Source organism: Momordica charantia, assembly GCF_013281855.1.
Source record: "Momordica charantia cultivar OHB3-1 chromosome 5 unlocalized genomic scaffold, Mcharantia_2.0 BLBB01000005.1, whole genome shotgun sequence".
Taxonomy (NCBI): Eukaryota; Viridiplantae; Streptophyta; class Magnoliopsida; order Cucurbitales; family Cucurbitaceae; genus Momordica; species Momordica charantia.
The window spans coordinates 4221504-4352799 of record NW_028275163.1 but is presented as its reverse complement, the minus strand read 5'-3'; the positions used below and the strand labels follow the sequence as shown (position 1 = coordinate 4352799).

Here is a 131296-nt window from a genome sequence, read left to right as displayed (position 1 = left end):
CATTGCATTAAGTCATAAATCATACCCTTTTCTGGTATATATGTGAGTTCTCGTAACTCAACTAATCTCACGGGACATCTAACAATCCTACTACATTTAGTTACCTAAACTCCGAACCTTTTACTTTTTTTGTAATGCCCTAGGCCACGACATTCTCTTGCAACCTGGTTGTACCATTTACTTAACTTAAGTTGCTTGAAAGAGTGAAAACTATCCCACAAACCAACACGAGTGGCAGCATGTTTTATCTTCACTTACATACTTCTTAGAAAAATCCTCTAGGAGGCCACCCAACCTAAGATTCATCAGAGCCAAGCATGCTTAACTTTGGAGTTTTTATGACCAAAAAAGAACATGCCCCTTGTTATTATAGGTAGTTATTATCAATTTTTTTAAGTCTTTCTTAATCATGCTATCATGATCTTAGGATCCCTCTTATTCGAATGTGATATGGCTCATCATGTATCTTCCTCCTTACTTTAAAAGCTAGCCACAAGCAATTAGATTCATGCCAGCATCTAGGCGTGCAAATCTAACATAAATAACAATTTCAGAATACTAGTAGAACTTATAAACATGTTTTTAAGTGCTGTTATCATATCAGAATACACATAGCCAATTTTTTTATTTATTAGTATCATGGCGATTATGCCAAAGCAATTCTACAATACATGAACAAAAGATACCGATTTTAGCACCACCTCTGACTGAAATGCTGCCTGAAGACTTCACTGCGAAGCATTGGCAGGAACAAACTTGACTGAAATGCTGTTGACACAATGCCGTTCATCTGTAGGCGTCCCGAATCCCTCGCCTTTAAAAACATGCCCCAAATGGCCACCGCATGCAGCACATGTTATCTCAGTTCTCCTTCCATCAGGGTCAGGCTGAAAATATTTTTACATGTTATCAGTCTGTTGTTTTCAATCCATCTAATTGCAATATACAACAAGAATGAAAACTAGCCTATGCACTTCAAACAAAAAGGCAGTGATTGTTAAGGATCCCACATCGAAAAGATCAAGAGACTGAAAACTACTCCTCCCATAGTTTTGAAATAGAATCCTATGAATATTGAAAGTGATAAAAGTAAATCGCTTGAAAGTGATAAAGTAACTCACAAAGCGATTGATTGCTCCAGGAAAACCTTCAAAGAAAGCAGGCCAACCACAACCCGAGTTGAATTTGGTGCTTGACTTGTAGAGTGGGGTTCCACAGCCAACACAATTGTAAATTCCATCTTCGGAAAACTTGTCGTATTTCCCGGTTCCACGAGGCCTGCATATTGTCCACTTCTAGCTATGGTGATTGGTAACTAAAAAGATCACATGAAATTCAAACGAATCGACTACAAGTGCACAACACAACTAATAAGCTATGCACGAGCAAGCTTGAAAACTATATTATACAGTGCACGATAGCCAGTTGAGCTTCGTATCTTGACGAACAAGGCTCGAGCCATACAACCAAAGATACCTCATATTGGAAATAATTGATACATCATGCAAGACCTTGAGTTCAATCGTAACTTTTTGGTTTAAAAACTATTTTGGTCTCTGTACTTTTGATTTATGTTCATTTTTCGTTCTTGTATTTTCAAAACGTTCATTTTGATCATTCTACTTTTAATTTTTGTTCATTTTAGTCCCTGTACTTTTGAAATATCTGGCCATTTTGGTCTCTATACTCTTAAAAAGTGACTTTTCATTTTTATCTCATTTCTTTCGATCATAATTTTATCATATTACTTCACTAACTAAATTTCTTGAACATTTTGGGTTAGGGTCCTTAGTAAAAACAAAATAACATTGTGAGACTTCACATCCGCAAACTTCCAGCTCAAACGAGCAAGACCTTAAAAGGGGTCTCGGAGATTGGATACAGATCTTGGATACATGAAAAAATAGTGCTATTTTGGAATTTAATGACAGAAGTTGTCGTCATTCAATGTAGCTAAGTTCAACTATGGATGCCAAAACTAAGAATATATAGCAATATGAAAACAGACACAAACTTCCAGTAAAAAAAAAAAAGGAAGAAAAGAAAAAGACAGCAGTCGACAAAATCTATACTCAGCAGTTGACACACAAAATCACACATGAAGCCTGTTTGGAACAAATCCCAAAAGCCAACAGCCATTGAAACCAAAAGCTCAAAGAACAGTAAGCAAAATGATTCAATTAATTTGAGAGCATATCAATTCCGAAATTCTACACGTTACTCGAATCAGTATAAACGAAATTGATCAGTGAAACAAACAAACTAAACGGGAAGGATGGTCAGAAATCAGAATTACTCGGTTCCTTTCTGGCGAAGAATGCGAAACTGTTCCGGAGAAAGAATGGCTCGCCACTCTTCCTCTGATTTCTGAACCGAATTTGGTGCTGATGGGGCAGCCATGGCGACAGTTCGCGAGAATTGCAGCCGTCGAGCGGGTTCCTTCGTCGTCTTCCTCGATTGATGAACGATTTTACAACGAGCCAACGAAGAGAGAAACGAAACGGAACAATCTTTAGGCAGAAACTTTCCCGATAAAGTTTTCGGGGGAATGCACTTGGACGGAACCTGGGGAAAGGTTGGGAACAGAGGCAAGGCAAATTGTCGAACTTGAAAAAACTCGGATTTTTCAAAAATACTTTGCTCGTAAAATGTTGGTTAAATTAAATATATATTTGTCAAAAGCAGAGTAATCGACGTATATCTCAAAGGTGAGTTCAAATCTCGTCCTACGTATTATACTCCATATAAAATTAAATATATATTACGTATATCTCAAATGTGAGTTCAAATCCCATCCTACGTATTATATTCCATATAAAATTATATATATTTTTAATTTACAATATTTACCACGTTATTTATAAAATTATCAGGTCAACTATGCTACGTTAGTTTTCTGTTAATCATGAAATGGATTCATATACTACTTAGAAGAGTTTTTCAAACTTTAATGATTAAAATGTCACTTTTATAATTTTAATAAATTTATTCATTTAAATATGTTTTATCATTGATTTTTTTATTTGACCAGATTTAAAAAGTTTCAGTATAATCTTTAACATTTTAACATCTTTTAATAGTATATTGTCATTATTAAATATTAAATTTGACTAATGATAATCTAAATTGACGTCCATTTAATTGAAAAATATTATCAATATATTAAATACAAAAACGTGAATTGGTTTTTTTTAATTCATAAGATATTATAAAAATTCCTTCCTAAAGCAATGTTTATATATATATAAAAAATTATCCTTCTAATAGTTTGTAAATTCACTAAATAATATATCTTATAAGTTTATCATATGTCAACTTTAACATTTATCGGTGAGAAATTAAATTAGAAAATATAAAAAGAAAAAAAGTACATAAGTGACTTTAATTTTAAAATTTGTAAACAATATATACTAAATTGAAACAACACTCAACTATAATACATAGCGTGCATTCTTTTTATCTATTGGATTTTGTTGGCTAAAGGTACCGACTGCTATTTAATATTATATATATATATAAAATTTTTATTTTCTCAATTTTGGTTTGTACTATTTTTAAAATTCTCAATAAAATCCTAAAATAAACAAATTAAATGGTCAACGTGGATGTGTTATTAAATTATTATTTTTTAATACAGCAAACTAATTACATTTTTTTAGTATAACATGTTGAGAGGAGATTCAAATTCACATATGTCAATTATTGTTGAACTCTGCTTACTTTGGCTAATTAACATATATCTAAAATAAAGAGGACGTGAGTTGGATTATTCGTTTTACATACTGTACTTTAAACAAAATTGAGTATTAACTTTTAAGTTTTCAAAATGGGAAAAAAAAAAGAGGTTTTCCTTTGTAATTGGAAAATTATCCGACATGAAACCATGGCTGCCGAGGGAAAAATTTTCTCAATCTACACTATAAATTCCGACGAACTCGTGAGCGCGAACCAGCTGAAGCTTTTGTGCTGATCTGCGAAATAAAAATCGTCACTGATATTGGACTGATGCACTAGAAGTTCAGAAGAAGGAGGAGGAGAAGAAGAAGAAGAAGAAGAATGTCGTACCAGGGGTTTGGCAAGGCTTCAGGACCCAGTGCACCGCCGAAATTGCAACATTCATTTGGAAGTTCAGCGCGTCCTGTTTCAGTTTCTCCTTCTCCGTCGACTTTCCCTGCATTTTCCGATGCTTCTCCTCCACGGGCTCCCAGGTTCTATATTGTCTTCTGTTATTGCCAGTCTCCTTTCATTTATGTGCGGATTGAACGAATGGACTGGAAAAACCTATTACAGTCGTGAGTCATTATCAATTGTATGGAATAGGAGGGTCTTTCAGATTCTACGTATATTGGGTGTTATTCGCTTTTGCCTTTACCAATGCTCGGGTCTGACGATGAAGAAATTTTGGATTATTGTTCCTCCTTCGTCTTAGCTGGCCTGGCCTATTACTTGAATACCCAGGTCTAAAAAGTGAATTCACTTTGTGATACATGATCAAGCATTGCTACAACACTAAATTTTTATTCAAAATTTACGGTTCTTACTTGCAAGAATGCAACACTGAGACCGTAAGATTTAATATTTTCTGGGAAATACTTGCTGTGAGGTGTACTGTGGTTTACTTTTTAGTGCTGAGCTGCTTTGCTTCCAACACCATTTTGCTGTTTTGTTGAGTGAAGATTTTTGGCTTTGCTTCTAATGTGCGCCCCCCATCTCTGTAGAGTTCAGTCACATCCTATGGCTTTTCAAACCACTGGCGCTGCTCCAAGTCTTCATCACCAATATGATAGGTAACGATGACTATGAATCTATAGCTTTTCTCATGTTGTCCTGCACATGTTATCGTTCAAAGTCGTATTTTGCTGAAGGAGTTTCAAATGTCATGGGTTTTTGACGGATTGGAAAAAAGTACGATTTACAATAATGGTTTTATGGGCAAAAGTTTAAAGGGAAGACGAGTTCTATGGACAATTGAAATTAGGGCTTGAAGGAAATCATCTCATCTTCAACAAAAAAGATTGAGATAGGGACCAAGTTTTTGAGTTGGCCAAATTTCATTGTTTTTATGGACCTATATGTCTAATCATTTTTTTTAAATAAATTTATTTTCATCTGTTATAAATCTTAATGGTGGTATTCTTATAGAGAAAAAATACGAAGCGCTTCTTTTATAATTTGGGTTGTAATTTTGACCTTTTAAACTATGCATAGGAAAATTCTCACCTAATCAATAAAAATTGTTTCCATTTTTTTTAAAAAGGTCCTTCCTTTATGGTAGGAAGTAGAAATATCCTTGCTAGTGGACTTAGAGAATCCAGATGATAAAAATTTATTTCGCACGTGCAAATATATACATATCCACCAATTTTACTCAGTCCAGTGTAATCTTGTAGGCATAGGCAAAGGTAATTGCATCTTTAGTCATAAATACCGTTTAAAGTTGAGCTCAAAGCCTACACAAAATATTATTTATGGAGGTCTTTTTTGGAAGACTTGACTGTTTTTATTTCGTCCTGCTCGTTCCTTTTAAAGAAATGGTGGATAATGGACGTGCTTTTGATTATTAGAGGACCTCGGGCTACAGTTAGAATGGGGTCTCCAAGCCTGGCTTTTGAAAGCACCAGATCAGCTGCAACTGAAAGTTATTCCTATCCATCAGTGGGCTCTAGAGGGTAAGGAACCACATTGATGTTAAGTGAACTGGTCTCATCTTCCTTCATTTATACATATGTGTATTGAACTCTAAAGTTATTTGATGGCATGATGACAACAAATAGATGTCCTTCGAAGTCAGCAGATGAACATTATCATCTTGAATACTGATATGGTAGTTAGTTGTTATATACGCTTTTCCTAAGCTAAGTTGTAGCCTTGTTAGTTAGTTGCTAAGTTACTTTACAGTAACTCGTTCTTACCGTGTATCAGTTAGTAAGTCAGCCTCTATAAATAGGGCTGATCTCTTTAGTAAAGCTATTATCCAGTTTTCTTCAAGAATTCCTTGTGCAAGACTGCATCAAATACCATAGACAAGAGGCAAAAGGTTAATAAGCATCTGGTTTGAGAAATTATCTTGAGTTTCTACTTATTCTCCCAATCAACTTATTTGTTTATTTTCAAATGAATCTGGGTCGAGGAGTGCAAAAAGTGATGACAACGAAGTTACTCTCCACATAGTATTTTGTGCCACTGCCACCTTACTTCTCTATTAATTCACAATTCCATTATCAAAGAATACTTATGCTAATTTTTCTTTTGCCTTTTGAAGATATGTATAAGGTGGTACTCTTTGAAACTTGTTTCCATATGATGTCCCAGGCATGTCTTTCTATGGTTGTGTTATCAACTGTATTTGATGGTGGATCAGGATAGGCCAACTTAATAATATCATTTTCATTATAATCAAAGGCACCCATGCAAGAAGAAGCAGATAGGAGTTTTTTTCTCCAATGACCATCCCATGGCCAATATATAAGGCAACTAGGAGCTTTTGACCTACCAACCCAAGCATTCAATCCAACTGGGGTCACTCTTAGATCCGTCACAGGTCTAAAGTTTGTGATTCAAATGTTGTACCTAATCTAATGCATAACCCTGCTCTATTGTTGCTTTCAAAATTCTCTGTCATACGGTGTACTTCAGGGTGGAAGTAGTAGAACAATCAAAGATGAGGTTGTTAAAGGGGGGTGGGGGAGATAATGGAGATATTTTAAAGGTTGTCATCATGTATTTTAAAGGTCGTCATGATGGCCACCTACCTTAGTAATTAGTAATTCCTGTGTTTCTTGATACTAAATGTTGTAGGGTCAGGCGGTTGCCTCGTGAGATTAGTTGAGGTATTGTCTTCTGTAGGAGCTTCCAAAGATTGCAAGAGGTATTCTCTTCTGTAGGAGCTTCGAAAGGGCCAAACAAATAAGAAAGATGGAAGGTTTTTTTTTTTTTTGCCTCCCTCTTCCCATGACAATGGAAAATGATGTGATATATTATGCAGCAATAATCAATCTACTTTAGAAATAGTATGCTTGCATTTCCAAAAAAAAAAAATAGAAAATTTCATTGCACATTTGTAATGGTTTATCCTTTTTCATATATTACAATACAAAGACTTTGGCTGATACAACATTGCATCAAGCCCATGGAATGACATTGCAAAATAGCTCCTTTTCAAGTTTTTTAAATTTAAAGTGGAGAACGTATTAAGGCTAAGGGTTTGCTTTTGGTAAGACGCTTGATATAGTTCTCCTTGCTCAAATTTTTTCCGACGTTTTCTGTCTTTCTTCAAAGAAAGGGTCCTCTATTGGTGATTGCTGGAACAAAACTGATTGAGTTGGGATTTGGGTATTAGGAGTCCCGTTTTGTGATGGAATTGGCAGATGGGTAACCCTCACAGAAAGAATTGATACAGTAAGGTCGGGTGCTAGCCAAGATTAAGGTTTTGTGGTCACTTGACACTTTTGGAGTCTACTACGTTTGCCTTTCTTTTGGATTGGAGTCCTTTTCTGTAAGGGGTTCTACTCTTTCAGGGCTGTTTTTTTGGATGTCCTTTTGTTGGCTTTTTGAAGCTCTTGTATCTTTTTCATTTTTCTCAATGAAAGTTTTGTTTCTCATACAAAAAAAAAACTTTTGCCTTTCTTAAGCTTACTGACTTACTGAGGCTATTTTTGAAGTTGAAGATCCCTCTTGTGAACAAAGTATGGAAGTTTAATGCCCATTATGTATTCTTTCATTTTTATCTCAATGAAAGCTTGTGGTACTCTTAAAAAAAAGTATGGAAGTTTAATGTCCCTACGAAGGTTAATATATTCCACATATAGGAATCTTAACATGCAGGAGAGGCTCCAAAGGTCATAGCTAGTATGTATGGTCCTCACCTTTTTGAGTGGACCTCAATTGTGGGGGGGGGGGGGGGGTGGTTAAAGGCACGAAAACATCCTTGGGGTGTTTGTTTCGTTTCTAACTTCGTTAAATGCTCTGTTAGGGATAGCTTAAACACTTATTTTTGGAAATATTGGTGGCTGGGTGATAGTCCCCTCAGTATTTTGTTCCCTAGATTATACCACCTTTCCCATTTGAGATTATGCCCCGTGGGGTCAGTCATCTCGTACTTGGACAATTATTATTCGTTTAGTTTCAATTTTCATTGCCTCTTTTGGATAGGGAGGCTTGGATGTGTTTCTGCTCCTTTTCTCTTAGGAGATGTCGATTTTCGCTCAAGTATTAGAGATATTCATTTTGGTCTCCAAATCCCTCTAAAGGGTTTTGTCGTTGTTCTTTCGTTCTCTTTGCAACCACCATACAACTAGAGACCTTTTATTCTTCTCGTTGTGGAAGGTAAAAGTTTCCAAGAAGGTTAAATCTTTTGCATGACAGGTCTTACATGGGAGAGTCAACATTATGGATTGTATTCAAAGACACTCTCCCTTCTTTGTTGGGGCTATAGTAGTGCATTCTTTGTAGGGATACACGAGAATTTGGGTCATATCTTTTGAAAATGCGAACTTGCTCTCTCAATCTGGAACTCCTTCTTGGAGACGTGTGGTGTATGCATGGCTCGAAACAACAATTTTCGTCATATGATGGGGAAGTTTTATTCCACCAGCCCTTTCAGGAAAAGGGGCATATTCTCTGCCATGCTACTTTTTGGCTAAAGTGGAATGAGAGAATTTTCAGAGAATTAGAGAGGCCATGGGTAGAGGTGTGGGCTTTTGCCAAATTAATGTTTCTCTTTGGACATTTGTTTTTAAGGATTTTATAATTATCCTCTTGGTATTATTCTTTTGATTTGGAGCTATTTTTTTATCTTGTTGAGTCTTTAGTGGTTGCTTTGGCTGCCTTTTTTTGGGACGTGGTTTTTGTAAGCCCCTTTTGTATTTTTTCATTTTCCTCAATGAGAGCATGGTTTCAATAGAAAAAAAAGGTAAATCCTTGGATTGTCTCTTCCTTTGGTGTTATTTTGTTTTGAGGGGTGATCCTTCATCTTGAATTCGCTTGGTATCTTTTTATGTTTACTTGCATGCGTTGGTGACTGGATTTTTGAAACCATCATGGGTTGGTGGATTAAAGGAAAAGATGGAGTTTTATGAAATTGCATTGTCCAGAGCTCTTCTTGGGTTTCGTTGGAAAGAGAGAAATAAAAAGACTTACTAATGAAGGAAATCTTTTGGATCCATTTTGTTCGTGCTTTGCTTTGGTTTATTTGGATGGAGAGGACTTGTAAGATCTTTCAAGACAAAGAATAATCTGGCCACCAGATTTTTAGTCTATAATTTCCATGGTTGTATTTTGGTGTAAATGTTCTCTTATTTTTCATCACTATAGTTTTGCTTCTTTGTTATCCAATTGGAAAGCTTTTTAGTAACTCCTATGGATTGGTTGCTCCATTTTTGTAATCTTAATTTCATTGCATTAATGAAATAGTTTCTTCTAAAGAAAGAGAAATCAAAAGGCTTTTGAAGATAATAAGTCATCCTTTAGATTCCTTTCGGTGCACAATTGACTTCATACTAGTGGAGCTAGGAGCTTCAATCACAAAATTCTTTTGTAATAGGTCTTTTCATGATCAATCTTGATTGGAATACTCTCTTTTATATATAAAACAATACATGTAAGACTCAGGCCATGTCTGTTTGATAAATTATTATCACATCACATCACATCATCTTATTAATGTTTCTCCAGGCCTATTTTGTTTCCTACAAGGTCAGTTGAAGAGCAACATTCTTCCTTCAAAGCTGTTGATGCCCAAAGTCATCCAAGTCGTGGAATTACATCTGTTGCCTCACCCCAAACGTCAGATCATGCTGTAGGTGAGGTTGCCCACCTCCTTACAAAAAGAAGCAGGTCACCTACTTACATGCCTGGAGATGAAAAATTATCAAAAATTGCCGGTCACCCTGTCATTAGAAGGTATTTGTGAAATTGGCTTTCATTTTCACTATTCCACAACATGAATCTTTATGACTGAAGTAACTTTGGTTTGTACTTCACTTGAACTTCTTGATTGATGTTATGGTTCAATCTTACATCTCGGTTTAGAAAAGCCTATACCTTTCTGGAATATTTTATTTTTTAATTCCTTGAATATTCAATGGTTTTCAAATTTCTTAACAATCTAATTTTATTGATATTTTGATCTTACCCTTGGGATCCATGGCTAAGCTACTAGTACTTGTTTTTCCTTTTGTGATCATGAGCCATCTGGTTGTGCTTGTTAGTAAATTTGGTTTGCCTATGCGCTTTGCTAAATATGACTATACTCAGGATTTTTTAACCTATTGTAAATATTAGAAGTAAATTCTTCAATTAACTGCTACCTTTTCTCTGCTATATTCATTCATGTAGAATTTGGAAATATCATGTCAAATATCGTTAAAATCCTCTAATCTAACGTCATTTCAGACTGCCACTGGTCAAACTAAGACCATTCCAGTGCTTTGGTCAGTTACTGTATTGCATTTATTTCACTCATTGCTGGATGAATGCATTTGCATAACTTTTGTGGCTTTAATTGTGCAAAATAACACATTTAACACATAGGAAGCTGCAATGTTCCAGGATAAATCAATAGTTGGAGACCTTTTTTTTCTTTTTCCAAAAGGCAAGTTATCCTCGTCACGTACTTGTTATTACTTTTTCAATGTGGAATTACCTAGAAGATAATCATTTGTTAAAAATTCTATATAAAATCTTTTATTTCAAGGCAAGCTAGATGTTTTTATACGTTGCATGGGCAATCAAGTGTTCCATGAAGATGCTTCATTGGAATATTAGGGGACATGGGGCTAGAAAAGAAGAGAAGGTCGATGAAAGATATTATTTTGAGCATTGATCATGACTTTGTCTAGGAATATAAATTTCAAGAAGCAGATAGGAAAGTTGTCAAATCTACTTGGAGCTCTTGAAATGTTGGTTGGTCTTTTACTCCTTCTATTGGCTCAATAGAGAAGGGATTATTGCCTTGTGGAATGTTCTCTCTTTCACCATTTTAGAAGTTGTGTGTGGGGCCTTCTCTCTGTCATTGGAAGTTAAATTGGAGGATTCTTCTGTTTGCTGGATGTAGCTAGTCTCTGGCCCAACTTCTTACCATGAAAGGAACTTCAAGTTGATATTTATGATATATATTTTTTTGGCTGTATGATGGCTTTTGGTGCTTAACAGATGATTTCAACACTCTAGGTGGGTTACTAAAAGTAAAAATGAGGTCTTTCAACCAACTCAACCAGGGTCTCTCTTTAAATAAGATAGCTCTTTCAAATGGTTTTTCAAAGATCTTCCTTAGAGCAACCTGGAAAAGTATCTGAAGGAGGAATAACCATTTGGAATGATGACAAAATCAAAGAGGAAACAGCGAATGAGCCAATCTGAAGGAAAACTTTGTAAAACTAACTTATCTTCTTCTCCTTTTGTATAATTATTAGCTGAACAATCTCCCGACCAACTTTTCATGGTTTCTAAGGAGTACATATTGGTTGGTCAATGTTTGTTGCCAAAACTAGCACCAAAGACTAGAACATTCGATTTTGGCCGGTCCAAAATTGATTATTTTGAAGGTTTGTATCGACCAACTGATTTCCAATTTGGTTGGTCGGTTTAAGCCAAAGTCAAGACTAAGAGTGAGTGAGGTTGGGGAAAAGGTTGATGGATATCAGTGGGAGACATGGAGGGTAGGACATGTCAATTGCTGCATGGTTGCAAGGGAGAATGATTCTTGATGGAGAATTGAGAGGGAGACAAAGATGAGGGGAGGTGTGTGAGAGATAAATATTGAGATGGAATTGAGTGAAAGAGAGGAGGGGAGACAAAGCTGGAAGAAAGAAGAAAAAAAGAGAGAAGGAGCATGGATTGTGGTAGAAAAAAGAGGGAGGGTGTGTGCTTCTTGTGAATGGTGAGAGAGGAGTGTGGCGTGATTCATGTCGATGGTGGGAGAGAGGTAATGTGATTACTGATTAGTGTTGAATCATGAGATGGCGAGAGAAGAGATTTTTTTCCCTTTCTTTCTTTCTCACTCTTCCTTTTCCAATATAATGGGTTGGGAGGACACATTCTGAGATAAGAAGCTCTTCAGAAGGGTTTGTGTTAAGGATCCCACATTGATAAAAGAAGGGACTTTACATAGTTTATAATAGACATGAGCTACTCCTCTCATTGCCAATTGGTTTTGAGATAGAACCTCATGAATATTAATATGGTATCAGAGCCTAAAACGCTGAAACGAACAACCGGTCCAAAAATGGGATCCGACCAAGATCAATGAGCCAAAAGAGCCATGATCTTGAGGGGGCATGTTAAGGATCCCACATTGATAAAAGAAGGGACCTTACATAGGTTTATAATAGACACGAGCTACTCCTCTCAATGCCAATTGATTTTGAGATGGAACCTCATGAATATTAATAGTTTGGACTACTCAAAGTCCCAAAGAAGATTAATTTTTTCTCCTGGAATATGCTATTGGGGTGTTTCAATATAACTCATATGATCTAAAGAAGACATCCTCCAAGGAATGGTTGTTTTTGCACCTGTAGGTTTAATAATCAATGTAGCTTGCTGCTTTCTACAAAAAGCTCTTGTGGCTCTTGAGCAACTTCTTCTCAGCCATCTTGTTTAGCGGAAAGGAAGAAGTGCCACGAGAGAGTGCTATCAAAGAAATTGCTCAAAAGGTTTGGATGAAAGAAATTTATGAATCTTTTTTAAGGAAGCTTCCAGGGGAAGTCTGGACATTATACAATGGTTCGTGTGCAGGTTCTTTTCATCATATTTGTTGTAATTAGAATTCTCTTTTGATTAAAACCAACTAGAGGAACTTATTTTTGTGATTTTTTTGGCACGTCATAAGCATATTGGAACTTAGATAATTGTAATCATAGACATTGAAGTGACTCCGAAGCCACACTTCAAGTTTAATTTGTGAAGCCTCTATTCCTTGTATGATTTGGCCTTGTGATTTAAGGATTCAATGCAAGATGATGATAGGTCAGTCGTGACTGATGCTGCTGTAGAGTATTCTTGCAACTAGTATAATTGATTATCCAACAAGGAAAATTTCCGTAAATAAAATCATCATAAATATATAATAATGACAAAATTACAACCTCGCTATCCATTATTTGAGTTTCAATGCAATAATCATCCAAATTTGAACCATTCATTTTTTTTTATCAAAACTAATGGCAGGAACCTCGTTGTAACCCCTCGTCTCTCTTGGTTGATTCCTTATTACCTTTGTAATTTTGGTTCCCTTCAATGAAGTTATGTTTCCTGTCAAAAGAAAAAAGGATGAAATAAGCATTGACTTGTGGTTGGAATTGCATTTTATCATAGAATTATTTATATTTTGCTTCAGGCCTTAAACCACCCCTCCTTCCCTGCGGAAAGAAGTTTATATAAGGACTATTGCCTTCCTCTAGTTGAGCTATTTTTTGTTGGCAGGCCTGCTTCATCTTCCCATACATTTGACAATCAGCCAAAGATGCGAGGGATTCATGTGAACTCACATTCCTACCAAGACCAATACCCTTCTAAACGATCTTATGATCAGGATACAAATATTCTAACTGGATTTGGTAATGTTCAAGCACCAAAAGGAAACAGGTCACCAGAGCAACCATCTGCTAGTGATCTTCGGTATGCACAGAGTAATTTGCAAAGGTATGTTTGTGTACTGTGAGAACATTACAGATTTTAAGGGGTTGTTTGCGAACTGTTTTCACAATAGTTTTCTGTTTTTTTAGAAAAAATTTATGTAGAAACACGTATGGATAATTGTTTTTTAAAAGCTGGTTTCTTTTAGTGACCTATTTTTCACCATAAATGAAGTTGCTATTTCTTTTTAAGATCACAGATATGTGAATAGTGATTTCAATTTATGCCTCAACAATAAATTTTACAAGTGATTCGATCACAATTTTAGAAACGTAAAACTATATTCTGAACAGTTTTCGTAACTGCCTTTTAAATTTTGATCACTCCTCCCTGCATACTCCAATAATTGGAGCAGGTAAGCAGGAATCTAGATTTTCCATCTCAAGCCCAGGTAATTTGCAAATGAAACTGCCGACTGGTTTGTTTGATATTTGCTTGGTCTTGTAATTACTAATCCTTTCCCCAATGGGGGAGTATCATTCTTTTATCCAACTTTTCATTATGTTAATGAAAATATCTTTATTCACAAAGAACTACTAAACCTTTTTTATTGTAATATTTCAGTATTTAATTAATCATAAACTCTTAGAAATGGAAACTATCTAGCATTTAAGATGCGTAGACTACAATTAAATCATCAGTTTGATGATTTTTATCATGTATATGCAAACATCTATTGGCTTACCTAATAACTTAGTTAAATTACAAAATAAAAAATAACTACAGGAATTAACAAAATGCAATATGCAGACTTTCAACGATAAAACCCTCCCTTTTAATATTTTTTTGGATAGAGTTATGGTTCTAGCCTTGGGTTGGTGTAAATGTTTTTATTCTCCCTTTAACAACTACTCTCTTAACGAACTTATTACAAGTTGGAGAGCTTTCTTGTAATTGCCCTTGTGGTCTTTTGTATATTTCATTCCATCAATGAAATATTTGTTTCATATCAAAAAAAAAAATACAATAAGCTCTCAAATTAAGCATATTTGGTAATGATGCATTTAATGTTTTAAGGCGAATGGAAAAAAAGGAAAAGAAAGAAATGCTCATGAAGTTGTGGGTTCCATAAAGATACATATGATATGTCGTTCCTTGCCAGGTCTTCTATCTCTCCTCCTCGGTCGTTTTCTAGATTAAATGCTCATGAAGTTGGGGGTTCCATGAAGAATGTTTATTCTGAATCTGAAGCAACTAAGCCCAACAGCGTCCTAGTTCCCAAAAGAACAAGGTCGCCACCTTTGCCATCATCAGATCTAGTCTTTGGTGGAAATTCTCATTCTACTTGTGATGATGCTGAACGGTAAATTTTAACTTTCTCCCAGTATTTGATTACTTGCATTATCCACTTTCAGTTCATTTCGTAATACTGTTAGAAATTTTCATTTGTCAGAGAAAGGCTAGCTAAGGCAAAGAGACTTGTTCGGTTTAAGGATGAATTAGTCGAAGCTGCACGTAGCAATTTGGGTAGTATGGATGAAAGGGATAATGGAAATAAAAACGAGCACTCGATGGCAGATCCGAACAAATACTTGTCAAATCAGTCTCTGAAGTTATCGGGGAATGTGGCTGATGGGAACATGCCTGATTATGAAGCCTTAGAATCATCAAGCATAATAGTTGGGCTATGCCCAGATATGTGTCCAGGTATTTTACTTAATATGATGATGTGAGAATGCTTTTAAACTTGAATTGAATATATTTCCTTGGAACTTTGTCTTTCTTCATGCAATATTCGGAACGCAAGACACACTCAGTAAAAGGCATGCTTGCATGAAGCTGTGAGGCAGATAAAAAGTATCATAGTGAAGTAAGGTGCATAGTGTAACAGAAAAGGTATAGTTGTATATTGTAAAAATAAGAAATAATACATTATAGCATGAAATGAAATATATAATTAAGCACAATTAAGTTTGTATTTGATGAATTTCCGTTGGTGCCCACTATAACATAACCTTTCTTCACTATGGCACAAAGCCAAAAGGCATTAAAAAGATGCTCACAAGGCAGCATGATGGTGCTTGCCATATACAGTGTTAGGCTTAGGCACGCCTAGTGCCCCTGCCTTGTCTGTTGCTGTTGGAGATCACTGGGGATCGTCTTGAAAACACTCGTTAAATGTGGCATCACTTCACTTTGTAAATTGAAATTATAATATTGTTGCAATCTTCTCATGAAGAATAAACCATTACGTAATAATCTTTTTCACGATGTGGGATGTGGGGAAGTTCAAGAATAGATGTTCTTTTTGTGATGTGAAAGGAGGTGCCGATGTGGGTCTAGGATTGATCTGTTAAGCATTTTAGAATCTTAAAGAAGTACCTTTATATTTGCATATTGAGAAAAGCACTTTCTCATAGAGTCTAAGATTTAATGCTATCATTACTTTTCTCATCATCATTCTGAAAATAGGGCACCATTTTACTTCCTGTTATAGAGTCAGAGAGGGCAGAACGAGAAAGGAAAGGGGATCTTGACCATTATGAGCGGTTGGATGGGGATAGAAATCATTCTAGCAAATTGCTTGCAGTTAAAAAGGTAGTTTTCTCAGTTCTCTTTACAATTAACATATTTGACAACAGCTGCATGGGAAGTTAAGTTTGATTTGTAAAGATGATGACAAAATTCCTTAATTATTTTACAGTACAACAGGACAGCTGAGCGGGAAGCTAATCTCATAAGGCCTATGCCAATTCTGCGGAAAACAATTGATTATCTGCTCAATTTGTTAAGTCAACCTTATGATGAAAAGTTTTTAGGCACATATAACTTCTTATGGGATAGGATGCGGGCGATTCGCATGGACTTGAGAATGCAACATCTTTTTAATGAAGATGCCATTACCATGCTGGAACAAATGGTATGTTCTCAATGTAGTGTGCTCTTTGTTTTCTCTATCTCACAACAGCCATGCTAAATTAAAAAAAAATTATTAATTTTTTGTTTCGACAAAACAGACATTATTAATTGATTTGAAGAAAAATAGTATGCAAAATCTATAGCGTCCCACTAGGGGTTTACAAAAAAGCACCCCATTTGGAATAAATTACAAAGAGAATGTAATTAAACAGCTTGGAAATGATCACCCAGAGGAGGAACAATGGATTTTTTCCAAGTTACCTTACAAGTGTCTTCCTATTCATTTTTCTTTTCACTGAAAAACTAGAATCTCATTTTTGACCGAATAGTTGGATAAGATATAATTTTGACCGAATAGTTTAAAGTATCATTTTACCCGCATTCTTCTATAAGGTGTTTGCCTTGCCCTTAGACCTGTTCCCCTCTGACAGATGAATCATATTGTTGTTGGCGTTGTATCTATAGTAAATAATGAGAGCCATGAGTTTCGACTATAAGAGAACTGAAATAATCATGAACCTGGCTATCTTCTGAATTCCTGCGCAGACAACAATAATTAGGTTGGAGAGGTAAATTTAGGCATATCTTGAACAATTTCTCTGCCATATTGACCTGCTCACAGAAGACCGACCAGGAAAAGAACTTCCTTTTCTTAGGCCCTTTATCTTTCTGTATTGCTTTAGATTGTCAAATTCACTTCTGATTGACCAAGGATTTTACAGAAAGTAATTTGGATGCCTCTGCTAGCCAATTCTTGTTTTAAAATATTCTTTCCTATATAGGCGAACTCCATTTAGCAAGTCCAAGAGCAGCCGGAGCTCAAAGAAGCCTACATTGTGTGAATCCTACATTATTAAGGTTGCGTACATTAGTAATGGATGATCTTCTTATAACTCCATTTTTGGGCTCTATGGATTTCATTCCCTTTTTTGTAATATTTCATACATCAATGAAATGTGATCCTTTATGAGTTTTGCTCTTTCCCACGTCTCATCCACTGTCGACCTTTTCAACTTTTGCTTCTGCATAAATGATAAGGAGTCTTTTTGAAACCATGTTCTGTTTCCCAAGCCCACTTTAACTAAGCAAAACTTGCAAAATTTGGTCTCGGTTAAGAGATGTTTCACCAGGGGCATCCATAGCTTTCGTTCTTCCTTCAGTAAACCCTCCCATCTTTCTTCCGTGGATACTTATTACAATTTGATTCCATAGTTAGTTGGATACATGAGGAAATGTTCATGACAATTAGCATTTAGCACTAAGTTTCTTTACCTACAATAGCCAAATCCGATTCTCCGTTTCCAATGGTAAGGAAACAGCACCTCAGGAGATTAGGTGACTTAGCTTACCTCCATTTCTTCCAGCGAACTCCCCTCTCTTTCTTCCAGCAAAAATTGCCTCTCAAACAAATCTAACCAGTCTTTGACTTGAGCGAATCTTTTGATTAATAATGTCAAGAATATAATATTTATAGTTTTATTTGTGTATTTCTATGTTAATTATAATTTAAATCAGCGTAGTTTGCATATTATATTTGTAACGTCTCGAAAGGGTGTTTCAATGCTTACCATAAGTTTGATTTTGTTAATATGTTAACGTAACGAAGTTATGACGTTCTCTCTCTCTTCTTTTTCCAGTAATTATGTAAGATGATGACAACCTTTTGCCAATTCAATGACATGATGCTATTTTACATTTTTCAGAAATTTTTTTAAAAATTGTTTTCAAGTAGTTTTCAAGCTCTCTCTCTCTCTCTATATATATTGGGTGTGGTCTGATATTGATTCGCCTCACCAGATTGTAATCGCAGACTCTCCTAGTCATTGGATGATATAAAAAATTTGAACTATGGATCAAGTAGGATACAACCGACTCCCATAGCCAAATGGACAGAAATCTATCTTAGAACATTTAAGGCTTATTGTTAATGATATTCATACTCTGGACTATCTGGTTATTCTTATGACTAAAAGTTTTGCTAATTTGCATGATCTCAGATTCGTCTTCACATAATCGCGATGCATGAATTATGTGAATTCTCTAAAGGAGAAGGCTTTGCCGAGGGATTTGATGCGCACCTTAATATTGAACAAATGAACAAAACGTCAGTGGAATTGTTTCAAATGTATGATGATCACAGAAAGAGAGGCATAATTGTGCCCTCTGAAAAGGAATTTCGAGGTTATTATGCACTTCTCAAGCTGGACAAACATCCTGGATATAAAGTAAGTCACATGGTTGGAAAGGAAAATTCTACCATATAGATTTTGTTATGTTGCGGGGTGTGGAAATAAGCCAAAATAAGCCAATTCTCGCCAGGTTGAACCTGCAGAGCTCTCACTTGATCTTGCAAAGATGACTCCCGAGATGCGACAAACTCCAGAAGTCAAATTTGCCCGTGATGTAGCTAGGTGGTCTGTTTCCTGTAAAATTTATTCTCCTGTTGTGCCATTATAGTCAATCTAATACCTTAATTGATTTTTTCTCCAGAGCTTGTAGGACGAGTAATTTCATTGCCTTCTTTCGTCTTGTGAGGAAAGCAAGTTATTTACAAGCATGCTTAATGCATGCTCACTTTGCGAAGGTATATAATTCTTCCTGCACTACACTTTTTGAGAAATGCTGAAAATATGTTCCGGGATCTTTGGTCCAAATTATGCACAAACAATGCATTTGAATGTTTTTGTAATTTTAAAAATATGCCTGCAGAGTGGATGGCATTAACATTATTTGATTTTTTTTCATCCTACATTTTTTTAAAAAAATATAAGATATGAATGAAGTGCCAGTCTTTGTAGGATTTTCAAGAGTTTCACGGCGCCTATCGGTGGCTGCCATCGTTCACCCAGGCGATTGCTCTGATACCAACTTGATGCACACGTGCACAATAGTTTTTTGAAGAGTAACAATCTGCCTTTCATTACTAAAAGAGAGCCTATTTATAGATGCACACGTGCACAATAGTTTTTTGAAGAGTAACAATCTGCCTTTCATTACTAAAAGAGAGCCTATTTATAGATGCACACGTGCACAATAGTTTTTTGAAGAGTAACAATCTGCCTTTCATTACTAAAAAGAGAGCCTATTTATAGATGCACACGTGCACAATAGTTTTTTGAAGAGTAACAATCTGCCTTTCATTACTAAAAGAGAGCCTATTTATAGAGGCTTCGAGCTTTAAGAATGCAAGATAAAATCCAAGTTACTGTGCAGTAACTACTAAACTTAAGCAAACTGAAGATATAATTAACTAATCCTTTAAAGGAATAACATACAACTCAGCTGACTACATCACTCCTCCATACAGGGGCCTAGCTGGGGAAAAACCTACAAGAAATAATTGGGGTCCCGAAGAAGTAGCCTATTAGAAACCAAGATGGGATATTAATTTCTATGCAGTCTTTCAATGACAACCGTACTTGTGCGTTGTGGCTCTTGTTTCTAACTAGATCCAAAAAATGAGAGAAAGTTGGACCTAACTTGAATTGGCACAATATAAGCTACTTCGAGTTTAATTTTAGAGTTGATATAGATGTAATTGTGGAAAAAGACTCTTGATTTGTGAACCCAGTATCATTTAGTAATCTATGTTGCTTCTTTTGTTCATTCATATCTTTTTGTGCTCTGTGAAGTTTCTACTCGGGGAAGAGCATTGTTGACCTTTGGAGTTTCTCAACACATTTTATCTGAGAGTTTTTATGTTTGAATACCGTTGCAGTTGGAGTAGTTCTGCATGTTCTCTGTGTGAAAGTAATTTCAATTTTTTTGGTTCATTGGATCCATTTAAATCAGACAATTTTAGTGTTATGGCGCTTGTGACAGTTTCTATTCCATTTTGACATTATGGTTTCCAATACTAGACTGTTTTGCTCAATTCCGGAAGAAAGTTTTTACTTCACATATTTTTATCTTTCTTTTCACAGTGGAATTATTGCCCTTCCATTCTGTACATCAATTTTTATAAGTGAAGTTCTCTTTCTTATGAAAAAAATTCTAGAGGTCATTGCACGAGTTCTTGCAGTTTTGACAAAGCAGAACTCTTCGTATACTTTTCACACTAAGGCTCTTTTTCTTATTAATAATACAAAACTAAACAGAACTTGCTCTTGTTGTCTGCTATTAACATGTTGATCTTTATTATCAGTTGCGAACACAGGCTCTTGCATCACTGCACTCTGGTCTTCAGAATAACCAAGGACTACCAATTGCCCATGTCTGTAAGTGGATTGGGATGGAGGTACTATTTCTTCCGCTTAATGTAGTCAGGGTTGTATCCTTTTGGCAGGAATGAGAGGGGTTTCATGTTTCTGATCATATTTTGAATTTGTTAAATAATTGATATCAGGAAGAAGATATTGAAGGCCTTTTAGAGTATCACGGTTTTCTGATCAAGGTATTTGAAGAGCCTTATATGGTTCGTGAAGGTCCATTTCTTAATAGCGACAAGGACTTTGCTACCAAGTGCTCAAAACTCGTTCATATGAAGAGGTCAAGAATGATAGTAAATGATGTCTCGCCTTGCAGTCAAAATGAAAACTTGATCACTGGTGCAACCAAAGAAATTCCGTTGCCAAGGATTAGAAAGGAATCACAGACCTTTTCTTTTGAAAAGATTAGTTCTCCCCGTACTGTATCAGCTAAAAAGGAAAGTTCCATACGTGTAACAAATGAAGAAATGACTGAATTTGATGATCAGCCAACTCCAGTAGATCACAAGCAAGTGCAACCAATGATTGAAACACCGAAAGTCAGCCAATTGCATGAATATAACCATGAGGTGGATGGTGCTCTCGTACAACAATCTGGTCTTAGATCATGTGAACCTTTGAAGACTGAAATTAAATTTGTAGGCAATCAAAACTATGATGGTCTTTTCACGACCTCTTCAATGAAAAACATTTCTACTGGGATAGGAGTGTCTTTGCCACTTGTAACTGAAGCATCACTTCAGAATATATCAGTTTGTGGTTATAATGATAGTGCTATGGAAAGAGTTGAACCCCAGATCTTAGTCAATAATGTGATGGAAGATAAAGAAACTTTGTATGCTTCTGTGGAAAATAAACAAGATATTGTTATGGAAAGTTGTCAGGATGAAGAAATTGCAAATGCAAGGCTGAAGTTGATCTTAAGGTCACAAACACATATTGCTGGCTTTGTTGTGTTTGAAAGCTATTTTTCTTCTGTATGCAACTCACTGTTTGGGTTGCAAATTTCAGGTTATGGAGGCGTCGAGCTCTGAAGAAAAAACAATTACGTGAACAAAGGGTATTAGCCGCTAAAGCGGCATTTAGCACATTGTCCGTGGGACCACCGGTCCAATTGAATAACCATGTAAGGTTCACTAGTATGTGAAATCATTATTATGCCTTCGTTTTTACTTCACAATCCATTATTGCCTCGTATCACTTGTGTTTCCAAGGGTGTGCATGGTTCGACTTGATTTGGTTTTTGCCAATATTGGAAATCAAACCAAGCCACTTGGTTTGCAACAAAGTTAAAATGAGAAAAGCTATTTTTTCCTCAAAATGGGTTCAACTTGACCCATCTCCGTTTGGCTCAAGCTGATTTGGTTTTGGTTTGAACCAGTTTTGGCCCAATATTTTTGGCTATTTTAAGTTCAATGTTGATATGAGAATCTTAAGTAAATAGGTAATCAGAGTGAAATAGGTTAATGGGTATAGAGGGTTTGAAAGTACAATGATCAAAATAGACGTTTCCATAGTACATTGATTAAAATCGACAAAAATTAGAAGTATAGTGATCAAAATAGACCAGGGTTGAAAGTACACGGACCAAAGAGTTTGGCTCGATTCTGGTTGGTTTACCAGTTTCCTTAATTTTTAGAACGCTCCTAACTATTTCATTTATACAGCTCTTTTAGAGGAAAAATAAAGAAATCGAACTCTTAGTCTTCATTTATTTTCAAAATTAGATGTCGAACTCTTGAATCCCCGTGTAAGAAAAGTCACGAACTTGACTTGGTTATGGTTTACTTTTATTGAATATAGTAACTAATATGTCGTCAAAAGGAAACTCTTGTTAGTGATGATTACATTTTTGAAGACATTGTTTTTTTCTTTTTTGTGCAGAAAATTAGAAGTATTGGTGTGTTTGACATCGATCATACCTTGAGGGAAAGATGGAAGAAGCAGGAATTGTCATGGTCCATAGTTAATGTTTCAGATGTAGTAGCTAGCACTATGAGCAGAAGGAATGTGGATGTGAAATGTATTTGTTGGAAACTTGTTATCTGCTCTCAGATGGACAATGTTGGTGATCTGGATCAGATGGGCCAAGATTCTCGTTTTGCAGCAGGTTATTGGTTGCTTTCTAAGCTCATGCCTTCTAAAGCTGATGATCTAGTCTTATCATCTTCTTTTCTTTCCATTTGGAGGAGTTGGATTTCTTCCGAAATTGGTGCGAATCTAAGTTGTTTCTTGTCCATAGTTAAGGATACAGAATTTGATAATCTTACAGAGACCGTGCACGGGGCAAGTGCAATCTTATTTGTTGCAACAGAAAGCATCCCCTGGGAGCTTCAAAGAGTCCAACTCCACAAGCTGCTGATGTCAATACCTTCTGGTTCCTGCTTGCCCCTTCTGATTTTAAGTGATTCACATGATGAGGTTTCTGCCTCTTCCATGCTGGTGAATAAATTGGGCTTATATGATATTGATAAATCAAGGATACATAGTTTTCAGGTCGTTTCACTCTTAGAGAACCCCCATTTGAGGCATTTGGGGTTTTTCAGTGATGAGAAACTCAAGGAAGGACTAAAGTGGCTAGCAAATGAATCACCACCACAACCTGTCCTTCACCGCGTCAAAGTGCTCAACCTGATTATTACCCATTTGAATTCTTCTATAGAGATGCTTGATTCAATGAAAGAAAATGACGTTTCTCCGAACCAGTGTATCTCAGCATTTAATCTTGCCTTGGATCAGTCGCTTACAGATGTTACTGCTGCTGCCAAGGAAAATCCTTCAAACTGGCCTTGTCCGGAGATTGCTTTGTTGGAGTCTACTGACGAGCACACAATAACGACTCATGCTTTGCCTCCTGTAGGATGGAGCTCAGTCGAAAATGTCGAACCGCTTAGGCAGGCTTTGATGGACCTGAAGCTTCCATCTTTTCCTGATATGTCATGGTTGAGCAAAGGCTCAAATATGGTAAACGAGATACCTAACCATAGAGATTACCTAGAAAGTTGCTTGATTAGTTATCTGAATCAAACTAGTGAGATAATGGGACAACAGCTTGCAATGGAAGAGGCTCATATCATGCTCCAAAAAAGTGCTAAACTTGAGCTCCAGAAGTTCAAATACTTTATCGTTCCAGATTGGGTGACTATTTTTAGACGGATTTTCAATTGGAGGTTGAGGTACTTAGCTGGCAGGTCCTCTTATGTTCATATTGTGGATTGTTACCACAGTGTCTCTCCAACGAGTGGTGTGAAGCTTGAACGTAGGGAACCGCCATCTTATCGTCCAGACCAGCCACTTTTAGATGAACTAATTGAAGCAGCTTGCAGCTCCCTCTCAATTGACCAAAGGACACAACTGCCGGATGCTCATCAGCCTCTTGCTGCCATGACGTCAAATAGTAGGCCTCCTGAGGTTGCTGCTGTAGCAATCGATTTTTCAGACAATGATCGCGATAGCACACGAGAGATTGGCTTTGTTAGTTCTGAGTGTGTACCTAATTTGGGTCAGAGACTAAGCTGTACAGGTAAAGAACTAGTCGCTAGCAGCACCGTATATTCAGAAGCGGTAAGACTGAACGAGTTGTTGGATCGGTGTAATGAACTACAGGATGCCATAGAAAAAAAGTTGTCCATTTATTTCTAACCCTTCTGTTTGTTTTGTTACTGTAAATTTCTACCAACGGTATGATGATGATGAGGTAAAATTTTGTGAGGGAATATTCAGTTATATTACTCCAGGTGAAGCACATTGCCTTCAAATTTTTAACTTTTCACTTTTTCTCAACCCTATTGATAGATCAATATATACTTGAGATTTAGTATCAATGATATCAACAGAAATTTCTCTACATGAGGTTCTTATAGGTAGAAATTCAAGAGGCCATTCGTACCATATAGATGGGTTTTTTCCCCTCGAAATATTTCTTTTTCAGCAGTGTTAAAGCAGAGATTTTACTGGGAAAATTTCAAAACATTGTAAAGGAGGTTTAAAACTATTAAATTACAAATTTTGTCCCTTGAACATTGTGACAAAATTGAAGCACTCCCAACAAAAAATTTCTCTACTTTCCCTAGAAAAGGTCAATTCTACTAGTAGCAATTGAGCAGTTTTGTTCCTGGGCAAGTAATAAAGCTAATGGGTTCGAAATTGACATTGAGGGTGAATCAAATTTTCCATAATTTTCAAAAGTTTACAAAAATATTAAAAATATCAACTGAATACTACTGATCTTCTAGCTTATTTAAAACTAGTAAAATGTTTATTGGTTAATTTAATATTCGTTATTAATTTATTTTTAAAAAATATCCATCGATAGACATTTTCACAAAATTGAAATCTCAATATATCCATAAAATTGAAATCTCGATATGTCCATAAAATTGAGATTTCGAGATCTCCATAAATCCTGGAGCATTTGTGTTGAAGGGCGAAGACATGTAGGGCACCCCAACTTCATATGTCAAAATCATTTGACAAAACAAGACCCAACCCTCAAAGACAAGAGTGTAATGGTCCCATGAAAGTTGGCTGTCTTAGGCTGGACATCTAAAACAACATCCTACCAGATCTAGACACTATTTTTGCAACAGATAAGAATGGATGTGCTTCTGCAATTATAACAAAAGTAAACAGTGCTTTTTTAACCCATTAAAAGCACTTTTAGAAAAGTTACTCTTGTTCTCCATATAACTAATCACTTTCATGTCTGATTCGACGCTCTTAAAAGAGTGCTTTTCGATCAAGAATTTCACCTAAAAGAATTACTTAAAACCAGACAAGTGCTAAGACATCCTCCTAAACTTACAACAAATCACCAACCAGACATTCATAGCAACACATTTTCACGTACAACTGTAAAATTATGTTATTATCAGAATGCAGTCAAGAATCTCTGTACAATATCCAATTGCAACTAAATTCAAGAGAAGGACACTTCACAAACCCAAGAGAGATTAAGAGTGAGTGTACATGAAGGAAGCTAACAAATCACCACCACCATGTCCGTTTCCTTCTCTCCGAATTCCGTTCGATGGAAAACGTCTTAGATTTCTCGTACTGCCTTCTGCAAGTACCCGCCTTTTCCGAGTATGCGATAATCTTATTTCAGTTGTCTTCTTTTGTAGTTTTGTTAGAATTAGCTTGGAGCAACTCTACAGATAGAGGGAGAGCATTATATTCTTCCTTGGACTTACAATACTCTTCTTGTGGTTAGAAGGATTGTTATTAGCAACACCGACAGTAAGAGAGCTTCTTAACCTGTGAAACGAGCGATTTCTTCGGTAGGGAGAGGAAGGGCACCCCCCATTAGCCCACTTCCTGTTACCAGACACAATGATATGATATGAAGTTTCCAAGAAATACACTAAAAGAATTCTAAAAGACAACTGCAGGAAACAATGACAGGATGTTAAGCCAAACAACATGACAAGAAGGTATGGAAATGGTTTGAAAAGCTTCTGTACCAAGTTGGTAGAGATGACAGATTTATCAATAATGCAATAGTAAATAATGTGGCAAGGAAGAGACTAAAACAAACACCCACCACTTCCAACGGTCGGTGCCGTGCGGGAGATGGAACGACAATCGCTGTACTCCTGTTCATCAAACCCACATGCTGAGAGATCTGTAGATCTGAGAAATCACTTCTGATGGAGCGAAAGACCTCCGAACTTCCAGTGAACGCGGAGATCTCAGAAGTTTCCCGCTCTGAACTCGTGTGCCTTATGCAGACCCCATTCAGCCCAGCGGTAACAACAGCACCTGACTACAGCAATTACAATAAAGTTTAAACCAATTGACTTGAAAGGATAAGAATATTTCACACAGCTAATCTTAGATCTCATAAGAACCAAAGAAGAGGGAAATGATTGTTGGTTCTACATGGAGGAGTGTCATAACCCATAACCAACATTCAGTGTTTCGAAACGATCAGTCATCACACAACTCACCAACATAATTTCAAGAAAATTATGGCTCTCACCAAGAATCATGGTATTATACTAGATCATCTAATCACACATGATAATCAGTTAACATAACCCCCTCCCTAAAACAGAGGCTGACAGATTAATAGAGAACAAGGGCGATAAGATGTAAGTACGAATCTCAAATTAGCGCTTGGATATGGATGGATTTACATACATTAGAGAGGCCTTTAATGTGCACTATGATGATTGTTATATCATCTGTCCGGTTTTCGTGCTCCAACCATAGCTTGTACGATTCTCCAGCAATAGCAGCGCATGCATCCCGTGGATCACTATACCTTGCAGCCTAAACGAACACTTCGTTAAGAAAGAATAGGAAAGGAACTAATGTGAAATCAGAAAGTTCATAATATAACGAGGGAAGTTACAGCTAAGAAGAAATGATCTTTGAGAAGTAGAACGTGCATAAACTATTATTTTCACAACTAAAAATGTGAATTGAGAACTTTAAGTCCGAAAGAGCTATAAATATGGCATTGAATACAAGTGCGGTGATCGAAGTTCTAAATGTATTGAGCAGAACGACTAGGAGCCATTTTCATTACCCTTCTGTCACAGAAGATATTCAGAGAGAAAACAGGAGATAGAAAATAGATCATTGGTTATTAAAGATTTCTGTGAAATTAACCAAACATTGAAAACTAAGTCCATTCTAGAGTTAAGTTAGGTGCTGTACCATATCAACAACAGCTTGACTTGTAAGGAACTCGAAAACTCCGTCACTTGCAACGACAAAGAACAGATGGTTTGGAGTCAGCTGAACCGTTGAAACTTCAGGGACAGCAATGACACCAATCTTCTCGGCTGTATGGTCTCCAACACTCCTAGTAAATGCAGTACCAGGATACAAGTTATTAGGAACCCACAACCGAGGGGGATCGCTACCCTCGCTCTCCTCATCGCCCCATATCTGAATATCTGGATCCTTAAGCCCTTCAATTTGATCAATAGTCAACACCCTAGCCCCAGCAAGCTTTACTCTCTCGCACTCATCCTTCCTAAATGGTGTTTGATCACGAGATAGATCCTCGGCAACAATTCGATTCCCATCTTTAACGGCAATGACTGCCCTTGAATCACCCACATTCGCAACGTAAAGGGTATTCCCAACAACAAGCACAGTAATAGCTGTTGTGCCACTCATGGAATCATCAATCTCACTATTATGCAAATCATCATTCGTGGTTAAAAATGCTGAATTATAAGCTTTTACAGGATCTTCCAACAATGTTGGATCATTACATAGTATTTCCACCACCCTACTCTTAACAAAATTCGAACACTGTGATCCGAATTGACCGTGTCCGTCGAAAACACCGAAGAAATGGATGTTTGGATTACCTCGGATCTGTGTACTGACACAGAGGCTGTCTTGGTTTTCTTTATCAGGGGAATCAGGATAGTAGCCACGCTGGGTGAGGAGCGAGTACTCCATATGGTAGTTGTGAGAAGGCACATGAACAAACTCCAATGACCTTCCCGTTAGTATATGTTTTCCATGTAAACTGCACGGCGGGCTGTCGTAGAATTCCGCCATGTCGCCGGCTGAAGACGGCGGGTAGCCACTGGAAGTGCAACACTTGCCAAGAACGCAACCCATACTCTAAAAAACAGACCAATCGAAAAGGAAAACTGAAAAAGAAAAAACACTGAAAATGCAGAATGCCGATGGGAGAATCGCAAATCAGAGGACCCAGAAGCTTAAATATACAGACATCTCGGCCAAAATCGCGAAGTGGGTCCTAGACACCTGATTTTGCGGGACTTCAAATTGCAATGTCCTAGCAAACCCATGACAGAGACCCAAATTCAGCCAAGAAACAAGTCTCTTACAAGACAAATTCCATCTCAATGTTGCCACAGGCGCGATCAAGAAGCAACCCCTCAAACGAAAAGCGATTTTCAGAGAAACCCACCTAAAATCTCGAAGGGGGAAACAAGAAACAGGGAAGAAACTAAAGGAATCGAGAAACACAAGAAAATCGCAATGGGGGGTTCTTCACCACAGAACAGAACAACACAGTAAATGGGTCATCTCAAATTCGCAAAAGAAGATTTGCGAACGTGGGAAAACAAGAAAACAGAGACCAGAGGACGATGAGGAAATCGAAGAGAGGGAAAACCGAAACCCTAAGAAATAAAGAGGGAAACAAGGGAGCTGTGGGGGGTTTTAATGGGAACAAAAATGCGTTTCCTTCGCAGAGAGAAGAGAGGAGAGAGTCATTGAAGATTCTGTGTGTGCATGGAAGGGTTTTGGTTTTGGAAGGGAAAAACAAGCCCATTTTCCAAGAAAACACACCCCATCCCCCACAGTGCGTCCACAGAGAAGCGTCAGAAAAAAAATTTCCCAAAAAAAAAAAAAAGTATTCAAATTTCTAAAGAAGGGACAAATCATATATTGTCAAAGATCTCATCTCACGAGAAGAGGGGCTGATGCAGATTTCTTCACTGTCACAGGGGGTACAGAGGCCATATAAAAATTGAAACTTTTTTTTTCCTTCTTTTCTTCTTATTTTGTTGTTTTTTCTCGACCGTTTTTCTAGTTGGAAAGTTTGCCTGTGATGCAGAAATTAGACAGACCACTGAGACCTTGCCACTTGACATAACTTTCTTATTTTTTTCCAAGAGAGGGGAAGGGGGAGGAAAAGTTGGTGACTTTTTGGAAGAAAAAGAAAGAAAAGGAAAATTAAATACACAAAAAAAAAATCCTCCATTTTTTAATATGAAAATTTCCCCTTAGACTTCTATTTTATATTAAAAATGATATGCTAGAAAATGAGTGTCATTGGTCAGGTTACTTATTTGTTAGTTTTTCTTTTGAGAAATACTTTTTTGTAATTTTTGAAAGGTGAATTGTGAGTAATAAAAGGACCTTCAATTTTTGTTGTTGAGGTTAATTTTGTAGCCTGGGTGGGTAACATTTTATTTTATAAGACAATTATATTAAGATTATTTATTAGACGTTAATTTGAGCATAGCTCGCAAATTAAGACATCTATGTTTGACTATAAGATTGTGAGTTTGAATTCTCCTACTAAAAAAAAGAGAAAAGAATTTAACATAAAACACTGTTGAGTAGGAAAAACAATACCAGAGCTTTTATAAACACTTTGTGTTTTCGATAGAATATAAGTAATCTCAAATTTCATTTGCAAAAACAAACCTAAACAACTATCTCAAACTTAACCAACAATATTGTGAATAGAAAAAGATGATTACTTCATAAGCAAAATCACTCTCCAAATTACACAAAACGTCAATTAGAAGTTAAAAAGTGGCCACTTTGCAACTTCAAAACATATAACGACAAAAATGATAACATATACAAAACTTTCAACAAATTCTTAAGAATCCCACGTATATTATTATGATATTTTCCAAATTATTCTAACATTCATAACCCTAAATTTGAGAAGAGTAAAGGCAAGAAGATTGCTAGGACTTGTGGATGTTTTGATGGGGAAATTGAGTGTTGGCAAGGTAGTCAAAGTAATCAAGCATTGAATATTCCTCTATTGCCTTCCAAACACTTCATTTCCTTTCCTTTTCCCTTCATTTTCCATCTATTTCATGTTTTATTTTGTGGTTCTAAATTTTTATGTCAAACAATCAAAACCAATATTAATTTCATACAAATTTTGGTCACAAATATAGTTCCTTTGAAATTTAATTTTCCTTACCTTTTAAGGTTTCAAACAAAAGTATAATTCAATAGATAAGACGTTCATTACTATCTCAAATGTCAATGACTTAATTTACTACCCTCCAATTTTTATAAAGTAGAATACACAGCAAAAATATTATAAAACTAAATTGTTTTTTTTATTTTATTTCTAGTAGTCTAGAATGCTAGAATGAGAATGTTACATACTTTAGAAAAAGTATGGATTCTATGCTTTTAGATAGCGTTTGATTTTTTTTCCTATTAATATTTTAACTAAATGTGCTCATTCATCTAAAACTAATTCAATCATTTTTAAATATTTCGATATACATTGCAATATCTAGTCGAATAATGCAAACGACTTTACCTGGATTTTTTAACCAGTTAAAAGCACTTTTAACCCAATAAAAAAAAAGGAAAAAAACTATTCCCTACACTTTATTTTCTTTTTTAGGTTAATTTATTTTATTTTTTTCTTCCTTTTTTTTTGTGGCTTTGATAACATTAAGCAAGTTGTACATGTTTTGGAAGCTTCTCATTGTCTCATTGGTATAAGAGAGAGATATGAAAAAGGAGTAAGATTGAGTGACACATTTCAATGAGATAGGGGGACCAAAAGTGTACCACACACATGTCCAAAATGACTCACCAAGATTCTCTTCTATTTTTTTTCCTAAAATTTTTTTTTTGGTTCAAAATCTTGACTCTGTGTCGCTTAAGCAATGAGGATTCGAACTCTCCTGACATCGTAGTTTGTAGCCACGTGTTCAATCTTCTAAATTTCAGCTGGTTAAAACACATATTGGTATTTTTTAAAAATACTTGACCTTATTTACTTTTTAAATCTTTTTTAATTAACCGATTAATCATTCTAGTGCACATACTTTATTTATTTTTAATTTTTTTTTCGAGATTCATTATTAAAAAAAGTTTGAGCATGTTTGAGAATCTATCATTTATATTATTAATAGTTTAAATTAAAGTTAGAACAATCATTACACAAGTATATAGTATAATCCTCCAAGTAAATGAGAAAGAGACCTATATCAATTAAATTTATGAAGTTAGGCTCTAGCTTATTTTATTTTACTAATTTGACTTTATAATTAAAAAAATTAAAAAATGAATTGATATTTATTTAATCCAAGCAAGTACAGAAAATAAATGAATGAGAAGGGACTAAAATTTTAGAAAATAATTGTAATCATTGAATAAATACAGAAAGGGACAAAATATGTAGCCAAAGTTTTATCCAATTATATTAACATAGGTTGAAATATATATTTTCGATTAAAGAATTATGAGTTCTGACTCTTTCTAGTTCCACAAAGGAAAAAGAATAAAAATAATAAATAAATTATTTTTGCAATGGAACTTATTATCATCTATATAATATAATGAGATGCGACACAATTATATTCATGTGACGTAAATATTCACATGACATTTCTATGTTTTTGCTATTTAAATTACTGAAGAAAATAAATCAATTTCTGAAAATTTTACTTTCTTTTTTACTTTCTGAATTGTCGTAATCAATGAGATGCTGGTGAATATTGATTTTGTTTTGATGCCTGACAATTGGAAGGAAATTTTTGTCATCTTAAATTTATAGAGATGGTGGTAGTTGTGAAAATAAGATATAATATTTAATTTTAATTAAGTTAAAATATTATTTTAATATCCATGGTTTCAATTTTTGTTATTTTAATCTTTAATATTCTTAAATATTCCTGATGGTCCACTTTCAAAATGTTGAATTTTATTTTCAAAATATTTATTTTAGTCTCTATATTTTTAAAAATAATCATTTTGATCTCTTAATTTTATTTAATCTATTTTTTCTATCACGATTTCAATACAAAACCAAAATATTTTCAAACATTTGTTTATATTGATAATTTTTCGTTTTTTAAGTACAAAACATATGAGATAGGAGACTGAACCTCCAACCTCGAAACAATGAAACGACCCTATTGAATAATTTTTTGAATTGATTAAGCAATCATGGAGTTGGAGTTCAATATTAATTGTGGCTATAGCATATATGTTACTTTCACTTTCTTCTTTTTTGTTGTCTTCTTTTATTTATTTATCAATTTTACTTTTCCCTTTCTTTACTCCAAAGAAGGTACTTTTTCGCACGGGTGTTTGAACAACAATGTCACGTTATAAAATATATATATATATATATGTTGTGGGTAAATCTACATTGGACCATGTCGAAAAAACCAATGAATTTTGGAAGCCCATGTGTCGGGCCCAATAGAATCCTTTGTGTAACATTTATTAGCTTAGTTGAGAACCCTTTGTGTCTGTACAAATTTCTGTCATGTCATATAGGTCTGAGTCGAACTTCCAATTACTTCGATTTGAATTATCCAAAGTTTGGGGAGCTCTGACAGGGGACTTGAGTCTCAGCGGTCCCGCAGTCGAAACACTAAAGTATTCGAGATATGAATGGGGCCTTGAAGAATAGTCCTGGTCTCGACTCCCCCTGGCAAAGTACTTCCAATCTAGTAGGTTAGCTGCCTGCAACTAGTATAAGTGGATATGATGTTAGCTCTATCGAAGCCACTATGGTACAACCGGGATTTGGGAAGATACGACATCACATCAAGTGCTCTCTTGCTATAAATGAGGAAGGAGAACTCCCCAGGAGGTAAGTTACTTTCAGACATTCAACACTCATTTTACTCTCTTATTTAGATATCGGAGAATGTTAGAGTGATATTGAATTTGGTTGCTCGCAGGTATCTCGTAAGGTGGGAGCATCCTAGATCTCAACGGTGGGAGCATAGTAGATCTCGCCACCTCAGCTTGATAAGATCTCAACATCAACCAATAATAATAATAATAATCATAATAATAATAATAATAATAAATATATATATAGAGAGAGAGAGAGGGAACTTACTGCTTCCGAGGATCACGACCACATGAATGAATTCATGCAGATGCAGATCTGAATGCTTCTTTGATGGGCCGTACTTGGCTTGGTATGGGCTGGGCCCGCTTTGGATGGGCCGGGTTAAATTGACGTGGGCTTATGGCCCAACCACAATTCATTTGAATTTTGAGACATAAATGTAAGGCGTACAATATTATTCATAAGAAAAAGAAAACTTTGGTTGACTTGACTTTGTCCGTTTTAATCAGTTTGGTTGATTTATTTCAAGTGGTCAATTGTTAGGTCTATGAAAATATCAATTTCTTGAGCTGATTTCCAATTTTCTTTAAAAAAATCAAGTGAAATCGCTAACATCTTAGAAAATGATCCCTTTTGATTTATTAGTGTTTCCTCCTTTTACACAAAAGGATTGAACCTCAGCTTCTTCTCATGTTTTTGGTTGTTGGAGATAAATTTTCATTGGAAAGATACTTTATAGGTCGGAAGGCTCTAAGTCATCGTAATGATCCAGTTAGAAGACCAAATCCATGATGATAGACTAAATTGCTCGAAACTCCACAAAAGTCAAGTCAAGGATAATTTCATTGGTCATCTAAAACTTCTTAAAGGCTGAGCCGATCAATAAAGATCTCAATAGCTCATCATCGTCAAAGATGAGTCGACCAATTAATATCTCAACGGCTCATCCTAGTAAGGGCTACTGCAAGATTATTACATTGTATACCAACAACCATTATTTCTCCAATAAGACATCGTGATTTGTGGAACTATCGTAACCGTTCCTAAACCACTGTTGGAAGCTCAAACTCTATAATAGAGAGTTCTGCCACATTTTTTAGGTATGTGAAACTATGTTCAAATCGAATATTGATCGAACCAAGCCTAAATTGAGTGTCAGAGCTACTTACTTTCTCTATGTAAATTTCTTCGACCTCATTTGAATCTGAGTTTACCACAATTGGTATAATTCTCGATTAAATAGTGGTAAAAGTAAAATCAACATTAGTTCTCCCTTCCTTCGACTTATAAATAGCTAAAAATAGTTATCTTTTATTTAAAAAATTTTATGTTTATTTTTATTTGATTACTCTCTCAATTGTAAAATTTTGTGTAATGAATTTTTTTTTAAAACAAGGAGAAAAAAAAAAAAAAAACATAAGCCTGGGGAATCTTCAAACCCTAGGCCCAGACTTTGGCAGGTGCACAATTTTATTAGCTTCCCTATTAATCAAGCGTAGAGAGACCAACGATTTTATTTAGGTTCAAATTTCTTCAGCAATCATGAACATTTTTTAGTTCTTAAACTTGACATAGAAATCATTTTAGTTATTATCATTCATTTAAAAAACGTTCATCAATTTCGAAATTAGACTAGCAACGTCAAAGATCCCTTAAAAGTTATTTTTGGTATATATGAATTGACTCTAATTATAAATTTATTTAAGAAAAATTACAGATGACCCCTCCAAAGATAATTAGGCATATTTTATGAAAACCTTACGAAGAATACAAGAATTATTAACTTCTATTTGTTAACTACTTAAAATATATATATATAAAGTTATGAGTTCGTACTTCAAAAATTTATAATTTTTTATTTTCAAAAAATGAACTTATTAAGCAAAAAACCAACGGGATTTTAAATGAAACAAAATAACTAAACCTAATAGAAAGTATTATTATATTGAAATGGAAATATCTTTAAATGTAATTCTTTTGGTCTGCAATCTAAAATAAGGTGATAAATAGTAATAGACAAAGAGGCCAGAGGGAGGAAAAAAAGACTAAAAATAACATTACAAAAAAAAAATGAGGAAGAAATTTCACGTAAGCTAAATATGGGGACCTCCTCTCTCTCCCGTACACCTGCAAAATTTTAGGCGTCATCCAGCCGTCCATTGTGATCACGATCATGCATATCAGATCCCACTGGGCCCACTCTCCTACTTTTTGGTACTACCACGTCATCACATTTTCCACGTAAGTCAAACTCAGATGTTCGTTCAACACATCATCTTCCACGTCTGCCTGATTCCTATAATTTAGTTCCGAATTCCTATTTCCGGCGAGCCGTGAACGTCTGGTACACTATACTTCCAGCGGCCGGAAACTCGTCCACGGCGCAACTCCGGCATTTCATCCCAAGCGCCTCGAGCGCGCCGGCGACGCGCGTCCAGACGTCGTGGCCGGCGCCGGTGGTCGCCACTGACATCGCCGCCGGCCGAAAAATCTGCACCACCTTCTTCAACTTCCGTGCCAGATCATCCGGGTCATCATAAACCGACCCGACACACTCAAAGCTTGTGTAACTAAACCCATCCTCCGGCGTCACATGAATCGTCGAATACCGGTCGCCGTCGATCCCATTCATCGAGTACCCACAAGGAAAAAACGCAAATTCACAAATCAAACCACTCGGATTAATATTCCCAATTCCGGTCACATGGGTCATCTCCTTCCCAACTGAATTCCCGGTCTTCCCGTCGCCGGGCCTAAAGAAGAATTTCCGGGCGAGAATCCGGTCGAGCTCGGTCATACAGATTTCAACGGTGAAGAGAAATTCGGAGTTGGGGAGGAGAAATTGGGGGTCGGCGGCGGCGGAGAACACGTGCCAAGAATGGGAGGGGAGATGTGAGGGCATGACGGCGGCTTTCCGGTACCAGAGATTTTGGGGGAGGGATTGTTCTAAGAATAGGAGTTCTTCTTTGAAACTGGAGTGGGGAAATGGCTGGGATTTGGGGAAAATAAAATTTCCTCTGCTGTAACGGCAGGAACAGAGGGAGAGGCCGAGATTGCGGGCGTGGTGGAGGAAGGGGAAGATTGAATTCAGGAGCTGAGTGGTTCCACAAGTTTTGATGATGATTTTTGTTGGGTAGATGAAGAGGCTCGATTCGGACAAAACGTAGGCGTCGAAGAAGTGGTTGCCAACGGAGGCGACGATGGAGCAGCCGACGGAGCGGAGGATTTGTTCGAGGGAATCGGAGTCCATTTGCCGGAGACCCATGTGGATGATCGGGTCCTCACCGGAGAAATGAAGCTCTAGGCGCTTTTCAAAGCCTTCAAACCCAGAAACCGCCATTGAAGCAGAAGAAGAAGAAAATGGAAAACAGAGGAAAAGAGTTTGAAGAATGAATTGCAGTACTAAAAGTACAGGATTGGATGGGATTTATAAGGGAATGGGAAAGGGTAGAGAAGGAGAAGCATGCTAGTGAGGCAACAAAGAGTCATGATTGAAATCATAATGATGGAGTGAAGAAATTTCTGCTTTTGAAATGTTTCAAAACAGAGCATCTCTGTTCTATCTGTCTCTAATTTGAAAATTTGCCATCTGGGTGGTGGATTAGTCATATTGATTAGAGCTTGAACAAGACATAGAATGAAAATTACTTGGGTTTTTTGGGGTTCACTTGTAATGGATTAATGATGCAGATTGAGACAAGATGATGAGAAATTGCTTGGAATCGGCCAACAAGGGAACTGGGATTTCGAATGCAGTTCCAGACAACTTCCGAGGCTTGGGACATAACAATCATAGGCTACAAAACTAGACGCTCTCAGTTTATCGTACAAGTTAGCAATTATTAAGATTAATGAATCCGTTGTGGGATTAAGGTGGGGATTATGTGTGAAGTGCCAAAAACAGAGCAACATCAGAGACATGTTTGTGGTTGTGTGTTAAAAGTTGGATTAGAGGAATGAATGATGATGGGTTTGGGGTGTTTTGTTGTTAATGAAGAGAAGTGACAGAAGATTAAGGGGAATGATGATGATGGAGAGACAGAGAATGCAGAAATGGGTGATGAAGAGAGAGAGAGATAAAATGATGAAAGTTAAAGAGTTTGGAAGGGAAAAATAATGGAGTTTTGAAGGGGGCAATGATGCAGTGTATGAGGAATGAGGAATGTGTGTATGGGTGTGTGGGTGGCACTGGCAGCACTACATTATAACCACCCTCCCATTCCCGACCACGCTTTCTTTGAACGTACTATGATTTTGTCATTATAAATAGTCTTTTAACGTTGATGGACTCTATACCATTCTTAAGACGATGCTGATGTAGTAAGTAGGAGATGGAAAGAGTATCCATATTCCTTGTATCATAAATTTTCTCGCATTTACTCAACATGAATTTTCCTCCAACAGCACTCAAAAGAGAGTTGTCTTCCTCTTGCATGGATTGTCAAGGAGTGTGATGCTTCGTTGTTGTTTTTAGAAGGACGAAACACTCAATCTTTTTATTTCTCGTTTTATCTTTGATTTCTTCCATTATCACTTTGGATATCATTCTCATTGATAATATTCTCCTAAATCAGATTCCAAAAACGACTTTAAAATCGATATTTGCTCAAATTGGTCTAATTCTTGCTTTAATTGCCAAATACATTATGTATGTCATTCAAAGCCATAACTTCTACGAGTTCCACCATAACCTTTTGAGTTTTTTTTTTTTTTCAATCTATTTCCTCCTTCAGATTGATCTAATATCTAGTTGAGTTATATATTTTTCATTTTGTGTGATTATATTAGCAGTTCTTCATCCCACAATAAAGAACACGATAGGACATTAGGATCCTTCACAGACCTAATCATTTGCATAATAGGATTAGTATTGTGAAGGATGAGGAGATGTATTCGATGGATCACTTCCCTCTCAACCTTAGAGTTTAATTTGATCATCATAGTCAAATATAAGATGTGTTTAACTATCATAGGTGGCTCATTTATCCAAAAGAACTAAGGTAAATGGCTACCTAATTCCTAAATATTTCTAGACACCAAAAATTACAGTGTTAGATAATTGTCTCGGGAGATTAGAAGAAAAAAATCTATAACATGTTTACCCATCTTAAACCATAAGTTTTTTTTAGAAGTTACATAAACCTATGCTTTTGAAATTCATACCTATTTTAGAAGTTTTTAAGTGAAGATATATATATTTTTTTCTTTTTAAAAGTCAACCACTTTCTTAGACAATAAATTAGGATAATCTCATGATCCGAAACGCCTTTAGAGAGAGACCCTCACACACTAAGCATTATAAAAAGGACACTTTCTCTCTCATCATCCAGCGCCACCGCTGTGCCCTCCGACAGCCACCGTTGACGGCCCCACTCGCCGGCGGAATTGTGTTCTTGAATTAGCAGTACGGCGTCGTTCGGTGTTCCGACATGTCGACCCCACGTAGGCGACACTTGAATTTGTGGGCAAAACTGTTCTTGAGCCGCCACACATGGCTTGCACGCGGGCCGTTTCTTACGTGTAATCTAATGATTTTTTTTTATCGAATTCCTTTTTCAATTTTTAGTTGTGCTTATCATAATAGATTTTTTTTTCCCTTTGTATTTATTATTTTGGTTATGTTTGGAATGTATTTATTAGAAATCTTGTATAATTCAACAGATTTGTGTTCTAGGTCTCATACATCGAATATAGAAATTGATGGTTTAAGATTTTTTTCAAATCCAAAAAGGTGATTTGGTTGACTTTGTTTCTTAAAGTAAAATCAACCTTAAAACTTATATTAAATAAAATTTTTAATTTATCTTTTAAATTTTCGGAAAGAATTTACAAAATTAGAATGTAAGCTTATAGTTCTTTCTTTCTTTGAGAAACAATACTGAATATATTTAATATAATTAATTTTTGTTTCTGAAGAAAAAATTAGTTGTCATATTTATAAATTTGTCACATAAAAATAATTTACAAATATGACAAGTTTTTTTCCCGTACAGTGTACTCTTTTTTCATCCTCAACAAAGCATATTTTCAATATACTATTAATGTGATAAATTATATCAAATAATACACTAACCAAGAGTATATTATAAATGTACCATTTTTATAGTGTTGATGCACCTCGCTATTGTAGGATTTTCTTTTTAATAATGATTTATTACAAATTTATTCAAAATATATATCAATCCCAGACTATTTTATCACAATTTTTGAGTTTCATAGCACCTTGTTGGCACATGTGTGTGTGTTTTTTTTTAAATTCTGGCATGTTGTCTCTTCAAGAGACGACATATGCTAAAATTGTATTAATTTATAACTCTGATATATTGGTGGTATGTCTGCTTTATAATAATCATTATACCATAATGATAGATTAATATAGTTTTGCATATGTCGTCTCTTGAAGACATATGTCAGAATTAAAAAAAACACACACACGCACACACATGGCAACTCGAAAATTGTGATATGACATAGGTTGTTTATAATTTTTCAAGCATTAGTTTTAGAAATAGTTTGGAGGTTAATATATATTTGGAATAAGTTTGTAATAAAAACATCATTCATTCGTACGATATGCATATTACATGTCCTGGATTATGACATTTGTGTCATAAAATAAAGAAATAGAAATAAGAACTTGTTTTTTTTCTTCATTTGCTTTAATTCTCTCCCCAGCACTAATAAGCAAAAATGAGTGGCAGAGTAGTAATAAAAATTGACCTCCACCACCCAAAAATTCCATTATTTTTTAGTTGTTGGAACTCAATTGTGTAATGGGTTGGTGGCCACAGCCAATAATATATATACCTAAAATCAAAATGCTTGAGTTGTGAAAGTTGTATCAAACGTTTTGTTCATAATTTTAGTTAAAATTTAGACTAAAGAGTCTGAATCTGATAGATTCCGTAAATTAAATGAAATAAATCACACAAACTAGTTTGTGTGATTTCGTTTATATACAGACTTATTAATCACGAGAGCTTTCTTTTTCTTTCGAAAATCCGAACATGAAAGATTTTGTTTTCAGGTCATGCGTATGTCTTATTTTTCAATCCCACTTTGGAGTGTGCAACTGTGGCTGTGGTTGATTTGGTTCTTTCGCCATCCAGGCTAGAAATAAATTAAGTTATATATCAGGTTTGACTTTTTATTAGATTCTTTAAAAATTCGCCTTTTTTTTTGGAGTTGACCAAACTAATAAAGGACTAAAACTAATATTGATGGATTAGGCCGGTTTAATAACTATTTCATTTTTAAATTTTTAATATTTAAAAAAATTCAGCTTGTTTTCTCACAAATTTTTTTGTTATGTATTCATGTTTCTTACGAACACACGATTTAAGTTTTTAGTCAAATTTCAATAAATAAATAACAATATTTTTTAATTTTTAAGAATTGACTTAGATTTTGAAAATGTTTTTAAGTTTAATTTTTTTTTAAAAAAAGCAAACAATAAAATAGTTATAAGTAGGTTCAAATTTGCCGGTTGTTTGAATTGTAATGCTAAAATATTTAAAAATAAAGATTAATTCAAAGTTTGGGTTTCTCACCCTAGTAGTTCCGGAGAATCCAACAACACGAGAATCAGGAACGGAGAGCTTTCCCAAAGAATGGAAGTGGCGATATCATAGTTCTTGTCTGTCTGCTGTAATTGACATATATCTCAAAACAAGAGATTGTGAGTTCGATCCCCACCCCACATGTTGTACTAAAAAAACTAAAAAAAATAGTGATGGTTACGTGTAAATTCAGTCGCATCTAAACCTAACAATACGAAGGTGAAAACTTTTAATTTTTTATTATTTTTATTAATAGGATGAAGTTGAGGATTTAAAACTTCAATCAATTATAAATACTTAATCAATTGAGTTATAATCAAATTTACATGCAAAAGTTAATTTTATTTGGTTCAAAAATCTCGAAATTTGAAAATTTTATGCATCTAAAAATGTACGGTAGACATTCTGGAATTGGATACGGATTAAATTCGCATTTTTAAGCTCTTCACCTAGAAAACGGAAGACATTTATGATATTGGCCGTCGGAACTCAACATTTTATTTTCGTTGGAACGTTCAGATGGTTTAGTTTGGGGTTTTTGTTTAAATAGTATTGTAAATGAAACTTATTTTAAAAATATAGTTGTTTAATTAAAAATATTAAAAATATTGTAGGTTTTAAAATTTTTTTTTAAAAATATTGTAATTTTAAAAAATAGAAGGTTGGTCGTCTCTTCAAGAGACGACCATTTAGACGTGACGCCACATGGGCGCCACGTAAATTTTTTTAAAAATTTGAACGTGGTCGTCTCTTCAAGAGACAATCATCCGATCGGTTCATTTTTTGAAAAAAAAAATATAAGTTTTTATATTATATATTATTTAATAGTTTTAATGCAATAAAATCTTTAGTGGTGTAGTGGGCATGCTACTCCCAAGTTCGAATCTTAGGTTAAGGTATAAAAAAAGAAGTTTTGAATGGAAATGGTAATATCGAGTAAAAAAGAGAAAAACAAATAATAATATAAAATATAAACAAGAATATATAAAATAAAAGAAAATACATTGATAATAATAAATTTATCATTATTATTAAATAAAAAGAAGTTTTGAATGGAAATAATATTAAGTAAAAAAGAGAAAAATAAATAATAATATAAAATATAAAAGAAAATACAATGATAATAATAAATGTATCATTATTATTAAATAAATAATATATATATATATATATAAATATAAAAGAGAGATGATTAATGGTTATAAAAAACAAAATGTATAACTCAAGATTCAAACCAGAAAAACATTAGAGTAATGGTACACCCACCACACTACTAAGGATTTTATTATATTAAATCTACTAAATAATATATAATATAAAAACTTATATTTTTTTTTTCCAGAAATGAGCTGACCGGGTAAATGATTGTCTAAATGATCGTCGTCTCAACCTTCTGTTTTTTAAAACTACAATATTTTTAAAAAAAGTTTTAAAACCTACAATATTTTTAATATTTTTAATTAAACAACTATATTTTTAAAATAAGTTTTATTTACAATAATATTAAAAAAAAATCCGGTTTAGTTTAGTTTCTTTTTAGCCATACTGGATATACTTAAAAGTAAAATAATAATAATAATAATAATAATAATAATTTAATCACTAAATTTTTAGATTTAGCTTTAGAAAAGACTTTTAGATTTATTATATTTTGTTACCTCAATTTTCAAAATGTTTATTATAATAGACTCTTTTTTTTTATTACTTTATATGGCATCAGAGTAGGGGTTTTTTTTTAATATTGTTATAAATGAAACTTATTTTAAAAATATAGATGTTTAATTAAAAATATTATAGATTTTGAAACTTATTTTAAAAATATTGTAGTTTTAAAAAACTGAAGGTTGGTCGTCTGTTCAAAGAGACCATTTAAATGTGGCGCCACACGTAAATTTTTTTTTTAAAATTTGAACGTTGGTCGTCTCATGTGGGATGGTCGTCTCTCAACCATCCGGTTGGTTCATTTCTGAAAAAAAAAGTATAATATTTTATATTATATATTATTTAGTAGTTTTAATTTAAAAGATTCCTTAGTGGTGTAGTGGGTGTACTGTTGCTTAATATCTCTTGACCCAAAATTCAAATCTAGGATAGAAGAAATATTAAGCAACAGTGTACCCACTCCACCGCTAAAAAATCTTTTGAATTAAAACTACTAAATAATATATAATATAAAACATTATACTTTTTTTTTCTTGAAATGAACCGACCGGCCATCAAATTTTAAAAAAAAATTTATGTGGCGCCCGCATGGCGCCACGTCTAAATGGTAGAGACGACCAACCTTCAGTTTTTTAAAACTACAACATTTTTAAAATAAGTTTCAAAAACTATAATATTTTTAATTAAACAACTATATTTCTAAAATAAGTTTTATTTACAACAATATTAAAAAAAAATCCTGAGTTTTTTGTACATGAAATAATTTTTTTTTGGCCACTTTCTTTCTCTTTACCAATCTCATGGCCAAATCAGAGTCACCAATTACCGTACAGACCTTCTATCACTGCTCTGGTTTGGTTTCAATCAAATTAAACCACTCAAACTACCTACGTGGAGGTCACAAACATTATTTTAATCTTTTTTATAATTTTGCCATCTCAATATTTATTTCAGTTAGTACACTAGTACGGATACTTTTTTTTTAATAAATGAGATTGCATCAATAAGAAACAAAACCATTAAAAATTAACCAACAAAAACACTCAAGCATTCCGATAACAACAAACACGCTGACCGTCCAAGCATCAAAAGAGGGGACTGGCAAGTTTGGTTTGAATATTCACCGATTGGGTGGATCTATATGCTCTGGGGGTTGCCTCTCTTCTTCTCCAAGAGAACATTGATTGCCGGCCTCGCGAAGCGCTCTCTCAGACGTTTCCACTCCTGCCCCCGCAAGCAAAGAGGTTTCATTCAAGATACCAGGCCCCATTTTTTAGCGCCTTTCAAGAGGCGCAGCGCTGTCGAAGGTCCCCGATCTATAGAAAAGTAGTGACTACGCACCACATTCAAAATCCAAGAAGGAAAACATCTATAAAAAAAACAATCAGAAATGACATGTTCGGCCAATAAAACACCTTGTTTGTTCAAAGAACGAGGAATATGAACAAAATTCAACTCACAAAATCTCTTTTCCAAAGTCACAACATCTTCACTCTCACTCAATCGTGTCAAGGAAACTCCTCAATTAATGAAGGAATCTTGTCTTTTATGGCACCAAGAAGGAAAATGATTTCATCCACAATTGCCTTATTCTTCACCATGAAAGGTAAGGAAGAAGCAAAATTTCCTCAAATGAAATTGGAAACTGAAGCTGGCCTATTAATACCCCTAACATTTGCCATCAGATCCGCTCTATGAGAAAAAATCGCGACTTCCATATTTGAAGATGGAACTACTATTGCTGATTTCGGTGAGTTTTCCTGCCCCCCTACATCTCTTCTTCCATTCTAATTTTTGTCTTCTTATTTATCTAATTAATGCCACCACTTATGTCTTGTGATAAAGAAGACAAGGTTTATGACAATTAGAAACATCATCACAAACTTCTATAATATGACCCACCAAGCCACAATGGTAACAAAGTCCGACAATTAGTCATAGCTTATTGATATCTAACGACCCTTCATTGGACCATTGAGATTAACTTTAACTCCCCATCATAGAGGTTTATGGATATCAATTGAAACATGGACTCTCAAATTGCTGTCCCAATAGATTCTATTTCGAAGGGAGTATCAATCCTTTTCTATTCTTCGGGAGTAAGAAGAAATGAGAATGTATTTCTAGCGTTGAAAGTAGCAATAGCCGTAACATCAATAACAATGGTAAGTTCATATTCTTCAATGGTTAACTTAAAATTTTCTCACTCTTTGAACAAATCATCCGCAGCTATTGGAGGAAGACCAAAAGGAAGACAGATGATTGAGAAGAAAAAAATAAAAGAAAATACTCAAGACTTGTTGTGGAGACTGAGATGAAGCTGCTTGGAGACTGAGAGAAGCTCTCATATCAAATAGACATTTTGAGATTTCAATCAAATGGTGGAAAATACTTGAAAGTTTTAGAAAATAGATTAGCATTTTGAAAGTTCAGTGAACAAAATAAAAAGAAAGTTAAAATTAAAATTAAAAGAAAAAACAAACTCAAACTCAACCAAAATCGATCTAAGGCTAATTTTTACTATTAGTTTGGTTTAAATTGTTATAAATACAGACCGACATAAATCGATTAAATCCAATTAAAACTAATCAAACCGTTCCAAACCAAATTGAACTAAACAATTTTAATTTTAAAATCAATAATATTTCTTAAAGGAAAAAAAAAAACCCCTCGTATAAAGGAAAAAAAACCCCTCTCGCTATAAATTTTCCACCGGCTATTTTTGCGATAAAAAATACATCTTATTCCACTTTTGCCCCTCCCTCACCGGCCATTCCCAGAAAAATCCCAGTAGGTTTCAAAACACCGCCCTCCGAATTCATCTGTTTAATTTGCTCCGATGGATTTCTTCTCCGTCTTCTCTGGCGACGAAAAGTCGGAGGAACACGACGACAGCGGCGGCGTTTCAGTTTCTAATCTCTCCAATCCAGGTACCACTTGGAGCTTCGGTGGCCTGATTAAGACTCTGGCGACCAAGTCCGAATCTGTTATTTCGAACTATCGCCGTGATCTCGAGGAATTAGGATCCGGATTGAGGAACGAGACGTCGGTGATCCGAGAAGTCGCATCGCGTGCCGTGAAAGACCTTCCGACTACGCTCGATGTCGGCGCATCCGTTGCACAGGAGTCGCTTGAGTCGGTCGGCCAAGCCATAGACGACATCGGAAGCGCCGTCTGGAAATCGACGTCGAAGATTATCTCACATGGTAGGGAGACGTTTTTAGCTGCCGATCTTGTTTCTGGAAATCATGAAAATAATAGCGATGTTTCTCTTTTGCCAAAGCAATTAGGAAGTAGCAATAGTAGAAATCTCGAATTCAAACAGTATAATAGGTTCAATACGCAATTGCTCGCGCTTCAGCGAGACCTGAATACGTATTTGGAGGAAACTGAGGATTCAGAAGATTACAAGAAGTGGCAATTAGGTTTCGTATTGGAGGATAAGGAAGAGGAAATTGATAGTTTGGTCAATGAAAGTGAAGATGTTCGAGAGATTTATCGGACGGTTGTTCCAACCACAATCGTCCGCGAGCTCTTTTGGAGCAGGTACTTTTACAGGCTTCACAAGCTAAAGCAAGCAGAAGAAGCCAGAGTGAAGCTTGTGAAGCGAGCAATTTCTGCAAAAGAAGAGGAAGATTTGAGTTGGGATTTCGAAGACGATGATGAAACTGAGGAGAATTCCAGTGGAGTTCTCAGTACCGACAGTTCAGAGAATGACAAAACAGGAGAGGGAAACGTGAAGAGTGATAGCTCTAAGAAAATTGCCGTTTCTGAAAGCAGCGATAAGAAATTGGAAGAGAAAGTGGCGGCAGATGGAAGAGCAGACGGCGGCGATTCCTGTAAAGACAGCGACATATCAATCATTTCCAGTCAGGCACCGTCGTCCGGGGAAGAAGAACTTGGATGGGACGAAATTGAAGATATTGGAACCATTGATGAGACGAAAGGCAATTCCTCTGGCAGTACGAAAAAAATTGATTTGCACAAGCGGCTAATTGTGGCAGAGGAAGAGGAGGATCTGAGTTGGGAAATTGAGGATGAAGATGAACCTGCTAAATCATGAAGAAAAGATCTTTTTTTTTTTATACCTCAAATTATACAGTCCATAGAATCTATGATTTTGAGACTACAGGAATGAAACATATTCATTTGGGTGGTGATTATTATATTTCTTGTTCATATCTTATTGTCCTTTGTCATGTATAAATTGGCTCTGTTTTTGCTTCAACTTCATCTGGGTATTGATTACAGGTTACAATCACATGGAAATCAACTTTAAACAATGTAGTACTGGAAATATTAAAGGGTACACACTATTTTAAAATCGAACATTGGTGGAGAATTATGAAAAAGAACGGCCAGAATTATGTTCTTATGATTCCAGAGATCAACGCAATACGTAAACGTAGTTGAATTGAGAAATTTACATAAAAATTTCAGATCGATAAGATTCCGTAGGCGTCGGGCCCAGTTCGCGCCATAGCTCGAAGCCCTTGGATATAGATGCCAAGCAGATCGCTGCGGCGACTGAGCCAGTGACGTTAGCCTCTCTCTCTCTCTCTCTCTCTCTCTATATATATATATATATAGACGCATATATAAATATTATATATATATTGATGTATATGGACATACTACACAGTGTCGCGATTGATTGTTGCCCTAGCGAATGGTCAAGCCCTAGGGGGCGAAGGTTGAAGATGGGATGGAGAAGAAGAAGAATTTGCCGCCGTTCGGGTTTCTGTGAGAATGGTGACGGCTCTATCTCGCGCCAAAATGTATGAGAGAAATTGTTTGGGGGTACGAATTCGTCGCGCAGTCTCGTAATTCATCGTTCCTCTCTCTCTTTGTTGATGGACAAGCTTTTGGGCACTCACTTGACGAATATGGCGAGGTAAATTGAAACGGGGAAATTTTTTTAGTTCTACTGTTTTTCTTGAATTTACTTGTCGTCTTCTTGTTCGTTGGTCCACTTCCCAATCGGGATTGGTTTTTCGTTGTCTGAAGATTTGCGATTCTTCTGGTTTCAGTTCTTTGCTCCTTTTTTTTTTTCCTTTTCTTCTCTGCGAGGATTTTGTTGGTTCTTCTATCTGTGATGCAATCTTTTAGAGTAGAAAATTGTAGATTTCAGTTTCGTTATTTGAGATGACGCCATGGGATTTTCCAACTGAAGAATGGTATTGAGCTCACAGGCTGCAAGTTTTCTTGCAGCTTTTTTTCTTACCTAGTGATTCATCTTTCTGGAGTTATCTGTTCTTATGTTGTTCTAATCATAAGATGTCTTTGATTTTTGCTTTTATCTATGCTTGCCCTGCGCAGAAGTAAAAAACATTGTTCTTTGAAGCTTCTGGAGATTTTTGTTTTGTTTTTTTTTTAGCTGTTTGTTCATTTCTCTGCTGTTTGATGTTGTATTCTATAATTTGCAGTTCAGACACTGATCTTAACAATGAACAGTGTGAGAATGCTCTGATTGTGAAGGCATATCCAATCGGTATGGTACGGGCAACGGATATGGATGAAGTGGGTGGAGAGAATGCGGGGAATTGTATGCTTGAACCATATGTGGGGCAGGAGTTTGATTCAGCTGATGCAGCTCTTAGTTTCTATAATTCATATGCACAGCACCTTGGATTTAAAGTTCGAATAGGTCAGTTGTACAGATCACGAACTGATGGGACGGTATCTTCTCGCAGATTTGTGTGTTCGAAGGAGGGGTTTCAGCTTAGTTCACGCACAGGGTGTCCTGCAGTCATACGGGTACAGAGGCGTGATTCTGGGAAGTGGGTCATTGACCTTTTTCACAAAGATCACAATCATCACCTTGAATGTGATGGTGAGGAAACCCCTCCTCCTGTTCTGCAAGTTAAGGCTCCTAGATCTGCAAGATTGACTGTTAATGTTTCTCATAGACGAAAAGTTCATTTGTTTAAGAATGTTGAAGACGACTTCCTCTGTCCTTCGAGAATTATCAATACGAAGCATTTAAACGAGAGAGCAAATGTAGTGCAACGGAAGGGCGAGCCTTGTGTTGGTCTGGAGTTCAACTCAGCAAATGAGGCATATCAGTTTTATAATGCCTATGCTGCAAATGCGGGATTCAGAATACGCATTGGTCAATTGTTTCGATCGAAGAATGATGGTTCAATTACATCAAGACGATTTGTGTGCTCTAAGGAGGGATTTCAACATCCGTCAAGATTAGGCTGTGGGGCATTTATGAGGATTAAGAGGAATGAATCTGGAAGATGGGTTGTAGATCGCCTTAAGAAAGATCATAATCATGATCTTGAGCCTCAAACAGAAGCTCAAAAAAGAAATCTAATAGCTTCCAAAAGACTTATAGGAGAACTGGGTGGCGGATTTGAATGCAAAGAACCAGTCAACTTGAACAGTGGACTTGTCATTAAGAGAACTCGGGAGAACAAAATTTGTAGTGATTGGTATCCAGGTCTTTTTGAATATTTCCAATCCAAGCAAGCAGAAGATACAGGATTCTTTTATGCAGTAGAAGTTGAGAATTCTAATTGCATGAGCGTTTTCTGGGCAGATGGCAGGTCTCGATTTTCTTGTAGTCAGTTCGGTGATGCAATTATCCTTGACACCTCATATCGGAAAAGCGCTTATGTGGTGCCATTTGCAACTTTCACAGGAATTAATCACCATAAACAACCTGTTCTTCTTGCATGCGCTTTAGTTGCTGATGAATCTGTAGAATCCTTCTCGTGGCTGTTTCAAACATGGCTTCGAGCAATGTCTGGTTGCCGCCCACTTTCAATAATTGCTGATCAGGACAATGGTATTCAACAAGCAGTTGCACGAGTTTTCCCCGGAACTTTGCATCGTTTTTCACCGTGGCAAATCAAGGAAAAGGAACAAGATAATCTCAGCATGCTGGACGAAACTTTTAGATTTGAATATGAAAAATGCGTTTACCAGAGTCAGACTGCTGAAGAATTTGATGTCGGATGGACCACTCTTATCGGGAAGTATGGGTTGAAGGAGAATGCTTGGTTTATAGAAATGTATATAAAGCGTAACAACTGGGTTCCATTGTTCTTGCGGGTAACTTTTTTTGCAGGCATCCCCACAACTGACAACATCGAATCATTTTTTGGTACAGCATTCAATGCTCGAACACCAGTTGCAGAGTTCATTTCTCGTTATGAAATTGGGTTGGAGAAGCGTCGTGATGAAGAAAGAAAAGAGAGTTTGAACTCTCTAAACTTGCAAGGTTTTCTGCAAACAAAAGAACCAGTAGAAGAGCAATGTCTCAGACTCTATACTCACGCAGTGTTCAAGGTGTTCCAGAAAGAACTCCTGCACTGCTACAGATATCTCGGATTTAAGATTTTCGAGGAAGCGGCTCTCAGCAGATACCTGGTGCGTCGGTGCGAAAATGACAACGAAAAATGTGTAGTCACAGTGATATCAACAAATCTGACTGTGAATTGTAGCTGTAAAATGTTTGAATACGAAGGTATACTATGTCGACATATTATGAGGGTGTTCCAAATACTAGGAATAGGCGAAATTCCACCCTGCTACATCCTACACCGGTGGACTCGAAATGCTGAGTACGGAACACTGCAAGATATGGACTCAGATGGCGGCCCTCAAGAACTCAAGGCCGTGATGCTATGGAGTCTGAGAGAAGCTGCTTGTAAATACATCGAGGCTGGGGCAACATCTCTTGAAAAGTACAAACTTGCGTATGAGATTATGCGAGAAGGTGGAAGGAAACTCCGTTGGCAAAGATAAATATGGAGGTTAGAATGTTATCTGTCTTCTTAATTTTTTACTGCATGCACATGCACTTTTATCTTTTACTTTTTACTTTTTGTTTTGTTATGGGTTGGTTGGATTACTTTAGATATGTGACCCGGAAACCATGAGATTGTGTTGTGGGGATGATATTTCTATACTTGAATGTATATAAATATGTAAATGAATGGAATTTGGATTACTTTGAATGAGGTAACATCTGAATATTGGTTCCTTCATGGAACTCGGATTTTGACGAAATCATGTAATACTTGAAGATGATCAACTTCCAAGTGCTTGGATTTTTTTGTTTTATTTTTGAAAGAAACCAAGGGACCTAGAGACAAGGTGCCCCTCGTCCTAAGATTACAAAAACACCTTCCAATCTAAACCGATGGTGTAGGTGGGATAGTTACAAAATAAGTCGTGTTGTGCACTCGAATAAAAGAATTTGACGTATCTGAGAAAATTCTATTGATCCTTTCTTTCCAAGTCAACCAAACAATTGCCTTTGGCCACGTTAGTCCAAATCACTTGCATTCTTTGATATGGAAGTTAGTCCAAATCACTTGCATTCTTTGATATGGAAATTAGTCCAAGTGCTTGGAAATTGTTGAGACACCCTAGTGTTCATTTGCATTCTTTGATGTGTCGGTGATATAAGGGCTTGTAACACTCGGAATGTTTGGTGGTACTCTCTAAGGTTTTGGGTTCGAATCCTTAGGTTAAGAGTCTTGTTGTCTTTCAAATTTAATCTTGACGGAGGCGAAGCTTCCTTAAAATTAGCGGGGATGGACTATGAGCATAATACGTGTTAAGTATGAGCTCTTATGAAAAAAGTTACATTATGAGTCTATGATTATTGTTCCATGAGTTCTAGATTTCTAAAATCTTTTGTGACCTTTGATGTTACAAACCATGAGTAATGGCCATGATCTAAGAGAGAACGAAAAGAAATCTATAATAACAATTATGAACTTTTTCTATTTCGAAGTTCACACATTATAAGAATTTTTTTTTTACAAAAAGAAAAACACATGATAGACAACATCGACATGTCATCTCGACATCAAATCCACACGAAATCAATGCGTAAAATAATAATAAAAAAAAGTTTAAAGTACAAGATATGAGAAAGGTTGTTTGTTTCATTCAAACCCTTCCTTCAAGTCGGTTGCCATAAAAAATCATCTCTTCAACTCCAACTTGGATAGCGCCTGTGCATAACAACTGAGTTGCACTTGTGATGATTGTCATTACCTCCAAGGTCCTCTGTGTACAAAATATTCCACATTTCAATTGTTAAATCTCTTTTTTAGAATGTCTCGTCTATCTTGTACATTTCTTGATCAAGATCATAGACTACTAATCATATTAGCAGTATTTAAGAAAGATGTGGAATGATAAAGTAAAATAATATATCAACATGAACATAGCTTAGCAATAAAGTTCAAATCCGCACAACCTACATTTATAGTAATACAATGTTGTAAATTTTTTTCCTATTGAATAGTTGCTCTCTTTTACTTTCTTTATTAAAATAATTAGTGCCTTCACAATATTTTAGGTAGACGATGACTGAGGATCGACTTTCTAAGTTATTAACTTGTCTTTTCACTACTCGATCTATTCGTAGAGCTACTTTTGGCTTTCTATGTTTTAGGAAGCATCAAGTAAAGTTTTCTTTTTTTTTAACAAAGATAATTAGAGGCAGTGGATTTAAATAAAGAAGAGGTCTTTTAGATCAACTAATTATTGTCAATCAATCTATCACTTGGATTGACACATGTTTGGAATTACTATTTAAGTTGATGGCTAATTATAGGACCAAACAATGCCTTACCAAGTTTGAAGTTGTCCAACCAAGTTCCATTTCTTTCCAAGCAAACCTGAAAAACAGAATTTAAAAATGTAGAAACAATGTTTATAATCAAATAACCACTGGAAAGTGATCAAAAACTGAGAAAATAATGAACAAAATTTACCCCATAGCAAGTATGGTGACTGCCCAAGTTGCAAGAGAGGAAACAGATGCTGTGTGCAAGTCTGAGGCATTCCATTTTGAGACATTGGTGATTCCTGTGGCTGATGTTGCCATTCCCACAACCCCAGCAATCAGAGAGAATATAACAAAGAATCCTGTCGCCATGTTTCCGACGGGGAAGTATATCGGAAACAAGTGAGCTGGCGGTGACAATGTCGATGCTACAAATCCACACGCGAGTAGAGACTTAAAAGACTAGAAAAACTTGTTATATGCATGGGCTAATAAAGTTTGAGATGTCAGTTGAAAAGTTACCTGTTTTGAAAGATTTCTCCATCGCGTGATTTACCGTCCACGAAGCCATGACAGTTATGATGAAGTAGAGTACAAGGTTAAGGACTAGAAGGACAGAAACCGCTGATCGCGCTTGACTAGCCATGGATTTTTTGGAGCTTAGAGAAGCTAAGAAAGGGAAAGAGAGAATGAAGTTGCCTCCTTGGCTTGAGCTCAGGAGAGATACATATTTAAGCAAGAAGTTGTTCTTTTCCCACAGAAAGCAAAGGACAGTTCATTTTCAGGTTAAAAGTATTCCTTTATTTTCATCTTCAAGAATCAAAATGCAGTTTCTTCAGTACAAAGGCACGGCCAAAGTTCCTTTCCAACTGTTAGGCTTGCCTCCTATGGGAGGCAAGAACAAGATTCCATTATAACTAAACCAAGATTGAATTATTGGAACGAGAATCATCGAGGCTGTTCGGGAATCATGTTTTACGATCATTTTCTATCTCTAAAGATAAAACAGTTTCGGGTCGATGTAACTAACTTATAGGCAAGAACAAATCAATTGTCTTCCTAGTATCTGCGAAACAATTTTCAAATAGTACGCTAGAACAACCGTTACTTTACCGTGTTGGTCGACGTATTTGGATCGACGACTGAAACCATCTATAGAGAAGCAAAATGTATGCATAAATTCGTAACCAGATGGTAACTGATCAAGGGGCACAGTCCAAACCCAATTGAATAAACATTAAAATAAAATGAACACAAACAGTTCTTTGTCTAGAACATGCATCAAATAAATTCAATCAGAAACAAGTCAAATCATCTGCAAAGTTCACAGATGAAGGTTTGTTCTGAAAAGCTTTGACTACTGGAAGACTTCAAGACCTTTATATACAAAAGGTCTTCTCTGCGTTATCCAACAGAATGAGGGAAACTCTTCTCCATGTTCGAGTAATTTATCCTAATCAACTTAGAACTTTGCCCTCGAGACCATATACGACTCATTGGCTCTAGACCTTCAATGAGACTTTCTGAGCAGCAAGTGCTTCGGCCTCGAGCGTTGGCTCCCACAGTATCGTTGTTTCTGCCAGCAGCGCAGTCACGACGTATGGGTCCATGTTTGAAGCGGGACGTCGGTCTTCCAAATAACCTATTACATGACAACATCACAGACTAAATGTCACTGCCCGAATTGTAAATATCAAACACTTTCAGAAATCAGAAGCAGACTCCAACATCAGAAAAGGAAGTTTCTTTTATAAGTGTGTTTTTACTGCTAATTTCAGCATCATCATGATATAACACATACCTTTGCCTTGCTTCTCAGTGTCACGTCCCACACGGATTGAACAACCACGGTTGGCCACTCCCTGCAGTTGGAATTTTCAACAGAATTTTCAATCCATATTTTTTCCATCCCCAAATATTTTTTATTGTTTGTCACAAACAAGCGTACGGGATCTTAGAACATACCCAGGAGAAGGTGTTAATGCTTGCCGTTTCGTGCTTTCCTGTCAACCTTCTCTCATTCCCTTCTCCATAAGCACTAATATGATCCTTGTGGCGAAGAGACAGATTCAGAATAGCCTTCTTGATGACTTCAAAACCTCCCTCCTCTCTCATGCTCTTCGTACTGTAAAGTAACGGATTTTCTGTGAATTCTAACTGCTACATTATCATTTAATTGTTCATCAACAATCGTATCTAATAAAAGAGAATGCATCCAAGTACCTGTAATTGGTGTGGCATCCAGCTCCATTCCAGTCACCCTGCCAATGAAGATGAATCAGACAAGTCCATTTAACCAGTCAATATCAAGAATAAATAGTACCCAACAGTTTAAGCTAGCTACCTCAATTGGTTTTGGATCAAGTGAGAGAACCACCCCAGCTTGCTCAGTAATCCTCTGTCAGGACAGAGAAGAAAACACGGGTTCTCATACATCCAACAAAAAATAAAAGCATGAAGATAACACAAAATGAACATCAGAAGACTACATACTCTGTCGTTCATCTCGCGACTTGTGAGCTAACTTTATCAATATAATCGAGACTAAAATGGTATTCAATTTGTTGGTTAAAAGTCTTGTAATGGAGGAAGTTGGAGCCTTTATTCTATTTGATGGTTAAAAGCTAAGAAGCATGGATACGGACGTGAGACACAGATACGATACGACACGAACACGGTAAGAACACGTTTATTTAAAATATAGCATTTTTTAAAGTATATATCATTGTTATAATAGAAGGAAACTCAACAAGCTTATGCATTTTTATGCTTAAAAAAATGAGTTTGATATATTTTATTCTCAAATTTATTATTTTGTCCTATATTATTTGCATCTATTCTTTATGCTAATAAGTGTTTGATACGTGTCTAAAATCCAGTACGTGTTCAATAATTGTCGAAGTGTCAGAATGTCCAATACAAACATGTTACCCAAATTCAAGGTTCCATGTTTAAGTGTGAATTACAAGATTATACCTACTCAAGGGTAAACAAGGATGAGTTACCTCAAGAATGTATCTAGAACACCAAATATGATCTCCAGCTTCGATCCCAACGCTAGGGCCAACTTGATATTCCCACTGCATGCCAAATGTAGTAAATAATGTATTAAAAGAATTGCACAAATAATCGCTTGATTTTGCAAGCCAGAGGACCCAAGTGACAGAGAGAGAACCTGGCCAGGCATAACTTCTCCATTGGTGCCACTGATGTTGATACCAGCGTATAAGCAAGCCTTGTAATGAGCATCTGATATATCTCGGCCAAATGACTTATCGGCTCCGACACCACAGTAATAAGGACCCTACCATAAACAAGAATTTTATTGCAGATGAAGTTAATATGATATTTTATAATGAAGCATGGTAATGAAACTGTGATGATCAATATCATTAGAACTTCAACCTGAGGACCAGGATAGGCTCCAACTGGCCAACCTAATGGCCACTTCACATTTGTTTGAAGTAAGGTGTACTCTTGCTCTATCCCATACCTAAATCACAATGGTTTCAGTATATTCTGCATTAAACATGTACCACCAATAAAGGAGAAAAGAAAATAATTCTTGCATCTCTAACAAATGGCCATCTAAAAGGGATGGCAACACTCCCGAAGAAAAAGATTGGTGAGGGCTTGCAAAGCTTTTTTCAAATTACCAACTTAAAAGCTTAAGTTATTGGTTACGGTAAATTTAATCGTTTATAGATACCTTAATACTCCCCTTCACTTGTTGGCTTAAAAATTTGCACAAGGCCCAATAAGTGGTAATCAATATTAAATGGGGAAGAATAACATTACAGGACTTCATTAAAAGACCTCGTGCTCTGATACCATATTAAATCAAAAAGTTTAAAATATTTAATTTTTTATAGATACCTTAACAATTTTTTGCTATCCCTACCATCTCTCAACAAAAGGCCCATTTTTTTACTTACATTTATATAAGTGAACCCACATTTTTACTACAATGTCATGTCCACACCTCAAAATTATAATAAGATATTAAACTTGAAAGAAGAGATTGGACAAATATCAAAAAGGAAAAAGAAAACTAGGAACAAGTAAACCATAAAGGACAGCTATAATATATCATGTAAAGTTAAATATTTTATTCACATAAAAATGCTTGACTTAATTGGAGTACTAACCAAGGAATTTCATCCACAACCTTCTTGTTGCTAAAAATCTCAGCAGCCCTGTGGCGTTTGTTTGTAGGGATAGGCTCGCCTGCTGGTGTGTATGCATCGCAAATTACCTTTATCGGATGACAAGATCGAACATATTCAGATATTTACAATGATGTTTATTTCTTTAAACAGTAAATCACTCACCAAAATATTGTTGCCACCACGGAAGGGATCCTTAAAAATTGCTTGAGGGCTGGATAAAAATATTAAAATCATGATGCTCAGATGAAGGCACTGAATGTTATAGTTATACTTCGAAAAATGTATTAGTTTGATGTCTTAGAACATACTATAGAATGACTTCACTGTCTTCCCCAGGTGCTTGTCCAGTACTAGATCCATCATAGTTCCACTTGGGAAGCTCAGATGGGTGTTCAACGGGCTTTGATATGGTCTGATAGTATCAAATCATGAACGAAGCGAAATAAGAATGATGAGGGACCTCTCGGTTCAATTAAAGTGTCGAAATTTTACCATATAATCAGAACCAGAAGATAGCATACCCTTGACTTACTACGCAAATCAATGCCAGATCCTCCAATCCTATTACAAAATCCAGAAGTTTAAGATTTTACACCATCACTAAAAGGGAAAACATGTCATTTGAAATATGCAGGTTCAATGGTTTTGCTGTTAGTTTAACCACCACAAATGATGAAATATAATGCAGTGAACCTTCACTGCTCTTTCCCCTTTTTTAATGAACAACGGGTAGTTTCACTTACAATCAAAAACTCCATTTTTGCCGTGGCAGTCGACAGTACTTTTACTGTTTTAAATATGAGATCAAACATTCTAATCTGCTGTGACGTGCGAAATATACATGTTAAGAAAAGAAGAGATATACCAAATATATTCAGCAATAATCTTGTCAGTATAAGGAGTGATGTCCAGATTTAGAAGATCTTCCATCCTGTTGATAGTGCCACTTTCAGATTTGACGGCGAATACTCTGAATTTAGAAGAGCTTCTTACTGATCCTTTCTTGTTTTGCCTCATAAGTAGAGAGTTCCACATCTTAGGAGTAATGGGGCTTGCACTCGTTGCACTCTGTTTGGTTCTCATCTGCCATTGAGTAGATGGTGCTAAAATCTGAGCCATCTTTTGCGCCTACTCCTGACAAGAGATCATTCACAGATCAAAACCTCCAAACTGAAGAATCTCAGACACAAAATATTAATCAGCCGTCCCAAGTAATTGCTTTATTATGTTCCTACTCTTTCAGTAAGACAATAACTAGATTGTTTCAGGAGAATGCTGTTCAACAAGACCACCATTTCTTCATAACCAAAGTCAATGTACTAAAACATAAATATTGTTCTTAGTTCATCCTCCAAGTCTATATCCCTAGCGAATATGATCAATGAGATGAGAATGATGATCATAAGAAATGAAATGGTCACATGAACAAACCAGAAAAACCAAAGTAACAGTCGACCAATCGACTGAGAAACTATGCCAATGTCAAAAGTATGGGGCGTCAGACAGTAAAACGTGGCCACATTCACCGAACACACAACAAGCCGCTAACCCAGATAGTGAAATCCCAAAAACTTACGAGAGGACAATCGGAGAGTGGCCGGGAACAAACCCAGAACTGGGTTTCGCCGATAATGGAGGAAGAAGAAAGTGGGGGGATGGAGGTTTCAGGATAGAGAGATAGAGATTCCTTGTGGCTGTGTTGAAATGGAGCAAGATCCTACAGGCGACAACCAAACAAAAGGGGATTGTTTAAAGGGTTATTTGTTGGCTTTTGGAAAGTAGATAGGGGTGCACGATGAATGGAGGAAAATCGATTTTGGGTTTCGAGAGATAGAGGCTTTTACGAAGTTTCCATGGAAAGATGAGAATTGGGTATTGAATAATGAAGAATCCTGCTTGATTTGGCTGATTCCAGCATTAAATTACTAATACTTTTACGCTTTCCACAGCAAAAACAACATGGGTTTGAGAGAATCTTGCATGTTGATGACTGGGTGAACTATTCCTTCACACAATTTAATTTACTTTTCAACTTCTTTGTTTATTCATTATTGGTTGATTCAATTTGCACTACTTGATTACTCAGAAATTCAAAATTGTGGTTGAGATTGAAAGTTGACCGTTGAAAGTTGAAGCTCTCTTTTTCTGGTTAATCAATCCAAATCCACTGTTTCAGGAAGGTGGAGCATCACAAATCATTTGAAAACCTCACTTTTCCTCTGACCAAGTAAAAAAATTGTACTTCACTGCTAAATTCTAGACACAAATTAAACTGTACTTTAATTTCAGATTCTTTTTGTTTGTTTTTATTATTTACTCATATAACCTTTTAATCTCAACTTATTAATTGAAAGTTAAAAATGTGATAATATTAAATAATTTATTTTGACTTTTAATGAACTCCAATAGTTTTAGTTAAGATTTCAAATCATTTATTTTGAATTCATTTGAAATTACTCTAAAAACGAATATACTATTAAGATTTTGTCAACAAAATTCAATACTATTTTTTAATATTGTCTGGGTCGGCCTCTAAAAATTTAAAATCCACAAACTAAAATGAAATAAATATTCAATTTGAACACTATAAAATTTTGTTGTCCTTATCACACATTTTTTTAATTTGGATTATTTTTAGAATTTGACATTTAACCTAATAGTGTGGCTTGATGTATTCTTATTAAATAAATTAGTGAAAAAATAATTTAAAAAAAATATAGACTGCAAGAATTGAAAAGGAATTTATATTTTTATAAGTGCATTGTTTGAAAATGTAGCATATTTGTTCTATTTTCAAATTATTCTAACAAAATAACTAAAAATACGGAGACTTAAAAAAATAAAATAAAAAACTATGATCTCATTTCTTTCCCAATTGGTAGAATGGAAATAAAGTTGTTAATATTATATTATATCTACGAAAATGATTTATGTTAATTTTTTTAATGGCATTCAAAATTAAATTAATTTTACAAACAAGATCTGAACCTATCACAAAAATAGTTATATAAAATAGGGTAAAACCCTCTTTTCAAATCTTTAATTTGGGATAAATTTTCGGTTTCATGACCACCTATTCTTTCTTTTTCTTATTTTTAGGTTATTTTCGTTCCTTGCACCAGAAAATAACACTTCTTTCTTTTAGAGTATTAAACGTGGGTGAAAATCGAACTCACAACTTTTAGTTGGAGATATATGTCAATTACCGTTGATCTATATTTGTTTTGGTTCTTTTTCTTTCTGTTTTAAAATAAAACATTACATTTCTTTACATGAAAAAATATAGTATTTGAGCAAATATTTAAACTTTTTAATTTATTGATGCCTTCGTATTTGATCCATGTTATGGTTGGCAATTTATGGAAGACTCATTGTTATAAATCTCAAGACACTAAATTTCAAAATCATATGATGTTAATATGATGTTCCATAAAATTTAGATTAAATTAGAAATCTAGTATTCGAGATTTAAATTTCTGTCTAATAATTCTTTGATACTAGAGTTATCTTTTTTTTAGTACAACATGCGGGTGTGGGAGATCGAACTCAATATATATCAATTACAGCTCAACTTTGACACTATAATTGTTGAACTTAAACTTTAAAAGTGTCATAAACTTTCGATTTTGTTTCTATTAGTTTTCTAACTTAATCAAAAGAATTTAAAATTCTATTAGACATAAAATTAAATTTTGTGTCTAATAAAATTAAAAAGTATGGAACATGTCAGAGACTAATTAGACGCAAAATTAATTGATGAACATTAGATATTTTATCTACGCCAATTTAAACAATAAAAAAACAATAAAAACAAGCTAGAGTGTAAATTAAATCTTGGAATATATTTATGAATTGATGAACAAAATTAAAGTTAAAGAACACAACATTTAAATAAAGTGGCAATGAATCGTTTGAAAGAGAAAAGGAAAAATTCAACCAAAGAATTATTATTATGGAGAGCTTTTTTGATCGTGATTATGGCGCCCTTTTTTCAAAAAGGCTTCAGCTTTCACCATCTTCCCAAGAGGCCCAATGCGGTTTCAGCGAGCGATTGCATCGTGGTGCTGTGGCGGCTCAGCCCGACCGTGCCGGAGAAGATATTGAAGCTTTCCAGCTCCGAAGTGGTTTCCAAGACGGCCTCCAGCTCCTTCGCCATGCCCAATTCCTCCAAAAACTGTATGTTCTCTGTGTTTTCCCTCATCATCCAGATCGCCATTTCTATTACGAACCGCCGAATCTGCGGCGTTTTAGTCGCTGGGTTTTTGTGCTTCTTTAGAATATGGACCAATGTCGCGGCCAATTCGGCCTGCGTCGTGCCGGCCCTCTCGAATGTGATGGCGGCTTCGTGGGATGTTGTGAATTTCAAAATTTGGACTGCTAATCCGATCATTACTTCCTGTAGTTTTTGGTCTTCTGCTTTGATTGCCTGAACCACCTGAAAGAGAAGCTGGTATTCAGTTTGATCTGATATGATAAATGGTAAATTATGTCTACTTCACTTGTTTTAGAAATGCCCTCATACTAAAATATTGGGTTTATAGTAGAGAGAAATAGAATTTTTAGTTTCTTGAAGCTGTTTTAGGTTGAAGATTACTTCGTAGTGATATTTGGCTCATGTAACATATTTGTGTAGAAGTCTAAATTATGTTTGGTAGGGGCTATAATAGACTAAATTTAGGCTTATGAAACTAGTTTTTACAAATATTTAAATATATAAACTAATATATATTTGACATATTCAAACTTAACTTCAAATTTTATAAACTCAAACTTGTTAAAATTACGAGCTAAACATCATCCCGTTGAGATAACTTAAGATTCCTGCAATGAATATTAAGAATTAACATGAGTGATAGCCACTTGAATAGTAGAAATTCCTTTTCTTTATAAACCAATTCTGAAAAAGTAGAAGTTAACTATGTTTGTATATTAATGGACAAGTTGTTGTTGCAATAAATGTTTTCTCTTCCTTGCACCTTCCTAATTCACAAGCTCAGGTGTCAAAGTTCAGTAGATTTTTAGTTTCTATTGTGGTTTAAATCTTCGAAACTGAAAATCTATTTGGTTCGTATTAATAGAAAAAGAGGCATTTGATTTTGATTACTTACTGTTGAAGCTGCCGCTGCAATTCCCCTGAGCTTGTTAAAACCTTCTGCTCCACTGCAGATGCACAGATTTCTCAATATTCTTGCAGCATTCACCCGAAGCAATGGAACCTCTAAAGTTGTTACCAGATTTTCCAGCACCTCCAACTTCAGAATACAATTACAGTTGCTTTGACTATCTAATGCAAGCATTGCCAGTGCTTCACCAGCAGCTGTCCTTGCATGGTTATGAATCTCCGCCATCTCCTGGTTGAAGAAAATTCTGAACAGTTCCTTCAGAATGCCACCGGTGCCACCGATCCTTTCTGTTGCATCCTCATCTAGGGCCAAACTGGTTAAGATTTCAATGCCTAGTTTCTGAAGTGATGGATGTTTATCACCATACCGCAGTACATCCCTGATGTTGCTGATTGTAAAAACTATCTCAGCAATTTCATTCCGAAGAAATTTGCCTGTCGTGCCCGTCGTGCTTGCCAGCATCTTCACCACTTGCAGTGATCTTTTTACCGTTTGAATCTGGGATGGCGCAACATGCTCGTCTTTCAACAGCCTTTCTTCTGCGTGAGTGAAATCTATTATTTTCGGCAGGAGACCTCTTGTGTTTCCAATCTTACCACAATTATCATGGTCTCGTGCAAGTTTTTTCAGAATGACAAGTCCCAAGTGGTTGAATGTCCAGAATGCATAGTTCGCATTTTCGTAGATGATTTTCTTTTCACTTATTTCATCTGCAGAAACGTGGGAGCTTCGATCATTATGGAGTAAGGATGAAATTGATTCCATGGCGCCAGGTATCCCAGCAACCCTTAAAGAGTTCTGCTTTTTTCCTGCTAGTTTTGACAGTATTTCAGCAGCTGAAAGTCTGATCTCTTCTTCTTGTGGATCTTTCCAGTTCAACATCTCCACTAACCTTTCTATAACAGCGAGATTCACCCCTATCTTTTCAAGCGTGTCATTGGAAAACCTCGGATTCATTGAAAACTGTCGAAGAATTCTCACTCCAATGAGCTGCTCATCGGGAAAACTTGAATCCAAGAGCTCCATTGCAAAAGAGACCATGTCCATTTTCAGACCATCAAAAATGCTTCCATTGACACACCTTGAATATGCATCGTAGAAGAATCTTTTTGTCGAGATCATACCCGAAGGCCCCAATTCACATTCTTTGTTCACCTTTTCCAATAAGTTCCGGAAGATAACCTTCCATTCCCAGTAAGCTTTTTCCATCAAGAACAACAAAGCTTCTGCCAATGCCAAGCCATAAAAGATGCTGAGAGCAGAACGTCTGTTCCTCTTGTCCGTGTCTCCCTTTGCTATGTCGCCATAGTTGTGCTTGATCAGTTTCATTAGTGATAGCACCACACAAGCTATTGCAGATATAAGCTGAAGCCAATAGAGAAGTTTACTGATGTTTCTCGACAGGAAAACCCATTGAGCATAGGGCAAAAGGGGAACATCTGATGTGCTCCATCGACGAGTCGGCATCCTTGATTGCTCCGACATTCCTCGATTGGTAGCATCGGAAATCCCTCTACCTCGACCTTGCTTTCCCAATGTAAGCACTGACTTGAAAGTTGCTTTGATCTTTCCAACCAGGAAGTGGGAGCTGGCCCTCAATGCTCGGAAGCTGTTTAAACCGGCATCAGCGATCGACCATGTTGCTTGGTGCTGCCATTCTAGCTCATGACTCCTGCTGAATATTCGAGTTCCTTCAATTAACAGAATAATTGTGATGAACCAAAAGTCACTTTTGTCCAATGTTATGGCAAAACCACCAAGAAGAACCACAGTTGCCCAGATGAACCCAAGAGTTCCCAGCCCTGTCGCCGCTTTCTCAAGCACCGCCAACCGGAGAGCAAAGAGCGTCAGCTTCTTCTCTGGCGCACGAACTGCAGGTTTCAATGGTGAAGCAAAATCCACATTACTACTTTCCCTCATTGTGATATTGGCCCTCGGCTCAAACATGGTGGTGTTCCCACTGCACATTTCCCTCAGCTTCTGAGGCTCCGATATCTGCAAACGAAGGTCGCACGCATTCCAATCGCCCACCGGAGATTTCCCAGCATCCATGTTTGATTTTTGTCAGATGAAACTTGAGGTGCAGTTTCTGGAGATGATGATGAAGTGTGGTGGTTTTTATAAGCAATGGAAGCTTAGTGGGCACGTAATGTTACGGAAATGGAAAGAGAAAGAGTAACGTGAAGTGGCTTCTCTTTCTGTGGATTTACTCGGAAGTTCTTCGAGTTTAAACAGCCTTTAACTTGGAGCAAGGAGAGAGCTGAGTTTCTTCGACAAACAGCTAAAGATTTTGAAAGCTGAGGCCAAAAGCCTTTTGCTTTCTGTTATTTACTTTCTTCCTTTCTTTACATTTTGAAAGCTTGTTGGTGAAGGAGTCTCTGATGATTCAGAATTTCAAAGGCAATTTTCTCATTTCTAGTCATTCAGTCATTGGAGGTATTGCCGTTTGAGTTCATTCACAAAGCAGGTGCTCTTTTTCTCAATAACCTTTTTCTTTTGTTTGTTTAATTTTTTTTTAACAATTTTGGTCCATATATTTTTTTTGTTTGTTGGAGTGATGATTTAGCATGTGAACTTTAATTTGTAACGGTATAGGCTATATGCTTTGAAATTGGTAATAATTTAGTCTCTGAAGTTTTAGTACGTAACTTTCAAATTGGTAATATGGCTTTGACTCTATGTAGTAATATATTAGAGTTGTTGGCATGTATTGGAGTGATATAGGTTGGTTGAAGTGAAGCATTGGATGAGCGGATATTATGAAGTAAAATAATATCTATGACTAAAATGATTACCTTTTGAAAGTTCAATTACTAAAATAATTCTTTTTTAAATTTGAAGAATTAGAATAGACCTTTTAAAAGTTTATAAATCGAAATGAAATGAATCAATATATACATATTATTCTTAAGTATCACATTCGCTCTATAAGAAGACTCCAAGCAGAAACTCTCGAGCACGTGTCCCGATTTCAAGGAAGAAATCAGTTAGACCAAGACCTAAAATTTTGGAAACAAGAGTTATTTAGTGTGAAGTTAAAGGGAAAAACAAGAGCCAAGAAAAAGAAATTGTTTTTAACTCAGCCATTTCCCAAAGCCTTGGAGTAGAAGAATGAAATTGCAAGGTGTGGGATGAGATCTTTGTCACATCCAAGTCTTTGATTGTTTAGTGAAGTGACACGTGTCAGGTGTTTTATCCAATCATAAATCCATATTTTATGTATCTTAATTCAATTAATCACTCAAAAGCCTTTCTTTGGGACATTACTTGACAACTTCCTTTACCCAACCATTTCCTCCAATTGGGAAATATGTGGTGTGTCCTTTTTTAAAGCTGAAATGTAAAGTTTCTTTTTCTAGGTATGGGCAACGGCAACAATCAAATGTTTCTAATTAGGTTGCTATAATCTTAGTCTAGTACATATATGGGGTCTTTTTTGGTACACTTTTATCAATATGCACTATTATAATAACTAACCGGAGTCGTTTTGGTCCACACTTCACTCATAAATTCCATAAATTTGTATTAAACAATTTCTATTATGTATAAAATTTTACCAGAGGCCAAAATGATCACTTTTTAAGAGTGTACAGAAACAAAAATAGACATTTTGAAAGTATAAATACTAAAATTATCAAAAATTGAAAATACAAAGAACCAAAATTCTAAAAAGTGTAAATATTAAAATAAATCAAATGTATTTGAACCCGAGTTTGAGAAGAAAATGAATATTTATTTTTCATTATAATAAGTTAATGATAATAATAGCAATAAATAAAATAAAATAAATAAATCTCATCTCCAACCCCATTTCAGAAGAGATTATCGTCATCATATTCCCAGGTTCTTTTTTCTTTCTTTTCTCTGAAAAATATTGTTTGGAAGTCAGCCCTAGTAATTAGGGCATTGACCATGTATAGTTATGCCATGAATTTGAAGGAAGGAAAAAAAGAACTTACCTTATAAGAATGGAGAACCTTCATCAAGGAGTTCTCCCCTATTCAGTAAAATAACTCCAAAACACAAGAAGTTTCTAAAATCAGTAATGCAAAAGGAAGAAAATATTCTCAACGGACTCTCACGCATCTCAACTAATCTCGATAGATTTTAAAGATTGAGACCTTCTTCCGCCGGGAATTAAAGAGGTACAATGAAGATTGAAGAAGCTCCAAAAAGTAAACTTTATTGTCATTTCTCTTGGGATAGTCATAATAATAAGCATGGGGTATGAAAATTTCAAAGTTTCATCAGCATTACCATGGTAGATTTTTTACACATCTTCTTGGAGCAGTCAGTCCCCTCTATGCTCCTGCCTGAGATTATTGTTCAACTGCCAAAACAAATTTCAACTGCATAACGGTTCGAGTTCATTCGACCTGTGCTTGGGAATTAAATCAAAAAACAAAAATTTGAATTTTGGTAACAAGCAAGACCCGGTGCATGGGGTTGTAGATAAAACAAAACAGCCTCTGCCCTCCTCAAGTGATAATAACACCTGCAGGAGATGGTAGTAACTGTAAGTTATGGCATATGCAAAATAAAGTCTCAGTGCAGTAGTGTTATGGGGGGTTTGGGTCCCAGCGGCCCTCCATTTCATTAGAGCTGGAGGGGATCCATTCCCAGTTTGGGGGGCTGTCTTTCCTGTGCAGCCGTAATATAAGCACCAAGCTCGCTGGTTTTATAAGACGGTTGAGAACATAATAAATTAGCTTGAGTTTTCTGGTGTAATATGCATTTGGCAAGTAGGGGTGCAAGCTGAAACTGGAAAAACTGAATGAATCAAGCTAGTTAAGAGTCAGTCGGTTGATTCGAATTTGTGAAACTCATAACAATAAAAATTTTAGTCAGTCGTTTTAGTCTACTCGGTTTTGGTTATCTAGAATGTTGGTTTTGGGGTTGATTTTTCAGGTCAGTTCAAAGTCAGTTTTGACCAAAAAGCAAGAAAAGCCAACCCATTTACACTCCCAACTCCTTAACTACAGATTCTGGGTTCAAACCTATAAAATGAGTTTCCTTCCATTTTCTAACTAGCAGTACCTGTGTTGATCTTGAGAATAAAATTTAATATCCGAACTCTGATCTTAAAATGGGGGATTTAACAAGAAGTCACTCTGAAACTTCCACCAATTCAACCAACTTCAAACATTCTCCATCGAAAACACGATTTGCTACAAGATAAAAATCATGAGAAATCATAGACTCTTTATGAAGAATATCAGCCTAGAGGTATAAAAAACTAACCATGATGCCTGATGGGATCAAACACAACAAGAGTCAAGACTATTCAGCCAAGTGTTGCGACACAATCAGTTAGAAGCAAGAAACATCTTGTATAATTAAATAATGACAACTTCTCCATTAGAACAAGACTTTTCAGATAGAATCCAAAAATAAAAACCATGTAAGCTTCAGTCTAAACAGGGCAATATTGTACTATAGTGGAGTATGGTGATGTCCATAAACAAACAAAGGTAAGCAATAAATACTTCAATACAGGAAGCAGGAATTCTAAACAAGGTACACTTTTGTTCTTTTGTTCCTTCTATATCTGTGTAGTTACTCTCCCAATAAAGAAATCCATCTCACAAGTAACAAAAGAACTTTAAAGAAAATGTTACCTTCCAAAATGGTGTCTGAAATCTCAATCTAAATGACAGCATTTCTCTGCCAGACCTTAGCTTTCTCCGCATCAATAATGGATTCCACCAGCTTAACCGCACTCTCCAACTCCCCTTCTGTATTCACAACCACATAGTCGAAACTCTTAACATGTTTTACTTCCTCCCTAGCCGTCGCAACTCTCACCAACAATGACTCTTTCGTCTCCGTCTTCCTATTGATCAACCTCTCAACCAGTTTAATCTCACTCTCCGCCATCAAAAACAAAAAAACTGCAGTATTCCCAAGAATTTTCTTCAATGTCTCGGCGCCCTGAATGTCCACTCTCAACACAATATCGTGCCCTCTTGCCATAAACTCCCGAATTTGCTTTTTGGGAATGCCCTTGTAATCTCCATAGACTAATGCGTATTCCAGAAGCTCATTCCTCTCGATCATGGCGAGGAACTCTTCCTTGGAGACGAAATAATAATCTACTCCATCGACTTCCCCAGGTCGCATCGGTCGACTTGTCGCAGTGACGACGAAATGGAGCCCCTCTCGGACCTCTCTCAATCGTTTAATCACAGCGTCCTTGCCCACCCCACTGGGGCCACTGATGACGATAATCAAAGGGCTCGGATTCGGCAACAATGGCTCCGAACTAAACGAAGAATTGAGCGAAAACTCGAGGGAGCGGAGCAGCTCCGATCTGTCGGCGGTCTCGGGCGGCGGTATGTTGGCGGAGAGCGGTCTTCTGGCATCACCCATTTGGGAATTGGAGGAGAAAAATCTTGGGGTTATCGGAAATGGGTGAATGGATTTGGATTTGGGGAAATTGGGGTGGAGAAAATAGGGAAGGGAAATGGGGTTACGGAATTTGGCGTGGAGAATTGAAGAGCGGGAAAGAGAGGCGCCACCAACGAAGAATCTGCGAGACATGGGGAGAAGAAGCAGGCGTCAGTCCACAGTATCCTAACCGATTCAGCCAGCAATAGCGTTGCGGGAATCGAATTGGGGTTGGAGAAATGGAAATTACGAAAGCGCAGGGCGAAATCGCTCAACAAAATTTCGGCTTTTGAAGTGGCAAAACGAGGACCCAACATATGGAACAGTGGGGACTATTCACTCATTCCCTTCAAACTTCTAAATCAACTAAAAAACTTTGCTTGATTTTGTTATTACTCTTCGTTTGTTTCTTTAAATCACAAACTTCAAAATTACATTGACAAATTCATACTTGTTAAAATTGTGAGCTTGCTTATTTGGAGTTTCTTTTGACCCAATTAGAAAGTATACTCATGGCTCGGAGTTTCTCCACGCTTCTCGGTTTATGTCGTTGGTGTACGTGTTATAATTTTTAATTTGTGCTAGTTTTTGTCAGGATATGAACATGGTCGTGGATAAAAATTTTGGTCGAGGGGACTTCATTCAAGTAAGTAATTTCAAGAATCATAGAAAGAACTAAAATCACAAATTACATGGAAGTTAAATAAATTTGTCCAAAAGAATGCAACAGGAAAAATCACGAAAATATAAATTTGATAAACCAAGTATAGGCTCGATCAACACTCGCCACTATACAACATGTATATTTAATAATTTTTATATACTAATTAAATACTCTTGAAAGTTTAGGTGGCTCGAGCCCCTCTAGACCTACTGTAGATCTACCCGTGGTCCTACATCATAGAGAATATCTAAGTTATAAAGTTTGAAATAGACAACATTATATCCCGTGTGCATTTTGTTAAATTATCAAAATAATAATTTTGAAGTCGTTGATTGAACTATCAACCTTTAGAATAATAAGTATGTATCTTATTCACTTAGCTACACTCAAATTAGCAAAAATAACAAGTATCTTTTAGTAAAGAAAAAATTTAGATAAAAATTAAGACAAAACCTCGAATGTTAAAAAATATTGAAATAAATATTTTATCTATTGAATCATGTTGTTGATGTTGTTTTATGTAATAATAATGGATCAATTTGATATGCATCAAATGAGGTCAGCCAACTTATTATGGTTGGTGATCTGAAGTTTAAAATTAAAATCGCCGACGTGAGAATAACTAATTAGTTAAGCCATGTTTTCTCGGTCAAGACGATAGATTGGAATCTCCACTTCTCAATTGGTTAAATTTTTTTTACCACTTTTTTTAAACTAATTTTTTGATCTTGGCCAAATATCGACTTACTTAATTGTTCACAAGGAATTTTCAAGAAACGAAACTCAAAATAAACAAACGTTATAAGTATTACAACCTCTAATGTATAATCATCTAAAGTTTTGTCTTGAATGCAAACTTCGGTTCGATGACTGGTGAGCTTGTTCAGAGATCTTTCAAATTTTTTTGTTCAAGGTTAGATATTTACCAAATATGGACTTACTTAATCCTTACTCCTAGCCTATAAATGTATACATTCTCTTAAATTTCATGACATATATTCAATAAACTAAAAATCTAAGTGCTCATTTGTCCTCTCACATGTATAAAACCAAAATAAAGACATGATCCATATTATAGGGAAGTTTTTTTTGGTGTGAAACATAGTGAAAGTTCATTTGAATATTCCATCAACCCAACAAAAAAAAAAAAAAGCAAAAATCAAAGTAATGGAGTTCTTGGCTAAGACTAGATTCATTCGCACGTTCTACTAATTTTCTGTTTGAATTACTTTTTATCTCATTTTTTAAGTATTGATCCAAAAAAAAAAAAAAAAAAAAACACTTTGCACACGTTAAGGATTAAACTTTTGGACGTGGGACTATGCAATAGATTTTAAGACTTCACTGGCGCCGCTCAACCACATCATAATTATTTGAAATTCGACGTGTGTTATGGATCTTAACTAAACCACGCCTCACACGAAAATACAGAAATATGAATGTTAGGAACGAAACTACTTTTTGTAGTTTCTAAAAATTGATCTATTTTTTAGAAACGTTTCTCAAATTTTAGAAACGAGAAACGAATTTAGTTATCAAACATGTCTATTTTTAAAAAAATGAGAAACATGAACGAAAACACAGGAAAGATAACATTATCCAATAAGCGGAGCTTCATATATTTTTACTTGCCAGGGAGGAAACCCTCCCACTTGTGAATGTTTAAAAGAAAAAACAATTGTACATTAATTAATTGGTAAAAGAAAGAAGGGACAAAATTGGGAAGAAAAAAGAAAAGAAAGACATTCAGGTTCAATCAATTAAGGGAAAATAAAAGAATGATTTAATTAATTAATCATGTGATAATTGAGAAACTTCATGGCGGATTCTGATGTTTATTAAAGCCATTCATCGAAGCTCCATCTTCCACTTTCCGTGTTTGGACTTTTTTTGTTCTTTACCAAATTGATTTCTTCAGGTTCCTCATAGTTTCTCTGATTCCTAATTCTCCTTCGGCGTAAGCGTTTTCTGGAACTCTCCCGCTTCCCATATTCATAGTCGTTGCAGCTGATTTGTGCTCCAAATTTACCGAACCCCTCTTCGATTCGAAGTTTTAACCCTAACACACCATTTCAATTCTGCCTTTTTGGGGAAGTAACATCAAAAATTTCAAAAAAATCGGTTCTTCCCAAACTTTTAGTTGATGGGCACAATTAAACCGTTTAGAGAAACCTCTAAAGCCTCTTCGAATCCTTCGCCGTCTCATCCTCCGCCGGTGACCTCTTCTACCGCCCGGTTCGAGACCGTCAATGATTCACATGGGTTCAAGATCAATGGCTACTCCCTCAACAAAGGTATGGGAATTGGGAAATACATTACATCGGATACGTTTATGGTCGGCGGGTACGAGTGGGCGATATATTTCTATCCCGATGGTAAGAGTGTGGAAGACAACGCGTCCTATGTCTCGATTTTCATAGCGCTTGTCAGCGACGGCGCCGACGTTAGGGCACTTTTTGAATTGACGCTCTTGGATCAAAGTGGAAAGGGGAATCATAAGGTGCATAGCCATTTCGAAAGGAGGCTCGAGAGCGGTCCATATACCCTTAAGTATCGTGGAAGCATGTGGTAATTATTTTGCTTATTGATTTGGATTATGCTTTAATGAATATTTTTTTTTCAAATTGTTCATAATACTGATCATCCGCTTGTACGTTGTGGAAGTATGAAAACTTCGTGAATTGAGTTCCCATAGATATTTACTTTCTGTTAAGTAAGTTGGTGGACACTTAACAGAGGTTTTGTGATCTAAACGATTGTCAGTACTTAGTTATTTATTTGTTCAACTGAATAATGTGTTGGTAACTAAATTCCATTAACCCACAGTTGTGAGTTGTTTTTCCTTTTCACCCCGAAACAGAAAGGAAACTGGACAATCACCAATAAGGATGGAAGGCTGTATAAATAACTATCTACAGAGTGTAGCTAATTAATATATACAGAACTCTGCTGTTAATCTTCAATTCCATATGATGTAAGGATTATGGGATGCTGCGGGAAGAGCATTCTGCAAAGAGAGACCCTAATCACCCCTTTCAGAACTCCACCGTTGCACATCCAATTTTTAGTTAAAAGGTTTTTCTTTCAAACTAAATGGTATTAGAGATCCAAAGTGATACATAAACGTGTTCAAGGTTTTGTATAAATGTCAACCTCTTAAGAAAGTTCTTCTTGAAAATTCCTCTATACCTTCCAATTCATGATTAGCAAAAGGTCAACCTACGAAAGGTTCCTTCCCTATCCCTTAAAAGGGGGAGCTAGCATGCAACTTCTACTGGAACCATCATGACCCAAACTGCACTAGATTTCTGGAGAGAAAGAATCAATAAAGTAACAGATGATTCCATTATTTCCAAAGAATGCACTATTGAGGTTGTTAGCAAGAGGAACGTGTCTCCTTGGATGGTGTCACTAGAATTGATTTTCTCATTGGCCATAATCCATGCCAAGGATTGAAGCGTCCTAGGCACTTTCACTTCCAAATTCTACTAAAAGAGAGAGGGGAAGTAATTGGACTTGACAACACCAATTTATCCCAGAATGAACTTTGAAGGAAATATACTGACGGATCAATTCTCTACACTTGATTGTTGTGAGTTGGCTTAGTAGTTAAAGGGGCAAGTTGGAATCCTACGTAGCTTTTAAGTGATAGGACCTACTCAGTATGTCAAAATCTAACTTCTATAGGGTTTTATTGAGGAATTAGTCAAGGACTGAGGATGTATATGGACCTGCACCATGGTTATCATAGAAGAACTGAGATAGCGAGACAACCACCCCTTGAACCTAAATGAGGACGGAGTTAAACTCACTAACCTCCCTAAACTAGTACCACCTTTTTAAAAAAGAATTGGAACCTCGCGAAACTGCTCTAAATCAATAGTTGTGAATTCAGAAATTTGAAAGCCATATATTCTGCTTTGACCTTTTTTTCTTTCAATTCTTATTGTCCTAATTTATGAGTAGTCAAATAATAGCAATATTGATTTGCTTCATTTGTTAATTAAACTTGATAACACCAATTTATCACAGAATAAACTATGTCCTTCAGAAGTTGTTCAACTTCAACCCACATTAGAGTTGTCAGTCGCTTCATGCAAGGTACAGAATAGTCTATTTGTAGACTGGCTGGTTTCAAAATGATTTCAGGGTTTCATGTTATATCTGGGTGTTTGTCGGTTTTTCCAGGTAGCATTGTTTCATGAGTCCAACAGATTGTCTTTGTGGATTTAAGAATTTTGTAAATATGCCAGTTGCTTTTGTATCTGAGAATTTTATTTAGATTATGTCAGCCGTCATGTGGCCTTAGTTTTTGAGTTTGATGGATGGAAGTATGTTTGTGCATTTGGGAACTCTCTCTCTCATTTTTCCATCATGGTACCTGCGGTCTGTACTTTATTATTAAGTCCTTTAATTGCATACTTTATGTTTATATGAATGTGTAAGACCCCAAATAGTTAGTACTCATGTTCGGAGATGGAGGGGTAAAGAAGGGAATTCACCCCTTCAAGTTAGTTGGTCTTTATATGCTTTGGATCTTTTGTTGCAAGGGGCTGTTCAGTTAGTTCTGGGAGAACATAGTGGGGAGAGGCCAGCCCTCTCTTTTTGGCCGTGGAGACTCTTGTAAGGCCCTAGGGCTCTTTTCTTGATATATCCAACTTTTTTTAAGGAAGATACCTTACAATGCTCTCTCTCTCTCTGTTTTACATATAGTGCGTGCCTTATTTTAAAGTTGTGTCAATAGTTTTATCAATGATTTTATGAAGGCTGAAAAAAGAAATATCACTCATGAATTTGCAGGGGTTATAAACGTTATTTCAAAAGAACTCTTTTGGAGTCATCAGATTACCTTAAAGATGATTGCCTCTCAATTCAATGTGTTGTTGGTGTTGTTAAATCACAAACAGAGGGGCCTAAAATCTATTCTATAACAGTGTCACCCTCTGACATCGGTCAGCAATTTGGGAAGCTTTTGGAAAGTGGAAAGTGTACTGATGTCAATTTTGAAGTAGATGGTGAAACATTTGCAGCCCACAAGTTGGTCATTGCAGCACGTTCACCTGTATTCAGAGCACAACTTTTTGGCCCATTGAAGGATAAAGATACTCGATGCATAAAGGTTGAGGACATTGAGGCTCCTGTATTTAAGGTTCTCTCTCTTTCTCTTTCTATCTCTACGCTACACAAACACATAAGTGCACATAGGCGCACATCAGAGACTCAAGCATACTAGTGTGCTGTATACCTGCTTAAATTGCTCACTTCTCAGTTCTCAGTGTGTAATAAATGCTTCATTGTAATACAGGGTGATAGGAAGCTTATGGACATTTGTTTATTTTTATTATTATTCTTGTTTTTGTGTGTGAATGTCCGGCAAATAGGTAGTGTAATTGTTAGAAAAGTGTAAGAATCTAGTATTTATGATATTGATGAGATTTTGCTTTGAGTTCATACGTGGGGACGGGGGCTTGATCCTCTAACCTTTTGGTTGAGATTATAAAGCTTTAATCAGTTGACCTTTGCTCAGTTGGTGTGATATTGACGAGTTTAGCAGTAAAGTGGATTCTTCGAAATCATCATGATTCATGTGTGTATAGCAACATGTGGTGCTTATAGTTTATGCCATGATGATATAGTATTATGTGGATTTATTTGAATAGATTGCTTGCTCTCTTTCTAAATTCTACTCCTTTTTTTCTTTGTTAATTATAAATTAGCTTTTATTAAGATGAATGAAATACAAAAACACAGATCTAGACCCATGAAAAAGAGCCTTAAGAGAATTTACAAAAAATGGCTGCAAGAATAAAAAGGAAAATTAGGAAAAATTTTGGTCCAAGAGTCTTAAGGGAAAATATCCGCGGCAAAATCCAAACCTCTTTCTAGGACCCCTCTTTACCAATGAAACTGTCAAATTCCTCTTTAATAAAATAAACTAAAATAGCAAAAAGATTAAATCTGTCGAAGTAGTCTCCCACTATCCTGAAACCATGGATTCAAAAGAACCTTCACCGGCATAGCAAAATTTCCGTCAGGGACTAACAACATCCCAAAAGTTGCAGAAATAATCTCAAAATCTTTTTGTGTTCCAAATCCTTGGCAGTCTATTGATGCAAAACACACCACCACTGTCCATTGGAGAAGGGAAGAAATTTGGATACATATGTTGCATAATTCTGACCTTTTAATTATTCATTTCTTTTTATTATTGGATTCTGCAGGCATTACTTCATTTCATGTACTGGGACAACTTACCGGACATGCTAGAGCTTGTTGGTGCGAATTCTAAGTGGGCATCAACTCTGATGGCTCAGCATCTTCTTGCAGCTGCTGATCGTTATGCATTAGATAGGCTTAAGTTGCTTTGTGAGGCTAAACTCTGTGAAGATATTGCCATAAATACTGTGGCAACTACATTAGCTTTAGCAGAGCAGCACCATTGTTTCCAATTGAAAGCTGCATGCCTCAGATTTATAGCCATGCCTGAAAATTTAAAAGGTATGCCTTTGTTATAAAATTAGACTCACTAATATGGCTTCGTAACCTTTTTTTTATAGAAATTACTGGATCCTGTCTATAAGGTGGAAAGGGACTAAATTTTGAACTCCCGTTGTTCCTTAGTAAGCACTAAACATGTTCTAGAATTAAATTGCTTTATGTTTCTTATTGCTTACTGTCCATGTTCTTACATCTTCTCTTACAGTTGAGCTTGGCTCCTGGCACGGTTGTGTGACAAGTTTAGAGAGAGGTCCTTAGTGTTTTAGTGTCCAGATATTTTTCTCCAAAAGTAGACATGCCAGCTAGTTCTGTGGGTTGAAATTCTTTTCTGCGAAAGGGGTTTTTTTCTTTGAAGTCATGGAGTTGGATTAAGTTCAGGTGGATGGATTTTCTGGTGGTGATTGAAGGTTTCACTGAGAAAACTTTTATTATAGAAAAGTTCAGTTGGTTGCTTTGCTTCATATACCGATCCTTTATTTCGACAGTTAAGGATGTAGGTGGGAAGTATACTACCTTGTCTCACAAGCTGGTTTAAATGTGCAGTATGCCATGCCTGGGCATGGTGAGATATAAGGCCATGGTGACTAGATGATATACATGTATATTTGATTTTTATTAGAAACACACATTTCATTGAATATTTTAAAATATACAGTGAAGTGAACTGACGCTACAAATAGGCACTTCAATTTGTAGGGATGGAGGAGGGGAAAGGGTAATAACTACTGAGCTCCTTTGAACAAGAACCTTTTTTATAAGATTTTTCTCTGTGATTCATCCTTGTTTTCCCCATCTATAAGAAACGAAGTTTCATTAATAAGAGAGGATTCACAGAAAAGGGTAGATAGCCTTGTATCTGAGCAAAAAAAAGGAAAAAGAAAGGGTAGATAGCCATCCACCCAAGTAGCCTTCCGCGATAGACCAAAATCAATAATGAACAATAATTACAAAAAGAACTAGAAAGAATACATCAAGTGGAAGCCAGAATCTAGCCAACTCCCATACCCCCTTCAAAAAATATTATGTTCCTTTCCACTCAGTTTCCCGAAGTAGAGTTTTAACAGCATTGGACTACGAGATGTGAACTTGTCTTTAGAAATTAGTACTATAATCACGGACAAATGGATGATGAAATCCTTTGCTAATTTTGGAAAACAACACTGAATACCATAGATCATGATTGATTCGATGTCCTTTCTATCTTTTGAGATGGTGTTAGCATGTTACGTTATAAAACTTTTCCAACTTAATCAAATGTTGCTTTGGTGTGTTAAAATGGATCAAGTGAAGTTTAGGTGTTTGTGGCCAGGATGGATCCAAAGGAAAAAAATATTCCTCAAAATAGAAAGAGTATTCAGGAAAACTCTCAAAATAGAGAGAGTATTCAGTTAGTAGTTTTTTTAAGTTTTTTGTAATTATTCCTTCTCCTAATTGTACTATGCTAAAAGGTGATATGCATAAATTGAGTCATTGTATTCAAGTATAATTGTAAACCCTGAAGTATTTTAGTTACTTTTCAGCCGTGATGCAATCGGATGGGTTCGATTATCTGAAGGAAAGCTGCCCTGCTGTTCTTACAGAGCTACTGCAATATGTGGCAAGAGTGGCTGAACACAACGTTCTTGCTTCTGGATTTGGGAATGTGACCTTTTTAGATGGCAGTGATATGAATGGAAGGCGTGTGAAGCAAAGGTTATATTGACTGATTTTGGAAGAAAAGCAAAGGAAGCCATTGACCTGTTAGGATTTAGACATTTTTTTTCTCTGTATTCAATTGATGCTATGCAAATTCTTATATGAATGATAAAATAGTGTTCCTATTTGGTTGTCTGCTATCAAATCAAATGATAAGTAACATTGACAACGTCTCTGGTTTTAGTGTGTACAGTACAGTCTTTGAACAGCCGAAAGAAAAAGAAAAAGAAATTCTGGATTTTTTTTTTTTAATGATGTAAACGTATATATATCAGGTTTTATATTTTCTTCCAAATGTTTTAAAAGTTAGTTTCAAATTTCTTTTCCACCCTTTAATAATGTCGTTGAAATTGAATAATAAAATAATGAAATGGTAATGTAACATTTAAATTATAAATTTAAACTTTCATGATTGTGTTTTGTTGGACTATAAAAAGTTTTCATTGAAGTTTTTTCTTTTAACTTTTATTTTGTTTTTGTGTCTAATAGGTCTATATTGTTAATTTATAAAAATTCACAACTGCAGTGGCAGATAAACAACTCATAATTTGAAGTTAATTATAAATTTACTGTCGAAACAAATATATATTTATTTACAATAAAATAATTGTTAAAAAAATCCATAATTCCATTAATTCCTAGTTTTGAACTTATAACCATAACTATTGTTCAAAGTAAAAAAAAATGTCACAAAAGGAAAATGCAGACATTATTATTATTCCTCTGTTTTTCAATGAAATTACATGGCAGCTGCAGTTCCAATCAACTTGATAACCTAAAGTAAAAGAGCCAAAAAACATACAACACACTTCAGCACTAACAAGGGGCTTGGAAATTGGGAATTCAATTACTTAAGATACTTAGTAAACCAAGCTAACAAGTCCCCATGGGCCTCCTCTGCATGTTTCACAGCCTCTTCATCTTCAACATTGTACCTCACACTCCACCCATGATGAACTTTTGGAAAGATCTTTACGAACCCATCAACCTATACATCGAACCAGCGATACATTACTTCTCTTTTCAAGTTGGATAAATGCATATCGAGCTGAAAACACTATACATGATTATCATAAGATTTGAGATCCCAAGACAAGCTAGGGAAGTTGAAACTTGCTTTTGTTGTCGAAGTATAGATCAGTTTTTGGTGATGGAGGGCAAGAAGATCAGATTCACATAAAACATTATGATAAAAATGTAACTGGATGAAGTAGAGGAAGAAAAAAAGGAACACCCTCACTACCTCAGGCTTTGCAGATAAGACCTCTTCAAACTGTTTCAAGAGCTCTGGAGGAGAAATCTGGTCGATCTCGGCTCCTAGTACTGAAATGTGAGCTTTGACCTCTACAATTTTTGGCGAACATTAAACTCAATTAGTTTTTGTTTAACTATTCTCATCCATCCAGTGCTACTTGGTTCCCATAAAAACAGAAAATGATCATTACAATGATCCTGATACTATTAAGAGTATCACTGGTAAGTCAATGTGGGATTTTCATTTGCAAGAGAAACATTCAGTTCAATATCAAACATTCTAATCAGGAAAAAGTTTCAAACAAAAGAGAGAATCAACCATCAAAGGAGCATCTCATTATACAAACCGACGCCCTTTAGTTTCATTTTATTGAAATGGTACAATAAAAACAACTGAAACCGTTGTTTATTTATTCACCTCTCATTAGACAACCATAGATTTAACAAAAATATCAATGGAAGGGAAATCAAGTTATCTTCTCTGTCACTCTCCTCTTCATGATTTTGATAGAACCTGAACACTAGAAATTATTGAAAGATAAAAGATAGAAGAACTATAATAGCTCCCAAGTAATTCGAGGTATTTAGACCCTCCCCTCTCTTCAGTATTCTTACTCAAGCCTAAACCACACCAAACCAATGCCCTTCAATGCCTTCATCCTTTTGTCCGGACTCCATTTATAGCAAATCCTTCCAACAACTTCTCCGCTAATTACTAATATACTCTTATACCTTGATAATATTACCAAATCTATCCTTATAGCATTCCTATCAGATTTATTTTGTTAGAAAAATATTTAGCTTGGAGAGTGTGAAGGTTAAGGGTTTGAAGTGGTCAGGCTTGTCAATCTTGCTGGTCTTCTAGCCTCCTTCCCTTGAAATAACGGAAAAATAGGAGAATTTGAAAACGATGAGATTTTTTGGCTCGGCCCATTGCATTAGGGAGAATCGTCTCCTTGAACTTCCTTTTGAGACCACTCTTGCATGTTCGTTCAGCCTCACTCATACATTTTCTATAAGAAGTAACTAACATCATTATAAACTATCGGTAAAGCGCTCGTTCTCTTGTAGCATATCGAGTGGGTTTTTCTAATCTTTTGGTTAGTGCTTAGCTAGAGAAAGGAAGATTGCCTAAACGAGTCCTCAGGCAACTATTTCCATCCAGTTGGAGAGGAAGATGAATGTTTGCAAATAGAATGACTTGAGATTCTAACTGGGGACCTTACAAAAAAAAAAGAGGTTTTTGTATAGTTTGGTTTGTGTTCAGAGGTTCTTCTGGTGTTCTTTGTTAGTTTGTGGTTATTTCTTGTCTGATTCGTGATGCATTTGAAGCAGCCTTCCTTTACTTTCATCTTCCTAGATGGAAGTATTTCTTACTCAAAAAAAAAAAACACACACACACAATAAAGCGAGAAAAGATAATGGAAACCTTTGATGTCATCGACAGTAACGAATGATGGATGTAGCAGCACAGCAGCTTGAATCAACTCCTCCTTTGCAAGTGCAACCACAACCTTGGCTGAGGTACAAATAGCTCATCAAATTTCTAACTCAAGTAAGGAATTTCCATCCAGATAATAGTAACAAATCATAGAACAAATATTCAGGAAAATAGATAACCGGAGTTAATAAAGAAAGAAATCACAGTATGACTTACAACTTACAGCTCCCTGCATATTGAAAGCTCTAATAATGATAATTACAAAAAGAAACTAAAACGGTGGACAATTGTGTTGTCATAACATCACCAGTAACATATGATAATAAGAAACAAGAGATGAATATACTCACCACCCCAGCAAAAGCCTACAGCTCCGATTGCTGAAATACCTTTGCTTTTCAGAGCTTCAACTACTGGCTTCGCATCTTCAAAACCCTTGTCCTGTTAAACCATAACATGAATTGTAACACTCGCATTTCAATAGAGGTAGAATAATTGGTTTTCTTTAGCGATCTTTGAAACACAGCAACGTGATGGCCACAGTCCACCCCATATTAAAACTGACAAAATGTTTATTTAAATAAGCCGAGGAGTAAGTGAGTGAGGAAGCACACGAGTTGGTCAATCCTCACCAACCCCATCTCAATTTAACTCCCAGATTTCTCCTAAAAATTAAACACAATACCAGGAGCAGTGGATGGATAATAATTGATACAGAAAATCTAACGGTAGTGAAATGAAAAGCAAGAACTAACAGGTCCATGATCTTGTAACCAAGTTCGAATCGGCCTATTAGCATCATCCGGAATGTATGGATCTCCCTTGAAGAAATCAGGAGCAACCACAAAGAACCCAGCAGCTGCAACCTTATCTGCCAGCTTCCTACACATGAAAGCAGCAGAAATTAGTGCCAAGCCGGACTAAAAAAAGTTAAGAAAGGGGGGGGGGGGGGGGGGGGGGGGGGGGGGGGGGGGGGGTGGTCAAGTACAAAGCCAAAGAAGTTAAGAAAAAAAATCTTCCAACTGGCACAAAGAGAGTAGAGATATACAAACTAAAGGGTTTAAAATTCACACCAAGAAAGAGCTAAAAGAACATGGTCTCCCCAAAGGTTCCTGTTCTTTCCCTCAAGCCAAAAAGCCAAAAAAAAAAGTTCCAACTTTTTTGTATACACTTTCTAGAAATTGCAGATTATTCTTCTACCAAAATGCTCCTCGTATCCCATCTTCTTTACTAAATAAAACCAACTAGATTACGGCAAGACGAAAGTAATCTCTCCTTCAATCACAAAATTATGTAAAGCCATGCGGTAATTGCATAATCTCTTCTTCAGTTCTATAAATACCTTAAAAGTGGGGCTTCATATCCTGCAAAGCAAGGCAGAATGAAAAGCTCAGAGCACTAGATTTTCACATGCATTCAATATCATTGAAAGCAAAAGAAGAACTTACAAGTATAGTGATATACTCTGTACTATGTAGTTTTTTCCCAAAATGTGGTGGATCGGCTCCATTCCACCCATAGTGGAACCGATCCACCCTTCAAATGTGCCACTCTATTTTGGGATAAAACTACATAGTATAGAGATATAATAGAGGACAGGACCCCAAAACATTGCCAAGTTGTACATGTGCAATTTCTAAAAATATAGAAATTTCACTGAAAAAACCCCACATATTAAAGAGAAAAGGGGGCCTGACAAAATGGGAAGGGAAGGGAAGGGAAGGTCATTTTAGACGAGCAAACGAAAGAAAATCGAGAACCCCACAAGAAATTTTCAACAATTCCTGGACTCGCAAAAGAACATCTGTTTAAATTCTACAGTGATTCTGTAGCAAAGCAACTAAATGAACAGGAGACAGACCCAAGTGGCGATTCTCTTTACCCAGAAGTCAAATAGGCAGGACAGAACATAGAAGATAGAAGAATCGTCATAAAAGAAGAGAGAGAGAGAGAGAGAGAGAGAGAGAGAGAGAACAAAGGGAAATGAGATAAGTGAAAGAAAAGGGTAGATACCAAATACATCGGTAACAAAAATGACGGCGAGTTTGGAATCAGGGGAGCCGGAAACATAGGTGCTGAGGCCGGCGAGCTGTTCGACATGGCCGGCGCCGCCGCTGGGGTTTAGAGCAGGGGGGTTTGAGCAGCACTGGGGGCCTGACATCTCCTTCCTCTCACTCTGATTTCAGCGACGACCTTAGAACTATGGCCAAAACGAATAAAAGGGTGCGCAAATTTCAGCTTTACAGTACACCAAAAGCAGTTGCCTCAGCCGTGACGCAAATGCGTCTGTCTAACTATGAAACGACAGGTCTTCAATTTGTCAGATGTGAACTGTGAAGTAGGCTACAGAAGAAAGTAAAAGCGAGCTATTGGGCAATCCTTCATTTATTGATAAGGTTATCAAGTTCCTCTTGCAGATTAGCCAAGGAAAGGAATTGTGCATATGGATGTTTACTTAATTATAGATGTATGAATCAGATCAGCCCGGCGATTTAAGAAAATCCAATAAAAATACAAACTTCTTTTTATATATAAAAACACGATTGAATAAATAAAAGTTTAAAGAGCATTTTAGTACTTGAATTAATTTTTTTTATTTTAATATATACTTCCCATTTTAATTTTCGTACTTTTGAAAAGTGATTGTGGCCTTTATACTTATAAAAACTAACGATGTAGATGTAGATGTATTCATTTTCATTTTTATCTCTATTTATTTTCATTGACTAATTTTAAATTTAGTCATAGATTTATATGGAATCCTATACAAATTTATAATTAAATTTTAAAATTTTGCGAATAAAAATTACTTAAATGGGTTAAAATAAACTTTTGAAATATAAAAATTAAAATAAACAAATATAAAAAATAAGGGATCAAAATTAAAGTAAAAGCCTAAAAGGTAATAATGAAATTAGATTTAAACACCGCAAGGCTCCCGTGCATGGGCGAGCAAAAAGAGAGAAAAATCGCAATAGAGACACACGAGTTCCAATTTGTCATCGCCAATCTGTTTCTACTTACTTTCTCCACATCTTTCTTTCATTTTATGGGCTTTTAGTTGTGGGTTTTGAAGGGTTTGACGAAACCCTTTCTTCATCCTACGAAATTGCAGAGCTTGAACAAGGGCAAGGAAGATCAAAGAGACTCAACCCTGGATGTGAAATGGGGTCTGCTCAAAATGGGAAATTGGGCAATGAAACAGGAAAGAGTGAAGTGAAAGAAGAAGAAGAAGAGGAAGAACCCATATTAATGGCACAAAACCAGAGGTTTTGCATGTTTCCAGTCAGGTATCGGCAGCTCTGGGAGATGTACAAGAAGGCCGAAGCCAGTTTTTGGACTGGTAATTCTTCTTCCTTTTATGGATTCTCTGTTTTCATCTTTCTAATCATTATTGTAAGTTGCCGTTTATTCTTTTGAATTGAATTTTTGTAGCTTAAAATGTCATCATTTGTTGTCACCTTCATTCATTCGTTAGTACTATGAATTTTATTTGAATTTCAGTGGTTTACTGTGCCTATAAAATATTTATTTGGTCGAGTTATCTGAGAGTTTCCTTGACAACCAAATGTCCTAGATCTTGAATTAAAAAATACTTTTGGTCTTTTGGCATAACTCTTTTTTCCTTCTCCATTGCAGCTGAGGAGGTTGATCTCTCCCGAGACATGCAGCATTGGGAGAACTTGTCCAACTCTGAGAAACACTTTATCAGCCACGTGCTTGCATTCTTTGCTGCATCTGATGGGATTGTTTTGGAAAACTTAGCAGCAAGATTCCTAAAAGATGTTCAAATTCCAGAGGTAGCCATTGACTCTTTTTTTGTATGATAAAATGTTATTGATTTTGGAACTGCTCAGTTTATTGTAACAACCTCTGCTTTTTACCCATTGTTGTCTGTAATTGCTGTAGCCCATTATACTTGGGTCATGTTGTTGAAATCTTTCAGCCACTGTTAGACGTTTGATGGCTAGTTTATGTAGGCAATGAGCCAAATAAGACATTTTTCTGCATTGCTATTTGTAACTTATTCGTTATTCCTTCTTAGGCTCGGGCATTTTATGGATTTCAAATTGCTATGGAGAATATCCATTCTGGTAAGAGAAGACCTGTTTTGAGTTATTGCTGATCTTTTCTTCTATGATTTGGTGGGTATGAAAGCTAAATCAAGAGTGTTGCTGCTGCTATTGTCAGAGATGTACAGCTTACTCTTGGAGACATATATTAAAGATTCTAAAGAGAAGCATAGGCTGTTTAATGCAATTGAAAACATCCCTTGTGTGGCTGTGAAAGCTAAGTGGGCCATAGATTGGATCCATAGGTAATTTCTGCATTGCTATTCGTAGTTTCGTGTTTATCCGATGATGAAATTCGGTGTAGCGTTATTTGTTTACATGAGAAACAGGCTGTTCGCAACATAAAATCCTAGCTTTCCTATGTTATGCAATTGCCTCTGGCTTGGCTAGGAGGCTACAGGTTTGAGACCTAAGAGAGCCAAATTTCAATCTATAGTTGTTTTTACAGACCTTAACGATTTTGAGAGCCCCCTGTTTTATATTGGAACAATGTGTGCATCGTAACTTTCTTTTCTGATGTTGTAGTTCTGATATATTTGCCGAGAGACTCGTTGCTTTCGCATGTGTGGAGGGAATATTTTTCTCAGGAAGGTACTCTCACAGATCAACAGTTATTGCTCACTTAAATACTTAAAACTTTTGGAGCTTACTTGTAATATTTGGTTTTGGGTTTCATTGCTCTTTTTACGCTTAGCTTCTGCGCCATATTTTGGCTGAAAAAGCGGGGATTGATGCCGGGACTAACCTTCTCAAATGAACTAATTTCCAGAGATGAGGGCCTTCACTGTGACTTTGCTTGCCTTCTCTACAGGTGATTTTCTTTACAACTCAGAAGACCTCATCAGTCATCAACTTCTCCGCTTTAAGTAATCCGTTTGTTCTTCTTTTTCCCAAGGAGCGCGAGAATACAGAATATTGAGAACGCCTAACATTTGCTGGTTATTTTGATTGCTTATAGTCTGTTGCAAAAACAACTACCCTGCGAAAGAGTTCATCATATTGTCAATGAGGCAGTAGAAATAGAGAGAGAATTTGTTTGTGAGGCCCTCCCATGTGCATTAATCGGCATGAACTCGACTCTCATGAGTCAATATATACAGTTTGTAGCGGACCGCCTTTTGGTATCCATTTCAACTGTTTAAAAAAAAATTGAGCTCTTCTGCATAGAAAAATCAAAAGAAGTTTTTTCTCATTATCATTTGCTCCTTGTTTCAGGTTTCTTTAGGATACAACATGAAGTACAATGTCGAAAACCCTTTCGACTGGATGGAATTTATTTCTTTACAGTGAGTATCAATGAAACCGAGCTTACATTTACACAGTTGAGAACGACACCTCGTCTACAACTACTGATAGTAACGCTGACGCTAACGTTTACGAACATATTATAACCTCTCTTAATTACTATCAACCTGCTATCTTCTGTCTATCTGATGGTTCATTCTGTTCATTTGATGAAACAGAGGAAAGGCAAACTTCTTTGAAAGAAGGGTGGGTGACTACCAAAAGGCATCTGTGATGTCAGGTCTCAAGGATGCTAGCAAGAACTTTGTGTTCAAGATTGATGAGGACTTCTAGTGATCGATCAAACCGTTTGTTTCGGTGAAGCCGAAACTTTTCCGTCCCGCTTTTGACGTGGTTCCTTTTGGTATGAACTTGTCTGTTGTCTATATTATTTGCAGGCAATTGGTAGTGGAACCGCGATGTTGAAAGAACTGTACAGAAAAACTTCCCCCAAAATTAGAAAATCATGTCTGTAATCTGTATGTAGTTGTATTTTGGAATTCTCGATATGCTCGGTAGATGGTCACCATGGCTTGAAGCTATGACTTTAAAGATATCTGAATTTACGACGTTTCTCTTGGACCATCCAGCCAACTGTATCTGCCAACTGGTGTACAGTATATCCACATCGATCCTTATTATCTTCTTGTTGAGGGTGTAAGTGGGTCAATTTGACTCGGTTTTTTTACGTGTATGGGGCTTAATCCCATTGCGTTTTCTTTTACGTAATAAAAATGACTAGCCTATGTTATTTTAATGAAGTTTGAACCCATTACCCAAAATCAACTAATGAAAATTGTACATTCTTGTGCCACCCCAACATACTCATATATTTCATACACACTTGTATCTTTTTTAAGAGGATTTTATAAATAAAAATTAAATTATAATTAACAACTAATGGGCTCAAAAGGGGGTCCAGCCCAAGAATCTTGATCTAGAAGTACGAGATAATAGTTCTGGGCCTGGCCCATGCTTGAAACCAATTGCATGGATCTTGCTATCAATCGAAGCCTTATTTGGTAAACTGCCCGCCGGCCCATACTATTTAGAAATTAGGTTTCTAAGAGCCGTATTTTTATTTTGTCTATTTTTGGATGTATAAAATTTATTTAGCACAATAATTTTTATAAATAGTTTCTTTAAAATAAACAAGAACAATTTTTTTCACGCGCGCACGCACATATATATGTATATATATTTTATGTTTTCTCACTTATTTGTTCATTTATAATTATTGATCATGCTCAATTTTTTTTAAAGTATAGCTTCATTTAAATGTATTATATTTTATGTTTTAAAATCAATATGTAAAAGATATAAATGAAAATATATATATTCAAACCGTTTTAAGAACTAAAACAAGAAAAAACTATTTTAAAAATATAGTATGTACAATTATTTATTATTATTTTTTTTTCATAATAACCTGAAAGAAACACAAAAAAATTCAAAGAGTTCTTAAATATTCAATATTTGGATAGGTGAGAAAATCATAACAATCAATTACAAACGAGTCATAATTAGTCTAAACTTTTTAAACATACAGCAGAAGGAAGAATATTTCAATTTGTTAATATTGGAACAACCAAAATTTTTATTCAACTTAACATGTTTTTTTTTTTTAATGAAAATGACCACCAGCTCATTCAAATCCACTTTATTTTATTGTTGAATGACTAAAAATTTTTGTTTGCACATTTTATGATTTCTTATATGAATGCAACCGAAAAAATTCAATAACTCTCGTTATGGAGAGATAAAACGAGATCCAGGTAGGTGACAGAATGTGGAAGGAGAACCAAAAGAAGGCGCGAATCAGGAAAGGGAGCTGGCACTCGACGACCCGAGTCGGCCCTCGACCCCCCAGCTGAAAACTATAATGGTCCAACCCGATCGCGGTGCATTCCGATACGAACTCATTGCATCCCGACTCTTGATCCGACGACAGGTCCATAATGAAATGCGCCGGCCTATACATCTAGATTTCCTAGATGTATTACAATTCGACTTCTGTAATTGTTAAAAGAGATTATGATTCGACTTCTATAAATAGGAAGGTAAACCAAATCTTAAAAGGTATTCCAAAACACCCTATTCTCCATACTTGATTAATCTAATTCTGATTTAAGTGTTGGAACCTGTGTAGCAAGATCTAGTCAATCCCTTTTATTCTAGTAGATTGGTACGAATTTGATAGAATCTCAGTCAAATTTTTACATCAACAACTCTCTCCTCATATTTGGATAAAAAATATACACACGAAAGAAGTTCGCAAAGTTGGAAAGAAAAAACATGTCAACAGTAGTGACATTTGTTTTTTCATTGGAGTAAACAGTAGTCACATTTGTTTTACAACGTTAAGTAATAAAGAATATAAAAATATTGTTTTAATTATTTAAAGAAACGAATATATCTAACCGTCAACATTGGCATCGGACAATTTGAATCTGTTTATCCATACAAATTTTGATTAAATTAATTAATTAATATTAGATTAAAAAATAAATTAACATCGTCAAACTGGGAATAATTTTTTGTTTTTGAATTAATTGTAGTTGGCAACTATATTAGACAAGCTTAATTACTTGTCGCTTCTGATAATATTTAAATGAAAAACATTCTATGATAAATTACTCCTGTCGGTGACAGATCGGTCAACACAGACCATTAATATTCATCTTCTTGGACTTTTTCTTTTTTATTTTCTTTTTCATTCTACGCGGTTTTCTAGCTGTGCTGTACCTATATAATTCATGCATGTTTCCATATGGGATACCAAACAAAAAAAAATAAAAATCCATGCCCTTATTAAATGGGTATTGGAGAAAATAGTTGAAAATGAAAAGGGAAAGTCAGAGGAAAGAGACAGGAGTGGCGAGTTTTTATTTGCAAGTGATGGTTTCAAAATCACAGGTGGGTATGGATATGGCTATGGCTATGGCCAAGCTATAAGTATTAGGTTTTTTTTTTCTTCTTCCCTCCTCTTTTGGTGTTTTTGGGATATGCAATATGCCAAAACTTTTTTTTTTAAAAAAAAAAAAATATTTGTTTTTCGATTTATGGTTAAAATAAAGTTGTAAGGTAAGATTAGAGAAGATCCTAGCTAATAAGTCAATCGATTAGTTCAGATCATTCAAAGTCTTTTGGGTAAAAGTTGATTCCTGGAGTACGAACCTACGTGTCCAACATAGAGGTAATGTACTATAAATCAATTCTATAGACATAAACTAAGAAATCGAACCAGAAAACATTAAACCCTAAGGGATAAGCCAAAGAAGTCGATTGAGCTACCCATGAGACTTGAAGGCTCCCATAGGTTGAGCTGCCCATAGGATCAACCCTACAGGTTGATCGAGTTTCTTGGGCAATAATTTGTCAAATGAGTCCACTTAGCTAGTCCCGTTTTCTTTTGGAGATAAAACTCATTATTCGTATTGAACTTGCACTACACAAATGTTGTATTTTATTCGTCTTTTAAGATTCCGTCGAATCCGATAGATCAAGGAGAGTAATACAATTGGTTACTCCATCAAACCAATTTTACACATCAACATATTCAAATGGAATGGCGAGGTAGAATGATCTTCAATGAATTACTTCGTACTAAAATTATTTGCTTTTGATTGAAATTAAATATATATATATATTATATATATTGAATTATTTAATAAATTTTTGTTTTGATGGTTATCTTTGGTGGGTTTAGGATGCCAAATAATAGTACGATTTTAGAATATTTTATTCCTCCATTACTTATTTGCACAAAAAAGTCAAAATTTGAAAAATAAAACATGTTAATTTGGAAATGTAGGCTATTTGTAGCTATTATACAAAATAATTTTTAAAAACTGTATCTGGCCAACGTGAATTTAGTTCGTTAAGGCATTTTTTTCTTTTCCTAAAAGTTAGACGTTTAATCTAACATCTCCACATTTATTGTGTACTAAAATGAGCTTAAATATTAACTTCAATTATTTAAAATGTACATCTTCTGCTAGAAAAAAAAAGAAAAAAGTGAAGCAATTTCACAGGCATAATTTTTAAAATTTGAGTTAAGGTTAAAAAGAATATTTTATCTTTTAAAATAAGGATATTTACTGATAATATCTTTATTTTGTTTCAATCTTTCTAAAAAAAACTTTTGAATTATTTAAAAAAATTTATAAAAATTTTTTTGAAAAGATATCGGTTGAGTGGCCTCTTGTTCTATACAATGTTAATTAAACAAATATTTTTAAAAATAACTGTTTTGTGTGCCGACATAAGAACAGTTTAAAATATTATAAAAAGTCAAGTCATCTATAAGAAAAAATGAAAGAGAATTTACTTTTAATTAAAAAAAAAAAGAAGAAAAAAATGCTGAACCAACTAAGCTAAGCTTTCTAATCGAATTGTTATAAAAAAAAAATAGAAAATGATATTCAATAACTTTCAAACAACTCCCTTTAAAACCCATCTAAGATTTTAAGTAGGTTATAAAACTATCAATAAACAATTTTCTTCCAAGTGAAAAGGATTATCAATGACAGAAAAAGCGTTTATATTATGTCAACTTTTATATAACACGAGACATAGATCTAGAAAATCTATTTGAATGACTGATAATGAATTTGTGAGATTTCGACACCCATCTCATCATAGCAATGCAATCTACTTAATATATGTACGTGACACATTCAATCTTAAACAATTCAAATCAAGTTTCAAATTGAACGAAAACATATTTGGTTGAACTAAGATGACATACACATATATTTAGACAAATCTTCGATAGATTTGTAAGAATAAAGAGGAAGAACGTGAAAAAGAGTGAGAATTTAGACCCCACAAATGATACCCATAAGGCAAGGGAAAAGAATAAGAACCTCTCTTTGGAAAATTTTGTAATAAAATCATTGTCTCCCTTTTATCACTATTCCATTCCAAATAAAAGGTCAATCCCCCCAAATTCCACCCCTTTTCCTAAAAGTTGATTTTGACTTCAATTTTAAAAAAATATATATACATAATTATTTAATTATTTATTTTAATTTTGGAGGGTGTGTTCCAGTGTGGGTCGCTTTTTGTGTGAGTGGAGTATCAAGCCCACCATCTTATTATTATATCTCGAATCATGTGGATTTCACTCCACTTGAGTCTGGCCCCACCAGGGGTTTTTTTGTCTTTTCACTAATTTTTTTTTTGTTTAAATAAATTTGATTCGCACAAAGTATTTCAACTTTTGGCACGTGTGGGGCGAGGGGAATAACTCGGGTGTGATACAATCTCCGTCAACACCGAATCAAACTGTGCCCATCAAATCAAGGCGGCTGTAAACCACCACATTGGAGATTTCCCTTTCCTCCACCGTTGATTCAATCCAATCCGACGGTGATTGGCCCCGAAAGTAGTTTTCGTACGGTGTGAACAAATGCACACAATAAAAACAGCTTTTATAAAATAAAATATTCCAAATTCCAACCGATAATATATATAAAATACAGCTCATTAATATTTAATAATACACACGGGAGTGCTCCGTCAAAAAAAAAAAATACACACGGGAGTGGGGTGGGTCCCACTTCTCAAAATCACCCGATCACAGTGGGGCCGCCGAGAGAGGTGTATCGGAGCTGATGCAGCCGCACCGCAGAGAATACTCCGGCTCCTCTTTTTTTTTTTTTGTAATTACTTTTACTTTTTTGGAGCCGGCGGGGATGGGTTTTTTTTCTTTTATTATTATTTTTTTAATACATACGGCTTATCTGTACGGCCGCCAATTGTAAGTACTTAACGACCTGACAGCAACATTTGTCAGTCCCAAGTTGTAATATTTCTTTGTTTTTTTTTTTTTTGTAGTTACCCAACCAAAAAAAAAAAAAAGCCAAAAAGACAAATTCGTTTTTTAGAAAAAGGTAAAAATCAAAAGCTTGCCACATGGCATGCGGTGGAGCCGTGTCAACGCGTGACGGGGAGGAGCGTAGATTCTGTGGGGTGCTCCTTTTTTCCTTTTTAACGGCTTGCGGTGGCGACGGCGGAGGAGCGGGAGCCTTGAGAGGAGGAAAGCGAGACCGTCTCCGGCGAGACAATGGAGGTAGCCATGCGGCGGTTGTCGTCGTAGAGGAATTGCTCGACGATCATCGAGCTTGGCTCGACGACGAGTTTATCCCACGCGCCGTCGGAGTTTTTGCCATAAGTCAAGAACGCTCCTGTGGCCTCTAGGCGCCGGAGATTCCAATTCCACTTTTCCCGAAGGCTGCGAATTTTGTGCCGCTGCCGGAGGGCCAGCCGACAAGTGTTGTCTTTAATCTTCGATATTGCCAATTGGAGAAGAACCGTTAAAGTCCGCTCGTCGGCGCCGTCGCGTTCTGCCCGTAAATAGTCGTGTAATTCCGGCACGCCGATGGCCCGTTTAATCCCAATTGAATAATCCCCTTCTGGATCGAAAATTCCCCTGACTTCTCCGACGAATCCGCCGTCGACCATCCGATCGACACGGTCGGAGACGAAATTCTGAAGAACCGGCAACGACACGTCGACCCACAAAAAGCAGAAATCATACCGGAATCGGGACTCTGCATAATCCTCAACCAGAGCTTCGATGTAGGAATTGGAGCCGCCGGCGACGATGGGGAGGCGATCTCTGGCCAAAATCGCATCGATTGCGGCGGAGGCGTGGTGGGTGAAATCATCAGCTGAGAAATTGGAATTTGGGTCGATTGAGCCCAGCAAATGGTGTGGAATTCCCCTGCGTTCTTCGTCGGTAACTTTATTGGTCACCACATCAAGGCCTTCGTACACTTGAATCTTGTCGGAATTCACAATTTCCGCCGAAAAACGAGTGGCTAAGTCGATTGCCAGCCGGGATTTACCGGTTCCGGTGGCACCCATTACAATTACCACTTTCTCTTTCCGTCGGAAAAATTGCTCCATATTGAAACTCCCTTGGAAATTGCTCACAAGTGGCTGAACTTTCTTGCCGGCGACGGCGGCAACGGCGGCTGAGGATAATGACAATGCCATATTCATTAAATACCCTGAAAAAAAAAACCAACCCAGATGAAAAAGGTACCAAATTTCAATAACCCATTTCAGTTTTAACAGTACAGTACCTGTAAAGAGGAAAAAATAGAGACAGGGCTCTATTTGTAGGGTATATGCAGAGTAATAGGGGAGTTTTAGGCTATAGATAGTGAGATTTTAGGCATTAATATCCTTAATTTGGGGGCAGGTAGCACGAAAGTTTTTATTCTAAGAAAAAAGGGAAGTTTTGGAAGTGTTTCTAAGAAGGAATTGGGTTTTTGGGGGTTTGGAAGAAAATGATGTGTGACATTCTCTTCTTCACTTAGCTTCCTCAATTTGCCACTCCACTGCCCCCCTTGCTCAACCATGGGGGATTACACTTGCTATTTATTTCTACCCAAAAGATACCTTTTGTTTCTTCCTTTTTTCTTTTTTCCTTTTTCTTTTCTTTTTTGTTTTAGAAATGGAAATATTTCGAGTTCTATTTTAGTACGGAGTGTCGTTTCATATACTAATTATCTCTCTACATCGTAGCTACAAGGAGAATCTCCTTTGAAAGAAAGAAACTTTGGCTTCACGTGGCTCAAATTTTATCCCAAGATCTAAATTTGTAATCTTTGCAATATTATGCTCTTTGATGGTAATGTGAGGCGAGAGATTCGAACCTTTTATCAATTTTTCTTTTTAAGTGATTAGTTTGTTGGTGACTTAACCATACAATTTGCTCATATGTAACTACGATGGTTGTCGACTTGAGTATAGCACAACTGATTAAGACATATATCATCGATCAAATAGGTTGGAGGTTGGAATTATCACTCTCACATTTGTTGAACGACTAAAAAAACTATAGACTTTACCTACTTTCATTAATTAAAAAAACGTGTAATTCATTAACTGAAAGACGCTAACTGAATAGAGTTGTTAAAGATGCGACAAACAAATATCAAAAGCTACGACCCTCTTAAGTATAGTGTGAAGATCATGGTACGGTCTTTCAGATTGGTTTTGACCAATTAAAAAACTTTAAATTTAGGGAAGAATATGATTAAGAGTCTCCCAATTATCTAGAAAGAGCCATAAATCTCTCTCTTTTTCAAGAGTAACTATTAACAATATATTACGTCATACATATATTCCTTTAAGGAATGGATAGTTTGAATAACATGAGTAATTTTCCTTTTTCCTTTTTCCTTGAAGGGGGTGGAATTTTGCCTTTGAATATATAAATAATTATGGTCCAATAAAACATGAGATGCCAACAAAAATAATAAAGAGAAGAAATTACATTTTTGGCAATCAAAAATTTTGATTCCCATGAAGTGGAAAAGTGTATATAAAGAAGAGACAATTCTTGGAGTCTAGCTAAGAAGCAAACAAAAGTTTTTTTTTTCTTTTTTTTTTTTGTTTGTTTGTTTCTTTTTCTTTTTCAAGGATCAAGTTCATGCTTCCCAGCCATCTTAGGGTTTAATTCTTCACTTTTACGTGGAGATTTTGAAGTGATTGTTCAGCCATTTAACTTTCTTAAAGATAGATGCTGTGGTTTATAATTATAAATTATTTATAACTGAATTATTAATATTTTTCTGGAAGATTATATAATCGACGATAAATTTAAACCTCGTTTGATTATATATATATTTTTAAGTTGGAGAAATATGAGGATGGAAATCTAAATTATGGGATGATATAGTGTCTTATATAGTAATTAGGTTTTAGTTTTTAGTCTTATGATTATATTTTTACGAAAAATAAAAATTAATTTTTAAAACTCTGTTTTGGGAGTAGATTACCAAAATTGAAAAATAAATATATGTAATAAATAAATATAATTTTTTAAAATATAAAAACAAAGGTACTTTTAATGATCAAAAGTTTAGTTTTAGAGAATAATAATAAATTTGTTGCACCAAACATAGTCTTATTGATCAATAGTACATATTCCTTCTAATATATAGCATTTTTAACCAAAAAATAAAAATAAAAATTCTAGAAGAATTTGAAAAATAAAAAATTCCAGCAGCCTGTTCACTAGCAATTCTATTTTCATTTTTTAGTTTTCAATACCACATTCTTATTTACTTCTAGTCTTTCCTAAAATAATATATTTTAATTTTCCCTCAAAATTTTTAAATATGTATAATAATAACAGTTTTGAAATTTAGGTAACATTTAAAAAAAAATACTATTAAAATACATTAAAAAAATGCATATATGCAAAATGTTTTCTCTCTCCAAATCCCAAATAGTTCAATTCATAGTTAAGACATCGTGAGGACCGATGGTGCCGAAAATAAGTACTTGATTGATGCCAGGAACAACAAGGTTATAAGGTTCTAGAAAATAACGTTATCTTTGTAAAGTTAAGTTGATCATTAATTAGAGTTGACATGAAATGGATCACGAAATAAGACGTTAAAAACTAGATTAATTTCTATACAAAATATTAAAAAAAAAACTAAAAACAAAATATTATCGTAGGGAATAATTAAAACCATCAATTTTTATGATGGTAATATGAGCATTATTTACTCGAGTTTTGCCGAGAATATATTAATTAGAATGTATGAGTCGAATTATCCCGAGTGAATTTGATTAATGAACAACCACATAAACTTTTATATATATATATATATATATATATATATATATATATGTATCTTTTAAAAAATAGGCATAATTAAACCACGTAACCAAACAAAATTGGGTGGGGGCTAGTTGTTTTTGCACAAAGCAGTGGGCAAAAAGAATTTTTTCTTTTATAGTGGTTTGGGATGCCCTTGTTTTCATTTATTTTAATTAATCTAATTTCAGTGAAGAGACATTAGGTTATTAATTTAATCAATACTCACACACATTAATATAAATATTAAACTAGAGGATACCCTGGTCTGAGGTGACTAATCACTTTGATTTTATATATAATGATGTTGATTAATATCAATTTAATTAATTGACAAGACATAAAATAAATCCAACAATAAAAAAAAAAAAAATATATATATATATATATAGCCATTTTTAAACATTAACTTTTGTGTTTATCTTTACTTCAAAATAAGAAAAAAAAAATCTTTTGCTTTTAATCTCACATGAATTCATTGAATGGTATATATTTTACTGTTCGCTAGCATAATTCAATTAACTGTTTTCAATCAGGGTTTTACTGTTGGTAAATTTTAGAATAAGAGAATGATGTGTGAAGTTACAAAAAAATGGTTTTTTTTTTTAAATTTTATTGAATGAGATTGCTAGTTGTTAAAAAAATAAAGTTTTTAATATGGGTTGGTTTTATTTATTATGGTAAGTAATTTCAAGTTGAGTAAGTTACGATAGGTTGAATAATATGATTTGATTTCATAGGTGGATATGTTTATTTCAACGTATCAAAAAATAGACATTTTTCGATTCAGTTAATTCATGAATATATTGTAGCTAAAATAAACATAGTTTAGCGATACTTAACATATACCTCCAAAAATTAGATATATTGTAATATGACAGTCACTATTTTGTCAATCAATTTTAATGTTTTAGGATGATAAAGACTTGATTTTTAAAAAAAAATCCTTAAAGAATCAGTAATCTAAATCATATATTTAGCTAATTAAAATAAAATTGTTAGAGAGAGAATAATTTATACAAAATTTTCTTTTTGGCTTTAATTCTAATTTTTATGAGTGACAGAAAGTTAAGGAGGGACACATCTTGGAACCTAAAGATAATTTTAGGAACAAAATATTTAAATGTAAGGTTCCACAATTTGATTGACTAAAACCCAAGAATCTTTTTTCTCTTTTTTTTTCTTTTTTTTTTTTTTCCTTTTTTCCCTTTTAGTTTCTCTTCACATGAATGAGGAAAAAAACTATAGCAAAAAGGGTCTTTTAGGAAAGATAGTTTAAATAAGATAATTTAATATGTGTCATTCTCATTGTTTGACAGTTAAAATTTTTTAATCGTTTATATTCTTATACTTTATTCTCATACCCATTATAACATCAATAGAAACCATGATGGATTCTATAATTAGTTTCAAATCGTTATTATATACTTATAATTAATTAACTAATCTTAAGCATGATTAATCATTAAGTTAGTTCTCGTGGAGCCACCTTTATCTAATGGAATACATCATTTTAGGGAGAAGTGTCTTTTCTTGGTGATATTTCTTATTTTCTAAGCTTTCGAGAAGGTTAGTGGAAGAAAATTGACTTTATAAGATTAATTGATGCGACTGATGAATAGTTATCTCATTTTTGTTTAAATATATTAAAACATAAAAATTTCTACTTTAAGTTAGTATGTTGAAAAATGTTAGACTCGCTAATATTTACATAATTTAATAGTAATTAAAGACATCTATTTATTTCCTTAATATTTGAGTTTCAAACTCTATACCTTATATTTGTTGTATTAAAAAAAAGTTTCACTCGTTGATTTTAATGGACTTAGATTTGTTAAACTTGAAGAGCCATGCGTAGTTTTTGTACTTGTATTTCATAGGAAAATAAGTTTTTATAAAAAAAAAAAAATTGATAAATTTGTGTAGCATATATGATATAAAATGTGAGTTTCATGAATCTAAATCTGTGAGTGCGTGAAATTAGCAAACTTGTAATGAGATAATTAAAACAATTTATATTTACCTATCAAAACATAGACTAAACCTTATAACATCAGATTTACAAAACCTGCTTCATTAATTAAATAACTGATGTTAAGATATGTTTGATTCACTCTCGAAGAATGGAATTGAAGGCGTAGTCTCCATAAACAAAATTTTGTTCTAATCGATGAGTGACGATCCTGTTGTAGATAGCATCTTCAATATGAGTAGCTACTTCAAGCAAGGAATCAACAAGTTGTTGACATTTAAAGAACAACAACTCTCTACTAAAAGTACTACTAGTCAACCCACGAACCATTTATGAGTTGATATTTGAAATTGTATAGGTGTGTAATTTATATATCCTAAAAATTTAGAAGCTTATTAAATTCATATGATGAATATAGTGAATTTCCCAACTAAAACTAAGGAAATCTAGGGAAAAGAAATTAATCTGGAGAATAATCATGCGTTGAAATGAAAAAGGAAGTTTGACGAAAGAAAAAGTTGAGAATAGAGACTCACAAAAATGAAAATGGGAGCCGCACGTGCAATGGGGGCCAGTATTAATGATTAGGAAAATAAATTATTTAACATTATCTTCTACCACTCATCATCATAATCCTTAGTACCAACTTACTTTAGTCAAATATATAATTCAGTTATTATATTCAGAGATGTTGGAATTTTATAATTCCCAATATTAAAGGTGGGAACCTCTTGTTAATAAAGTTTTTGGATTCAAATATTTTTTTTTTATTTTTTTTTATATTGGTCAGTATCAATTTACCTACCGTTGGATTAATTTCTCGAGACAATCACCCGATCCTTCAATATTTGGTGTCAGAAAACATATAGAAATTAATTCATAAGGTATATGGCCATCATGGAATTTGAACTCCCTTATAATTTTTTATTTTATTTTAACTTAAACTATTTTAATTGAATTTTGATAGAATTTTTTTTTCATTTACTTGACCGAATATAGTGAGTTAGGTATTTTGGGTTTTTGATGAAAATTTAATCATAAGAATTCAAATAATTTTTGTAGAAAATTTAGAGAATAAAAAATAGAATATTTGTGAGTTGAGAGGCTAAAATAAAATATAAAGAAATTTAGAGACCAAAAAGGAAGTATACGTTTAAAATCTAAAGTCCTATGAAAATAATAATAAAATATAACTCAAGTTTTATTAATAAAATATGATATTAAGTGTATCTAACTAAATAAACTAATTTTTTTAAAAACCTCAAATGAGCTAACTAAGTGCGATTCTAATTAATTAGCATGCATAGATAATGAAATCGTTGATAACAAATGTTTTAGATTTTTATTAGTGTGTATACGTATGTATATGTATATAATTAAATAGAATTTCAACAACTATGATCCTCGATATATATACCACTAATTTTTAATTTCTCTATTTTTTTCATTTACTTGATAAAGAAAATGTAATTCATGTATCGGTGTGTTTCATTGGAAAAGATTGTTTCTGTAATACATTTTTTTATACAAATCAATGATAATATATGGATATTGGTTTCCATGTATCTTCCAGTAATCTCAAAATACACGAATCTTGTCTCTTTAATTAATTTGAAACTAAAAAAATGTATGCATAAACTATAGCTTAAGAGAGAACATTATCTAATAATATAATACAAATTGTTGAATTGGTGGGGCTTCCAAACTATATAATATATGTAAATATTAATGAGGGGTTTTAATTAATTTAAGTAAGTACAAGTAATCTAAAGTTTTTTTTCCCTTTTTTTTTCCAATTTGACCATGATAGGGCATTTGTATGCGTGAAGCTTAAAAAGGAGTTTTTTTTATGCTAATTCAAAATGGTAGTGGCTTTAGTTAGTATAACTTATTGAGTTTATGGGGTTTTTTAGTGGGCAACCCCTTGCGTTTTAAATAATTCAAAATATTTTTCTAATTTATCGTGATGTTTTTTTTTTCCACTCCTACACTACATATTCAATTTGTCTTAGGATGAGTTCGAGATCTGAGCAAATACGGTGTTTTTAAGTGGTCGTTTATATGTGCATTTTTTAAAGGAAAATACTTAACTCGGTAAAAAGGAATAGTGTCCTCAACGCAATTGAAAAATTGAAAAATCTACGTATATGTTCTTTTTAGTACAACATGTGAGAGTAAAGATTAAACTCGAAATCTTTTGATTGTAAATATATGTCAATGCTGAGCGGTGCTTGTTTTGTGCCTCCGCTGATTTATCCTTTATTTTTACCAAAAGAAAAAATTAGTTTCATTTATGTATTTTGGTAGGAAGTTAATATTTTTAAGAAAAGGGAAAAATTCTAGGAGGGGATCAAGTGGGTCTTTGACATTCATTAAAGCAAATATGGGGAATTGAAATTGAATGGCAAGTGGGTTTTTATCATTTGAGAAATGATGGTTTTGCACTCCTATATAAAGAGTTCTTAAAAATAATAATCATGAATAACCAAGTGAGTGATCTAATCATGATATAAGTTTAAAAGGCACAAATAAACTTATAATAATATGGGGCAATAAAATATAGCATGCACTTGACTTTATAGTATAATATAAAATAATAATACACATTAAGTGACTATGGCCACAACCACATAAATTAGTTCATGTGGTCATATACTCATTTTCTTAATTATTTTTTTTAATATTAAATTTCAAGTGTGACCTTCCTTTTCGTTCAAAGGACATTAGCAATTTCTTTTCGATCAATCAATTTTTTAATATCTTAGATAGGTGACCCTCATAAAATTTAAATTTATTCTTTAAGAGTTTTGTTTTCACGTGTAAATAATATACAATGTTGATTTAAAATTTAATTTATTTAAAAGATAAAAGAATTATAAAGATGTAATTATAATATATTTGGGTTGAATAAATAAATTATTTTATGTAAATCACAAAATAATATTTTACATATTGGAAAAATTTTGTAATCCTTCTACAAAATAATACTTTTTAAAAATATTATCATTCTATGAAAGCACAGTATAAGATAGAAAATAAAGGGTTTGGTAACATTCATATTTCTTGTTCTTGTTTTTTCATTTTAATAAAGAAAAATAAATTATATGGTCCAAACATCCATGAATTCAACTATGATAAAATAAAGTTTTTATTTATTTTTTGGAACAAAATTGGAAATAGGAACAAGAAAAAATAAACTTGTTTTTGCCAAACTTTCTATACAATTTTGAGAATGTTCCAAAAAAAGAAAAAAGAGAAATAAGAAACATAAGTAGTTGCAATATGCTTCTATTTCCTAAGAAAATTAAAAACGAGAAACAAGAAACAGAAACGTTATCAAACGAGCTCAAATTAACCTACAATTTTCCTTCCTTGTCCCATCGAAATTTCTAGAAGATAAAAGTTCTTTAGAATCTCATTAATTTTTTTTTTTTGGAAAAAGAATCTCATTCATCAAAATATGTTAGAAGAAAATATTACAAGGTTACATGACTAAAACTACTTTAGAAAATTTTTTACTTTATAAAAAAATGTTTTAAAAAATAACTATTAAAAATCATCTCAGACTAAATCACGCTTGTAATAGTTTTTTTTTCCTCTAAATATTTGTGTTTTTCTTATGTTATCAAAACTTGTGATGCAATAAGAAAACATACAAATTAATATTGATTTCATTTTTAATTTGTTGATGGGTTTCAAAATCATAATTAAATTTTAGTTTTTCTTAAACACTTAAGAACTTAAAAATAATTGGCTTGAATGAGGTATTATATTAACACACATATTGAATAACACAAATTTATTGAAAATATTGACAAAATTATGCCATCACAATATACATCTAAATTAGTAAATTAATATACAATGTATCAAATTGCAAGAGAATATTAGAAAATGTAAGAACTTTGAATACATTTTTTAAATAGTATATATAATTATTTAAAAAAAAAGTTGTCGTCAAATATTAGAATAGTTGCTAAGGAAATATTATAATGTAGTCAAATATTAACATTAGGCTTCCCACGAGAGAATGGAATCTTAATTATGGATTCAAATTTTAAATTTAGTGGTGCAGCTAACTTTAAGGTAATTAAGAAATTAATTTGCCTAACTTTTTCATTTTTTAAATAAAAATAATGATTGGGCTGTCACGTGTATCCCAATATGCCCTGCGGGTCAGTTTCTAAAAGCCCATAATAGTATATTTAGGGATGATAACACAAGTAGACCCAGAGAAAGATTAATTCTAAAAAAGTTCGTTACCAAAAAATATAAGAGAAATCCAATTTTTTTATTGTTTATTTTAAAAGCAATATTTAATATATAATAAGTTTTTACATAATTTTACAATCTAACAAGAGGTAGGATTGAAATTTATATATATATATTTTTACGATTTGATTAGTTGCCAATCTGAGCATAGCTTAACGGGTTAAGGTACATGTATCTAATCACGAGATTGAGAATTCGAATCTCCGCTCTTATATCTTTTACTAAAAGATTGATTTACTACGTACATAATATTTCCAAAATAATAATCTTCCATAAGGATGTCATAAATTCTTGTGGAGCCTACGATGGAGAATTTTTTTTCTCTCAATTTTATTTCGAGCCAAGAATGGAAAATGAATTCCTTACCCTTCATCGTGTTCGATGGTTCATTTTGCATTTAAAACCAATAAAAAGTTTGGTTAAATAATGTATAAGATAAGACAGCTATATTTTGCAAAATATTTGAAACTTGTAATTCATTTAGCCATTTTTGTTGGTTTCTATAATATTAAAATTTTCTTTTGTTCAGTTTGAATGGGCCATGGCCCAAGTAAAAGCATCCATGATACATAGACATTGGCCCAATGAAAAATTATGGGCTCTAGAAGACTTGGGTCTACTTCGGCCCACATAGCTTTAAAAATCGAAATACGAACTCTTTTTAATGAAAAAAATTAATAATAAGGTCATTAATTAATTTTGAATATGCAATTTGCCATAGATATTGGCTAAGTCATCCATCTCTTAATCCGAAATAAATAATAACAACAAAAAAGAAAAAAAAAAAGAAATCCTAAAAGTTAAAGAGTAATTTCAGTTTTTTAATTATTTTTTTTAGTACAACTTTATTTTTATTTTTAAGAATAGAGTAATTAATTATTAAGCACATGATATATCTTAATTGTAATAAGTCAACAAACAATTGCAAAGAGTTGAAATCTTCCCACCCAACCAAACTTATATCTAATAAATTTCTAAAACTTTTAATTTTATGTCTAACAAATTTATAACTTATTCTACGTCTTTTAAAATATATGGATTTATTAGACAAAAGCAAGATAAATTTATTGTAGTTTAAATACTATTTTGTTAAATGTAATTTCGACTTTTGTTTATTTTCATTCATATATTTTTAAAACGTCTATTTTGATTTATGTACTTTCAACTTTTGTAAATAGTAGTCCATATACTTTTAAAATGTAAATTTTGATTTCGATATATTTAAAAAGGATCATTTTATTAATTTTATTTTTTTCATTTTATAATGATCATAATTTGAACCCTTAATATTGTTGAAATTGAAATGTTTCAAAACAATATCTGTTAGGGCAGGGCAGGTATTATGGATAATATTTAATTACGACGCCACGCCACGCCACAAATTGAGGGAAACAGCTACGCGCTTGTTTTCAGCGCGTGGGATGCGTTGCTTCATTTCTCTCCGTCTCGGCGGGGAACAGAGGTACAGGTAGAGCTCAAGGCCCTCTTTTTTCCTCTTCTCATGGCGATCCAGCCCAATCTGAACCAACCCATCTTCCATTACTTGTAATTTTCGTCTTCTGCAGATCACCCTCCTCCATTTTCGACAGAAACAGAACAAATCAATGTCATAAATTCACAACGGCAATGGTTTCGATTGGATTTGGGGCCTGTGAAATCTGACATGAATCTCTCGCTTTCATCTTCCTCTCCCTCTTCACTGCCTTCCGCTGCAGCATCCCCTTCTTCCCCATCTTCTTCTTCAACCACATCATGGCTCTCCGGCATAGTCCGTGGCCGTACCGATAGGTCCGGGAGCATGAAACTCTCAGCCAACTCTGCCTCCGGCTTTCTACCTGCGGATCCTCCTGGTCCCGTCGTTAGGAAGAATCACTTCCGTGGGTTGCTCTTCAAGTACGGTCCTAAGTCAATTCAGGTCCGTGGATCTTTCATTGTAGACGTAACTAGAATTGGGATCCTAATATTTACTTGCTGTGCTCTTCGTTTCCTTAATTTGATGATGGGTTGCTTTAGAAATGATGATGTCGATTTAGAATATTCTCATTTTGCAAACTTGCGTGGTGGTGTGTAAATTCCCCAACAATCCCTTTTAGTCTTTCTTCATTTGCGAGAAAGTCCATAAGGTTATTCAAAAACTTCGGTGTTAAAGCTTCAGTTATTCGTGTAGTCTTGCAATTGTTGGGAGGAAGTGATGAACATCTCTTCGGATTTTTAGGCCTCTGAGTGTCACTGTATTGAAAATTTTCTGCTGTATGTATTGGTATGTTTGCCGTGGTTTTGGTACAGTACATTCTCATTACTTGTAAGTTTCAGTTAATCTTCTGTATAGAGCATTCTCCTCTTGGTATACTATTTGTGGTCGTTCGTTCTGTGTGATTGTAATGTTTGAAGTATCATTACCTGGTTACATGGCCACTTAACCTGAAGCACATTAAGTGTTTCTGGTCATTGATTGAGTTCTTAACTTCTTGTTATTGTCTCATCATATTAGTCGGTATAGACTGGAGTTACAACATTGCCCAATTATGACAGATAATGAATATCAGGATTTTGTAATGTTTGACTGATCACTGTTTCCATATTCCATTTGCTTTAGAATCTCCCAGGGAGTTCAAGGACTGTTTCCACTATAAATCACAGGCTTCTAAGAAAAAATAGCACTTCTAGTAAGATTTGTTTATGAATATGCCTTTATGCTTTGCAAAGATATGGGGATCATATGCTCCCTGCTACTAAGATTTGATTCCATTTCCTGGTTTCGTGACCAGAATAAACTCCTGTATTCCTTGTTATGACATTTATTTTCTGCATGATACCTTGTTAACCGTGTCCTTCCCTATGCAGGTTGCATTTAAGACAGGCGATTTCAAACAGCAAGTCATATTCATTGGTGGATTGACAGATGGCTTTATGGCAGTAGAGTATGTTTATATTGAGTCTTTCTGCAATTATACCTTTCATTTGCTTGACTTATGGGCCTAAATTAAATTCACAGAAACTATTTCCCATTTCCTTTCAATTATTATCAAAATACTCACCGATAATGTTGATGTGGATTGACTGATTGGTTTCTTCAATATACACACCTATAATATTGATGAAAATTAGAGAAATTGATTTCTGATGTTGTATGGTCTGGAAGTACAGTTCCTGACTTACCTTTTGGTTTTGTTAAGAAATGTGATTTTCTACTTGTTCTGCAGGTATTTGGAACCTCTTGCAATTGCATTGGATAAAGAAAAATGGTCACTTGTTCAGATACTTCTCTCATCATCCTATAGTGGATATGGTACCTCCAGCTTGCAACAAGTAAGTCGGATTAGTAAAAATTACTTTCGTTTATTCAACGAAGAAATACGACTTTCTACTTGACAAACTCTAGTATGTAGTATTCATTTTTATCTGGATTTAGAGGTTAATTAGATGACCTGAGGTGATAAGCTGTCTAGTTCTAGACTTGGAGATTCTGTCATTGTAAAAGAATCTTGATTTGATTTAGGACGCCATGGAGCTTGATCAGCTAATAAGTTATCTGATCAATAAAGAAGATTCTGAGGGTGTTGTATTACTTGGACATAGTACAGGCTGTCAGGTAATTGCTGAAAGTTCTTGAACTACAGTATAGCTGAAGTTTTGATCAACAGTCGGAAATCTCATCTAACTCTGTTTTTTGGACATTTTTACAGGATATAGTCCATTATATGCGTACAAATGCAGCTTGCTCTCGGGCAGTTCGTGGTGCCATTTTGCAGGTAATAACTTATCTCTTGTGTGCTCCCTTAGTGGAAGTCAGAAGATTCACATCTGAAAAGAAAAAAATTAGTGTTGGTGTAGAACTTCTTCCAAACTAACTGAACATTTAAACATCCAGCATTAAAATTCTGGGTTCATCCACCTAGGTTTCTGGTAGTTAAACTTCTACTTGGTGTCGCATAATAGCAAGATGAAAATGGTAGAGATTGGGGAATAAAGAATATGATTTTCTTATGTAACAAGAGTTTCCAACTTTTTTATCTGAAAGAGGGAGCTCTTATCATGATACAGTATAATATGTAAGGTTGAGTTTGATAGCATTTTTAAATAAACGGCTTTACTATTAGCTAAAAGAATTTTCAGGGTGAATTTGAGAGCACGTTTAAATAAAACGCACTTCTATTATAATTTTTAAAAATTTTGAAACAGATTTTTTATATGTAGCCAAATATCATTAAGTGAAAGGTGCTTTTAAAAGGGTCAAAAGCTTTAAGCGCCAATTTTGGTGCATGATATATGAGTGGTATGTTTGACCAGTACTTGTGGTGAGTTAAAAACCTAGATACTTGGTCGTGAGTTCAAATCACGATAGCTTAGGATATTAAATTATATCTTAATTGTAGGGTTGTTCAGTTATTATATCTGGTCATTCAGTTTTCCTTTATAATAGCATAACTGGTAAGCTTTCTTGATGCCCATGGTTATAAAAATGAAGGAGTTATTTGCCACTTGGCACTAAAAAATTTGTAGTCAACTTCTTTAAGATAGTATCTAGTTCCTTCTATGGATGCACGTAGTTTTCTAGGTGTTTTTGAGTCTTGTTTACATGGTCAGGCTCCAGTTAGTGATCGAGAGTATAGAGCGACTCTTCCTGAAACAGCAGCCATGATTGACTTGGCTTCAACTATGATTAGTGAAGGCAGAGGACTAGAACTTATGCCAAGAGATGCGGACCCATCTTCTCCAATAACTGCCAATAGGTGAGTATGAGATCAAAATGTCTTTATTTATTTTGAAGTGAGTTGGAAGTTGGGTTGGTCGTCAGAAAGTGTGAAAGTTGAACCTGTTACCATCTCCTTTTTGGTGTAAGAGACATTTTATTGAACAACGATAGAAATTAGGGTGGGAGCTAGAAATCTTCTTAAGGGGGGACAAATTTACAGGCTAACCTTTTATATATATGTATAATTTTTCAATTCTAAAATTATGAGGGGAGAAATTAGACGAAAACTACAAAATCATTAGTATTTTATATATACTTTCTGAATCGTGACAAAATAAGACGGGTTAATTGCCTCTCTCCCTCCTTCCTTCTTTGCACCATGCCAGATAGGTATCATGCAAAGAATCCAACCAAAGCAGAAAAAAAAACCCTTTAGGTCAGGTAGGAATTTGAACAGGAGTAATTACAAAATTTATGCCCAATATATACCACCTATAGGCTATGTGCAAAACCATACTCTTTAAACTCCAGAAAATATCCTAAAAAATTCGTGTATTCCTTTTCATCCAAGCAGCCCACAAAGCTGTGCTGCACAATTCCTCCAGAAAATTTATTCCCTTTGAGGTTCGCCTATCTCACCAAACAGAAGCTGCACTTTCACTATCTTTTGTTATTGTTTCTGTTCTGTGCCACCTTGTATTATTATTATTTTAAAATTTGTGGTGTGTTTGATTAATGTTTTTCAAGATTGCAATTCTTAATTCTACTATTAGCTACTTGCAGGTATTATTCCCTTTGCTCGTACATGGGGGATGATGACATGTTCAGCTCTGACCTTACTGATGACCAGCTGAGAATGAGACTGGGCCACATGGCTAACACACCGTGCCAGGTCTGCATGCATAGTTCTCGCTATCTCTCTCGCTCTCTCTCTAGCCTATCCGAGTGGAGAAATGGCTCTTAAACCGTGTTTATTGCAATAAAAGTTTCATGCATGATATTTAAGACTTGAATATAAAGAATTTTCAATTTTCGAACAATGTAAAGTTGCTGCTTTTCTTTCGGACTGAAAATCGTAAAGCTGAAGCCATCATCTTTTTATGTTATCGCTAATGGTGGCGTTCATGTTAATTGTAGGTCATCTATTCCATGGGTGATGAATATGTGCCAGAATATGTGGATAAGAAGGCATTGGTTGTTAGGTAAACTACAACCTCTTGTTACATATACTTCTTTGGTGTCAATAAATTTAAAGTCCATTGTTTGTGGGTGGGTTCACACTAAACAATGGGATTCACCGATTAACTCTATCAATACTTCATGAGAAATCAAAGTCTTCGGGTTTTAGGGGAAGCATAGTCGCCGCCTTACTTTGCTTTTGATTCTTAACGAATAATGTTGTTGTTGTTATGAGGTGATGCAGATTGTGCAAATCAATGGGAGGTGCAGAGAAAGTTGAAATTGCACATGGGAATCATTCTCTGTCTAACAGAGTTAATGAAGCAGTTGATGCCATTGTTGACTTTGTGAAAAGGGAGGGTCCTAAGGGGTGGGATGATCCATGGCATTAGTTTTCATTCATCTGCCTGCTACTCACTGTGGCTTCTTAGCTTTTTTTTTTTTCTTTTTTTACTGCTTTTAAATTTTACTTCCTTTTCTCCTTGTTGCATTTGATCATATCTCCATATTGAGATGGGTTTAGATTCTGAAATCTGAAGAGTATTACTTTAATGGGTACGAAAGATTCTCAGAGAGAGAGTTGGAATTCTTCTTCTGTTGTTCTGTCCATAACTTTGGTTACTATTTACACAGAGCTTACAATAAGCTACAAGACTGGTTTTTGTGTCAGTATTATATGCATATATAAAGATTCCAGATTAATTCATTTAAACCAATGGAGGTTAAATCATACTTCTCCATTCCTATATTTTGTCTCTCTATTTTTTAGAGATTAATTTTGGTTTTTGTATTAATTATGTTATTTCAAATAGTGAATGAAGTTAACTGATTTTGGATTAATTTTTCATTTGAATTGATACCGTTTATTTAATAAAAGATAAAGGCGTTAAAAGTAGAACTAGTTTAATAAGATACTAATATATAGGTTAAAGTACAATAAAAATTAAAATTAAAATTAAAATCAAACTAAACTTTACTATTTGTTTATACAAAAACTCATATCTTAAACATCTCAAAAATATTATTTGGGTAAACACTCATCAATATTTTGAACGGAAAGTTGATATGACATAATTTAGAACGACATGGCACGTGACGTATCTTTTTTTAAAAGAAGGTTATGGCAAAATCGGGTATAATTTGACTTTTTTCCCTTCAAAAAAACAATAATTTCTTTTACATCTCTATTTTTTATTAGGAGTATTTTTTAAATGTTTATTCTAGTAGAGATATTGAAAATTTTTAAAGGATGAAAATATTACTTGAGTGGTTTTTTTAATTTTTAATTTACCCTATATATTTTTTAGTACAACATGGAGGTGGGGGATCGAATTCAACCTCTTGATTTTGAGATATATGTCAATTATCGTTGAGCTAGATTAATTTGATTAATGGAAGAGAATCGTTTATTCATTTTTAATTGTTTTTTTTTTTTTTTGAGAAAAAGAAATTGGATCATAAATTTATTACCATGTCAATCCCACTATCCATCTTTGGCCGGAGCCACCGGTGGACCCACGTGGCCAGCAATGGTTGGTTCTTTTATAATAACTCTCACCCATTTTCAAATTAACAAATTATTAATTTTTGTGTGGTGTATTTATTTACATGAATACTTTTATTACCTGTTACGTAATTAATTCCAACTGCCAAGGTAGGTGTAATTTTTCGAAATATCCCACTAGTTTAATTTATTTAAAATATACACAAGATAATTCTATTTAATCAAATAAAAGCAACCAAAATTGTTGCTTTTTAACCGGGTCGGATTCTGCCGTAAATCTATACGGTCCTCCTTGGGCCCGGAACCCGATAAGAAACATATGGCATGGGGTACACGTGGCAACCTACAATCTCGGAATCCTCATGCATTAATAAAATCAATAAAAAATCCAAAAACGAGCGAAATGACGAAAACACCCCTACTGAAGGTCCCTTCAATAATTGTGCGTTGGGAATGAACGTTGTGCATTTGTCGGTGCACCGCGTTGCTGTGGAAACGGTAGTTTCGGAAAGGACCCAGCGGGGTAAAACCGTCCATTCACAAAATTGTCTTTTCCCCAAGCTCCGCCCCATAATTCTCTCTGTTTTCTCCCGACAGAAGAGGAAAAGAAAGACAAAAGAAAACCTTTTTACTTCAATAATTTAATTCCTCCCCCTCTTTTTTCCGTCTAATTTTTGCCCAAATTTGTTTGTAATTAGTTACCATTTCTAAAAATTTATAAAATTTGGAGAAGAAGAACAGCAAGCGGGGAAGAAGAAGCATCTGCATTTCGCCTAATCTTCCTTCTGCTGAAGAACAATCCTTAAAAAAAGCAAAAACAGAGAGATCTCTGGCTTTTTCGAGTAAGCCCCGTAAGTAAAAATCCGTTCTTTTTGCTTTGTTTTTTCGTTTTGTGTTTTGTTCTATCGAGAAAGGAAATCTTTAGCTTTTAGAAAGGAGAAGAAGGGGGATTTTTTCTGATGCCGGAAAAGGGGTTGCTTCCGGTGACGTCAAATTCATGGCTTCCGAGGGCTTCTCCTTTGTTGCATTACCGATTTGGGGTTCTAACGGCGTTGATTCTTCTAAGTATGTTGGTTCTTTGGAGCATCGATGGCTGCACCATTGAAACCTTCATCAAAACTTGGACCTCCCCACAGGATTTCTTCTCTGTTTCTTCCAATTTCACCTCCTACAAACCCGAAAATTACCCCAAATCCGTCTTGATCGAACCCGTTCCGCCGCTGAAAAACTCCACCGAACCGGCGGTTTCCGATGGGTCTGTTTCTGATTGGTTTTCAGCTGGGATTGAGCCGAATTTTACCTCGAATCTTCTCGCTCTGTGGATGGCCCCCGGCGGCGAGCCTTGCCGGGACTCGCAGACGGCGGAGATCGCCATCGCCGGGATGGAAGGCTCGGAAATGGTGAAGCTTTCTACAGGGGACGTTCATGAGTTCCAATTTCAAGCTCTGGATGAATCTGGAAACCCTCATTGTTTGGGGGGAGACTATTTTGAAACTGATCTCTCCGGCGATTTGTGGAAATCTCGGCCGTTTGTTAAGGATTTCGGTAATGGGTCTTACTCGTTTACGCTTCAGGTGCACCCTGATTTCGCAGGAGAGTACAATCTCACTGTCATTCTTCTGTTTCGACATTTCGAGGGGCTTAAGCTTTCCCCGACGCGATTCGCCTACGATCGGGAGCTTCGGAGAATCAGGGTCCAGTTCTACAAGACGGCAGTTGTGTTGCCGGAGATTAAGAGCTGCCGGAGCTCTGATTTTAGAAGAGAGATTTGGAGCGGGCGGTGGACTCGGCAGGGGAGGAATGACAGCTGCGAGATCAGCGATGACGGTCGGTACCGATGTTTTCCGCCGGATTATCCTTGCCGGAGGCCTTGGTGTAATGGGTCGTTGGGTTTGTTGGAGAGCAATGGGTGGGTTTACTCTGCTCATTGTTCGTTTCAGATGTTTTCTACTGGTTCTGCTTGGGATTGCTTGCAGGGTCGATGGATTTTCTTTTGGGGCGATTCGAATCATGTCGATACGATCAGGAATCTCCTCAACTTTGTCTTGGATTTGCCCGAAATCCCCTCGGTTCCGAGGCGATTCGATAGGAATTTCTCCAACCCGAACAATCCATCTCAAACCGTTCGCATTACCAGCATCTTCAATGGGCATTGGAATGATACACAGAACTACGAAGGTCTAAATTCCTTGAGAAATGAAGGGTTCAGAAATCTTCTGTACAAGTACTTCTCAGAAGAAACCGTTCCCGACACAATCATCATGAACTCGGGCCTCCACGATGGCGTTCACTGGACTAGTATCCGAGGTTTCTCCGTTGGGGCAGCCTATGCTGCATCCTTTTGGAAGCAAGTTTTGGAATCCATCAAGCAAAGGGGATTAGTAGCCCCGAAAGTGTTCTACCGAACCACAGTCGCAACCGGTGGATACGCTCGAACGCTCGCGTTCAATCCCTACAAAATGGAAGTGTTCAACTGGGTGGTGCTGGAGAAGTTTAAGGGATCGGGGGTCATCCACGGCGTGATCGACAACTTCGACATGACATTCCCCTGGCATTTCGACAACCGGTGCAACGACGGAGTCCATTACGGGCGAGGCCCGGCCAAGATGAAATGGAGGGACGGCGAAATCGGGCACCAGTATTTCGTAGACCTGATGTTAGCTCATATACTTCTCAATGCCCTCTGCGTTTGATTCATCCATACCAATTGAGAGGAAGAACATAACTGGAAGTCCATTTTTTTAGTTAGATTCACAACATTCTTTGGTAGCTTAAAAATGGCCATTAATGGAGGATTTATCCAAGCTGATATTGAAGAACTGATACTGGTTCTGTGATGAACTACAGAAGCAGCAGCAAATAGTTGGTATTGCTCTGTAAATTTTGGTGGGTGAGTGGTGAAATTTTATTTGTAGTAAGACAGGCTATAATAATAATTATGATTTTAATATATATATATATATATACATCATCTTGGTAATAATGTATAATTTCTTTATTTTTGTTTAGAATTTTGGGATTTTGGTAGGATGGTTGTCTGTTGAAGCTGTTGGTTATTTTGGGTTAGGGAAAAATTTGTATGTAGAAAAACATCTGTTGGTATTGTACTTTCTTTTCTTTGAACAAATTAGGAGGGAGAGGATGGAGATTCGAACTTGTAGAAAATAATAAGTAACTCATTAATTTGTTGAGTTATGTTCATGTTAGAGTCAAATTAAATTTTATCAATGAACATTAACATTATATTTTACCCAATATTAAATTTTGTAAGAAATCTCTCAATTAATTCTACGCCACAAGATTAGTTAGATTAATATTGGGTAAAATATATATAAAATAAGTTTATCCCATAACAAAAATGAATATTAAAATATTGATAAATGGAAGCACAATGGTCAATTAGTTAATTCAACGTTCCTAAATAAAAATTTGATTGGGTGGAAGTTCAACGAGTCTCCCATGTCACCAAATTATCGTATTCGGGAAAAAAAAAAAAATTTTGGTGAATTTGTTTTTTCAATTTTTAAAAGACGGACAGTGCACTAAAGTCAAAATAATAATAATGATAATAATAATAAATTATTAGTTTATTTCAATCACCTGTGGAATCCACTTTATTTCTTTTATTAAAGGGATAAACTTGAGTAGGGTTTTTCAAATTTAGTATATTTTCAAAATGGTTTTTTATCCTTTTTTCTATAAGAAAAACGTAACCATTTTCATCCTTATTTTGAAACTTTTTACATAAATTATACTGAACTATTTAATATAGAGTCATGATTATATTTTAATAAACATGTTGAATTTATCATCGTGTTGAAATTGTGATACAAAAAAGAGATTAAAAATAAAATTAAATGATCAAAAGGCATCACTTTTTTTGAAGTATAGAGGTCCAAACAAATATTCTAAAAGTACAGAAACTAAAGTAAATATAAGTTAAAAAATGTAGGAACAACTATCATCGATTGACTCATTGATTCAAATGAGCCAAGTTAAATCAATATAGGAGCAGCTATCATCAATTGGCTCATTGATTTAGCCAAATCGAGCATGTCTCATTAAGACACCTATCTTTGACCAAAAAGTCATGAGTTCGAATCTCCACCTCATATGTTGTATTAAAAAAAGTCAAAACGATTTATAGGAGAATGAGTTAAAATCTTGTAATGATCACATGTCCTATGTATTTCCTTAGCAATCAAATGTATTGAGTTTAGTTTATTTTTTCTTTTTTTTTTTTGACAAAAATTAGTTGGTGGTTGTCGTGGAAATTTCAAATACATATAATTTAAGAGTTAATCCGAAACATATTAGTTGATCTAAACATAATATAGTTTGTTTGATTAATAGATAAGTCGTGGGTTCGAATCCTCCCACATATATTCTTGTCTTAAAAATTTTGAAAGTTTAAAAATGAACCTAAACCTAGAAAGTAATTAACCTAAAAAGTAATTAAGGACTAAAATAAAGATTTAAAAAGATGGAAAACTAAAATTAAAAGAAAAAAATCTGAAAATTGAAAATATATATTATAGGAAAAGGAAAGGACAACGGAGAAGTAGAAGCAAGAGATGAGAGGACGTTCTTATCCAAATCTTTAATCATGGCCGACGCGGCGGAGGGACTGAGATAGATCGGAGAGCCACCGCGTCCGATGGCCTGCCGGAGATCCGATTGATTCTCTGAAAGAAGCTCGCCGGAGAGAAGGGGGATAAAATTCCGGCGGATCTAGGGTTTTCAATTTCCGATGGCTTTTTTCTTCAGAATCGGCTTCCTCATCCTCCTCGTCGCCGCCGTTGCCACCGCCTGCTTCACTCTCCCTCTCCAAAAGGTCCCCTTTACTTCTTTTTTTCTGCTCTGTTTCCGTTGCTTCATCTGTAAAATTGCCTCCTGTTTTTGTTTAATACTATTTTATTAACTGTAATTTCAGCTTTATTTTTATTTCAATTTTCAATTATAATCCTTTAATACAATATATTATGATTATGTTTCAAGAAATTACGAATTGTATTGTGTTAAAATTGTAATTTAAACAATCATACAATCATAATAAAAGTATAGAAACTGGATCGGTAAAAACTAGAAGTAGAGAGACTAAAATAGATTTTTTAAGGTAAAAAAGTGAAACTATATTACCAAAATGGTATTGGAAACTTTTTTTTTTTGTTTTTTTTTTTGCATTTCATCACGTGGGAATTTAAACCGGGAGAAAATTACTTCAATAAATTTATATACTATTTTATGATGTATTTTATTTTGAGCCTTCACATTTTCATCTTCGTAATTTCAAAACCTCAGTTACTTTATTTTACTTTCATAACGTTAATTTGTACCATAAAAAAAAAATTATTTATTTTGGTGAGGGTCGCCAATTACACATTTCATTTTTCGTGGTTTTTTTAATTAAAAAACAACATATTATAAAGACTAATTATGTAAAATGTCATTGCTTAAGTTGTTTTAATTTTACCTTCAATATCTTCGATGATTGATGATCTACTCCAATATTTTATTTTATTTTTTAAAAAAAAAAACTAGCAAATTTTATTAAAATGTCTATCAAACTTAAAAGGTGTAGGTACTGATGTGGAAAATTTTAAAACATAAATAAAATTGAATCTATTACTTGCATTTAAATTATTTGTTCAACAAATGCTTTTACCATAGCCAAATTTCCTCTTCTTCAATTTAACTTCATGAATTTGCATAGCCACATTTTGTTGCTCGACTTTAACTCAAATTGATTCGTGAAGTTGATTAAATTAATAACTTAGGCTAAAGTGAGCATCATTGACACATATCTCAAATCAAGAGTTTGAGAATTTTACTCCTCATCCCATGTTATCCAAAAAAAAATTAATAACTTAGGATTTAAGACGATATAAAACAAAAGAGTAAACAAAAATTAGATGAAATAAGGTTGACGAGCCGAAAAATATGATAAATTGAATCGACGAAATACATTTGAATTTGATATTTTTTAAAGAAAAGTCAAAGATAGAGGTTTTTTTAGAGGGGGAAAAGAGAAAAAGTTATAGAGAGAAATTTTTAGACAAAACAAAGACAAAAGTAAGAGAGGGAGGTCAAGAGAGAAACAAAGAGAAGTTGGGGTGAAAAATTTTAAAGAGGGAGAAAATGAGAGAGAAAATTTAGAGAAATAAATGGAGAAAAAATTAGAGAGAGAGAAAGGGAGAGAAGTTTTAGAGAGAGTAAGGAGGAATTGAGAAAAGTTAGAGAAAGAAGAGAAAAAAGATTTAGAGGGAGAAAAGAGTTAAGAAATTTTAAAGAGAAATAATTTGAGGGGTAGAAGAACGTGATTGATTCATGATTCTACACTATAGGATGTATGAGAGAATTCGAAGAACTCAAGTTCAAATATGTATCAAATGGTTATTAGAGTATAGCGACATTTTTTTTAACTGAGCTTTCATATTGAGATTTATCTCAATGAATATATGAAGGACATACAAAAAAACGAGCCCAACAAAAAAAGACCGGTTGATATCAAAGAGCTCAAATCCAAAAGAATAACACTTAACTTAGAATTACAAAAGTCCTTCAAAACTGACACACACGAGGAATTAAATCTAATAATTTCAAACCTCCTCCAGAGACCTCTCGACCCCTTAAAATTAGCTATGCCTTTTTTATGTCAAACACCCCTACAGAATAGTAAAAAAAAAAAACTTGCCACAACAGCCTTCCTCTATACTGAAACGGGGGTAGAGCAACACTTCCTCCATCATCGCTCTACACCCCTGGCAAGGAAATCCCAAAGACCTCCAAGAAATGAATTCAAATAGGTCGAACGCAGCACCACAGAATACGGTCAAGATACATTGTAGCTCGAAGAAGTAGCTCGTAGCGACCATATTGAATAATTTTTTTCTCCATCGGACCACCGATCCGATGATTAAACCATGTCGAGCCACAATACACAGAGCAGTGAACCTATGAAGTCCCTTTCTTACTTATACCTTAGTTATTTGCTTTCTTCCCAAAGATTAATTTATAAAGCAAAGCAGCAACATTGTTCTCTTCAGATTTTGAAGCATTTCTTATTATGGGTTCATCATGATCTTGGCCTCTGGGGTCCAGTTGTCCTGTGAGTCTCAAACTCCACCCACTTTGATTCTCAACTTGTCGAAATTCAATCACAATATCCACAATTCTTATGAGTGTTGTTAAATGCAGGGCTGTTGCATACATTCCACTCACAATCATGGCTGTTCCAGCCTCAATCCTGACTGTAAGATTAAAAACTTTAATCAAGTTTTTTAAGCCATCATTAAGTTTTAATCTGCATTTTCTGTCTCAGCTTGGGGGAGGTTACTTATTTGGGTTGCCCATTGCCATCGTTGCTGATTCTGTTGGTGCAACTGCTGGTGCTGCTGCTGCATTTCTTCTTGGAAGAACCGTAAGTTTTTGGATTCTTTTCTTTGGAATCATACCTGTGATAGCAGCAGCAGCATTTTGTCAAGTCTCTTACTACGTCGTTTAGATCGGGAAATCGTTCGTTATCTCCAAGTTGAAGGACTATCCGCAGTTTCGCTCGGTTGCAATTGCAATCCACAGATCTGGATTTAAGGTTTGTAGTTGAACTTTTGAGTGCTATTATGAGTATGATCTGTAACACGTTTCTTCAAACTTTCACTTGTTCTTGTGCAGATTATTCTGTTACTTCGGCTTGTTCCCTTACTTCCATTCAATATCATGAATTATCTCTTGTCTGTGACTCCTATTTCACTTGGGGACTACATTTTGGCTTCCTGGTTGGGAATGATGGTATCTTCTTATGCCTGTACTATCTGAGATTTAAATACCTTACGAGTTTTCATCGAAATGTTAGGATTTGTTGCAAAAAGAGGTCTACAGATAGTCATTGGTACTCGTTAGATCAATCATACTGATAGCTTAAATGGTTCTCTGAAATGTTTGTTGTTCTTGTCGCTGGGTCAAATGTTTGTTCCGTGAGATTAGTGTGCTTAACTTATTGACGTTGAAATCGTTATATCGTTTGCAGCCAATTACAGTTGGATTAGTATACATGGGAACAACTCTGAAGGATCTATCTGATGTGACTCACAGCTGGAATGAATTTTCAAAGTCTAATTGGGTAAGCTAACTTTACAGGTTCGACAGTTGTTATTATCTCCCTTTCTAGTATGATGTAAATTTGCTCTCTTGTGGACGTAGGCATTTATCATGCTCGGTCTTTTGGTATCTGGTAAGTGCTACTTCGCTCACGCTCGCATATATAACGATATTTAGTTCCTTAACGCACTTGCTTGTGTTAAAGATCTCACATTGGAAAGATAAGAGGTCTAACGAAAGTTTATAATAGACATTGACTACTCTTCTTATTGTCAATTGGTCGAAAAGATGGAACCCCATAATATTAATATGGTATCAAAGTCCAAGAAACTCAGGTATTCAATCCAAAAATAGAATTTGGCCAAGGTTGATGAACCAAAAAGTGTCTCCTAGATAAGGGACCTAACAAAAGTTTATAGAATAGAGAAGGCAGCTCCAAACCTCCCCGTCTGTATTAAGCATCAAATTTTTATCCTTGCTAGTGTTGACAACATGAAGAACCTTAAATTATTTTTCTTCGAATTGGCAGTGGTTCTAATAGTTTGCATCACACGAATTGCCAAATCTGCTCTAGAGAAAGCTTTGGCCGAAAACGAGGATTACAACGATTACGATGATATCGCTTCGGCTCAGCTACCTGTTGTTGCGGTTGCTCCTTTAGATCTGAAGCAGCCTCTGATAATCAAGATAGAACCAACTGAAAATAGCCATGAAAAATAAGGTCATGTTCTTGATGAACCATTTTGGTTCCTTCCACAATTACTGAGAATAACTTTTGATCTGTACATAAACTTAGGGACTTGATTATCTCCATTTGTAGAAGAAGCTTGATTTCTTTTGGCTTAGCAGTGGATTGTTAGAGTAGCTTCTGTCTTCAGGATGAATGAATATCATCATAATTATTGTAGGCAGTCCCTAAACTTTTGAATCATCCTAGGAAAAAAAATTAGCAAAATTTTAACAGAGTTCATCTCTTCAATGTGTGTTCAAAAGTCCGAGTTGATATGAAAGTCACTTGGGATGCAAACATGGTCCTACATCGATATTAGAAATAGGGGGTAATATTTTCATGGATATCGGGAAAATGTTCAACTTGGTTCATAATATTTTTAAAGTTTCGATTTCATTTGTTGTGTGCTAATTCTTTTTTCTATCAGCCTTTGTTGCAACAAAAGTTTGGATAGATAAAATTATGATGTAGTATCAAATAGTATCCTATGTTTTGATTTGATGAGATAGAAATATCACTGCGTGGTATCCTTGATCCAAAATTGTTTGTTATTAAAAAGTTAGTACACTAATAATAATTGAAAAAAGGAGACAAAATTTAAAAATATCCAAACATTAGAGATTCAATTATACATTAGCTTATTTTTATTAGGTAAAATCTAAAAGTAAAATCACGTGCCTGTAGACTCTAATAGGTATAAATATTATTTTGGTCCATATAGTTTGTTTCGTTCATTTTTGTTCATATATTTTCAAAATATCTAGTTTAGCATTGTATTTTTAATTTTTATTCATTTTAGTCCATGTAAAATATCCATTTTCGGTCACTTCTATTTTGTTTTTATCTATCATAATTTTAACGTAACATTCCACTCACTAAATTTTTTGAAATGTAACATAATTTTGTATTAAAGAGTCTACATCTTTTTATAAAATCTATGTTAAAATTTTACAAATAGAGACCAAAATAATCAATTTTTTAAAAGTATAATAATCAAAAGGAACGTTTTGAAAGTATAGAGACTAAAATGAACCATAATTAAAAGAAAAATAAATGTTGAAAATAACACCGATCAAAATGAATCAAAACAAAATATATGAACCAAAATAGTATCACTAATGATTTATTCATATACATAATTTTAGTTGAACTAGCAACGTAGTGTTAATAATATTAACAATAGAGTTTAAATAAAACAAAATCCCAAACTACTGGATCAAATTAAACTAAATATATGTTTTAACCTGTATTTAAGTGTATTTCTAATTTGGTTTATAATATTTTAAAAGTTTCAATTAACTATCTTATGTATTTTTTTTTTTTTTTCAATTAAGTTGTTATATCGCCATAACTAAGTATTAGATGAATCACGGTATATCAATTTTAAAATAGTAATTTTTATGAGTTTATCAATTGTTAGTATACCAACACTTTAACGTGTCAATTTTCTATAAGTTACAACATACTAGGTCATATAAAACTAGTAAATAGCATGTCTCTATTTCATCAAATTAAAATATAAAGTACTTCTAACTTAACTAACAAGGAGTAGTTCCACGTTATATCATCGGATTTTTTTTCAATTAATTTTAACATTGAGTGATAATAAGAACTTAATTGAGAAGTAAACAACTTTTAACTTTAAAAATTGATTCTTATTCTATTTTTTTTTTCCTCCTAAAGCAAGAATCTCACAATCAATCTACCCACAATCTTCTCTAAGATGATTGAAGGTTGTTGTTGAAAGATGAACAGTGGAGTGAACCAAAAGAAAAATATTTCATCATGAAAGGTGGAAGCAACATCATATTTTCAAATGCAACCCTCATCATGAAGCTTTGAACTTCTTTTTACACCATTGCCCTTTCTTTTTTATTTATTTACTTTTTTTTAAATCTTCCTTCCTCAACAAACCACCATAGAGAATTTCTCAATCCCCTCAAAATTTTTATTCTTTCAATGCAATTTTCTTGTGCCTCTTTTTCCCCACTCCCCCATTTCATGCTTGTTGAATTCTGTGGCCTATGAGGACCCTACCAATTCCTTGATGGAAGGGGCTATCCATATTCTCCATTAAGGGTCTCAAGAGTTTGAGGTGAGGGAGGGAGAGATTGTGGTGTGACATGCCGGGGCTGGGCGTTTTCAGGCTCGGGAGGTGCTTCGACGGGTGCGTCGAGCACGGTGGAGCGTCGGGGTTGGGGACGAGAATATGGAATATGAGCGACAGGGCGGTCGAGGTGCAGATAAGGGTAGGATCAATATTGAAAAAGGTGCATAGTTTGAAGCCAGGATGCTCAAAGAGGTTGAAATGCAAGAGCATTTACAAAGCATACATGCCGGGAACAGGGAGGAGTATGAAGAGCTTGCTTTATTACTACGATCAAGCTTCTCAACCTTATGTTTGGATACATGAAACCGGGGGTGATTCCATCAGAATGGTGAAGCAGCAGTACATTAGTCTTGAGGATCTAAGGGAGTTTTCCGAGATCAGAATCTTTCGAGATCATCAGCGTGGCTGCGTATCCATTCGCAAGAAACCGAGGCCCGATTTTTGCTGATTCTTACCCTCAATGTCTTCTCTGCTTCTTCCCTTTCAAGCAACTTAGATCACATTGTGGTGTGTTTTTCTTCAACACATAGAATAAGTACTGTTGCTGTTTTTTTGCATTGTTTTTCTTTTGCCTTCTGTGTGATAATGTAAGTCTCTGTAACTCGGAAACCGTTTGTATTGGAAATTTTCCTGTTCTCGAGAAAATTTTAAGCTCGATTGGTGACGACTTTCTTTTGAAGAGACGTTTGGCAGAAGATGTCCGTCGCTGTAGACTAAGTATATTAAAGCTTCAATCAAAAGCACAAAAAAAAAAAGCAGAGCTTTTGGAAAAGTTTTGAATTTGTAGTTTCTTTTTGGGGTAAATTCTCCTTCAAGTTCCTGAAATCTGGAGACTTTGCTTCAACATTTGCACAAAAAATAAAAAATAAAAAATACTTGACAAAGACTTTACTAAAATTTACTATTCGAAAATGAAAAATAACAGAAACCCAAGGCGACAAATTATTTATAAAAGTTTATTATAAGTTTCATAGGAATGATTTTATTTTAATAATTAAAGATGTGCAAGTCGCATTTAATTGAAAAATAGATTGGGTTTTAAAATATTATTTTAATTGAAAAAGAAAAAAAAATGACTACAACGCAGTAAAAAATGTTGGTTGGATTTATCTAACTAATTTTCTAAGTCAATCATAACTAATTTGGTACATGATGAACTCTTGTTATTTCTTAATAATGACATGGACGTGCATGGAGTCTAATCAAGCAGAAAATATAAAATTGAAGAAATTGAAGTAAAAAACTAAAATACAATGCTAAAAATGTGATAAGACACGTATTCTAATTATTAAGCATAAACAAAAAAAATTAAAAATTCATCGAAAATCCATGAAGCTGTGAATGTTACACCTAAGAAATCAAATATTGTAGCCTTTTATTTATTTATTTATATGCGCATGCTATTATTTTTATAAATTCAAAAAAATATTTTTATTACGTTATTATAATTTTTTTTTTAGTTCTACCATGATTTGTTAGTGGACTCAAAATATTTTGACTTCAATAATGCCACAGTTAGGATTTGGAAGAACAAGGACGACATGTAATATAATGCATGTTGATTTACCTACATGTCGGTAGAGAAGGACGTGTGAGACGCGTGGTCGTCATCTCACCGGGAAAAAACGACACGTCGGAAACCGGGTGGAACCGTCAAATAGAAAACGGAGGTCAACGGCTGAATAAACGAGGACTGGGACTGGTTTCTTCAACTTCACACAAAATTACTTTTTCCAATTCTTAGAGCAAAAATCCGAAACCTGGGATTCACCATTTCTTCTTCTTCTTCTTCCCCTCCGATCTCTCTCTGTGATTCTCAAGAAATGGGTATTTCATGGAGTAACAGAAGAAGAAACAATTACCTTCAAAACCCTGCTCCGCCTCCGCCGTACCTCTCTTCTTCCTCTTTCTATTACCCTTCTGAACCTCCGTCTCTTTCTCCGCCGCCGCCGCCGCACAGCAACCCTTACGCTCCAACTCCGCAGCCGCTACCTCTGCAACCCCCTCCTCCTCCGCCTCCCCCTGCTCCTCACTCCTACTACTTTTCTGGTGGGTATAATTCGTGTAATTATGCGGCTTCTACCATGGGGCGGTTCAATTTTCATCCTTATTATGCCAATCAGAGTAATGGGTGGTCCCAAATTCGGCCGGCCATGGGTCCGCCGTTGCTTCCGCCCCCGCCCCTGCCGTTTGTGGAGCACCGGCAGGCGAAGAAGGTTAGAAATGATGTGAATGTGCATAAGGATACTCTGCGGATTGAGGTGGATGAGCAGAACCCCGATCGTCACTTGGTTTCCTTCGTTTTCGACGCGTTGTATGACGGAAGGTAACTCTAAATTTTCCATTTGAATTCCGCTTAATTGTGTTCTGGTTAATAATTAGTGTTGTGCTGGGGATGTGGGTGGCGGTAGAATGATTTGGAGCGATTTGAAATGGTTCATGATTTGGATTTCCCTTGCTACGTTGGGAGGTGAGGGACTTCTCTAAAACCTTGCAGAGGTTTAGCCAGGTCTAAGTTAAGGGGAAATCAAGGGGCTTAGTTATAAACTGCTTGTCATGATGTCATTTTCTTATTGCTGAATGGAAGTTCACAATGCCTGTTTGTATTCATCCGGTGCTTAGGGAACATATGCTGTTGATATCTAGTAGTCTTGGAGTACTTATAATCTCATTTTAACTAGAACCAAGCACATAATGAGGGGAAGGAAATTGAACTATGACTGGCACCATTAAGTAGAGTTCTTCCAAGCAATTCTTCTTGATCATTGCCTTATACCTTGAATCACATAGTTGCTTTCATGTGTTATTGTAGAGGCCCGGGCATTCTACTCAGATGAGCACTGTCACAACTTTTAGTACTATAGTTTTGTTTTGTTTCCTTAGCAATCAACTAAATATAGTACGGTCAGATGGTTGTCTCGTGAGATTAGTTAAGGTTACAAGTTGGCCCGGACACTCACGGATAAAAAAAATATTAGTTTTTGTATCAATTTAAAATTATTGCTTGGGACTTGCATATGAAAAGTGAGGAGAACTGGGAAGTGTTGGGAATCGGGAAATTGTGTTAATTGCTTGAGTAGATGATCACTAGGTTCTGGCCCCTGGCATAGGGAGCAAAGCTCCTACTCCTGGTTATAAAAAATAATGATAATAATAAAATAAAATAAAAAGAAAAAAGGAAAAAAAATGATCACTAGGCCTCTGGTTTAAAGGCCATATAAATTTGGCGTTCCATTACATTTTTTGTGAAAAGGTTTCATGCTGAATTGGGCTTCTTGTATTGCTTTTTGTTTTTTGAGGGGAAAATGACTTGGTCAACATTGACAACACAATACTTAACAACACAAGTGACTCGAGACAATGAACAAAATATGACATAAAACATGTTTTATTATTGTTATTTTTGAGAGAATTTCTTGATCACAATATGTTGTCCATATTTCTGGGAGAAATGAAACTACCAACTATCTGTAACAAGATAAACTTCTGAATAATAAAAAGGAAAAATCCATTATTAGTGGAGCATTTAGGGAAGATAATCAAGGAGGATGCCACTGAAAGAAGTAGACTGGCAAGGAAAGGCCTATGAGGCTGCTTCTGGTTCGACCTGTAAGTAAATTGAAGTTTCTCTGGGAGGCATTTTTGGTTGATAAAATTTTTATTAACAAGCCTCCATTTCTTAGAATATGTTGGATAATCATTGTAGTTTTTGTTTTCTGTTTTTCAAACACAAGCTTATTTAAAAACTTTTTTTTTTATGTTTTCTATTTTTGAGATGTTTTTGAAATCCCAACTTCATTTTAAAAACAAAAAAGAAACTCCAAGATTCAAACACCTTTTGGACTCTTAGTGCATTACTCCCAGCTTAGTTTAGATACTGTACTGGGTTGTTGTTGGCTGTTATATTGATATTATATATATATATATACTTGGCCACTCCTTAAACACTCCCAGTACATTTTACTGCTCGATTTTGTATTGTCAAGCTCCATTGTACTTTTTCAGTCATCAGCTTCCTTCTTGCTGCCTTGAAGATACTTTTTTGTTACCTGTAACTAATTCCTTTTTTTTTTACATGGTGTACAGCATAACCATTCTATTTTTTGCCAAGGAAGAGCTCAACTGTAGGTTTGTTCCAGTATATCCCGAAGCCTTTAAGCCGGTGAGAATCCCATTTCAGAAAGGTCCTGCTCAGAAGTTCTTTCAGCCTGTGGGTACAGGCTTTGACTTGGGATTTTTTGAGTTGGACGACCTCTCAAAACCCTCACCTGCAGAGGACATTTTTCCTCTAGTTATTTCAGCTGAGACTTGCTCACCCTCCCAGTCCAATGATGAGCGTATTGGCGAGCCTCAACCAGATAATTCACATATGCAAATTACTCAAGCTGTTCTGGAGAAGAAAAATGGTGGTCCTTTCCAAGTTAGAGTGATTAGGCAGCTTCTTTGGATTGATGGAGTGCGATATGAATTACGAGAGATATTTGGAATAGGTAGTTCATCAGCAGAAGGCTTTGACGACAACGACACCGGGAAGGAGTGTGTGATTTGCATGACTGAACCCAAGGATACCGCCGTATTACCATGCCGACATATGGTGAGACTTCACTTTTGAGTGTTTGTTCATGGCATGCAAAAACTGAAACTTCTACCATCTAAAATTAAAATTACAAGTTTGGTCTCTAAATTTTCAATATTGTGTTTAATGAGTTCTTGAAATTTCAATTTTTATTTATAAATTAGAGAAATTGAAAGATTAAGCACCTATTAAACACATAATTAAAAACTTCAATATTTATTAAATACTCTTAAGGAGTTTATTAAACGGCGTTGAAAGTTCATAGACTTATTAGACACGGCTCTAAAAATGGCTCTAAAAGTTATTTTAATTTAACCAGATTCTAATATAGAATATTTGCTACATCTGATTTCTTTAAACACATATTACACGAGTAACAAAGACACTTTTTCCTTTTCCCTTCCCTCTTTTAATCTACTTTTCACTTTTGTACTTAATTTTTTTATCCAACTTATTTCTATATTTTTGTTTCTTTGTTTGCAGTGCATGTGCAGTGAGTGTGCCAAGGAACTGAGGCTTCAATCCAATAAATGTCCTATTTGCCGTCAACCAATTGAAGAACTTATAGAAATCAAGATAAATAATAGCGACCAGTGAGAATTTCCTCTTCATCCTACGTTGGTTTGCATGGTATGGCTGTTAAATTCTTTGGTTTTTGATGTGTCATAGTCACATATTCGACTGCATTCTTTTTACACACACATATATATGTATATTTCTTCTTCTTCATTTACATAATATAGTGTAGTATTCACAACTTGATGGTACCATGTCATGTCTAACTATTAAATAATGTCATAACCAGTCATCCATGAGCCAACTTTCTACTGTAACGTATGTATATGAACATTTACGATTCATCTGTTATTGTGTTTGTCGACGTGCATGCAAGAGACCGTGCACGTGTGTATGAGGAGGGGGTCGGGTTTTTCCTTTTGTTTGTTTGTAGAAGCAGCGAGTGAGGCAAATTCAAGAATCTCAAGAAGCTTATTAGTGGGAAAAATGATGATTGAGAAGCAGTGTTGTCACCTTACACACACTAATTAGTTTTGAATCTGAGTGAGCCTCCTCCCCAAATTATGACCTTTTTGATTTGTCTTTTTTTCTTTTGAATGATATGTGAGAGTTGTTTTCAATGTTGACATTGTTGGTAACATGCTATAAATGGCATTTTCATCTGCTTCTCCATTTATGAACCACTATTTATTGAACATGTGGTGTTCAGGTGATGAAATGCACAACTGGGTCAATGTGATGAGCCTGGATTCTTGTTACCTTTAGAATCAATTTCTAAGTTAACGCACTTTTAAGATACGAAGGTAAATCGTCTCTTTAAGAAATAACGTTAGGCGAAGTTTTACCGAGCAAGGTAATTTGCTCGAAATCATCATTTTATCCAAAACCAGACACGATTTACAGGAATTGTTTTGAAATCCATTCCTTTGTTAGGCAAAAACTACCTTGAACTCTATCATATGAGCCCTCCCCTACCCCCTATGGTGTCCTTTGTAAAGGGCAGTTTGTTTAGGGTTCTTGCCAATAATTTTAGATGTCTTTTTTCACAGTCAAAGTGACCTTTTGTTTCTATACGAGGGAAAAGTAAGCCAAAAGAGCCAAAGTTACTTGGGGTTTCATGTCAGTTTAGGCTTTTGAGAAAGAGGCAATAATTTGCTTGGACTTGAAGAAAAGGGGTAAAAAGAAAAAAGGTTGGTAACTCCATACTTGGGATGGAAATTTTATCCCCTTCAGTAGGACCGTTAATTATTCTTTTCAGATCTTTTGTCTGCATATAATATTGAATTGTCTAGGGAGATGCAGAAATCACCATGCCCTCCCGTCTCGTTTGATGGAAATACTACTAAAATGTCAATATTGATAGATATTTTGTTGTCGTCTTCACAACTTAAAAAAATGAAATCGAAAAATAACATCCAACAAACCCCATTCACAACTTTTTTTAGATTCAACTGATAAACATTTATGAGTTTCATAAGCTTGGACTTCCCAAACAACTCATTATGCCTTAATTAACTATAAATTTTTAATAATATGCATTGATAAATTAAAATTTTAATATAAGTTTTAGTATTTAGGTTTAAATACTGGGTCTAACTTAGTTAACCATATTTATTGTCATTAAACCATTACCATATAGTATACTTTGAAACCATGTCTTAAAAGACTAAAAGTGACAGACAGCGTAAGCCTCAATTCAATTTAAATAAAGCATTGACAAAAATGTACAATAATATATTATTAGACATAATGATCGTATAGAAGTACCCAAAAAAGAAAAAAAAAAGCTCATTTACTAATTATCACTTTTTAAATAAAGATCTTAAAAGGTCATTTAGTTTACACTCTTTTTTTTGTTTTGTTTTTGGCATTGAAAATGAAATTTTCACACTTGGATGGTGTTTATTAAGATGTAAGAATAGAATTAATTAGTGGGACCCACCTCACAATTACTTTCTTAAAAAGGGGTAAATTTCAATTTCATTTCTGATTCCGTGTCTCAACATTTTATATAATTATTTTACTCTTCCTAGACCTATACTTTTTTTTTATTAATTGTTTTTATTTTTCTTTGTTTATTTATACTACTACTAATAATTTTCAGTCTAATAAAAAAAAATCAGACGAGCTTGATGTATTACCAAAACGAGCTATGGTATTAATTAAACATCAATCATATTGTTAAAATAGATTTCATTATTATTAAATATTATACCAATAAAATGTGATTAAGTTTTATATTAATGACGGTTGAGGAATAAAAATTATATTAGCCTTTTCTCAGTTAACATAGTTTATTTTAATTATTCATTATTCATTAATCTTAAGTAAGTGGTTAAAATAAAAAAATATTACTATTGATAAAAAATTAAAATTTATTATTTTTTAATAAGAAAATAGAATTAGTACTCTATTTAGTCAATATATTTTGTAATTAAGTAGAAATAATAAAAATGACACGATTAATTCCTATTTTGTTTATAGATCAATTTAAGAAAACAACATCAATAATCCTTAAGGAATAGTCTTGAGATTTTAGGTTCAAGCAATGCAATTTCAACCAAACGATGATCGGTAGCGTATGTGCGGGTACGAAATAATAATCCGTAGCGTATGTGCAGGTACGTGAACGGTGCATGGGTCGTCGTTGAAGTAGAGAAAAATAAAATCTTTGATTTTAGAACTCAAAAACAAAGTTTAGATTTTTGATTCACATGATGTGTTATAATTAGGCATAGGAGAGATGCATTTAGGTTTTTACCCACGAATCTGTCTTGTCGGGGGATCTCGTAATAGACCGAAACGACGCCGTTTGAAAGTGAGTGTGGAGCGGGTGACGCCGGCGGGGTGGCTGAACCGGCGGCTCGGCTCTGCAATTGAATTCTAAATTAAAGAATTGAGTGGGGGTTTCGAAAACTCTGCCACTGCAAACCAAAGCAATTGAGGGAGTGAAATAAAGAGTAGTCTCTGGTTGAGGCTCTACGTTTTTGGTTTCGAGTTTCTGCCATTCATTCATCCTCCACTTTCCTTTGATCCATTTTCTCTCTGTTTCTGTTTCTGTTTCTCACCCTGAAAAAGAGGAACGAGTGAACGAACTACAGAGCCTTAAGAACCACACCTACTCCATCTCTGAGCTGTTGGGTTTTGGGTTTTCTTTTCTTTTTTCTGTGTACTCAGATTCCTACTTTCTTAGTTGAGTTCCAAGAGAATCCACACACACCCATCAGTTTCCTCTTCCTTCTCATTCTCCCCTCTCTGTTTTCTCCTACTTCTTTTTCATTTCCCAGATCTATTATTCTCCATCCCCATCTCCCTCTCTCTCTCTCTCTCTCTCTCTTACTTTCCTTTTTGCTTTTTTAAATCTCTGTGTTTGACTTGGAGCTATGAGTAAAGAGGAGTTTCTCAAGATCCAGGTGCGTTGTTTTCTCCAGATGTTTTGTGGGTTTTTTTCTTTTTCCTCTGTTTTCTGTCTCTACTGTGTGTTCACTGTTTTTTTTATGTGGTTTCTTTTTTGGGTTTTGGGTGTTTTTGGTTGTGAATGCAGAAATGTGTTCTGAAGGTGAACATTCACTGCGATGGATGTAAGCACAAGGTTAAGAAAATCTTGCAGAAAATCGATGGTACACCCTCTCCCCATTTCCCATGTTTTGTTTTTTTTTTTTCAACTTCTTGATTTCTTCCCCTTTCCACTTGATTTTGACTATTTTGACTGTTTTTTCCGCCCTTTTTTCTAAAGTCTTTGAGTTTGTTTGACGGGTTTTTGTATTTTAAATTTCTGGGGTTTGTTTTTTTTTTTCTTTTCTTCAGGGGTTTTTACCACCGACATAGATGCGGAACAGGGGAAGGTCACGGTCACCGGAAACGTAGACGCCGCCGTACTGATCAAGAAGCTCTCAAAATCCGGCAAACATGCAGAGATTTGGGGCGGGCAGCCGGCCAACAACAAAAATCAGCAGAACAACATAGCCAATCAGATGAAGAACATGGCAATTGACAATGCCAAAGGTGGGAACAACAAGGGCCAGAACCAGAAGGGCGGCGCCGCGGGCGGCGGTGGTAACGGAAACAACCAACCGAAAGGCGGGCAAGGGCAAGGGCTGCAACAGCCACAGCAGATGAAAGGGTTTCAAGATCTGAAGCTTCCGCCCCAATTTAAAGGCTTGAAATTGCCCGTGAAGGATCAGAATCCGAATCTTCCCAAGGGGGCGGGGAAGTTCAATTTGAACGAGAGCGATGATCTGAGCGATGAGGATGATCTTGACGACTATGATGATGAGGATGAATATGAAGACGATGATGATTTTGAGGATGATTTGGGTAATCTCCATCTTCCTCCGGCGAATAAGATGAAACCACCCATGATGGGGAATGGGCAGATTCCGAAGATGATGATGATGAACGGGAATCACCCGCCGGTAATGGGCGGAAATGGCGGTGCCAATGGCGGAGGTAACGGTAAGAAAGGCGGCAATGGAGGCGGCGGAGGAGGAGCTGTACCGGTGGTTCAAGGTAAGAACGGGAAAGGTAATGGCGGTGGCGGTGGAGGCGGAGGTGGAGGTGGGAGCAATCAAAAACAGGGCAACGGCGGTGGAGGGAAGAATAACGATGCGAAGATTTTCAACAACGGCGGCGGCGGCGGCGGTGGGGCCAACAGCAAGAACGGCAACGGCGGTGGGAGTAATGGGGGGAACGGCAGTCAAAAGGCCGGTGGGGCAAACGGGATGGGCCATGATTTACAGAGCTTGGTGGGAGCTCATGGATTGGGAATGTCCAATTTGGGGCAAATGGGCAGCATGAATGTTCCAATGGGTCAAATGGGTGACCGGCCGATGGGCCAAATGGGCAATCTTCCGGCTGTGCAAGGACTCCCCGCGGCGGCGGCGGCAGCCATGAACGGCGGAGGCGGTGCCGGCGGGGGCGGGAGGTTTTTCCCCCAAGGAGGCGCAGGGGCGGAGGCCATGACCATGGCCGGAAACCCCTACCAACAACAACAGTATATGGCTCAGATGATGAATCAGCAGCAACACGCGCTCGGCCACCAACCGATGATGTACGCGCGGCCACCGCCGGCCGTCAACTACGTCCCGCCGCCGTACCCTTACCCTCCGCCGTACCACCCATACCCGCCGCCGCAGCCGGAACCCTACACGTATTTCAGCGACGAAAACCCCTCAAGTTGTAACATCATGTGAAAGTGAAACCAAATCGCCGCCGCGGTCGGTGGTGGTGACGGCGGCGGTTGTGCTGCCGGAGTTCCAAGATCCGACCCTGCATCATACTCTTCTACTAAGCTACTTGGGAATGGTTATCTCTTCATAATTTAGCCTTTCTTCTCCCTCTTGATTTTGCTTGTTTTTTTTTTTTCCTCTTTTGGAATTTGAAGCTGGATTAGTCTTTAATCATATCCTTGAGAAAAAAAAAGAGTAATTATAGATAATTAAATTAAGAACTTGGCAAGGAGCTATGAAAAAATGGTAGTGTTTTTTCTTTTCTTTTTCCTTTTATCCTTTTTGGGACGCCATGTTTATAAGTGTTTATATGTTATATAAACAACAATAAAAGAAAATCGGGATGGGGATTTTAAATTCCCATTTCTTTGCTTTGCCTTCTCTTCAATACCATTTTTTCTATTTGTTTCACATTTTAAATCATTGATAAAAATTGGATATTTCTGATTTTTTTTTTCTTTAATTAAGTTTTAGAATCTATCACTGTCTGTCTCCTTTTGTGGCCTCATTAAACAAATATTTTAAACGGGTCTAGAAAGTATATATTTTTGGAGTTGTTAAAAAAAAAAAGAAATTGGAGTTAGATTCGTAGTTTCTTACTCCAAGGACTATTTCTCGAAATTAAATAAATATTATAGTGCAGAAATTTGGCCGTGTATGGGAAGTAGTTATGGACTACACTACCTAGGGGATGATGTGATATATATAATTTTATGAGGTTAAAAATGCTAGATTATATATGGTTATTCATTTTTATATGAAGAATCTTAGATAATAAAAGTAAATAAGGTCAAGAGAGCTCTACTAATTAAATAAATTGGTTATGAACCAACTATTAATTAATGGATCACATAAAATTTAATTAGTTTGCTTTAGGGTTAAGTATTTTGAAAAAGTAGTCTTTAATGAATTTGAGTGTTTTTTCAATTTAGTTTTTTTTTTCAAATAATTTTAATTTAATCCTAGCAACCAAAGCAAACAATTTTTCTACAATTTCTACTTATTATTTAGAAGTTAGGATGAAGAGTTAGAAACCTTCTTCTCAATTTTTTTTTTAATTATAAGTATTAAGTTTCTTATCAACATAGTTAAGCATTTAAGGTATCTTAATCTTTTCCTAGAGTTGAGATAAAGATTCAATTTTTCATCCCCACATTTGTTGCATTAAAAAAAAGTTTTCCATTAGATAAATTTTTAAAACATTGTAAACACCTATAAAAATCTTAAAAAATGGTACAGTTTTTTGTAAAACCAAAAAACTAAAAGCAAAATGACTGAAAATTTATGTCTAAAATAGATAAGATGATTTTGTACAAATATGGTGGAGAAATTATCAAAGTAAGCATAACTAAATAGTAATTGACATTTATTACAATCTCGACATATATCTCAATCTAAGACATTGTATGTTCAATCTCCCGCTCTAAATAAATAAATAAATAATGTTGGAGAAATTGAAAATTTGAAATTGGAGAGGATAATGTATAGAGAATGTGTTGTGATAATTGGAGGAGAAAAATGGGAGAGAGAGGAGAAAAACGGTAGATTGGTTTTAGGGTAAAAAGGATATATTGTCTTGTTTGGAGGGGCGTGTTTGGTAACGGGGATAGGGGGTATTCCAGTTCGGGTAAAGGATAGTGCAAACGTGGGATAAAACAAACAAACAAAAGGAAAAGAAGAGCGTGTTGACAAAAAACACAGCCCCACCCAAACACAAACACAAACACAACAGCTTCTTTTCTTTTCTTTTTTTTTTATTTTATTATTATTATTATTTTTCTCTTTTGTGTCTGAAAAATCTAACGGCGTTGACACGAGTTCTGGTACGTGTCCTGTCTAATCTCTCTTCTCATTTTTTATTAGAAAAAAAAAGGAAAAAGGAAAAGAAAAGGACGGAAGAGATCCACACTCAGAATCGCTTCCCAATCGAGTGCTGGATATGTCACATGATCATCATGATGAAGCCTCAACCGGGCCCCACATGTCTTATTCTTATTATTATTATTATTATTATTATTGTATATATATAAAAATAATAAAATAATAAGAAATAAAAACACTGATTGATGTGGGACCCACCTACTTTTTCACACAAGTACTTGTCTGCTTTTCTTCAATTCCCTATGAGCGGTGCACCATACCATTCTCTTGAGCCACACCCACCTGATCCCCCCCTTCCCTTTTATTCAAATTTATCCTTTTTCAATAACATGCCATTTTTTCAATAACAAAAATATTCATTTTTAGTCCTTTTTTTCTATACTATGATTTTCGTTTAAATACTATTTTGAGTTAGGTATTCCTAATTTTGGTTTAAATACTATTATGACTTGGTTCTTGTATTTTTAAAATTTGATTAAATCAATCTTAAAAAATTATAATGAAAATCATTTAATACAAACATATGGTTAATATTTTGAGATATTTAGTGAGAGAAG

At 35.1% G+C, this 131296-nt stretch overlaps 20 protein-coding genes across 29 annotated transcripts; 11 read left to right on the top strand and 9 right to left on the bottom strand.

Annotated features, from left to right (window-relative positions):
• Nucleotides 1-556: 556 nt before the first annotated feature.
• On the bottom strand, nt 557-2635 carry LOC111009135 (peptide methionine sulfoxide reductase B5). Its single transcript, XM_022282083.2, has 3 exons — nt 2297-2635; nt 1122-1278; nt 557-887 (listed from the first exon to the last, which is right to left on the bottom strand). Exons 1-3 carry the CDS (start codon nt 2398-2400, stop codon nt 729-731), a joined length of 420 nt encoding a protein of 139 aa, XP_022137775.1. The 5' UTR covers nt 2401-2635; the 3' UTR covers nt 557-728.
• A 1210-nt stretch (nt 2636-3845) lies between these two features.
• Nucleotides 3846-24474, top strand: SAC3B (SAC3/GANP/Nin1/mts3/eIF-3 p25 family). Of its 4 annotated transcripts, none has more exons than XM_088123896.1 (16): nt 3846-4208; nt 4719-4787; nt 5565-5669; nt 9694-9900; nt 13423-13641; nt 14738-14938; nt 15029-15282; nt 16073-16173; nt 16280-16495; nt 18492-18719; nt 18814-18905; nt 18985-19078; nt 20639-20731; nt 20840-21627; nt 21714-21828; nt 22587-24474. In XM_088123896.1, the coding sequence occupies exons 1-16, from the start codon at nt 4057-4059 to the stop codon at nt 24342-24344; spliced, it is 4692 nt and encodes a 1563-aa protein (XP_087980022.1). In that variant the 5' UTR covers nt 3846-4056; the 3' UTR covers nt 24345-24474. The 4 variants fall into 4 exon arrangements, with proteins under 4 accessions (XP_087980022.1, XP_022137840.1, XP_022137841.1 ...); XM_022282148.2 differs by having other exon boundaries at nt 9673-9900; XM_022282149.2 differs by lacking the exon at nt 5565-5669 and having other exon boundaries at nt 9673-9900.
• A 1066-nt stretch (nt 24475-25540) lies between these two features.
• LOC111009445 (Protein phosphatase 2C family protein) lies at nt 25541-29091 on the bottom strand. Of its 2 annotated transcripts, XM_022282526.2 has the most exons (4): nt 27366-29065; nt 26844-26975; nt 26245-26466; nt 25541-26018 (listed from the first exon to the last, which is right to left on the bottom strand). In XM_022282526.2, the coding sequence occupies exons 1-4, from the start codon at nt 28287-28289 to the stop codon at nt 26007-26009; spliced, it is 1290 nt and encodes a 429-aa protein (XP_022138218.1). In that variant the 5' UTR covers nt 28290-29065; the 3' UTR covers nt 25541-26006. The 2 variants fall into 2 exon arrangements, with proteins under 2 accessions (XP_022138218.1, XP_022138219.1); XM_022282527.2 differs by lacking the exon at nt 25541-26018 and having other exon boundaries at nt 26302-26462; nt 27366-29091.
• A 5873-nt stretch (nt 29092-34964) lies between these two features.
• LOC111009173 (S-adenosylmethionine decarboxylase proenzyme 4) lies at nt 34965-36748 on the bottom strand. The gene has a single exon (XM_022282141.2). It carries the CDS (start codon nt 36341-36343, stop codon nt 35321-35323), a length of 1023 nt encoding a protein of 340 aa, XP_022137833.1. The 5' UTR covers nt 36344-36748; the 3' UTR covers nt 34965-35320.
• An 8150-nt stretch (nt 36749-44898) lies between these two features.
• On the top strand, nt 44899-46410 carry LOC111009267 (BSD domain-containing protein). The gene has a single exon (XM_022282304.2). It carries the CDS (start codon nt 45064-45066, stop codon nt 46285-46287), a length of 1224 nt encoding a protein of 407 aa, XP_022137996.1. The 5' UTR covers nt 44899-45063; the 3' UTR covers nt 46288-46410.
• Nucleotides 46411-46558: 148 nt separating this feature from the next.
• LOC111009265 (protein FAR1-RELATED SEQUENCE 7) lies at nt 46559-50194 on the top strand. Of its 2 annotated transcripts, XM_022282303.2 has the most exons (3): nt 46559-46764; nt 46867-47118; nt 47651-50194. In XM_022282303.2, the coding sequence occupies exons 2-3, from the start codon at nt 47078-47080 to the stop codon at nt 49980-49982; spliced, it is 2373 nt and encodes a 790-aa protein (XP_022137995.1). In that variant the 5' UTR covers nt 46559-46764; nt 46867-47077; the 3' UTR covers nt 49983-50194. The 2 variants fall into 2 exon arrangements, with proteins under 2 accessions (XP_022137995.1, XP_087980335.1); XM_088124209.1 differs by lacking the exon at nt 46559-46764 and having other exon boundaries at nt 46826-47118.
• A 750-nt stretch (nt 50195-50944) lies between these two features.
• Nucleotides 50945-52506, bottom strand: LOC111009393 (AWPM-19-like family protein). The gene is made up of 4 exons (XM_022282461.2): nt 52285-52506; nt 51971-52190; nt 51829-51874; nt 50945-51257 (listed from the first exon to the last, which is right to left on the bottom strand). The coding sequence occupies exons 1-4, from the start codon at nt 52406-52408 to the stop codon at nt 51138-51140; spliced, it is 510 nt and encodes a 169-aa protein (XP_022138153.2). The 5' UTR covers nt 52409-52506; the 3' UTR covers nt 50945-51137.
• A 455-nt stretch (nt 52507-52961) lies between these two features.
• Nucleotides 52962-57812, bottom strand: GS2 (glutamine synthetase 2). Its single transcript, XM_022282406.2, has 14 exons — nt 57508-57812; nt 56797-57065; nt 56453-56492; nt 56240-56343; nt 56094-56142; nt 55911-56017; nt 55168-55255; nt 54938-55066; nt 54768-54842; nt 54107-54160; nt 53986-54023; nt 53728-53887; nt 53564-53624; nt 52962-53404 (listed from the first exon to the last, which is right to left on the bottom strand). The coding sequence occupies exons 2-14, from the start codon at nt 57048-57050 to the stop codon at nt 53265-53267; spliced, it is 1299 nt and encodes a 432-aa protein (XP_022138098.1). The 5' UTR covers nt 57051-57065; nt 57508-57812; the 3' UTR covers nt 52962-53264.
• Nucleotides 57813-59754: 1942 nt separating this feature from the next.
• LOC111009502 (uncharacterized) lies at nt 59755-63715 on the bottom strand. The gene is made up of 2 exons (XM_022282598.2): nt 61040-63715; nt 59755-60366 (listed from the first exon to the last, which is right to left on the bottom strand). Exons 1-2 carry the CDS (start codon nt 63104-63106, stop codon nt 59941-59943), a joined length of 2493 nt encoding a protein of 830 aa, XP_022138290.1. The 5' UTR covers nt 63107-63715; the 3' UTR covers nt 59755-59940.
• A 1503-nt stretch (nt 63716-65218) lies between these two features.
• On the bottom strand, nt 65219-67758 carry LOC111009480 (P-loop containing nucleoside triphosphate hydrolases superfamily protein). The gene is made up of 2 exons (XM_022282571.2): nt 66673-67758; nt 65219-65549 (listed from the first exon to the last, which is right to left on the bottom strand). The coding sequence occupies exon 1, from the start codon at nt 67592-67594 to the stop codon at nt 66701-66703; it is 894 nt and encodes a 297-aa protein (XP_022138263.1). The 5' UTR covers nt 67595-67758; the 3' UTR covers nt 65219-65549; nt 66673-66700.
• Nucleotides 67759-69928: 2170 nt separating this feature from the next.
• On the top strand, nt 69929-76467 carry BPM2 (BTB-POZ and MATH domain 2). 2 transcript variants are annotated; one of them, XR_015790798.1, is made up of 4 exons: nt 69929-70673; nt 72906-73254; nt 74327-74725; nt 76124-76252. XR_015790798.1 is itself a non-coding variant. In XM_022282265.2 (4 exons), the coding sequence occupies exons 1-4, from the start codon at nt 70249-70251 to the stop codon at nt 76303-76305; spliced, it is 1233 nt and encodes a 410-aa protein (XP_022137957.1). In that variant the 5' UTR covers nt 69931-70248; the 3' UTR covers nt 76306-76467. The 2 variants fall into 2 exon arrangements, 1 of the variants encoding a protein (XP_022137957.1); XM_022282265.2 differs by having other exon boundaries at nt 69931-70673; nt 74327-74603; nt 76124-76467.
• A 516-nt stretch (nt 76468-76983) lies between these two features.
• On the bottom strand, nt 76984-81401 carry LOC111009255 (endo-1,3;1,4-beta-D-glucanase). The gene is made up of 7 exons (XM_088123899.1): nt 81007-81401; nt 80336-80357; nt 79749-79875; nt 79344-79434; nt 78982-79071; nt 77542-77642; nt 76984-77286 (listed from the first exon to the last, which is right to left on the bottom strand). The coding sequence occupies exons 1-7, from the start codon at nt 81152-81154 to the stop codon at nt 77146-77148; spliced, it is 720 nt and encodes a 239-aa protein (XP_087980025.1). The 5' UTR covers nt 81155-81401; the 3' UTR covers nt 76984-77145.
• A 516-nt stretch (nt 81402-81917) lies between these two features.
• RNR2A (ribonucleotide reductase 2A) lies at nt 81918-84939 on the top strand. Its single transcript, XM_022282540.2, has 9 exons — nt 81918-82336; nt 82633-82793; nt 83039-83087; nt 83185-83311; nt 83592-83657; nt 83761-83877; nt 84025-84187; nt 84282-84352; nt 84530-84939. Exons 1-9 carry the CDS (start codon nt 82159-82161, stop codon nt 84642-84644), a joined length of 1047 nt encoding a protein of 348 aa, XP_022138232.1. The 5' UTR covers nt 81918-82158; the 3' UTR covers nt 84645-84939.
• Nucleotides 84940-89798: 4859 nt separating this feature from the next.
• Nucleotides 89799-92037, bottom strand: IPT5 (isopentenyltransferase 5). The gene is made up of 2 exons (XM_088124663.1): nt 91445-92037; nt 89799-91369 (listed from the first exon to the last, which is right to left on the bottom strand). Exon 2 carries the CDS (start codon nt 91359-91361, stop codon nt 90345-90347), a length of 1017 nt encoding a protein of 338 aa, XP_087980789.1. The 5' UTR covers nt 91362-91369; nt 91445-92037; the 3' UTR covers nt 89799-90344.
• A 9513-nt stretch (nt 92038-101550) lies between these two features.
• On the top strand, nt 101551-106809 carry LOC111009406 (alpha/beta-Hydrolases superfamily protein). Of its 2 annotated transcripts, none has more exons than XM_022282476.2 (10): nt 101551-101690; nt 101788-102137; nt 103067-103143; nt 103426-103531; nt 103722-103814; nt 103909-103974; nt 104810-104955; nt 105702-105810; nt 106056-106120; nt 106342-106809. In XM_022282476.2, the coding sequence occupies exons 2-10, from the start codon at nt 101886-101888 to the stop codon at nt 106487-106489; spliced, it is 1062 nt and encodes a 353-aa protein (XP_022138168.1). In that variant the 5' UTR covers nt 101551-101690; nt 101788-101885; the 3' UTR covers nt 106490-106809. The 2 variants fall into 2 exon arrangements, with proteins under 2 accessions (XP_022138168.1, XP_022138169.1); XM_022282477.2 differs by having other exon boundaries at nt 101572-101684.
• A 1385-nt stretch (nt 106810-108194) lies between these two features.
• LOC111009469 (uncharacterized) lies at nt 108195-110584 on the top strand. Its single transcript, XM_022282555.2, has one exon. It carries the CDS (start codon nt 108561-108563, stop codon nt 110292-110294), a length of 1734 nt encoding a protein of 577 aa, XP_022138247.1. The 5' UTR covers nt 108195-108560; the 3' UTR covers nt 110295-110584.
• Nucleotides 110585-112137: 1553 nt separating this feature from the next.
• LOC111009474 (SNARE associated Golgi protein family) lies at nt 112138-116661 on the top strand. Its single transcript, XM_022282562.2, has 9 exons — nt 112138-112435; nt 114648-114709; nt 114799-114853; nt 114923-115021; nt 115106-115192; nt 115273-115389; nt 115628-115720; nt 115801-115831; nt 116228-116661. Exons 1-9 carry the CDS (start codon nt 112352-112354, stop codon nt 116416-116418), a joined length of 819 nt encoding a protein of 272 aa, XP_022138254.1. The 5' UTR covers nt 112138-112351; the 3' UTR covers nt 116419-116661.
• A 1522-nt stretch (nt 116662-118183) lies between these two features.
• Nucleotides 118184-119217, top strand: LOC111009291 (RING zinc finger protein). The gene has a single exon (XM_022282342.2). It carries the CDS (start codon nt 118552-118554, stop codon nt 118984-118986), a length of 435 nt encoding a protein of 144 aa, XP_022138034.1. The 5' UTR covers nt 118184-118551; the 3' UTR covers nt 118987-119217.
• A 1001-nt stretch (nt 119218-120218) lies between these two features.
• LUL4 (RING/U-box superfamily protein) lies at nt 120219-124684 on the top strand. Of its 2 annotated transcripts, XM_088123888.1 has the most exons (4): nt 120219-120864; nt 122625-123132; nt 123598-123744; nt 124340-124684. In XM_088123888.1, the coding sequence occupies exons 1-3, from the start codon at nt 120362-120364 to the stop codon at nt 123709-123711; spliced, it is 1125 nt and encodes a 374-aa protein (XP_087980014.1). In that variant the 5' UTR covers nt 120219-120361; the 3' UTR covers nt 123712-123744; nt 124340-124684. The 2 variants fall into 2 exon arrangements, with proteins under 2 accessions (XP_087980014.1, XP_022138033.1); XM_022282341.2 differs by lacking the exon at nt 124340-124684 and having other exon boundaries at nt 123598-124325.
• A 1698-nt stretch (nt 124685-126382) lies between these two features.
• Nucleotides 126383-129246, top strand: LOC148211175 (Heavy metal transport/detoxification superfamily protein). 2 transcript variants are annotated; one of them, XM_088123886.1, is made up of 3 exons: nt 126383-127043; nt 127175-127250; nt 127438-129246. In XM_088123886.1, exons 1-3 carry the CDS (start codon nt 127014-127016, stop codon nt 128820-128822), a joined length of 1491 nt encoding a protein of 496 aa, XP_087980012.1. In that variant the 5' UTR covers nt 126383-127013; the 3' UTR covers nt 128823-129246. The 2 variants fall into 2 exon arrangements, with proteins under 2 accessions (XP_087980012.1, XP_087980013.1); XM_088123887.1 differs by lacking the exon at nt 127175-127250 and having other exon boundaries at nt 126385-127043.
• The last annotated feature ends 2050 nt before the right edge of the window (nt 129247-131296 follow it).

Coding starts and splice junctions, on each gene's coding strand:
- LOC111009291 (XM_022282342.2), top strand. CDS start 118,552: ATGCCGGGGCTGGGCGTTTTCAGGCTCGGGAGGTGCTTCGACGGGTGC.
- IPT5 (XM_088124663.1), bottom strand. CDS start 91,361: ATGAATATGGCATTGTCATTATCCTCAGCCGCCGTTGCCGCCGTCGCC.
- LOC111009265 (XM_022282303.2), top strand. CDS start 47,078: ATGGACAAGCTTTTGGGCACTCACTTGACGAATATGGCGAG. Junction 47,119..47,650: donor CACTTGACGAATATGGCGAG/GTAAATTGAAAC, acceptor TATAATTTGCAG/TTCAGACACTGATCTTAACA.
- LOC111009173 (XM_022282141.2), bottom strand. CDS start 36,343: ATGGCGGTTTCTGGGTTTGAAGGCTTTGAAAAGCGCCTAGAGCTTCAT.
- LOC111009255 (XM_088123899.1), bottom strand. CDS start 81,154: ATGTCAGGCCCCCAGTGCTGCTCAAACCCCCCTGCTCTAAACCCCAGC. Junction 79,435..79,748: donor GGTTACAAGATCATGGACCT/GTTAGTTCTTGC, acceptor ATGGTTTAACAG/GACAAGGGTTTTGAAGATGC. Junction 79,072..79,343: donor TGTAGGCTTTTGCTGGGGTG/GTGAGTATATTC, acceptor TTTGTACCTCAG/CCAAGGTTGTGGTTGCACTT.
- BPM2 (XM_022282265.2), top strand. CDS start 70,249: ATGGGCACAATTAAACCGTTTAGAGAAACCTCTAAAGCCTCTTCGAAT. Junction 70,674..72,905: donor AAGTATCGTGGAAGCATGTG/GTAATTATTTTG, acceptor ATGAATTTGCAG/GGGTTATAAACGTTATTTCA. Junction 73,255..74,326: donor TTGAGGCTCCTGTATTTAAG/GTTCTCTCTCTT, acceptor TGGATTCTGCAG/GCATTACTTCATTTCATGTA.
- LOC111009480 (XM_022282571.2), bottom strand. CDS start 67,594: ATGTCTCGCAGATTCTTCGTTGGTGGCGCCTCTCTTTCCCGCTCTTCA.
- LOC111009445 (XM_022282526.2), bottom strand. CDS start 28,289: ATGGGTTGCGTTCTTGGCAAGTGTTGCACTTCCAGTGGCTACCCGCCG. Junction 26,976..27,365: donor GTCAAGCTGTTGTTGATATG/GTACAGCACCTA, acceptor GTGTTCGTTTAG/GCTGCAAGGTATAGTGATCC. Junction 26,467..26,843: donor ACATTAAAGGCCTCTCTAAT/GTATGTAAATCC, acceptor TAATTGCTGTAG/TCAGGTGCTGTTGTTACCGC.
- LOC111009469 (XM_022282555.2), top strand. CDS start 108,561: ATGCCGGAAAAGGGGTTGCTTCCGGTGACGTCAAATTCATGGCTTCCG.
- LOC111009393 (XM_022282461.2), bottom strand. CDS start 52,408: ATGGCTAGTCAAGCGCGATCAGCGGTTTCTGTCCTTCTAGTCCTTAAC. Junction 52,191..52,284: donor GGAGAAATCTTTCAAAACAG/GTAACTTTTCAA, acceptor GTGGATTTGTAG/CATCGACATTGTCACCGCCA. Junction 51,258..51,828: donor GTTGGACAACTTCAAACTTG/GTAAGGCATTGT, acceptor TTTTGTACACAG/AGGACCTTGGAGGTAATGAC.
- LOC111009502 (XM_022282598.2), bottom strand. CDS start 63,106: ATGGATGCTGGGAAATCTCCGGTGGGCGATTGGAATGCGTGCGACCTT. Junction 60,367..61,039: donor TTGCAGCGGCAGCTTCAACA/GTAAGTAATCAA, acceptor CTTCTCTTTCAG/GTGGTTCAGGCAATCAAAGC.
- LUL4 (XM_088123888.1), top strand. CDS start 120,362: ATGGGTATTTCATGGAGTAACAGAAGAAGAAACAATTACCTTCAAAAC. Junction 120,865..122,624: donor GACGCGTTGTATGACGGAAG/GTAACTCTAAAT, acceptor CATGGTGTACAG/CATAACCATTCTATTTTTTG. Junction 123,133..123,597: donor TATTACCATGCCGACATATG/GTGAGACTTCAC, acceptor CTTTGTTTGCAG/TGCATGTGCAGTGAGTGTGC.
- LOC111009267 (XM_022282304.2), top strand. CDS start 45,064: ATGGATTTCTTCTCCGTCTTCTCTGGCGACGAAAAGTCGGAGGAACAC.
- LOC111009406 (XM_022282476.2), top strand. CDS start 101,886: ATGAATCTCTCGCTTTCATCTTCCTCTCCCTCTTCACTGCCTTCCGCT. Junction 105,811..106,055: donor TGGCTAACACACCGTGCCAG/GTCTGCATGCAT, acceptor TGTTAATTGTAG/GTCATCTATTCCATGGGTGA. Junction 106,121..106,341: donor AAGAAGGCATTGGTTGTTAG/GTAAACTACAAC, acceptor GAGGTGATGCAG/ATTGTGCAAATCAATGGGAG.
- LOC148211175 (XM_088123886.1), top strand. CDS start 127,014: ATGAGTAAAGAGGAGTTTCTCAAGATCCAG. Junction 127,044..127,174: donor AGGAGTTTCTCAAGATCCAG/GTGCGTTGTTTT, acceptor TTGTGAATGCAG/AAATGTGTTCTGAAGGTGAA. Junction 127,251..127,437: donor AATCTTGCAGAAAATCGATG/GTACACCCTCTC, acceptor TCTTTTCTTCAG/GGGTTTTTACCACCGACATA.
- GS2 (XM_022282406.2), bottom strand. CDS start 57,050: ATGGCTCAGATTTTAGCACCATCTACTCAATGGCAGATGAGAACCAAA. Junction 56,143..56,239: donor GACAGTGAAGTCATTCTATA/GTATGTTCTAAG, acceptor ATTTTTATCCAG/CCCTCAAGCAATTTTTAAGG. Junction 55,067..55,167: donor GAGCCTATCCTGGTCCTCAG/GTTGAAGTTCTA, acceptor TGTTTATGGTAG/GGTCCTTATTACTGTGGTGT.
- LOC111009474 (XM_022282562.2), top strand. CDS start 112,352: ATGGCTTTTTTCTTCAGAATCGGCTTCCTCATCCTCCTCGTCGCCGCC. Junction 112,436..114,647: donor TCACTCTCCCTCTCCAAAAG/GTCCCCTTTACT, acceptor TGTTCTCTTCAG/ATTTTGAAGCATTTCTTATT. Junction 114,854..114,922: donor TTCCAGCCTCAATCCTGACT/GTAAGATTAAAA, acceptor TTTCTGTCTCAG/CTTGGGGGAGGTTACTTATT.
- SAC3B (XM_022282148.2), top strand. CDS start 4,057: ATGTCGTACCAGGGGTTTGGCAAGGCTTCAGGACCCAGTGCACCGCCG. Junction 13,642..14,737: donor GCACAGAGTAATTTGCAAAG/GTATGTTTGTGT, acceptor GTTCCTTGCCAG/GTCTTCTATCTCTCCTCCTC. Junction 21,628..21,713: donor AGGCTGAAGTTGATCTTAAG/GTCACAAACACA, acceptor TGCAAATTTCAG/GTTATGGAGGCGTCGAGCTC.
- LOC111009135 (XM_022282083.2), bottom strand. CDS start 2,400: ATGGCTGCCCCATCAGCACCAAATTCGGTTCAGAAATCAGAGGAAGAG. Junction 1,279..2,296: donor CTTCGCCAGAAAGGAACCGA/GTAATTCTGATT, acceptor GACAATATGCAG/GCCTCGTGGAACCGGGAAAT. Junction 888..1,121: donor CTGGAGCAATCAATCGCTTT/GTGAGTTACTTT, acceptor AAATATTTTCAG/CCTGACCCTGATGGAAGGAG.
- RNR2A (XM_022282540.2), top strand. CDS start 82,159: ATGGGGTCTGCTCAAAATGGGAAATTGGGCAATGAAACAGGAAAGAGT. Junction 83,878..84,024: donor TTTGCTTGCCTTCTCTACAG/GTGATTTTCTTT, acceptor GATTGCTTATAG/TCTGTTGCAAAAACAACTAC. Junction 84,188..84,281: donor TTGTAGCGGACCGCCTTTTG/GTATCCATTTCA, acceptor TCCTTGTTTCAG/GTTTCTTTAGGATACAACAT.